At 38.6% G+C, this 144,179-nt stretch overlaps 12 protein-coding genes and 1 pseudogene across 14 annotated transcripts in view; 8 read left to right on the top strand and 5 right to left on the bottom strand.

Annotated features, from left to right (window-relative positions):
* Positions 1 to 11,197: 11,197 nt before the first annotated feature.
* On the top strand, positions 11,198 to 14,569 carry LOC125236181. Its single transcript, XM_048142897.1, has 4 exons — positions 11,198 to 11,289; positions 11,877 to 11,922; positions 13,416 to 13,574; positions 14,422 to 14,569. Exons 1-4 carry the CDS (start codon positions 11,254 to 11,256, stop codon positions 14,508 to 14,510), a joined length of 330 nt encoding a protein of 109 aa, XP_047998854.1. The 5' UTR covers positions 11,198 to 11,253; the 3' UTR covers positions 14,511 to 14,569.
* Positions 14,570 to 34,854: 20,285 nt separating this feature from the next.
* On the top strand, positions 34,855 to 38,675 carry LOC125236172. Its single transcript, XM_048142886.1, has 4 exons — positions 34,855 to 35,034; positions 35,422 to 35,532; positions 36,304 to 36,697; positions 38,498 to 38,675. Exons 1-4 carry the CDS (start codon positions 34,996 to 34,998, stop codon positions 38,656 to 38,658), a joined length of 705 nt encoding a protein of 234 aa, XP_047998843.1. The 5' UTR covers positions 34,855 to 34,995; the 3' UTR covers positions 38,659 to 38,675.
* Positions 38,676 to 47,446: 8,771 nt separating this feature from the next.
* On the top strand, positions 47,447 to 53,151 carry LOC125236171 (fibroin light chain-like). The gene is made up of 7 exons (XM_048142885.1): positions 47,447 to 47,574; positions 49,362 to 49,450; positions 50,613 to 50,808; positions 51,057 to 51,188; positions 51,622 to 51,719; positions 52,198 to 52,342; positions 52,883 to 53,151. The coding sequence occupies exons 1-7, from the start codon at positions 47,539 to 47,541 to the stop codon at positions 52,967 to 52,969; spliced, it is 783 nt and encodes a 260-aa protein (XP_047998842.1). The 5' UTR covers positions 47,447 to 47,538; the 3' UTR covers positions 52,970 to 53,151.
* A 3,107-nt stretch (positions 53,152 to 56,258) lies between these two features.
* LOC125236173 lies at positions 56,259 to 65,226 on the top strand. The gene is made up of 5 exons (XM_048142887.1): positions 56,259 to 56,489; positions 57,758 to 57,933; positions 63,687 to 63,858; positions 64,120 to 64,215; positions 65,016 to 65,226. The coding sequence occupies exons 1-5, from the start codon at positions 56,445 to 56,447 to the stop codon at positions 65,166 to 65,168; spliced, it is 642 nt and encodes a 213-aa protein (XP_047998844.1). The 5' UTR covers positions 56,259 to 56,444; the 3' UTR covers positions 65,169 to 65,226.
* Positions 65,227 to 65,569: 343 nt separating this feature from the next.
* Positions 65,570 to 69,104, bottom strand: LOC125236169. Of its 2 annotated transcripts, XM_048142881.1 has the most exons (5): positions 68,964 to 69,104; positions 68,281 to 68,810; positions 67,457 to 67,615; positions 66,622 to 66,788; positions 65,570 to 66,093 (listed from the first exon to the last, which is right to left on the bottom strand). In XM_048142881.1, exons 1-5 carry the CDS (start codon positions 69,031 to 69,033, stop codon positions 65,763 to 65,765), a joined length of 1,257 nt encoding a protein of 418 aa, XP_047998838.1. In that variant the 5' UTR covers positions 69,034 to 69,104; the 3' UTR covers positions 65,570 to 65,762. The 2 variants fall into 2 exon arrangements, with proteins under 2 accessions (XP_047998838.1, XP_047998839.1); XM_048142882.1 differs by lacking the exon at positions 68,964 to 69,104 and having other exon boundaries at positions 68,281 to 68,952.
* A 1,492-nt stretch (positions 69,105 to 70,596) lies between these two features.
* LOC125236119 lies at positions 70,597 to 117,865 on the bottom strand. Its single transcript, XM_048142816.1, has 5 exons — positions 117,686 to 117,865; positions 73,219 to 73,466; positions 72,477 to 72,714; positions 71,044 to 71,245; positions 70,597 to 70,637 (listed from the first exon to the last, which is right to left on the bottom strand). Exons 1-5 carry the CDS (start codon positions 117,722 to 117,724, stop codon positions 70,597 to 70,599), a joined length of 768 nt encoding a protein of 255 aa, XP_047998773.1. The 5' UTR covers positions 117,725 to 117,865.
* Positions 87,981 to 91,225, top strand: LOC125236163 (cytochrome P450 6a2-like). The gene is made up of 3 exons (XM_048142875.1): positions 87,981 to 89,180; positions 89,630 to 89,883; positions 90,645 to 91,225. Exons 1-3 carry the CDS (start codon positions 88,063 to 88,065, stop codon positions 90,821 to 90,823), a joined length of 1,551 nt encoding a protein of 516 aa, XP_047998832.1. The 5' UTR covers positions 87,981 to 88,062; the 3' UTR covers positions 90,824 to 91,225.
* LOC125236183 lies at positions 94,705 to 98,288 on the top strand (annotated as a pseudogene).
* LOC125236162 (cytochrome P450 6B7-like) lies at positions 101,974 to 105,285 on the top strand. Its single transcript, XM_048142874.1, has 3 exons — positions 101,974 to 103,227; positions 103,643 to 103,896; positions 105,002 to 105,285. The coding sequence occupies exons 1-3, from the start codon at positions 102,107 to 102,109 to the stop codon at positions 105,178 to 105,180; spliced, it is 1,554 nt and encodes a 517-aa protein (XP_047998831.1). The 5' UTR covers positions 101,974 to 102,106; the 3' UTR covers positions 105,181 to 105,285.
* Positions 106,862 to 110,841, top strand: LOC125236161 (cytochrome P450 6B2-like). Its single transcript, XM_048142873.1, has 3 exons — positions 106,862 to 108,757; positions 109,069 to 109,322; positions 110,025 to 110,841. Exons 1-3 carry the CDS (start codon positions 107,631 to 107,633, stop codon positions 110,204 to 110,206), a joined length of 1,563 nt encoding a protein of 520 aa, XP_047998830.1. The 5' UTR covers positions 106,862 to 107,630; the 3' UTR covers positions 110,207 to 110,841.
* Positions 112,898 to 116,515, bottom strand: LOC125236165 (cytochrome P450 6B7-like). The gene is made up of 3 exons (XM_048142876.1): positions 115,313 to 116,515; positions 114,927 to 115,180; positions 112,898 to 113,224 (listed from the first exon to the last, which is right to left on the bottom strand). Exons 1-3 carry the CDS (start codon positions 116,425 to 116,427, stop codon positions 113,046 to 113,048), a joined length of 1,548 nt encoding a protein of 515 aa, XP_047998833.1. The 5' UTR covers positions 116,428 to 116,515; the 3' UTR covers positions 112,898 to 113,045.
* Positions 117,866 to 123,009: 5,144 nt separating the features above from the next.
* On the bottom strand, positions 123,010 to 137,817 carry LOC125236160 (electron transfer flavoprotein-ubiquinone oxidoreductase, mitochondrial). Its single transcript, XM_048142872.1, has 15 exons — positions 137,742 to 137,817; positions 137,273 to 137,377; positions 135,975 to 136,087; positions 135,547 to 135,745; positions 134,639 to 134,730; positions 133,566 to 133,725; positions 132,810 to 132,922; positions 131,352 to 131,571; positions 130,000 to 130,155; positions 128,578 to 128,702; positions 127,416 to 127,533; positions 127,064 to 127,171; positions 125,773 to 125,886; positions 123,944 to 124,018; positions 123,010 to 123,412 (listed from the first exon to the last, which is right to left on the bottom strand). Exons 1-15 carry the CDS (start codon positions 137,773 to 137,775, stop codon positions 123,324 to 123,326), a joined length of 1,821 nt encoding a protein of 606 aa, XP_047998829.1. The 5' UTR covers positions 137,776 to 137,817; the 3' UTR covers positions 123,010 to 123,323.
* Positions 137,818 to 138,508: 691 nt separating this feature from the next.
* LOC125236175 (malignant T-cell-amplified sequence 1 homolog) overlaps positions 138,509 to 144,179 on the bottom strand; it is a 46,681-nt gene continuing 41,010 nt past the window's right edge. For both annotated transcript variants that reach the window (XM_048142890.1, XM_048142891.1), the window contains exons 2-5: positions 142,818 to 142,970; positions 141,426 to 141,526; positions 139,707 to 139,908; positions 138,509 to 138,662 (exon numbers count right to left, since the gene is read on the bottom strand). In XM_048142890.1, the coding sequence (XP_047998847.1) occupies positions 138,581 to 138,662; positions 139,707 to 139,908; positions 141,426 to 141,526; positions 142,818 to 142,970 (538 nt within the window). In that variant the 3' untranslated portion in view covers positions 138,509 to 138,580. The remainder of the gene's footprint in view (positions 138,663 to 139,706; positions 139,909 to 141,425; positions 141,527 to 142,817; positions 142,971 to 144,179) is intronic.

Below are 144,179 nucleotides of genomic sequence, written 5' to 3'. Positions count from 1 at the left end.
TGGTTTCACCTATTATATTTGGCTCAGCTACCAGTTTTTCAATTTCGGCATTTTTGCGGATCCTCCAACTGCCATCATGTCACGGCGAGATACTTTGACGACCGGTCCGGCTCAGTCGGTAGTGACCCTGCCTGCTTAACCGCGATCCTGGGTTCGAATCCCGGTAAGGGCATTTATTTGTGTCATGAGCACAGATGTTCCTGAGTCATGGATGTTTTCTATGTATATAAGTATGTATTTATCTATTTAAGTATGTATCGTGGCTTAGCACCCATAGTACAGGCTTTAGTTTGGGGCTAAGTTGATCTGATCAATATTTACTTATTTATTTAGGTAATCAAATAATCATGTGTTAGCCCTGCTTAAAATCCAATAGAATTTATTCTTTGCTGCAGTTGCAAAGACTCTTTAGGAATGTAATGCAGAATAATACATTACGATACAAGTGTGTAAAAAAGGCAGTTCGAAACGAGTAGCGATAAATTAAAACACGACCGAAGGGAGTGTTTTAAATCGACACGACTTACGAATTTTCTTTTCGCACGTGTATCGAGCGCCGTTTTTCAGTACAGATGGACCTCCGAAGTTTCGACCTACCATAATTATAATGAACCACTTCTCGAACTAGTGCGTAAAAAAAACACCATCTGTACTGAAAAATGTATTTTACCACACCAACCGGTAAAGGCTCTCTTTGTTATTGGAAAACAGATAGCAAAATTGCATTTTATCCACTCGCTACGCTCGCGGTTCAATATTGGAATCTTTGGCTTGCTCGGGTATCAATATTGGCACGTGCGGTTAAACATCAACTTTGCCCCCTTGTAAAACAAATAACAATTTTTTTTTCAGATATTTATTTCGTGGGTGTGATGAAAAGTCTGAGATCCGGCAGGGGAAGAAAACCTGTACTAAAAGTATTATTTCTGAAAGGGAAACGCAAAAAAAAAGTTGATTTCCATTCATCGAATTGGAGCAAAATGGAAATGGAACACGGCGAACCGCTTTCTTCAGGAAAATAGAATTAAACACAACGAATTTAGTTTTTTTTTAATTAAAGGATCGTTAAACTACCGAACTTTAATCTAAAAATGGCCTTGCCATGAGTATAATACAGACATAATTCGTTAACGTGGGCAAATCCGTACTAATATTATAAAAGGGAAAGTGTGTGTGTCTGTTTGTTTGTCCGTCTTTCACGGCAAAACGGAGCGACGAATTGTTGTGATTTTTTAAGTGGAGATACATGAAGGGACTGAGAGTGACATAGGCTACTTTTTGTCTCTTTCTAACGCGAGCGAAGCCGCGGGCAAAAGCTAGTTACTAATACATTCTGCATTTAATGGCATATAACGCCGTGGTTTGCGTGGACTACGGTCGCGCGACGGCAATACGACGTGACGCACCGCGACGAAATCAAACCTTCGATCTCTATGGAAGCGTCTTAGGTTATAGTATGAATTTTCTGAGATGAACTTTTCGTTTTAACCGTAATTTGTTAAACAAAGGTCTTTGTGTCTATTGTTGACGGCGGCTAGCTCCCGTTTAAACGGCACGTGCTATAGTCTCAGTGTAGTTAAAAAGCAACTATCATGATAGCAATAAGGTTCAAATTTATTAAACAGTTTGCAGTATGCAGGTAACTTTTTTTGAAGATGACAAAACGTGTTATCTCCGAAAGGGCTTTTTATGGATTTGAACCTTATTACTATCATGATAGTTGCTTTTTAACTACACTGAGACTATAGCACGTGCCGTTTAAACGGGAGCTAGCCGCCGTCAACAATAGACATAAAGGCCTTTGTTTCACAGATTACGGCTAAAGCGAAAAGTTCATCTCAGAAAATTCATACTATACCAGGCCCCGTAGCCGAATGGCATTTCTCCGACGCCAAACGAAAGCGATACGCCGCTGGCTCTGTTGCGCCAATACGCAAGCGCGATAGAGATAGATATCTACTAGCGCATCGTTTCGTGAGCGTTTCGTGAGCGATTGTGCCATTCGGCTAGCCACCCTGGGCCATTTTTTTCAAAGTTGTCCACCCCACTTTTTTTGTAACATGGGTATTTTTTACGCGATTAATACTCAGAATCGCGAGCTCTTTCGAACCTGATAGGGGAAAAAAATGTCCCAAGATTTCCATACATTTTTTCGAACCTTCCATTCCGTTACCACCATACAAAATGTATGAAAAAATGGTAACGGAATGGGAAAAAAACCTTGGGACACTTTTTTTTTCCTATTAGAATTGAAAGAGCTCGCGATTCTGAATGGAAACCACATAAAAATTTCCAAATCAAAAAAAAAAGTGGGGTGGACAACTTTGAAAAAAATGCGTACGTCGCTGAACTATCGATGATAAGCGATGCAACGCGACGCGACGTTGGCGCGAGCGAGACATGTAGATATTGAATATAGTAAGTTTTGCAGATGTTAGCAAATTTTAATGTCAGTGTCAAACTCGTTGTTCGCCTAGCCTAGATTTAGCTAGCCAAGCAGTTTCATGTGTTTCAATCTTAGTGAAGGGGTAGGCAGAGCACATGAAACACTTCAATTTTCAGTATCACTCTTAGCTTGGCGATTGAGGGCTTGAAGGTTGCTAACCTATCGGCTACTCCTCATTTGAAACCATATTCCACAGTGGAATTCTATGATACACAAAAGTAGGTGGTGAAATTCTTAGCTTGTCACACGGGGCACTCAATTTATGATCCAAAATATTTAATATTTTATAATATAAGTAGGTAATTAAATAGTTGTATTGTTCTACTATACTACTATAAATGTTCAAAACGAACTGACGTGCAAAAACTAGCTGTTGCTAGTGACTGTGACCGCGTCTTTGAAAACTTTCAATCCAAACTTTACCTCTTTCATGTAATAACAAGGATTCCTGTTGTACCTTTTTGGTGCGGAACCCTAAAAATATAGACACTTATTACTGAACTATTTGTTTTACTCGTACCCACTACCCACATCACACTCAGGCCTTTTATGTTCCATGCTATTTGTCAGTATGTCGCTTAACTTCAAACTCTGGTAAATCCATTCTGCTATAAGATTGATTATTTTTCAGATTATATACATAATCAACCTTAATTCAGAATGGATTTACCGTGGATTTACCCGAGTTTGAAGTTAGTTAAGCGACACAGTTGGGCTATTGTGCTAGTTTCCTTCCAGTTCTTGTTTTCTTCCACAGGTAAAGTTTCACTTGACGAAATCCGAGCAGGTACTTTGCCACACAAATTTGGACGACATCATGTTTCGCATTTAGCATAGGTATTCAATGTTAGAATATTTGATATTCCGTCTAGTTAACAAAAGCTAACACATGCTCATCTGCCATTTTTTATATTTTTTTTTTTAAATAGTCCAACGTTTCGGTTTTAGTTTTCATCTGCAGGAGACAAATTACCATTTTTTTAATTGAATATATCCTAAAAGTATACAGTCATTTACTCGTATGTATCTTTTAATTAATTAGTGCTGAAACTTCAAATAATGAAATAGACATGGTTACGATAGGCATAAAAGTAGTGTACTAAAAGTTATAGTAGCTGCCGCCAGGTAATTAATTAGCATTGATAAACATCGTTACATATTTTGATTTAAAATTGTTAATAAATTTATGGCATATGATTTGTGTTAACGCACAAGTGAAGAGGCAGGTTTTTGCAACATTTGGTAGCGGCATATCGAAAACTACCGCAAGATGTTCATCTTGATTAGAAAGATAATCACAAATTAAAACATTGAAGATGACCTCTATAATTCTATATCTACAACACCTCTGCAGACCAGGCAGGCAAGTATGGTCGCGCGATAAATGATAAAACATCAGGCCGTCCCTATCGCACTATTTGTAAGTGAAATGCCTGCCCGAGGGCCAAGTACACTAGTGTGTGTGTGCCTATGTCGTTGGTGCGTCCTTTTCGTACTTTCTGTAAGTGCGATACGACGAGGTCACCGTGCTTGCCCGACTGGAGAATTGCAACCAAGCTTATTATAAAGGTATGAATAGTAAACCTGGTCCCATAGCTGAATGGCATTTCTGTGAAACGAAACGCCGCAGAAATGTAGTCTGGCTCTGTCGCGCCAATACGCAAGAGCGATAGCTACGAAAGAAATATTATCGTGAGCGTGTGTGCATGCGGCTACGCACACTGTTAGTGCGTTTCACGTTAGTATCTAACATATTGCGGAACTGTTATGATAAATTATAATATGTGTAGGTCATTCTAAGCACCTGGCTCTCTTACTTATTTTTGCCACATTACACAGCAAGCCAAGTTCCATAGGCCGGTAACAGATGTCCCTGATGAATTTTATTCCCGGCGCAATAACGCAATGCGGCTTGCATTTTCGGGATTTTAATTCGCCCCAGTTGAGATTTACGAGTTGGAGCCATGCTGCTAGTTTTAGTATCGCAGTAAAGTCACAATGCTGCCGTGATTTCATTTAATAAACTATTATGAATCAAAGTGCCATAAGAATATTAAAACGACTTCCAGGAAGAGTTCATAAAAACCTTAAGTCTAAAATATTACGGCCTCAAGGCATTCGTACAGACGCAATCAAATTTCTGAACACGCCTCTATAGTCGAGGCGATATCGCATGTTTAGATATTTTTGCGCTCTCCGGCCGCTCAAATATAACTGATGGCGCCTGTACTAAAGATGCTCGTGGCATTTCCCCATTGTATCGCAATAGTGACATGTTGTGCAAGGAAGTGAAGGAAGTCGCCAGCTCTTCGGCCACCAGCGGGAATAGCCAAAACCCAAAAAAACTCTAGTCTTGTCTAGGTATCTCATTAATCAAAAACGACGATTTCAAAGTTTCTCAAAGTACAGATGAACTATCTCAATAACAATTAAGTTCTAATGAACTTACAGTATTGGTTCTTCAAAAAAGGAGTGTACACGTTTCTAATGGGTCGGCAACGCACATATGATACTGCACCCCTTGATTTGCAGGTGGCCGCAAGTTATGGGTATAAGTTATGGGGACCGCTTTCCATCAGGTGGACCGTCAATGGGTCATTTATTTTCAAAAAAAAATGTGGTTTCCACTCAGAATCGCGAGCTCTTTCAATCTTAATAGGAGAAAAAAAAAGTGTCCCAAGGTTTTTTCCCATTCCGTTACCATTTTTTATGGCGGTAACGGAATGGAAAGTTTGAAAAATGAATGGAAACTTGGGACATTTTTTTCTCTTATCAGGATCGAAAGACCTAGCGATTTTGCGTATGAATCGCGTAAAAATGCCCATGTTACGAAAAAAGAGGGTTGACAAATTGAAAAAAAATAGCCCGGGTATATATGATATAAAAAATATGGCGACCGTAGAGCTGGTAGTTACCCCGCTCAACGAATCAGTTTGGCAGTCCAGCGAGGTAACGCAGCCAGCATCAGCGGCACCTTACCGCGGGGACCTTTTTTAGATTTAGTTTTTTATTATTTCTGTATATAGGATTTTTTGTATTTAGAACAATTATTTAATTTATACATTTGCATTTTTAAAAATATGGTATTAAAAACTTGGTGAAAAAATTACCCATTCGTTTTATATTTCCCATAAAAGTATTACATATAAAATGTATAAATGCACATTCGAAACCACAAATAACACGGTGTAACAAAAAGACAAAGGCTCGTAAGACACATTGTACACAGGCCAGGAGTCAAGGATAAACAGGGTGGGAAGATTTATTTCCCGCCAACACTTTTACGGTCAATGATACAGGAAATTCTTCCACAAAATAAGTACTTGAAAATGTTTAATTATTTATATTTGTAACAACATAAAATATAATTAAGCCATACTAATATTATAAATGGGAAAGTGTGTGTGTCTGTTTGTTTGTCCGTCTTTCACGGCAAAACGCAGCGGTGGATTGACGTGATTTTTTAACGGGAGATAGTTGAAGGGATTGAGAGTGACATAGGCTACTTTTTGTCTCTTTCTAACTCCTTACTTTTCTAAAATGGCTGGTGATAATTTGTATGGAGTTTTCGAATTTAACGCGAGCGAAGCCGCGGGCAAAAGCTAATATAATCTAAATACAAAAATTCTTATACATAAAAAGAATAAAAAACTAAAACTAAACTAAATCTGAAAAAGGCTCCCGCGGTAAGGTTCCGTAGATGCTGGCTGCGTTACCTCACTGGACTGCCAAACTGATTCGTTGAGCGAGGTAACTGCCAGCTCTACCGTCGCCAGTTGTGTCCCTGTCTCTTTGAAAGTTCTCCAATGTTTAATTTCATTGACTTATATGTAAGGGTAATATTTTTCTAGACCTGGAATAATGCTTATACAAAAATATTTATTCCATAACTAATAAATAGCCTTAGCTTTGAGATTTTAAATTAGTAACTTTTTGATTGTCACGTGACTTTATTTTTTATGTCACCTTCATGATAAGTTTTTGTTTAAGGTGACACAATATATAGATGTAGGTACTATTTACACGATTGTCTTTTACTATGTTTCCTAGTTTCATGTAGGTAACTAGGTACACACATACTAGTTATTGGAAACCTATTTTTGTATTGTCGCATAAGGTGGGTATAGTCGCGTGTATCTTGTAATTATCCCATAAAAATACACTAGCTACATGGGTTATTCAAAACTGCGTTCAGACTTCACCTTCCCCAATCATAAATCCTACTTATTCACACATAAATTTCCTTCGGCATAGAAATAAAAACTAAAGCACCCTGTACACAAACAATCTTTCAGCGGTTGACTGCTATAAATCTACAAGGTGATGAAGCTTGGGAATTAACTGCCCGCATGGGCCGTATTTTTTCGGGCACCCTGTATCGCGTGTTAACGGACAGCGAAATATATAATTGGTTACTGCAGAAATTGTGTTGATGCATAGGATTCCAAAAATAGCAGACAGTAATAAAATGGCGGCAAAATTACATGCTCAGAAATGATTGCTATTATTTTTTGTGTAGTTTTCTCTACACTTTTTTTTAACTAGATACCTACTACTTACTACAACGATGTCACATGATACGACTAACTCACTTGATAAGCCTATCTATACCTATAAGGGCATAAGTACCTAACATTCAGAAATACCGAAATATCTATTTTATATTGAAGAAAACCAAAATTTAAAATATATAGGTATGTAGACAAGTACAGATGTTGTGCGAAAAGGGTTTCCCTCGTATTCTTCCCGAAAACTTTCGTGTTTGTCATGCTAGTTATTTTTTTTATTTTTTTTTTTTGATGAGTGTGGTTGGAATTTAGAGCAATGCTCTATCATATCCAAAAGAGGACGCCGGGATGTCCCGAAGGGACATCCCGGGGAAGCATGCTAGTTAGAACAATGTCAGTACATCTTGTACTGAGACTTACTGAAATAGCATGACACGTTCGTACGTTTCCGTAACAATACGAAGGCAAATCTTTTCGCACTACATCTTTAAGTACCTACGTAACTACTTAGTATCCTAATTGTGAATTGTTGAATCTAATTTTATTTCCATCCTACTAGCTACAGATAGCAACAAATGACATTGCTAGAATTCGTAAAGGAATTGGATCTATAGCCAACTGTAGAAAAATGACATGATAAATATTAAAGCCAGTAGCGGCCAGGAACTAATTTGACACAAGATTTAACACAAAGCCACAAAATACATAAGAGCAAGAGCACGATAATACAAAAGAGACGCGCACCTAGCGAATAGTTTTTTTTTTATTGTAGACTGATCGGCAATTAACCTAGTCACACATGATCGCAAGTGAAGACGAAGCTCACCGATTTAGTAATAGCCTAATCACTAAGCCTACCGATAAGAGCGTGTGACTTTTAATCCGTAGGTCGCTGGTCGAACCCCAGCTCGTACCAATGAGTTTTTCAGAACTTATGTACGAAATGTCAATAGATATTTACCCGTCGTTTTTCGAAGGAAAACACCGTGAGGAAAGCATAAAATAAGGCATAGTCACCCTTTGCGTTGAAAGGTCAGACAGGCAAGTGTGGTCGCGCGAGAAATGATAAAACATCTGGCTACTAATAGTGCGATAGGGACGGCCTGATATTTTATCATCTATCGCGCGACCATGCTACCCGTGATGCAGGTGGCAGTTGCTTACGTAAAACTAGACCCACGCCAAATCTTGGGATTAGTTGTCCCGGCAAATGCCGGGATAATGCAAGAAGGATGATGATGACTCTTGCTTTAAAGAGACCGAGGTCGTATTTTTCTGGTAACACAGTACCTACCACGTTCGAAATACCGCAGTGCAACAGAGCACCGTTGCACCACAAACACGTCGCGGTGATAAACATCCGCGGCACGCTGCATGCTTCCAGATGAAAAACTAGGCCGAAAGTATTTGGCGTTACTGAATTTTTTAAACTAAAGAGGAATTTACATGTACGCAGTCGGTAGCCCGGACATTTAAAAATAGGTACCTTGAGATCTAGAAATATCTTTCGAGAGTTTTATATTATTCATGCTTACTTACTTATGGTTAAAAACATAGCATTATGTCTTCCCTATATTCAAGTGTCCTCATCGAAATCTAATCAGAATTGAGGACATTGTATGAACTCAAAGTCCGTGTTTAAAGTTTTTTTAAGAAACAGTGATACTGGAGGTAGACCAGCCCAAGAAGGTTCCAACCAACCTAACATGACCCCAGTAATTGACATTCAGCTACGCCGGCTGAACGGAAACCAAATGTCTGATTCCATCGATTCCAGGGTGCTGAGTGACCAGGCCCCGTAGCCGAACGGCATTTCTGCGATGCGAATCGTCGCAGAATATTAGTCTGGCTCTGTCGCGCCCATACGCAAGAGCGATAGAGATAGATAGCTACTAAAGAGATATTATCGTGAGCGTTCCGTGAGCGTTTGTGCATTCGGCTACGCACACAGGCACTTACTGGATGATCTCGCTCCATCATATTAGGCCAAGTCTTCGCGGTCTGCGCCTCGGCTTGTTTGTGGCCTTAACAAAACCTATTATTTATAATAAGGATAAAGAAAAGAAGATTGTTTTCAAACCAAATATTTCAATTCTGAATTTTAATTATCTGGAAAAACAATCAAGAACTTACAATGGGTACATCAATCTCGAAATAGTTGGAAAGCTTCACATACTTAATAAATAATAAAACAGCATCTCCTTCCTACGAGAAGCCCGGCATTTCAAAATTACTCTCGACAAGCGTTCACAATTCTATTACTACGAGCAAATTGTAGCCGACTGTACGTTTAATAAAAGAGCAGGTGGCGTGACGGATGGCTGCGGCTGAGTGTACCGGCTGGCGGAATTCTCGTGTAAAAATAAGTAATGCAGGGCACTTGGACTTGTCGTCAGGTTTTATTTGGTAAGGTGTACAAGCCAGAGGGTTTTAGAATAAATTCAGGCTAACTTCTAAAGATGGGTAATTTGAAAATTGCTGTATTCAATAAAAACATGGAGTAACCTTACTCATACAATGCCTTAAACAGTTTTTAGAAAAAAAATCTCTATGGCATTGATGTATCAAGATGCGTGTCGAGCTTATGTGTCGCTACCCTGACACACTTACGAGCGAATAGGGAACTTGACCGTAGTTAAAATAAAATATTTTATACCATGCACGAAATAAAGCATCAGAAAAACATGGACAGAAGTTATCTTTAAATCCAATTTCTATTTAATAAGTCAGGTAGAAATATATAAAGTAACTAAGTTGACCGTGACGTCACTCAATTCGATTTCATATAAATTCCATATTAGCAAGTCATTCAAATACGTTTTGACAGTTCTTAAAAAGAAGCTGATTTGACTAGGAGGCAAGTAGCCTATTTGCAAGGTAGGCCCTCCTGTGTAACGGCCCAGCCACGACATTGGTCTAAACGCGACAGCGGTGAGCGGCAGCCATACGTGCGAATGAAAAGTCCCATCGCTGTGTCTCGCTCCAATGTATGGCCGCCGCTCACCGCTGCCGCGCTTAGACCAATGTCGTGGCTGAGTCGTAAGTGGCGCCCTCTGAGCAAAGTTTTGCGTGATATCCCTCTATTTGCTCGTCATCGGAAACGCACGGTCTCTTGTGGTGACCTATGAGTAATCTAGGTATAGACTGTCAATCAAATCTTAGCACAAAAAATGGCGCGAAACTCAAATTTTCTATGGTCATACCTTTGCCACTTTAACAATTTTGAAGTGCTATGGCTCGTCGATGATTCCGCCCCCGTCAAAGTTTAAAAGGCATTTTATGGAGACAATTTTTACGCCCTACATTTTTCGATTACGGTTCATTACAACCAAATTTTACAATATAATGTTCTTAGAATGTAGCAATGTTAAAACGGATTAGTAGTAAAATGTGTAAAATTACAAAAATATCAGTTTTCAGTACATCAAAATTCCAAAATGACAATGACCTATTACCAGATCCAATCCGAAATTAATACATTATTACATCTAGTTTCATAATAACCAAAATTCAAAATGTCACTTTCTCAGAATACCTACAATTTTATTTACAGTGTGCATTATATTCCTCGCACTGTGTTTTAATATTAACTTTGGTATTCATTTAGTTAATTAATGCTAACCATTTATGAAAAACTGTAATAATACAGTTTTCATTGATATTGCTTTTTAGGCATTTTGAGAAAGTGAAGTTTTGGTTTTAAGTTATTTTGACTTTTAGACATTTTGGGAATACGGTAATTTGAGAAGTAGGTTTATGTCATTTCAAGTTTTAGACATTATGAGACTAATCTGTTTTGATATTGCGACGTTTTAGGAATATGGTTTTATAAAATTTGGTTGTAACGAACCGTAATCCATTTTTCAAAGTTGCCGCCTTTTTAATTTAGACGTGTCTGTCTGTCTGTCTGTCTGTTTGTCTGTCTATCTGTGTGTGTGTCTGTCTGTGGCATCGTAGCTCCCGAACGGATGAACCGATTTAGATTTAGTTTTTTTTTGTTTGAAAGCTGAGTTAGTCGGGAGTGTTCTAAGCCATGTTTCATGAAAATAGGTTCACTATGACCGGGGTTTTTTCAAAATTTTAATTTTGTGGTTAGGTTATTAGTGCCAAGATTTGGTTGATCGTCTACATATAAGTGCGTGTATTTTAACAATCTTAACTTAATTAGGTAATTATGAAATACATGTCATGTAAATTACTTTCATGTATTTTCTAATTGCTAATGACAAATTTTCTGAAATGTATTTAAGTCTTAATTCGTGTGATATCCAAAGGTAGTGAATTTCGTTTCACAGAAATATGGGACTTTTAACTATTGGTGTCATAGTTTTCACGGTAAGTTTTAAACCTTATTTTAGTCCTTAAACTAATTATTATGGGGACATTTTTATACAAATTGATATAGTCCCACAGTAAGCTCCAGAAGGCTTGTTTTGTAAGTTTTGTAACAAAAACATAAAATTGTTCTAGAATCTAAAGAAAACATCCATCACTTAGGATTTAGGAAATGTCTGTTCACAATTGCAAATCACACAAAAACCTGTCGGCCAGCCTTTACCGGGATTCAAACCCAGGACGGCTTTACAGGCAGGGTCATGACTGATTAAATAACAATGAAAACAATATCAACGTGTTTTCCATATTCAACTATGTATGCCTTTAAATTAAATGTGTTTTTATTACCTTTACAAATCTTACATAATTATCAAAAACTAGCTTTTTCCCGCGGCTTCGCTCGCGTTAGAAAGAGACAAAAAGTAGCCTACGTCACTCTCCATCCCTTCAACTATCTCCACATAAAAAATTACGTCAATTCGTCGCTCCGTTTTGCCGTGAAAGACGGACAAACAAACAGACACACACACTTTCCCATTTATAATATTAGTATGGATATACTCACATATCCTTTATTATAATCCCAGATTGCACTACCATTGGAAGCTTCGCCTATCTTGGAAAGTAGTAGTGGTAAGAAAAATAGTTAACTAATAAATTAAAACTGTTGGGTGGTAATATTATTTTCTCAAACATGGTATGAAATATTGATGTTATGTGCCTTATAATTGGCAGCGAAGTATGACGTTGCAGGTGCGGCTAGGACGATTGATAGATAATGGAATTTCATACAAACCTTGCAGGCCAAGGCCCGCAAAGTCTTCTTTTTTAATTTCCAAACACAGATAATTGTGACATAACATCCAGGTATTTAGCCAATTAAAAAAAGGGGCTTTATAGACGTGCCGACTGCAACTGGTTGGGGCCCTAGACAATATTTGATTTTGGGTGCGTTTTCATACAAAAAAAAATTTTATTTTTTTTTTATTTAAGTATTTTTTGTTTTTTTATAGGCGTATACGGGGTATTAAAGGGGAACGAAAATTCGTTTATTTTTGCGCTACGACGCACCCTTTAGGAGATACAGCCATCCAAAGTTACTATTTTCAGTAGACTTTATTTATTTCATACCATGTTTGACAAAAGCACTATACATACCTCGGCGGGAAATGGGGTTGCCGGCCGAAGACATATAGACGGATAGGTCTGAGGTCATTTGTCCCGCCTCTGCCACGCCTAATTAACCTAACGCTTTAAACTCGCCTCATTCGGTGACACGCCTAATTAACCTAACGCTTTAAACTCGCCTCATTCGGTGACACGCCTAATTAACCTAACGCTTTAAACTCGCCACATTCGGTGACACGCCTAATTAACCTAACGCTTTAAACTCGCCTCATTCGGTGACACGCCTAATTAACCTAACGCTTTAAACTCGCCACATTCGGTGACACGCCTAATTAACCTAATGCTTTAAACTCGCCTCATTCGGTGACACGCCTAATTAACCTAACGCTTTAAACTCGCCACATTCGATGACACGCCTAATTAACCTAACGCTTTAAACTCGCCTCATTCGGTGACACGCCTAATTAACCTAACGCTTTAAACTCGCCACATTCGATGACACGCCTAATTAACCTAACGCTTTAAACTCGCCTCATTCGGTGCCACGCCTAATTAACCTAACGCTTTAAACTCGCCACATTCGGTGACACGCCTAATTAACCTAACGCTTTAAACTCGCCACATTCGGTGACACGCCTAATTAACCTAACGCTTTAAACTCGCCACATTCGGTGACACGCCTAATTAACCTAACGCTTTAAACTCGCCTCATTCGGTGACACGCCTAATTAACCTAACGCTTTAAACTCGCCTCATTCGGTGACACGCCTAATTAACCTAACGCTTTAAACTCTGGTGGACAAAGTGCAACTTTCTTATCCATTTTTGAAGAATCAAGACGGCCATTAGCAGTTGTTGTGGTAAAAAAAAATCGATTGAACTCTCGCGATTTTTACACATATTTAAAATTGCACACGGGACTTAAAAACTGTTATAAAATACGCGATTAAGTCCCGTTTGCAATTATAATATAAAAAAAATTCGTCTACAATTTTCAGTTGTCCATATCGGCATACCAGTTTCATTGAGAAGATACTTTGGGAAGCCTAGTTCACATTTCAAGTACAATTACGTGCCCCGGACTTTTTACGAAGAACCAAAGGTGTCAGAAGAATCGGACAGTTATATAGAACGACTTATTAGAGAAGCATTACAAGGTAAACTAATATTGTCTTCGGTTACCGCGATAGTTAGGAAATAAAACTATGGAAACGGATTAAATCGCGTACATTTACAATTCATCCCGACGTTTCGAACACTTTACAGCATTCGTGGTCATTCATTATACGCGATTTAATCCGTTTCCATAGTTTTATTTCAAGGTAAACTAAATAAAATAAATTTTAAATTTTTAAATTTTAAATTAATTTCATGGCATAAAAATGCCGTGAAATGAGTCTGTTATAGTTTTTAATAAGGATTGGAACAGAGCTGCAACTCAACCACACGTGTTCTTGTATGATATCGACGCCAAATCAAATATGTTCACTTGCTTAAGAGTGTGCCACAGACAGATAGCCAGACATAAATATTTCTTAAGAGATATGAGGCAAACGAGCAGACAGGTTGTCTGAAGGTAAGCGATCATCGCTGTCCATGGATACCTGAAACACCAGACAGTTCCTTCCACAGTTTAGCTGTGCGTCAGCTGTGTCAGTATGTCATACGGTCAAACTATAAATATAGTCTAATTCTAAATGTCAAAGAGCTGGATCAATGACTCGAATTAGAGATTGATAAACAATAAAAAATAGGAAATAGATAAATAAATTATAACATACTAGCTTTTGCCTCTGCTTCGCTCGCGTTGGAAAGAGACAAAAAGTAGCTTATGTCACTCTCCATCCCTTTAACTATCTCCCCTAAAAAATCACGACAATTCATCGCTCCGTTTTGCTGTGAAAGGCGGACAAACAAACAGACACACACACTTTCCCATTTATAATATTAGTGTGGATAAAAAATAGGAAATAAAAAAATAAATTAATTATAACATATTTACAGCCTCAAGCAACGCGGAAAGAGAAAGAAGATCCTCTTCTAGACTGGATATCGACACAGACTATTATTTGATAATTGAAAATGATAACTAAAGCAACACCTACGAAATAAGACAATAAGTATAACCGAAAAATAAATGTTTTTAAACCTAGACGTTTAATATTTTAACTCATATTGGGCGCGTCAAACAATTGAAACTCATACAAGTGTCCTGAATCGACGCTCTACGACAGTACAGAAGGCTTGTATAGTACAGAAGGCTCACTCCTTTGATGTTCACAAAATGCCGCCATTCTAAATTCTTACCTACATTAACAAACGGACCGCACGCGAGCAGCCAACATTGAATTTTATTGCGTCGAGCGAAGGTCGTCACCACTGAATGGGCCGCGAATTCGCGGCCGCCGACATGTACCTGTAGCGGGGCGATAAAATCGCGGAGTGAGACGCCCCTGGCTCTACAGGGTGGACGCACGCTCGCCCGCCCCGCTGCACTCAGGCCTTACGGCCCGACGGCCACGACATTGGTCTAAGCGCGACAGCGGTGAGCGGTGGCCTACATTTGAGCGAGACACAGCGATGGGACTTTTCATTCGCACGTATGGCTGCGCTCACCGCTGCCGCGCTTAGACCAATGTCATGGCCGAGCCGTTACACTTACGGATTTTACGAGCGGTTTGCGTTACCTACATTGCGATTTGCGGCATTTGATCGACCGCTTGGGCATTTTCGCGAGAACAATCACCAAAAATATTTTTTTAATAGGTACAGTTGCTCAAAAAGTGCCCGTTTTTTGGCTGTTTAGCGTGCGAGAAGTTGATTTTTACGCACTAGTGCGTAAAAAGTATGCGTTCCATTTTACGACTACTTACCGAGTTGTTTTAATATTAGTGTAGTTTACTAAGACGGAATAAAACTATAAATATACTATTAAGGCATTAATATTTAAAACATTGATATTTCCTATGTAATTGTTTACTTTTATTCATATTATAACATAATTTATAAAATGGTTCATATTTTGAAAAAATAGGTCACAATGTGTCGTGTAAACAGAATGGAACGAAACGCGTCTTCTGTCAAATTAAAGTTGTCTTTTAATGCAAGCACGTTCAAAAACCTTAATATGATACGCGATTTGTCATAATTATTTAATGTTATTTGCAATATATCGAGGCATAAATGGGTCGATTGAATTAAAATATAAGTATACATTAAACAATCGTCCCAAATCGTAAATGTTTAATGTTTTTACCCAATGAAATAAATTGTGTTGGATGAATAGCAAAATCTAAAATATGCACGCAAGTTTAAAAGCTTCAAAAATACGCCTTTGAATTGTCAAATAATGCGTCAATGTCACTGCGAAAATTGAGAGTTCGGATTGTTTTATTTCGTTGTAGTAGTGTTATTTCGCAACTGTATTAAAAAACGTCGTTCGTCACACGTGCGAGAATGTCATTCTTCTCGCACTTATAACGAAATGTACTATTTTCTGAGCTAGGTAAATTTTACGTTTGTCCTACTCAGAATCACGAGCCCTTTCGATCTAGGACAAAAAACAAGAAACAAAAAAATCGTCCCAAATTTTTCTATTATTTTGCATACTTTCCACTTTGTAACCGCTATACAGTGTTTGAAAAATGGTAACGAAGTGGAAACAATAAATGGGATGCTTTTTTCCGCCTAGTAGGATGAAAAGGGCTCGTAATTCTGAGTAGGAAAAACATTTACCTATTTTAGAAAAAAAAAAGTTTTTGATTCTTTTTTCGCGAAAATGCCCGCTTGCTCCACCACTCTGCGAATGCGGAGAAGAAGAACAGACTAAGTACTTTTCATATCTTCCAACGCTGCCCTCTCCACCCATACCCCGGACCTGCTAAAGATCTGGGTACGTATATAGCCGAATAGCACAAACGCTCACGAAACGCTCACGAAACGAAACGCTTGTAGATATCTATCTCTATTGCTCGTGCGTATTTGCGCGACAAAGCCAGACTACCTTTCGCGGCGTTTCGTTTTCGTTTCGCGTCGCAGAAATGCCATTCGGCTACTCCACTCCACTCATACCCCGGGCCTGCTGAAGATCTGAACAACGTGCCACCGGACCTGGTTGCCTGGCTTAGCAACCTCAAGGCTATATACACTCTGATTGCTTTTAGATATAATTTGCCATACGATTAAATAAATAAATCGACCGCTTACTTTCGTTGCATCTTGTTAGCCGACAAAAATTTTACATCTCGATATATGAGTGACAAGTCTTATTATGAACAGCTATTAGTTCGTTTTTATTAGCTAATAAAAAGGTATATGTTCCGCTGTGTCTACTTTTGAAAAACCATACCCGATTAATTATACTAGTTTACTTTCAGAAATAGATAATAATTACTAAAATAAATAGTACATTACATCAGAGGCCGGGAAAATGAGGATTTCCGGCCAAGTGGGTATATACGGCCGAGCGAGCGTGCGAGCGAGGCCGGATAGGGATACGAGGCCGGGAATCCGTTTTCACGCCGAGGCATGTATAGTGCTTTTCTCAAACATACAATGAAATAAAAAAAAATGCGCTAAAGGACAATATTTTATAAAAAAAAGTTACTTTGCAGGCCCAGGCCTAAAAAATAATATGAAATCCCTTTACAGTCCTCTCGAGTTGTTGCGCCCAAAAAGCGATACTTCCTAGCCCATTTTAAGGAACGTAAAGATAATATTTCATTGCATGTTTGAGAAAAGGGGTTTTTTTCACGATGATTCGATGATATAGCCTATGTAAAGTATACTATAATAATTATTACACGTGGATAGATGAGAGTAAAGTGTAATTTGCGATCAGCCAGGCTTGCAGCCATCAGATAAGTTAAACGTTTACTTTTATTATATTAACCCTATGTTATTCATATGTAAATCTGGAACCTTTTTCAATACAACACTGGTTACTGAATCACACTTAATATGCTGGGAATAGATATATTTTATATTGTTATTTTTTTACCAATGGTCTTTTGTGCAACAAACAAAGCCTATGTAAGTTTTTTTTTTCAAATATGTTAAATATTTTTCATCTGTCATTGACTTCGGTTAGATTACTCTTACTCTGTCGCTGGGTCCGATTCTCCCACGCGATTTTAGTTACATTGCAGAATTAATACATTTAAGTCACCAATCAAATACTGAAATTTAATTCTCACACCGTGTCAGAAAATATTGGGTGCATTAGGGTAATTTCGAAAGTCGTCTAATTTTAAAAGTCGTATAAAAACCACCATTATTTCCACCATATCAAGATTCCCCTTTCGAAATTACTGGGAGCATTTCTGTGATTCGAAATTACCCACACTCTCACACTCTCTCTCTCTCTCTCACACACACACACACACACACACACACACACTCAGGTGTTTTTAATTTAATTTAATTACTTTTTTTCTAAGGTACTGGCAGAATACCAGCGATGTGGCTTGCCACATCACAACGCTGAGCCAGCGCCTTTTGTACCACGACACATGTTTCTTTATAATGTTGTTTCTTTTTTTCTTTGGTTAGTTAAGTTAAGCGGTGTACTCACATTTTTTTTTTCCTGTTTATTTTAAGTCTTTCTTAGGTATATGTTGTGTTGTGAATACGAATAAAGTTATTTATCTATCTATCTACCCTAATGCACCTTACTTATTTTTTTAAGGGCCCTTTTTCGTTACGGATTACCTCGTTTTCGGCGTGCCATTCTCCGAAAGCCACGAACTGCGCTGATATGACCTCTCGTATATCGGGGCCTGCCAGCGTTTCTGTCAATACAACAGTTCTGAAGACCTGCTCGCCAGCTAAGGTAACGGGGCGTAGCCGAATGGTATTTCTGCGACGCGAAACGAAATTGAAACGCCGATCGCAAAACCGATAGTGATAGATAGCTACGAAAGAGATATTATCGTGAACGTTTCGTAAGCGTTTGTGTATTCGGCTACGCACACAGGGATGTTTCTTAAATTCACACGAAACAGGGCACCAGATAATTCTTATAAAAACATAAAATTGAGCCGATATTATTATTTATGTCCCACTACTGAGCACAGTAACAATAATTCAATCAAAGAGATTGTTTTGATGTGAAGATTTAGTTGACAGATGCTCGACGCTGCGTCCATGCAATGTTAATCATTGAAAAATTTACCATTTTATTTAAGTACCTAGGAATAGGTACCTAATTACATAACGTTTAGCTTTACAATTTTAAATAATAGATTCAAATTCCCACTCATGAACATTGAAGTATAATGTACTACTACGTACGTACGTAGTAGTAATAGCTCAATGTTCATGAATCCCTTTGTAAGCATACGAGGGGTTCAATAATATTTTTTTTAGCTTGAAAAGCACAAAACGTCATATATGCACTAGGTATGCAAATTGCATATGCCTCAGTAGGAATTTCAATTCGTCACGCGGCTTCTTTGTCGGTGAATTGAATCTCATCCACTAATTGTTCTTTCCCGATAATGTACTATTGTATATGTATTTCTATAAAAATCGATCTCTTTTCCAGGGAAAAATGTTACTCTTGGCAAATGGGAAGGAGGTTTCAAGACTACAGGTATCGAAGCCGTGCGACCATGTGTTTCTTAGAAACGTATTTGAATCAATGTTCAATATCACCAAAAAGTGTGTCATTTTGAAGGTGAATATGTCCTTCTACTTTTTTTCAAAAGGATTTATTTAACTTGTCCCTGGATAATAAGGGCGTTCGAAAATTTAACTACTATTTATTTGAAGGAATGTGAAAGAATATGACGCTGAATGTCACAAATACACGTTATCTTATGGACATGTCAAACAATAATATATTATTATTTTCGAAAAGGTCGGTTTCCTCCGCTGTTCGCCAACAGCTCGCCACAAGTTGCCCTGCGTTGACTGATTGCACTGGTAAAACCAGTGGGCGATGGGGTCGTCACATAGATAGATAGATAAATTCTTTATTCAACCACAAACTTACATGCTATGCAACACAAAACGAAATAATAAAAAGAAAAAAAAACTTAACATTATACAATAATTAGAACACTTATTATTTTAACTGAAGTATTGGTTGTGGAATGTGCGTTGTGGTATATAATAGGCGCTGACTCAGCATACATGCTACGGAAGCCGCAGCGCTGATCTTCCGTCAGTCAGAACCTTACAAACTTAATACTAAGGGAACGACCCGACGACACATCCCTACGCGGTTATTAATATTATTATATAATTCTTTAAAGGAGCAATTCTTGTATATTTATTTATTTATATAAGTATGTGTCGCTTAGTTAACTTCAAACTTGAGTAAATCCAATGCTCTTTTAAGGTTAAACATATAAAAAAAAATGTGAAAATTAATCAACCTTATAGCAGAATGGATTTACCCAAGTTTGAAGTTATGCGACGATCTCGGAAACCGCTCAAACGATTTTCCTGAAATTTGTTATGTGGGGATCTTCGGAGGTGAAAAATCGATCTAGCTTAGTCTTAGGTCTCGGAAAACGCGGATTTCCGAGTTTTCGAACTCCGAGCGAAGGTCGGTCGCCCAGGTACTAGATTGGCGTCGAGATCTCCGTATTTCCGACTTTTAAACGTTGCAGCACTCAGCAGCCTCTGCAGCCGCGCCCGCTTTCTTTGTATTACTTACCATGAAGGTGGAACGGGGCCAGTGTGTCCACACAGGTTGCATCCCACACCAGCACTCGTCCCATCCTCCACGGTATCAGCGACATTCCGTCGGGTCTCTTACCATCATCTCGCGCTATACCTGACGGCTTCACCTGTCCCGTTGTCTGTGTGTAATTAAATCTTGCAAGTATTTGACCCACTTCCCGGTTTGAGCTAAAATTTTGCACACATATGTTAATCACGTGACAATGCAATATTGTGGTATCATGGAGCTGATGATGGAGCAGAAAGGTCGCCATAGGAACTGTAATGAAATGTCGTATCCCCATCTAGTAAGGGGTTTTTAAAAACGTCTCGGAGAACAGTAGGTAAGGTAAAATACCCCATAATGGACGGTGATGCCATTATGGACAAAAAAACACAAATCCTTAAAAATAAGTATCTAAAATAAGTTTCTAAAAACTGACGGCTATGTACCATAAACTAGAGTTGTAGAGCTGTTTAATTTTGAAGTTTCAATTAATTCGGTTATTTCTGAAGGATTTGGAGACAAGATAAATTTCACCAGTTTACTGAAAAAAATATCAAGACGAATTCTTAGTAATGTTGCTAAGAGAGATGAGTTCATGTATAAAATAATAAAAAAATAACGCACGGTGTAATCTTGAATCCGTTTTACTTACTGCATTAAGCATGAGATAAGGTATAAAACATACTAGTTTGTTGCTCCAAAGATATAAAGAAATGACGTTATTTTGCGAGTGTCCATTACTGGTCCCGAAAAACTGCCTACCTCCTATGATGGACAAGGAACAATTTACAAAACCAAAATTTACAAGAAACAATCCTATGTTAAAATAACCCAAACTAATTGTATTTATGGAGTATAAAATTGACTCATTGCGTATCAGTTGGCTTTAAAAGTAAAATTTTAAACTTATTTCACTGTCCATAATGGGGGATCCATTACTGGAGAACTGCCGTCCATAATTGGAGAAAAAACACCCAGTTTTAATTTGTTAACTATGAAGAAACCAATAGGAGTATCTATTCTGCAATACGCTTGAAATGTAGAAGAAGGATAGGACATTCAAGATTTAACACGCTTGGCGGTAGAATTTTTATATTTATCAGTGAAATATCAAAAACAGGCGAATTTTTTTCTTAAACTGTCCATGATTGGGTCCGTCACCTTAGATGACTGTTGAAATAAAAGTACGGTCGGCGATAAAAGCTCGTGCCAAAAATGTTTTTTTTTTTCGAAAAAACTTATTTATTATTATGTACTTTTATCAAAATGACTATAAAATTTAATTTTATTTTTATTTCAGGGAGTGTACGTCAATGAACTGGACGTTGGACACTATGTAAACAACTATTTTGGTGGAAGTTTTTTCTATGGAAAAATTACTGTCAAGTCTTATTTCTATAGCGACGATTGCAACTTTACCTGTAGCACGCTAGAACTAGAATTAACGCCTAAAAATTAAATTTACCATTGAATTTGAAGTAACTTAAGTAGTGTAACACGTTTTCCCACCTTTAAAATTATACTAACACAAATAAACTTTCTTGTTAGACTGCTAGAAAATTGTATCTTACTTATTTAATTGAATAACTTTCTAGCAAGCAAATACTTATTTATTATTCTGTAATACAAAATTTACAACTTACAACTTATAAGTTATAAGTTGTAAGAAATATAAGGCTTTTTTATTTTTATTTTTATTTATTTTAATACAAAATTACAAATATTAATTCCGTATTATATAACAAAGTAATAATACAATTAAGCTTGTTTCTAAAAATGACATTTTCGTCAGAAATGTATTTACTTTAGGTTAACCCTTAAATCGACAACGTCCACTATACAAGACATCCCAAGTAAAAAATTCTACACCGAATATTAAAGCATATCAATACTTTTGATGCAGCGTAAGTGAATCCTTAGTTATTTTTAAGTAAATAAAAAAATATTAGAAATCAGTGGAGACCTAATATTTGTGTCAAAGTCCTACAGAACACAGACCTTACTAGGAAGCATCTGACTGACTGATATCGTTGCTAGCTGTTTTTATTTTTTTGTATGACAGTATTATGCAGCGTTAAAATATATAATATGTTAATAATTATTTAATAAGTCACAGTCTAAATAACACGAAAAGGTGTTGTTTTTATGGGTTTTAGACACTTGAAAAGTGCAGTGTGCAGTATTTTACCCGTTGTCAAGTTCACGATACTTTTGCTACGTCCAGTATGTTGGACGTTGCCAAGTAAACGAAGATTAAAAACAATTCTTTTTTTATGATTTTTTTATTGTAAATAACAATAATATATAATTTTTAGATATTTCAAAACCTCAACAAGTTCGTTATTTGGTATACTACAGGTTATTGAGCCAAATGGATAAAAAAAAATTTTTTTACTGAGTACTTTCCCTATTAGTCCGTTACAAGAAAGAGCCAATTTCAATATAGAAATTTCTTATGAAATTTCTGATAAATGCACATGCTTATAATACAAACAATAGCTTCTATGTTACTGTTTCTTATGACATTCAGCTCGTTTAATTTTATGTTAAATATATGTGTCAATAACTGGAAAAATATGATCACCTTAAAAGCTATGAAATTATCGCCCAAAAAAATTGGATGACACATGTTTATTATATCAATATATTTTTTATTACAGGATGTTCTTATGGAAAAAACACAAGTGTTTTTTAATTAGCAAAACAAAATAATTTGATAAAAAAACCGTATGCGGATAAAATTCTCCTAACTCCATCCTGACGCCATCATTACAGCAAACCTGGCAGTGTCCAACATACTTGACATAGGTTTTCGTGCTCTTTCAGAGAATAAATAAATGTCGAGTGTCCGGAGCTTGAACAAAGGCCTGCTTACCCGTGCCTCGAGAGGTATTAATACCGGCGGCTATCTGCCTTGAGAGCAAGCCAGAAAAACACTGTAGGTACTTTTATTTTCTAAAACATGGTTATAAAAGAAACGAGAGATTGGCCACATATTTTAAAAAATACCAATGTGTAAGTCATGTTTTAGTATTGTGTGCGTAGCTTCGCGATTCGTGAGTGTTTCGTGAAGTGTTTGGGTATTCGGCTACACACACTGGTATTTTTAAGACAACATGTTCTATCAATAATGTTTCAAGTGAGTGAGGACGATTAATAATTATTTGTTATACTACTGAAACTTAGTAGTTCATGTGCTCTGCCTAACCCCTTATGGGATGCAGGCGTGATTATATGTATATGTATGTTATACAAGGGGGCAAAGTTGTATTTTAACGCCGAGTGTGGAATTGAAAAACGAGCAAGTGAAAGGGTTCTATAGTTGAACCACGAGGGAAGCGAGTGGTTCGAGAATAGAATCCTGAACTTGCGAGTTTTTTAACACACGAGAAGTAAAATACATTTGCACCCGAGTGTAACACAAAACTTTTCCCCTCACTATAGCGAGGAAACAACAACGCAAAAAATGCGTTTATCACTGCTTCCAGTAGTTCCACAGGTGGTAAATCACCTTTATTACTAGATTCACCTACTTTTATTAATTTTAAAGCCGTTATTTTGACTTTATTCAAGGCCAAATTCAACACAACACGTGTTTCCGAGCTAGTGAGGGGAAAATAAATAAATCTCTCTGCTAGGCACGGGTTTCTTATTAGGCGGCAGAGGGCTTGGGCTAAATATAGTCTCAGCTAGCCCAATGCGGATTGAGGACTTCACATCTTTTGATTTCTTCACGGATGTCTGCAAGTTTCCTCGCGATGTATTCCTTCACTGAAAAGCTAGTAGTAAATATCAATGATTTAAAATCATTATTTATAGTTAAAATCTACCAGTTAGCTTAAAACATCAAGTTAAAATTTGTATGAAATTACTTTGCACTCTTGTGGATAAAATACAATTTTGTTATCTGTTTTCGAATAGCAAAGAGAGCCTTTACCAGTTGGTGTGGTAAAAAAATATATTGATAATAGAAAGTTACTGAACTCAATGTAACAAAAGTCCTAAAACTTTGAAAGTAAAATTAGTTATTATGTTATCTCGAGATGTTCTTATTTAATCTCGGAGATTAAATATTACATCAAATTTCCCGGAAGCAACATGGCTTCCGTAATCCGGATATCTCATCTAAGTAAAAGCTTGCTCTTGCTTATTAGAGGTACCCAGCCTACATCTACATTCTACAATTTACATTGCGAAATAAGTACCTTATAACAACCACACAGGTACAGTACAGCACGGAAGCATGGTCGCGCGATAAATGATAAAACATCTGGCCGTCCCTATCGCACTTACTAATAGTGCGATAGGGACGGCCTGATATTTTATCGTCTATCGCGCGACCATGCTTCCCGTGCTGGACGTTTGACGACCCATCTAACGGCGGGTAGTGACCCTGCCTGCTGCTATGCCGCGGTCCTGGGTTCGAATCCCGGTAAGTGCATTTATTTGTCTGATGAGCACAGAATCTGTGCTCATCAGACAAATAATTGCACTTACTATTCCGGAATATTATTATATATGGAAATAATGCTAAATATCTGATATTTAGCATTATTTCCATATATAATAATATTCCATATATAATAATATCAGATATTTAGCATTATTTCCATATATAATAATACTAGCTTTTACCCGCGGCTTCGCCCGCGTAATAAAAGTATTCATTAAGATTTTCATTTGGATCCGTAGGGACCGTAGGTTTCTCTGTAGGTATATTTATCTGCGATTATTTCGATTGCACATAATACTTTTGCTTGCAATGATTGTAGAAATATTACACATCGACCACAGAAATATTACTGCATTAAGCATGAGATAAGGTATAAAACATACTAGTTTGTTGCTCCAAAGATATAAAGAAATGACGTTATTTTGCGAGTGTCCATTACTGGTCCCGAAAAACTGCCTACCTCCTATGATGGACAAGGAACAATTTACAAAACCAAAATTTACAAGAAACAATCCTATGTTAAAATAACCCAAACTAATTGTATTTATGGAGTATAAAATTGACTCATTGCGTATCAGTTGGCTTTAAAAGTAAAATTTTAAACTTATTTCACTGTCCATAATGGGGGATCCATTACTGGAGAACTGCCGTCCATAATTGGAGAAAAAACACCCAGTTTTAATTTGTTAACTATGAAGAAACCAATAGGAGTATCTATTCTGCAATACGCTTGAAATGTAGAAGAAGGATAGGACATTCAAGATTTAACACGCTTGGCGGTAGAATTTTTATATTTATCAGTGAAATATCAAAAACAGGCGAATTTTTTTCTTAAACTGTCCATGATTGGGTCCGTCACCTTAGATGACTGTTGAAATAAAAGTACGGTCGGCGATAAAAGCTCGTGCCAAAAATGTTTTTTTTTTTCGAAAAAACTTATTTATTATTATGTACTTTTATCAAAATGACTATAAAATTTAATTTTATTTTTATTTCAGGGAGTGTACGTCAATGAACTGGACGTTGGACACTATGTAAACAACTATTTTGGTGGAAGTTTTTTCTATGGAAAAATTACTGTCAAGTCTTATTTCTATAGCGACGATTGCAACTTTACCTGTAGCACGCTAGAACTAGAATTAACGCCTAAAAATTAAATTTACCATTGAATTTGAAGTAACTTAAGTAGTGTAACACGTTTTCCCACCTTTAAAATTATACTAACACAAATAAACTTTCTTGTTAGACTGCTAGAAAATTGTATCTTACTTATTTAATTGAATAACTTTCTAGCAAGCAAATACTTATTTATTATTCTGTAATACAAAATTTACAACTTACAACTTATAAGTTATAAGTTGTAAGAAATATAAGGCTTTTTTATTTTTATTTTTATTTATTTTAATACAAAATTACAAATATTAATTCCGTATTATATAACAAAGTAATAATACAATTAAGCTTGTTTCTAAAAATGACATTTTCGTCAGAAATGTATTTACTTTAGGTTAACCCTTAAATCGACAACGTCCACTATACAAGACATCCCAAGTAAAAAATTCTACACCGAATATTAAAGCATATCAATACTTTTGATGCAGCGTAAGTGAATCCTTAGTTATTTTTAAGTAAATAAAAAAATATTAGAAATCAGTGGAGACCTAATATTTGTGTCAAAGTCCTACAGAACACAGACCTTACTAGGAAGCATCTGACTGACTGATATCGTTGCTAGCTGTTTTTATTTTTTTGTATGACAGTATTATGCAGCGTTAAAATATATAATATGTTAATAATTATTTAATAAGTCACAGTCTAAATAACACGAAAAGGTGTTGTTTTTATGGGTTTTAGACACTTGAAAAGTGCAGTGTGCAGTATTTTACCCGTTGTCAAGTTCACGATACTTTTGCTACGTCCAGTATGTTGGACGTTGCCAAGTAAACGAAGATTAAAAACAATTCTTTTTTTATGATTTTTTTATTGTAAATAACAATAATATATAATTTTTAGATATTTCAAAACCTCAACAAGTTCGTTATTTGGTATACTACAGGTTATTGAGCCAAATGGATAAAAAAAAATTTTTTTACTGAGTACTTTCCCTATTAGTCCGTTACAAGAAAGAGCCAATTTCAATATAGAAATTTCTTATGAAATTTCTGATAAATGCACATGCTTATAATACAAACAATAGCTTCTATGTTACTGTTTCTTATGACATTCAGCTCGTTTAATTTTATGTTAAATATATGTGTCAATAACTGGAAAAATATGATCACCTTAAAAGCTATGAAATTATCGCCCAAAAAAATTGGATGACACATGTTTATTATATCAATATATTTTTTATTACAGGATGTTCTTATGGAAAAAACACAAGTGTTTTTTAATTAGCAAAACAAAATAATTTGATAAAAAAACCGTATGCGGATAAAATTCTCCTAACTCCATCCTGACGCCATCATTACAGCAAACCTGGCAGTGTCCAACATACTTGACATAGGTTTTCGTGCTCTTTCAGAGAATAAATAAATGTCGAGTGTCCGGAGCTTGAACAAAGGCCTGCTTACCCGTGCCTCGAGAGGTATTAATACCGGCGGCTATCTGCCTTGAGAGCAAGCCAGAAAAACACTGTAGGTACTTTTATTTTCTAAAACATGGTTATAAAAGAAACGAGAGATTGGCCACATATTTTAAAAAATACCAATGTGTAAGTCATGTTTTAGTATTGTGTGCGTAGCTTCGCGATTCGTGAGTGTTTCGTGAAGTGTTTGGGTATTCGGCTACACACACTGGTATTTTTAAGACAACATGTTCTATCAATAATGTTTCAAGTGAGTGAGGACGATTAATAATTATTTGTTATACTACTGAAACTTAGTAGTTCATGTGCTCTGCCTAACCCCTTATGGGATGCAGGCGTGATTATATGTATATGTATGTTATACAAGGGGGCAAAGTTGTATTTTAACGCCGAGTGTGGAATTGAAAAACGAGCAAGTGAAAGGGTTCTATAGTTGAACCACGAGGGAAGCGAGTGGTTCGAGAATAGAATCCTGAACTTGCGAGTTTTTTAACACACGAGAAGTAAAATACATTTGCACCCGAGTGTAACACAAAACTTTTCCCCTCACTATAGCGAGGAAACAACAACGCAAAAAATGCGTTTATCACTGCTTCCAGTAGTTCCACAGGTGGTAAATCACCTTTATTACTAGATTCACCTACTTTTATTAATTTTAAAGCCGTTATTTTGACTTTATTCAAGGCCAAATTCAACACAACACGTGTTTCCGAGCTAGTGAGGGGAAAATAAATAAATCTCTCTGCTAGGCACGGGTTTCTTATTAGGCGGCAGAGGGCTTGGGCTAAATATAGTCTCAGCTAGCCCAATGCGGATTGAGGACTTCACATCTTTTGATTTCTTCACGGATGTCTGCAAGTTTCCTCGCGATGTATTCCTTCACTGAAAAGCTAGTAGTAAATATCAATGATTTAAAATCATTATTTATAGTTAAAATCTACCAGTTAGCTTAAAACATCAAGTTAAAATTTGTATGAAATTACTTTGCACTCTTGTGGATAAAATACAATTTTGTTATCTGTTTTCGAATAGCAAAGAGAGCCTTTACCAGTTGGTGTGGTAAAAAAATATATTGATAATAGAAAGTTACTGAACTCAATGTAACAAAAGTCCTAAAACTTTGAAAGTAAAATTAGTTATTATGTTATCTCGAGATGTTCTTATTTAATCTCGGAGATTAAATATTACATCAAATTTCCCGGAAGCAACATGGCTTCCGTAATCCGGATATCTCATCTAAGTAAAAGCTTGCTCTTGCTTATTAGAGGTACCCAGCCTACATCTACATTCTACAATTTACATTGCGAAATAAGTACCTTATAACAACCACACAGGTACAGTACAGCACGGGAAGCATGGTCGCGCGATAAATGATAAAACATCTGGCCGTCCCTATCGCACTTACTAATAGTGCGATAGGGACGGCCTGATATTTTATCGTCTATCGCGCGACCATGCTTCCCGTGCTGGACGTTTGACGACCCATCTAACGGCGGGTAGTGACCCTGCCTGCTGCTATGCCGCGGTCCTGGGTTCGAATCCCGGTAAGTGCATTTATTTGTCTGATGAGCACAGAATCTGTGCTCATCAGACAAATAAATGCACTTACTATTCCGGAATATTATTATATATGGAAATAATGCTAAATATCTGATATTTAGCATTATTTCCATATATAATAATATTCCATATATAATAATATCAGATATTTAGCATTATTTCCATATATAATAATACTAGCTTTTACCCGCGGCTTCGCCCGCGTAATAAAAGTATTCATTAAGATTTTCATTTGGATCCGTAGGGACCGTAGGTTTCTCTGTAGGTATATTTATCTGCGATTATTTCGATTGCACATAATACTTTTGCTTGCAATGATTGTAGAAATATTACACATCGACCACAGCGTAGGTAATTCTATATACGCTGGGGAAACCTTTATAAACATCCCACATAGCCCGTATTTCGACACTGATCGGTGGGTAAAAAGTACTTTTTTCTATTATCCCTTACAATTTTTTACATTTTGCTTATACTTATCGCAAACGTAATCTTCAAGCAAGCAAACAACGATCGTCTTAGAGCACATTGATTGTAAGAGACCGCCGACCGATTATCCGTATCCCGCTAACGATACCCATATTATCCGTATCCGTATCCGTATCGCTATCGCTATCGCTATCCCTATCGCTATCCCTATCGCTATCCCTATCGCTTTCCCTATCGCTATCCCTATCGCTATCCCTATCCCTATCCCTTATCAAGATGTTTAATGATATAACACTTTAAGTTCTCGCGCTTTGTACACATATTTAAAGTCACATACAGGTCTAACGCGATTAATTAACATTATTTTTACCTTTTTTCCCAACGTTTCGGCCAGGTTGCACTGGCCGTGGTCGCGGAAGACTGACGTCCCAGCAAAATGTCACCGGAGATGTAAACAACACAAAACTACCCGATATTAATTTATATAAATGTTCGGGGTAGACAAATAAATATAATCTACCCGCTTTTAGTTAATGTTTATTTCCCACCATGTTTATTTTAAAGGTAAAAATAATGTTAATTAATCGCGTTCGACCTGTATGTGACTTTAAATATATGTTTAATGATTTCTTATCAAGTGCTAAAATATAAAGTTTCATGGTTTTATCATTTAAAATTAAGAAATCCCATACAAACTTTCAACCTCTTTTTTTTTCGAAATAAAAAGTAGCCTATGTTCTGTCTCAGGGTCTAAAGATTGTCTGTTCCAAATTTCATCAAAATCGGTTGCGTGGTTTAAGCGGGAAAGCGTAACAGACAGACAGACAGAGTTACTTTCGCATTTATAATATTAGTATGGATGGATGGATAGTATGGAGTATGGATAGTATGGATTCCGGACAGTATTAAGCTAGTACCAACTGACAAATTATTTAAAAACAAATTAAAAGATATGTAATAAATGTTATTATTCAATTGAAGAGTTTCTAAATGATGACGAGGTATAATAGTAAAATAATGCAACAATAATAATAATTTAATGAATATTAATACAATAATAATTACAATTTAAGTATAAATATGATTGCACGAAGTTTATTGTTAATTCTATATTCAAAACGTTATGCACGGAATGTTATGTATCTAATATTTTATACCGAATTTTAACATTTTATTATTGTAATGATTTTTAATATACATTAGTTCTGTTAGATGGGCATTTTCAAAATTTGGGCCACACGATTAGCGTAAGTTGTTAACTGTCAGTTTTGTGACGATAATTAAGCATAAAATCTGTCTAAAAATTTACTTTTTTCACATTCTGAATATGGATTATCGCTTAAAGTTTATGTAATTAACACAAAAACAATATTTTTATACAAATTTCATGCTTAATAATCATCACAAAACTGACAGTGAGTTAATTTTTGTTAACAACTTACGCTAATTGGGGGGTCCCAAATTCTGAAAATTCTCAGATATCAAGTTAGATATAGTAAATATCTTGTGCCCTAACAGGATGTCATGAATTGCCTACTTGTACCTGTAACACCTTATTAGTCCTTAGTCCTTTCATAAGATGTAAATATGTTCATGGCTATGCAAAAAATGAAATATGAAATATTTGTTCCTGAGTACCCTACACTGAGCGTGGCCCGACACGCTCTTGGCCGGTTTTTATATTGATACTTCCAATATAGTGTTAGTAGTTGTATTAGTAGTAAAACGTTTTATTGTACAACAAATTACATAAAGTACAGAGAATACAATAAGTGTGTACAAAGGCCAACATATCCCTTTAAGGGACGACAGTTCGGTACGAAGCGTTTACGGTTTGCATTATGGCTACGCGGGCTGATTAGCGTTATTTTTTGCACGTGTACGTTCGATTTAATACTACACGAGCTATATTAGGGCGCCCTAAGAGCGCTTATTACAAACACTAGACTCAAGCTCAATCAAAACTAAGGACCAAACCCTGTGGTCCGGATTCCGGCTCCGTTCGACTCGCATAGCTACGTAGCAATTCTCAGGATTGGTACACTTGACGTCCATTGCTTCAACTAAGAGACAGACAAGAAAATTACCTAAAGTACAGCGGGGCAAATCTCAACTGGGTGGCAATTGTAACTAATCCATTTTTTTACATTATTACACTATGATATTGAGTTCTACATGTATCTACTGAACACACCATATATAACCGGTGGACACTCTATTTAATAAAAACTAATATAAAAAAATGGACCAGTTACATTTGTCCCCCAGTCCAGATTGGCCCCGCTGTACCTTATTTGACTTTTGACAATCATGTCATGCATTAAAAACCGGCCAAGAGCGTGTCGGGCCACGCTCAGTGTAGGGTTCCGTAGTTTTCCGTTTTTTCTCAAAAATTACTGAACCTATCAAGTTCAAAACAATTTTCCTAGAAAGTCTTTAGAAAGTTCTACTTTTGTGATTTTTTTCATATTTTTTAAACATATGGTTCAAAAGTTAGAGGGGGGGGGACGCACTTTTTTTTCCTTTAGGAGCGATTATTTCCGAAAATAAAAATATTATCAAAAAACGATCTTAGCAAACCCTTATTCATTTTTAAATACCTATCCAACAATATATCACACGTTAGGGTTGGAATGAAAAAAAAATTCAGCCCCCACTTTACATGTAGGGGGGGTACCCTAATAAAACATTTTTTTCCATTTTTTATTTTTGCACTTTGTCGGCGTGATTCATATACATATTGGTACCAAATTTCAGCTTTCTAGTGCTAACGGTTACTGAGATTATCCGCGGACGGACGGACGGACGGACGGACGGACAGACAGACATGGCGAAACTATAAGGGTTCCTAGTTGACTACGGAACCCTAAAAAAGGAAGTACACGATGAGACCATGTCAAAACTCTATTTTCTGTATGTTAGTAAATGTGAACATTTTTATTCAAGAAATAAGCAAATACGAGTAAAATAAAAATTAAGCACAAAATAAATCCACAGCACTGGCTTCGTCAAATATAGTATCTATGTCAAGTAGATTATTAACATATAAAAAAGAACACAACATACAACTAAATCTAAAATAAATTGATATTACTACCACAGGTTATTCTGTGCCATTGGATAATACTGGCGTAGTTCACAATATAAATGTGCCTTACATTATACATTAGTATAAGTAAGTATTGAGTTTAGTAAATTTATGTTTGATGTCACGATTATGTCTCTGTTAGCTATTATTTCTCTTGCGCCAACATACATGTCTCTGTTTAACCCAATGGTTGACTGGTAGAGAATGCCTTTTGGCATTAAGTCCGCCATTTGTACATGTTTCTTTAGTTGTGCAATAAAGTTTACATAAATAAATAAATAATGTTAATCCTTTTACAATTTAATACCATGAAATTGAAATCAGCTATTAATAACAAATTATTATTTGATAATGTTTATTGACATTTAACACAGCCGTTTTTCAAGAGTCCCTAAGTTGCATTCCGATTTTTAAATCTCAACTAATATCTACATACCATACAATTTTTTATTATACGGAACCTCATCCCGCTTAACGCATGTTTAAAAATGCAAACATACAAATAATGAGTAACAAATATAATTAAATTGTAAAACATTCAATCCCTTGAATGGTCAATATCAAATAAATTGGTTACGGCATTAGGAGTAGTCCTTGTCCTGTCTTCGCCTGTAAAGTTATTTTTATAAATATTTACTACAAATTCAACTGTGTACCCGTGGAGTGACGGGTTAAGAATTTCACCACCCCCTTTCCTTCCATGGATGTCGTACAAGTCGACTGTGGGATATGGGTTTAATTGTGGAGTTGTGGTGCAGACGATCAGCTAGCATAATAGGCTACTAGACTCATATCTAATTTGGCACAATAAATGATTGTATTCTGTAATATTTGACATAAGAAACCAGTAAGGTAACGGACCCAATCATGGACAGTTTAAGAAAAATTTTCGCCTCTTTTTGATATTTCACTCATAAATGTAAAAATTCTACCGCTAAGCGTGTTAAATCTTGAATGTCCAATCCTTCTTTTACATTTCAAGCGTATTGCAGAATGGATACTCCTATTGGTTTCTTCATGGTTAACAAATTAAAAATAGGTGTTTTTTCTCCAATTATGGACGGCAGTTCTCCAGTAATGGATCCCCCATTATGGACAGTGAAATAAGTTTAAAATTTTACTTTAAAAAGCCAACTGATACTCAATGAGTCAATATTATATACCATAAATGCAATTAGTTTGAGTTATTTTAACATAGGATTGCTTCTTGTAAATTTTGGTTTTGTAAATTGTTCCTTGTCCATCATAGGAGGTAGGCAGTTTTTCGGTTCCAGTAATGGACACTCGCAAAATAACGCCATTTCTTTATATCTTTGGAGCAACAAACTAGTATGTTTTATACCTTATCTCATGCCTAATGCAGTAAGTAAAACGCATTCAAGTTTACAACGAGTATTATTTTTTTATTATTTTTTACATGAACTCAACTCTCTTAGCAACATTACTAAGAATTCGTCTTGATATTTTTTTCAGTATACTGATGAATTTTATCTTGTCGCCAAATCCTTCAGAAATAACCGAATTAATTGAAACTTCAAAATGAAACAGCTCTACAACTCTAGTTTATGGTACATAGCCGTCAGTTTTTAGAAACTAATTTTAGATACTTATTTTTAAGGATTTGTGTTTTTTTGTCCATAATGGCATCACCGTCCATTATGGGGTATTTCACCTTATGTAATGATTTTGGGTATTAAATGTGTACGATGATTACGTATTTTTCATTTTAAAATGTGAGTTTTTATTTTTTATTTTGGCCACCGAAAACGCTGTCGGCCGTGTAGTGACGTCATAGAATTCATGTCAAATCAATCACTGACATAATGACCTTTATGCCTCATACTTAAAGTGTCAGAAAGTGACGTTTTCGCACTGAATTACTCCATTCACAGAAAATCTATACATGACATGGCTGATGTTGTTTTTGGCTGATTACGTAAAAGTATTCTTTAAAAAAAATTGTTTGGGGTTTATAAGTCATAATAAAATATAGTGGTATTTTTTTTTCAGTTTATTGGACAGTAAGTAATAATATACTTTAGACAAACTTTAAAAAAGGGTCAAGTACTTAGCCTATTATTTCTCTTTTATTCCGTGCGCGTTTTCTAAGAAGCGCGTGATAGGAGCGACAGAGATGACCGCGTTTGCGAACTTCTGTGCTTGCGGTAGGTGCTCAGTGTGCGTAGCCGAATGCACAAACGCTCACGAAACGCTCACGATAATATCTCTTCCGTAGCTATCTATCTCTATCGCTCTTGTGTATTGGCGCGTCAGAGCCAGACTACATTTCTGAGGCGTTTCGGCGACGGCTACGGGCCTGGTCATAGAACTTTGCGTATTTTTTGGCAATATTTTTTTAATCGATTTCGAGTGATACAGGTGGGAACAAAAAAATCACAGATGCTAATGTCCATCGCCTATCATCAGAAGCTGTAACATCAGAATATTACCGGCCTTTAAGAAAAGAGTTTGTTTTTTTCTCTAAAATAACACAGGCGATATTCTTCACAGTTTTGTTGAATGTTCGCGTTAAGCCATCGACGACTAATTACTTACATGATAAGCTGATTTTTCACGCTTAAACACCAACAATACCTACCAAATTAGTCAATTAGATGTCACGTGTGAGCCATTCATTCCTTGAGTTGCAGATTTCTATGCGTCACGCGTACAAACGAGGAAATCAGTGGTCATGAAGTCAAACTAATATGATCTGTTTAGATTTCATTTTGCTCTAAATATTGTCAAAATATGGCGATACAAGCAAACCACCGGCATCGAGAGGAATGTCATCTGATATAACAACCTGCCTGAATAAAAATTATGTGAGTACCTATCTGTTTTCCAAATAACATCAACCGGAACTACTGATATTGACAAATTTCGTTTGTGAACTACTGTAGTTTACAAACGAAATTATACTGTACTTATATTGTACAGATTGTACTGCAGTAATAGTTGAAGCGAGGAAAGATGATCCGTTCGCACTCACCCCGATCTTGTTTTTATATCCTTAACTTTATAACTCATTTACGAAATAGGTTTAAAATTACCCAAAAAGTAACAAAAATTTGTCAGTAAACCGGTCATATAGATGCATGATTCCCTGCATCAAGTATAACTTTTTATACACACGGCAAAACATCTCTTTCTTATCCATACATAATGATTTAATAGAATTAATTTGGTATTTATGTTTTAATTTGTTACAGCACGGACTCGCCTTTAAATTACATACGCTTTGTGTTCATTCAGTCTGTAATTCAGTTTTTATTGAGACCATGGCTGTCATTCGCTGCTTTTGCAGCGTTATTGCTGTTATGGTATGTGTTTTTTATTTACAACGATTTCTTATTTAATTGTTCCTCCTTGATGCCTTCTCCTCAAATGGCCGGGACCTCCTCCAAACCCTTGAGACTTCTAAGGCATCATGGCCCTTGACGAAAAGCTATTTGCTAACCTGGTAGTAACAATTTTGACTAACAACCTTTCCTCTATTTTCATCCACCGAACCAGTGACCATAATATTTTTCAGGATTCTTAATTAGCATTATGGAATAGGCAAATAATAATTTAATGTATACGATTCTAAAAAGAACCAACACTTCATCAAAACCCGTGCTGACTCTTCACATAATATTCGCCAATAATTTATGTAAGATTAATTTTATACGCAAGCGTGGCAAAGCAATTTCATACACATTTTGAGTTGTTGCGTATTGCATGTTGGCTGGTAAAATTTCCTTTTAAGCCACGATTTTGTATTAGATTTTACATGCGTTCAGTTGATTTAGAAGCAATTTAATGTTCTGAAGTTAGTATTTTCTTGTAGTTGATACCTATTGTAAAAATTTTTGGTTTGTAAAAAAGTTTGTTGACCATATTTTCTTTGAAAACCTCGCAACCTGAAAAATCTACTTTTCGATCCTACTTTGGAATCTTTCGCTTGCTCTGAACACCCTCAACAGTGGTACTGAGTTTGTCTAACCAAAACTTGGGGTACCACTGGGTTCTGCTTTGGGACCGTTACTCTTCCTTTAAACACAACATTACCTTGCAGAACCCATACCTATTGAATGCAACATTATTTTCAGATAATTACCGATTCGCACGCTGGTCTTATAGATCGACATGTTAGAGCCATTGTCGAAGACGACTTTAACAGTTACGATGACATCCTTGACGCCATTCATAAAAGCAAATATGGCTTTCAAAGAAACAGTGACGAACTTTACAGTGACGACAATGACCTTCACAGAAGCATCGATGATATGTATGGTGACGATTACGGCGTTTTTTATTACGATGGTGATGGCATCAACCGTTACGATCCTCGAAGTGAAAGCGATAATTTGATTGACAATGACTACTTTTACGCTGGTGATGACGACTTTAAAAATAAACGTGGCATTACTAATAACGATGTTGGCGTATACGATGGCATGTACCGTAGTAGAGGTCGTCGTACTAAAGGCAAAGTTGATAAAGGTAATTTTTATTAGTATTTAAACAAGACATATACTGACCGGAATTTTTGTTCTCCCGGCTTCCGATATTTCGACGCAATTGCATGCATAATGATCACGGAAGACTGAAGAAGGCGGGTGGATGTCAAAGTTGCGTAGACAGCGCGCGATCTACCCTCCTTCGTGCGCGTTGAAAAAAGTCAAAAAGGTAATCACGGTCTATATCCCGGTCAATATAAGTCTAATGAAAAAAAACATGAATCTTTTAAAACTATCATTGTTTAAACAAGTTTTTGAAAAATAATCAATGTAACACAATACGTAAGTAAAGTCACGCTACGCGCAACACAAAGGAGCTGAAATGGACGTAAAGTAAGGTGGGGCAAGATGAAATATTGTGTTGGTGAGAAAAATTGTGTTGTAGGTGTAATTGATAAAATTTAAAACAAAGGTCTTTTGTAGAATGTTTACATTAGGAGGTTAGTTTAACTAATACTTTGTTTTTTAAAGAGCCACATACCGTACAATGAACATTGGTAGTGAGCTTGTACAGGCCTAGCGTCCATGCTAGACCATTCACTTAAACTGCACAGTGCGTGACCATTTAGGTACCTTCGAGGATTTATAAACATTTAATCCTCCTACGATCATCATTTTTTTTATGGGATAGAAGGCAAACGAGCAGACAGGTCGCCTGATGGTAAGCGATCACTGCCGCCCATGGACACCCGAAACACCAGAAGTGTTGGAGGTGCGTTGCCGGCATTTAAGATGGGTGTACGCTCTTTTCTTGAAAGTTTGAAGGACGTATCAGTCCGGAAATACCGCAGGCGACAATTGATTCCACAGTTTAGCTGTGCGGGGTAGGAAGTTTCTGGAGAAACGCACAGTTGAGGACTGCCAGCCATCTAAATGATGTCGATGTCGAAAAGAAGCGGCAGGGATTAATCCGAACAATTCCGCGGAGCACTCACCGTTATAAGTACAATAGGGATGACGACTACATTAAAAAAATGGAATTCTGTTTAGTCCGTCAGTTAGATCGTCTAAAAATACTGAACACATATTTTTCGCTTTATCTAATTAATTAATGAAAAAATACAAAAATACGGGACATCAAAGTTTCGGAGTGGGGGCTTGTGACGTCAATTTTAGGTAAGAATTGTAACTAGGCGTGACGTCACGCGAAACTTCAAGGCACTGTACCGTCGTCATATTTTTCATTTACGAGAAAAAAAAATGTGTTCAAAATTGTTTGATGATCTAACTAACGGATTAAATAGGTTTTTTTAGTCGTCATCCCAATTCCCTGCCGACGGCATTCGTCTTCTTCTTCTCGTGTCGATGTAGCGACATTTATCGCCCTTTCTGTCGTATCACGGAGGTCCTGTTGAGAGCAGGCGTACGGGCACACTGGACAGGTCAGCATGTGCTCCATCGTTTGTGAAGCCGTCCCACATGAGCATTGCACTGAGAGAAAATACAACCAGTTTTCATGTTTGTTCAACAAGTTTTTTGGTTGAAATAGCGCCTACGTGCTCTTTGGTTCAAACAACAAGCTACTTGTCATTTGAATCGGCAATATATTTGAATCAACAAGTCGATTTTATAAAAACAACCTGACACATATTGTTTTAAACATACCTACGTTTGGCTGATTCAAACGGATAAACTGCAACAAGTCGAACTTGTTAAATTCACAATGCAAATTTCTTTCAGTGTGGGTATCTGAGCCGTGTACGGCAGCAAGTTCTCCTTAGGCGTTGAGTTAAGGTAAAACCATGTAGATAAATTTTTGGAAATATTTTGTTTCTATTTCCAGCAAAGATACATGACATCATTGATCTTCTGCACCAGTACAATCCTATAATGAATCCTATAATAAAGTTGTATTCTATGAAGGGGCGCAAGAGACGGATTTCCTGGAGAAAGTGGATTGGCTGGTCAGGCATGGACAACGATAGTATTAATGGTAACGGATAATAAATGAAAATACTGTATTAAACGATGTTTTTTTTACCTTTTTTACTTTGTGTGCAGAAAATAGGAAATGTTATTTCAACGACGACCTTTATTAAATTGTGAAATAATAATCGATGTGATAAATTTGAACTATTGACTAATGATTTAAGTGGCGTTATAAATAATTATATTTACACACTTATGTTAATTAATTTTGTAGCGGGGGTGCGTGCCCCCAGTGAAAGGAAAGCCGAAATGACGTGAGAGGTGTGTATTATGTACAATAACACGTACGGTACAAGCTTATAATTCAGAATGAAGACGAGTTCCCCAGCCAGTTAGAGAGAGAGAGAGAGAACTGGAGCGGAAGCACGTTTAGGATAGTCCTCAATAATAGCGCGTAGTTCCCAGAGAGAAGCAGGGGCTATTATGTCGGAATTTGTATCCTGATGATTCGTTACATATCTAGTTTCAACCGGCGAGCCTAACCAAATCGGGAAAAATCTTAACACCGCGATGTACGAATTCTATGGGATGCGGTCAGCGCCATCTAGCGGGTTTTTTGGTAACTAAACCGGTGTCTCCGCTCGGCGTCTTGAACGCTAGTAGGTCTGCGTTCGCTGCATGCTTTGTTGGTGTTACAATTTTTAATTTTAATTTTTATTAATTTGTTTTTATTGTTAAATTTTGGAAAATGACGATCCTTATTGGGGGACACAATATGATGATTTATTATTAATATTATTCCTGTTATCTCTAAGTTTTTACTTTTATGACGATCATGATGGGAATTCTTATATTTTTGTATAGAAACGCAAACTTATATTGTAATTTTTTTCGTGAAATAAATCATCTATCTATCTATGATTAAAAAGAAATCTCGTCATATAATCAGCAGGGCTCGAATAACTGCAAAATGGGTCTTTATCTCCTTCGCTAAAATACTTTTCCCCTCACTAGCTCGGAAACACGTGTTTTGTCGTTTAACACCAGCGGGTAAAAACGCATTTTATCCACTAGTGAGTAAAGTAATTTTACCTTAAATAAAGTCAAATTAACTGCTTTAAAATTGATAAAAGTAGGTGAATCTAGTAATAAAGATGATTTACCACCTGTGGAACTACTGGAAGCAGTGATAAACGCATTTTTTGCGTTGTAGTTTCCTCGCTATAGTGAGGGGAAAAGTTTTGTGTTACACACGAGTGCAAATGTATTTTACTTCTCGTGTATTGAAATTTTGAATTGAAAAACTCGCAAGCTCAGGATTCTATTCTCGAACCACTCGCTTCGCTCGTGGTTCAACTATGGAAGCCTTTCGCTTGCTCGTTTATCAATTCCACACTAGGCGTTAAAATACAACTTTGCACTCTTGTATAACAAATAACTATAGTTAGTTACTTTCAAATTTTTGCGCAAATAATAGTTATTTGTTTTACAAAGTAAGTAGTGCAAAGTAGTTGTAAAACCGCACGTGCCAATATTGATACCCGAGCAAACGAAAGATTCCAATATCGAACCGCGAGCGTAGCGAGTGGTTCATAAAGTGGAATCTTGAGCGTTGCGAGTGTTTCAAGGCACGAAGGTTAAACAAACTTTGACACCGAGTGAAACACAAAATTTTTCACCATACCAACACGAACAAAATAATGACTCTAATACATCTTTTATTAAATAAAATCCATCAATTTATTACATTTTTATGATAGGTAAATTCTACAAGCCAGCTTAAGACATCAAGTTAAAATTTGTATGAAATTACTTTGCACTCTTGTGAATAAAATGCAATTTTGCTATATATCTGTTTTCGAATAACAAAGTAAGCCTTTATTAGTTGGTGTGATGAAAATGTTATTCCAAGGTTGACGCTTGGATGAAATTTTAACGTTTATTAAAATTATTAACCACTAGCTTTTGCCCGCGGTTACGCTCGCTTTAAATACGAAAATTGCGGAATGCTTCGTACAAACTTCCACTCCCCATGTGGGGGAAGTGGGGGGTTAGAAAGAGACAAAAAGTAGCCTATGTCACTCTACATCCCTTCAACTATCTCCGCTTAAAAAATCACGTCAATTCGTCGCTTCATTTTGCCGTGAGAGACGGACAAAGAAACAGACACACACTTTCCCATTTATAATATTAGTATGGATTTGAACCGAAGGGACATTCAATTTTATAAATCGAAAATAGATCACTACAAAATATCAATCACGTAAGTGGTTATTACAATGGCTCTTTCTTAAGTAATGATCAATATTCAGGATCTTCAGTTGCCTACCAAGCACGATTTGCCATGGAAACTAAGTCACAAAGAGACATTGGCTTAACCGAACAAAGTGAACAATATTTGGCATCAAAGTAATCCCGACTCTACCTTTAGTTTCTTTATTTGCGAAGTCCCAGTTTGCAATCACAAAGAAGATCCACCGGAAAGACGGGATTATCCGTCTTTGTTGAGTGGTAGTCGCAGTGCTAGCGGGGTAAGTTCGATCTCTACTTTGTACAAACATGGTGCAAGGCTTGAGTGGACGCTCATACTGCGTGCAGCGGAGCGAGGCGTGCGGCATGCATGTCAAACAATCCAGCTCACACAAGTGTCCTGAGTCGACGCTGCGTTGCATAGATAGTATGCACGCTCGCCCGCCCCACTGTCCCGTGGGGACACCCGTGCTCCGCACCGAGCGTCCATTCAAGCCTTAGAGACCGGCCACATCTAAGAGACACATGTCCTGAGGTGCGGAACGGACGTCCGCGCCACGCCGCCTGAATGCAATTTAAAAAACGTATCCTCAGTACATTTTGTATAGGAAGGACGTAAAACGCGCCCCCAGGCGGCGCGGCGCGCGCCCCGCCACCGCCACGCCGCCTGGGGCGTGTCTTACGTCCTTCCTATACAAAATCTACTGAGGAGACGTCTTTTGAATTACATTCAGGCGGCGTGTCGGAGACGTCCGTTGCGCGCCCCGAGACACGCGAAGCTTAAGTGGGAACGCTGCCTTACACTTACCTTACACACACAGTCAGCATTAAGACGCTGACAACACCCAATGACCTTGGCGCTAGCGTACACTGTCTATTCGTAATCGTATGGGAGTAAGTGAGAGCGCGATGTCACTAAAACAGAGCGGCTAGGTACGAAAAGTACGAAAAAATATTAAAATAAAATAGAAAGATGCAGTATTTGTGCAATACGTTTCGTTAGTGTTTTAGATATGTATATTTTTGTTATTGTAATTTTAACTAAAGACAACTAAGTGAATAATTGAACGACATAGAACCGTTAAATGACGAACTCGAGACCAATCTTTGCAATTTTTTTCTATCGAGCCGACTTCGTTAAATGGTGTATCGAGTGCAGCTATGTTCGTTGAAATATAATGAATAATAACATATAATTTACTTGTCTTACTAAAACTAATAGTTTGTCTTAATAAACTGAGCAAGTAACATAAATTTTGCGCAGTTGGGTATAGCCGATCAAATAATGACAAAAGTAACTACATAGCATTTTGTAACCGCTAAACTTTGTTAATTTGATTTTAATCAATCACGGGCAAGGTTTTGATACTTTCTATTTTTTCTTACTGTATAAATTAGGAGCGAAAAACTGATTGCATAAAACTTTCTAAGTGCTGATAACTCCAATTACTTATTTATTTATTAACGCTAATAACCATTTGAAATTAAAAACAAATCTGACGCATGATATGCTTCAGAGAACTATGATTTAAAGTACCTACATCAAACTGTTTAAAACCGGATTCCATAATGTCAGTAGGTACCCAGGGAAGAAAATAGGAGACGTTTGAATGGGGAATCGACTGTCTCCTATCCTCTGAATACAGACATGATCACCTGTCATTTGTTATTCATAATTTATTTGGCATGTATTACACATTGATGATGCAACAATGAATATGGTTACAGCACACACTTGTGTAAATAGGGAGTCTGTTAAACAATTTTAAACATATCAATCGATTTGTGTTCATATCTGTACCTATAGTTTGAAATGGATATGTTATTTATATACTTTGCTTTATTGTTAATAGAAACATAATTTTATTTAGAATCAGAAAGCCTGAAATACAACCACGGAAAATTTATTCTTTGTATAAATAGTGCCTAAACTGCTCGGTCATTCCATCAATTCCTATATGAAAATTCCCGAAGGCTTGTGGCGCCCCCTGGCCGTAGAACAGTATGGTTCGACCTCCTAACTGAATCAACTCAGGTGATTTCAAGCCAGCGAAGAGAGATGGAATAAAACTCTAAAAACATTTTTTTTAGTAGTCACACTAGTATTTTATTATAATCTGAATAAATGTCACATACAAAAAAAAAACAAACGCTTCGAAGACGTTTTAGATCCAGCTTCTGTACTATACCTTGTTGCTGATAGTGAATCTCGTGTTTAAAAACTGACACTTACTCCCATACGTAATATAAATCTTATAATAATAATAACCGGGACCCCATGGTCCCGAGATATAATAAGAACACACAAATAATAATATAGGTAATATAATTTCTTTATTCCGACACAAGTCCACGAGTATTGTTAGTAAAGTTCTTAAAAACCTATGTTTATGTTTGTTAATTTTGCTAATAGTATTTGTGCTAGAGTACCTAGTTTGTTTCGAGAATAACCTGATTTCCCTATCCGCTGTAAACCGCTCCCCACCTTTACCCAGCAGGATTTGACTTTGTAAGACTATAGAAATATCTCCAGGAGTACCTTATTACACAAATCTCCGGCAAGTTTGATATCTCGATGGAATATTTTATATTTCCTCGGCTTACATACTACAGTTCTGAGATGATTTTGCATCTCCAATGCTCTTTGTTTTCAATTGACGGAATTATTTGCTGGAGAAAGATTTTGCACTTGAAGCTACGATCATTAAATGGAAAATTTATTTATACGACATTAGGCTACAAAACCTTTTGCCAGAATTTGTATTGATCCTGTCCTGTTTATTATTGTATTACTTTGACATTTGCAATAACTAAAATTATTAAAAAATGATATTTACCACAATACATCGTAACCTTAAAAGTAAAGGAAAAGGCAGCTCAAAATAAAAGTGTAAATATACTTTGTCAAACAAGTCTGTCAGTAAATAAGAACAAAGAAAACTATATGCATCCTTTTCTTTAGGGTGCTATAGAAAAGGATACCTATAGTTTTATAGTTTTAAGGAGATGACAACATTGATAACCACTACACCTCCAACTCCACGGTCGCACTGTTATAAAACGTGAAAGCTATTTTAAACCGATCTATCTGTAAAACAGATGTCACTTTGACACCGACGTCACCCTGTGATATCCCATACCATAACCTCGAGCATTATCTTATACCTTTAAATTTTATATGTACCTCTAAACGAGTAATTCTTGTATATATTTATTTATTTATATAATTGTATACCGGCGATCTCGGAAACCGCTCTATCGATTTCGCTGAAATTTGATTAGTGGGGTGTTCGGGGGTGAAAAATCGACCTAGCTTGGTGTTAGGTCCCGAGCGAAGCTCGGTCGCCTAGGTGCCTAGGTACTGATACTTTGATCCTTATGCTCCAAACGTGACGGGATCCTTTCTACAGAAACTCTGATAAAAACATTATTATTGCGCATGAATGAAGTACAAGTACCCTATGTTGGAAAACTACAAATGACTAGCATGATGGATGAAGCAAGTTTGCAATTTTAATGCATTGTGTGCGCCTCAAGGATGCGACGCGCGGTCACTTCATAAACGGCTGTCAAAATGAAATGGATAACTTTGTGACTGAGACTCGCATTGAAATTGAGACATTAATCAGTATTTTTAACCCCCGACGAAAAAACGACGGGGTGTTATAAGTTTGACGTGTCTGTCTGTCTGTCTGTCTGTCTGTCTGTCTGTTTGTCTGTCTGTGTGTGTGTCTGTCTGTGGCATCGTAGCTCCTGAATGGATGAACCGATTTCGATTTAGTTTTTTTTATTTGAAAGCTGTATTAGTCGGGAGTGTTCTTAGCCATGTTTCATGAAAATCGGTCCACAAGGTCGCGGTCGGGGGTTTTTTCAAAATTTTAATTTTGTGGTTAGGTTAGTTAACACTTTGTTGTGAATCAAGCCTCGGCCATCAAGAGTCCTAATACTCCATTATGGGCTATTTCACCTTACTACACAAATACCTTTAAAACCATTATATTGCATGCTCTTGATGGGTAGATTATGTTTTACACAAAAAATGTACCTAACACCTTCAATATTATTGTAAATAACATAATCTTGCAATAAAAATATTTCTGATTCCGATTCTGATATTTTCGTTACAGTAAAGATGACTAGCATGATGGATGAAGTGAGTCTGCACTTGTAATGCATTGTGCGGCTCACGGACGCGACGTGCGGTCACTTCAATTATAGGGAATCGGTGGCTGGGGACAGCTAGAAATGGATGGACACTGTTTGAGACGCATAGTAACAGCGTGAAATAACTTATGTACCATTTATAATCTGGATAAAGAGCATAATATGCTATATTTGTGTAGGCAATACAAAACTATCTGACGTAAAGCCAACCAACGGTCCCATTCAATGCTTATAGGAGATCACAGCAATACGATAGCGATTTGTATGTCTTTCCCATCGCGGAACAAAGGTGTTCCGGACCTTTGGGAGCCGTGCGCGGGACCGAAGCCAACGCGTAGAGGCCCTTTTGACACTTTAATGAAATTAAGGGTGTACCCCTTCGGGACGTTGTTGCCCTTGCACGTATCATGGGACACACACAGAGGCAACACCCGCCAGGGTGTAAGGACTATCCCCTCGCCGGTTGCTCACCTTGTCGTGGTGGAAGGGCTTAGTAACCGTGGCTTGGTCACCCACGGTGAAGCGAAGAGGCAACCAGGGCCGGCTTGTTGCTGGGCGAGCTGGCCCGAGGAGGTTGCTCCAAATGGGCTTGTAAAGCCCACTTGAGACACGTCTGGGAGGACTGCCCTGGGAGGACTGCCGTGGGAGGGAAGATCCGGCAGTATGGGATGCCGTGCCCTCCCTCGGTAGCCGAGGTGGGATTGCAGGGGGAGAGGCGTGATGGTATAGCGGTGCGCCACTCTCCCTACCCCCTGCGACCTTGGCGGAGCCATTACGCCATTGGGCGGGGGCATTGGTGGGGCCGCAAGGGAAGAGGAGTGCTGGTATTACGGTGCGCCGTTCTCCCTATCCTTTGCGGCCGACTTGGTTAGCGGTGGAACCAAAGACCATTTCCACCGCTGGGCGCCGGAACATTTTGGCGCCCATGGCCTCTTTGTGGCGGACTCGAGGGGGTCCGTCACTGTACGTATAAGCGGCCGAGGAGGAAGGTGCGCCCTGTCATCTGGCGCACTCATTGAGGAGGGCCTTTGGGCACCCGTGGAGAAGCCGCACGTGTGCGGCTGCCGCCGGCGGGGTTGCGGATGTAAGCGCAAGTGTACCGGTAACCCCGCCAACAAGGCGGCGAGGTGGCATGTGGGGGGGGGTTTAGTGGGTATACCATGGGTACCCTCATACCCTAGTGGTATGCGGAACGTATTTTCCCTCCCCTAAACAAAAAAAGGGTGTAAGGACTATTTGAGAGTTAATGGAATCAGACATTAACTGGGCTATTGGATGAAAGTGATGGACTATATACTGGGCGATAGCGATTTATTATTAGTTCTAAGATTCCTTAACACAAATTGATTACGGTTGTAAACTCTTAAATTCTAAAGTGCGAAAATTGGTCTTACTTCTACAAGGCTAGACTCTTCGTGTGTAAGTAAGTACTACTTAGTCGGGTTACAGAAAAGGATTTCTGCACTTCACTTTAAGCACAAACTAAAACGCTCTAAGACCATTTTTATTGCAGTCGCGTGAAACCCTAGCACTTACTAAACACTTGTCGTAATGGCCACATACAAAGTGTCAAATGTCTGTTAGTCCCCATTTTATTTCCATAGTTATAGTTTAACTGCAAATCGACCAATTACCTTATCAATCTCTTATCTCTTCCTAAAATTCTTTAGGAAATCAAACTCTATTAATAAGCAATAAAAGTCGCTTTCATACGGTGTTAATCTATTGAGAAAGGGAAAAGCAGAAATGCGCGCGACGAAAACGTTAGTGAGTCGTTACTGCACGGTGACTATCTTGCAGCATGTGGAATTAATGGTAAAACTATTATTGGACGTTGGGTAAACGTTTTCAGTTCATTGCTATATACGCTTAACCTACTCAGCTTAATGGTCTTCAGGGCTACACATAACTGTTGCGACAGTATAGCCACCATACAGATCACACTAAAACTGTGATGTCATATATCATTCCTAAACCTTCAATACAAAGAAAAAATAACTAGTCAAGTTTAAATAACCCTGAAGCACCTTTGAACGCGCACCCAATACACACAACGTATGACGTTAAACAAAAAATAACATCTTAATTTTGCATTGTCTTCAATAAAGACGATTTGCGTTAATGCTCAACCATCGACAAACACGTCCCAATTAAAATCATTGTTCCAAATGTCCAGTTAACAGGCTTACACATTCAGTTACATATTCAAAACACAAGAAATAATCTACTTTAAATATATTGTAATAAAGTGTCATTGAAAGTTATACGTCTGTAAGTATATCTTTGCCAGCAGTTCAATCAACAATTTTATATCTACAGCTCATAGTTCGAAAAAGAAAGGATTTCAATTCGTATTTGGAAAAGAATAAGGATTAGTACAAATTCAATCGACTGTATAGAAGTTTGCCAGCTGTTCGCAAACTTGCTTGTGTTAACACAGATGCATCGACCGTCTGTTTGTTCAACGCATGTATATATAGTAGTGGTGGCGTCCAGGGTTTGTGTATAGTATATACCGTTTGGTCATAAAAGACCAGCAAAATGCTGTCTTTCGCTTTGGTATTACTCGTCGCTTCGGTAAGTCTGTTTTGTTTCATTTTCTTGATCTTTCAAATTAGCTAATATATATTTTGTGTCACATGAAAGTGTTTTGAAAAGTTATTTGATAGGTTACTGACACTTAGGGAATGTGAACATGATAAAATAGTACATTTCGATACAAGTGCGAAAAAGAGGAAGTTCGAAACGAGTGGCGATAAATTAAAACACGACCGAAGGGAGTGTTTTAAATCGACACGAGTTACGAATTCCCTTTTCGCACGTGTATCGAACGACGTTTTTCAGTACAGATGGACCTCCGAAGTTTCGACCTGCCATATAATGAACCACTTCTCGCACTAGTGCGTAAAAAAAACACCATCTGTACTGAAAATATAATTTATGGACATGCACCAATCTTCTGAAAGAAACAATATGAAAGAACAATTATAGTGCATTACAATACAAGTGCTGAAATTACGAATTCCCTTCCCTCTTCACACGTCTAACGTATGACATTTTACAGTGCATATGGCACTTTAAAAATTTTACACATGACAAGTACCTAATATATATTGCTTTGCGAACTAGTGCGGGAAAAAACACTTAATCCTAATCTGCGCAAAGTCTGCTGTAAAATGGATGCAGCACCATAATTATAATTGTTCCATGGAAAAAATCTACTGGTCCTAACTTAACCTAACCTACGTAGGTTCTGTGTGCCAAAGTGCGCCATTTCTACGCTAAAATTCCTAAACCATACTATTAAAATGCTCGCCAAATATCGACAGGCGTGGAAATGTCAGGAGAACTATTTTCGGATTTTCCCGAACGCGTGTTAGTGTCCTGTAGCCGACATCTCGCTTAAGGCGATGTGGTGACGCGATTTTCGTCGGCATTTTTTACATGGCTATAACGTTATTTTTTTACCATTCGGCGTAGTAATATTTATAACGACGTACGTTAGAGTGAGTAGGGTCGAAAAGCTTGCAGTTTGCACTTATCAAATTTAACCATGACGTAATTTACAAAAAAAAATGGATGTAAATGAGATTTGGAATATACCCATTTATATTTGCTTTTTCTGGATTCCTAGAAAGTTTACAAAATATACGTTTATTATTTACTTTAATAATTGTCAGTAAGGTGTTTTTGTATATTTTGAAACGGTGGTAAATACTTCATATTTTAATCGAACATATATTATTATCGAGACTACCTGAATGCATCTTCACAAAGCCATCTAACCGAACATAAAAATGTTCAAAAAATCCTAAAAAAAAATGGGTTTAAAGCTTAGTTATTGAAAACTGCATTCGGGATATGCAGTCAATATTGCTACACATACCTATCCTATTCAAGTGCAATTCGTTGTGTTCGACAACCTCTCGTAATTGGCATCATGCAGAATGCAGATCCCCGTGAGTTATGAAAACGGTTGCTCGGCTGACAGGCAAAGCCGAGCCGATGTTTCCCGGTGATTGTTAGTAAAAAGGCTTTGTTTATGTAGTTGGGAATTTATTTTGCAAAACTAACAGTTTTGTAAAAAGCTAAAATAAAAAAAATTGTGGTCTACGTCGCTATTACTCCCGATACATATAAATCTTTTTCTCACATTTTAGAAATTTTTAAACCCGCGTATACTTAACAGTGTAAACGGATAAAAAATTACCCTTTATTAATTACATTGTATGTTAAATAATTCTACATTTAACACCAATTACATAAATGGCAAAGGCTTAGTCTGTGTAATAATGTCCTAGGTATAATATCTAATTATTTGTCACCTATTCATAAAACAATGTTTTTCATTGTATTACTTTCAGAGCGCGTTCGCCGCGCCATCAGTCTCTGTATCCCAATATGGAATCAACGAGATCGCTCCAGTCCGTGACAATGGCAGACTCGTCTCCAGGTAACATTTAACTCTTTTACAGCCATTGACTTATATTTCATTGTGACTGTTTTGTGGTACCTTTAACACAAGATTACAAAAAAAATATACCAGAGACAAAATATTCAGAAATTGACACGAACGAAGTTTTGATGGTTTTATAAGGGTACAAAAGGGGCATTTTTTTTCACCACACCAACACAAGGAATCAATAGTGTTACTTTTACATAATAGGTATGTTGCGTAAATTAACCTCTCGTATGCTTAGAAGCAGATCTGCCCCGTATATTTATGGTAATTTATTAATTAATATGATTGATATTTAAATGATAATTTTTGACAGACATATACGAAAAGTCTATACAACCTGACAATTACTTATACCAACAGACTACAACTGCAACTTGTATGATGCTGATTTTAGAAGAGTAAGTTATTGCAGCATGTTTTGAAACAGAAGTATATGCAAGAAAGAGATGCCGACATTTGCCACTCACTCTTACCTATAGTTGCGTCTCAAAACATGCATCAAGAACTTGCACGTCTAAACTCTGCTTGAGAACTGCACGACGACGGCGACTGCACATCAACTGCAATCGCATGCAGTTCTCATAAAAGTTGAAGTTCCTTCAGTCCGTCTATAGGTCCTAAGCGTCACACTAGCTGTCCAAGCTCATTTTTGCGATGGTCAGATTCCAACGACGCAAAATTGTAACTGACGCATGCCTCCATAGTTCACTGTATAGGTGAACTATGCTTATTGATCTCAGGATACTTCTTCCTGTGGCGCTACAACCCTTTGTGGGTCTTGGCCTCCTCCACAGTGCTTTTCTATTTACTCCGGTCCTTTGAACCCTTCCTCCAATTTTTCAGATCCTCTTCCACGCGTTGTTCTCGGGATATTGTTCATATTTCGAGTATAATAAATTATAATCGTCTTGGCGATAGATAAAATTGGGATTAAAGAAGAACTCTTTGGAGAGTTATATAAACTGTAAGGCTTACAGTGTAAGAAAATGAAGGAAGAATAATCCGTCTACAATCCATATTCGTCAATGAATACCGCATCATTCAATATCTAGCGAAACCCTAACTTGTGATATTGGAATTTTGATGAATTAGTATATGTATCTAATGTTGCACCTTTTCTTTAATCGCTATTCTAACAATCGATTTTCTTTAGCTACCTGGTCGACCGTTCCTTCGAGACCGTTGACGGTGGAGACACCAACATCTACATCCTGACCCTGCAACAAATCTTGAACGACCTCGCCAACCAAAATGACGCCAAAAGCCAAGCCCTGGCTGTTGCCCAAACCATCGCCGCCCTCGGAGAGCTGGCTACCGGTAACCCTGGTGACTCCTGCGAGGCTGCCGCTGTGAGTAACTTACCTTAATCATACCACTTACACAGCAAAATCTTCTTATTCATTGCCACCATAATGCTGAAATGATCTGGACTGACCTTTCCAACCAAAACAACGCTGCCAGCCAAGCCCTTGCCGTCTCCTAAACCACATGCAGCTATCAAAAGCTAGCCACCGGCAACCCTGCAGCCTGCTAGGCTGCTGCTGTAAGTAACTTACCTCTCAACCATATTATTTGAATTTCTTAATTTTCTGTCCAGGTTGCCAACGCCGTCGCCTCCGGCAACGCCGGTGCCATCAGACAAGCCGTCGGCAACTTCATCGGCCGTCTGCAATCCAGCATCGACCTGATCGTGCAACTCGCCAACAACCCTAACTCTGTCCGTTACGCCGTAAGTATATTTTTTTTATTTAGCCTATAATGGTGTCCCACTGCCGGGCAAAGGCCTCTCCCCTTATCTTATTTAATACTTATCTTGTCCCCTATGTGGTAACGAGTTAAGAATTTCATCATCCCCTTTTCTTGAAGTCGACTGTGGGATATATTCAATGTGGTGTAGACGATGGGCTAGTAACCTGTCACTGCAATTTCACAATTTAATTTTCTTTCAACCCCTCAATTGCACTCAATTGCCTCAGTGGCACTGAAACTTGAGCAGTTTCATCTGCTCTGTCTTGTGTTTTTCATTTTTCCAAAATAAGTGCTAATCTTCATTCATTTGAAATCGTAGGATGTCTTTTAAGGCCGTTTTCAAGTAGCAGCATAGGATCAGGTAGCTGACCCGATAACAGAACAGCCTGTTTATAATAATTATGTAATTGCAGACTGGACCACGCTCCAACTGCGTTGGAGGCGGCAGAGCCTACCAATTCGAAGCAGCTTGGGATGCTGTCCTTAACGCTGCTAGCCCATACACTCTCCCGTAAGTAACTTAAACTCATACTTACCCTATATATACCCCGTTACACATTACCCCGTTACCCCGTTATACATTTTTCTGGATAAATATCCAATTATACCAGCAAATATTTTCTATAACCCACCCAAATTATCTCATCTGTAGACATGATATCGAGCAGTACTGTGTCAAGCTTTTTTCACAGTACTTTCACTAACCGACCTACTTCAATAAAAGCAATTCTTTCCTTAAAAGCCTTGACTTCTAAACGGGTTTTTCTGGCACTGGCATATGAGCTCTTCTCGTATCATGTGCTGAAACGTTAGGTACCCACTGTAAACGCCACACTCAAGAAATTTATTGGTCCACCCTTTTCTGATGATCGGATTTCATCTCTAATCTCCACCATGCGAGCTCAATTTGCCGAACTGACCATCTTACCTTTTATCCACTCCGCTCATTGCTCTGTTCCCTGACACCTATTATGCCATTTGTCGTCCAGACTCGTGAACGAGGAGTACTGCGCCGCTAAGCGTCTGTACAGCGCCTTCAACAGCCGCAGCAACAACGTCGGAGCTGCCGTCACCGCCGCCTCCGTGCCACAAGTCGTGGCCGTCGTCCAACGCGCCCTGACCCCAGCTGCCAACGTGAGTTCTTTTTAATTCTTCATAGATGGAGTCTTGGCAGCTGCTGCCATCGCAACGTATACGTCCACGATAAAGTTCTTGCGGTAGTCCAGATGTCAAAAGCTTTTCATAGACAGAGCTTTTGGGAGGTGCCGTCACCGCCGCATCCTTGACACAAGTCGTGGCCGTCATCTAACCCGCTTTGGAACCAGCTGCCAGCACAAATTCTTGTTCTGTTTTGCTCTGATTTCTGCTCTCCTGGTACTCGAGAGAACCGTAGGGACTAGGCGTAAGTAATATTTTCTGTTGACTGAATATTCTATCATTTATGACATCCACCACCAGACCAATGGGACTTCCATAACACAAAACCCACGAAGTTTCCAAAACCACTTGCAGGTCAAATCTGACCTGAAAGTAGATTTAAAAGACTAGCATTAGAGAAAAATTATGACTAATCAAAAGAAATCCTGCCCCAATAACTGATTGTTGGGTACAAACATTTTGGAGACCCTTAAACTATAGTCTTGCACCGTTTCTAATAAACTTTTGTTATTCCAGTTCCTCCGCGCTGTCGCTTCAGGTGGAAATCCAGCTCAAGCCGCTGCCATCGCCAAGTCCGCCCTCGTCCAAGCCGCTAGCGCTTAAGCGACCACCCACTATATCCCATCCAACATATCGTATCTATATATAATCATGCCACCTACATAGGTGTATACACTCCCCCCTGAGCACACCTGATATAATATTCATATATTACGCTTAGTGTCTCAGTTGAAATAGAAAGGAATTTATTTATTGTAAATATACGTTACCTATTTTATAACACATTGAACTGGCTTTCATTTCGGTAAACGATTTCTGTTGTCTTTAATAAAGATGTATCCAACTTTCCGGCATTTATAAGTTTTGTTTTATTTCTATTTTATACACACAGACTTTTTGGTTGTCTTTGAAAACTACACTGTCTTCACTTAGAAACTACTGTCTACTCTCACAAAGAAACATCTCAAAAAGCCAGAGCCATCGGGTGTATGTTAGTAAATTTAATTTGTTTTAGGGTTCCGTATCAAAAAGGTACGAAAGGAACCCTTATGGTGCCGCTCTGTCCGTCTGTCTGTCTGTCTGTCCGTCTGTCCGTCCGTCCGTCCGTCCGTCTGTCTGTCTGTCTGACTGTCTGTCGGTATGTCTGTCTGTCTGTCCATCTGTCACATTTTGGAATAGTTATGAACATTGTTAACCTCTACAAATTGAAAGTATTTTATCTTTTAATTTATAAACATTTTTTTATAGAAAATGGTCAAAATGAAAGGGGTCCGGCTAACTGTAAACGTCAAGTGACTAGGTCAAGTGTGGTATTCGTTAGAAAGAGCTCAAACTGTACATATGAAATCTATTTTTTATATGTTTTTGTCGTGGAAAAGCGTATTTAAATATCCTAAGTAATATTTTTTCAAAATTTAATTATAAGTAGGTAAAGCTAGATTTTGTTTAAACTTAAGATATTTTCATAAATACTTAATTCACATACCGTCGCTGTACAGTGTGGTAAAGACGATAATGAGAAATGCTCCGAAACTAATTTCCACTCGGCAAAGTTTGCGCTAAGTAAATAAATAACTTAAAAACTAAAAGCTCCGAGCTTATTTATCTTAAGTTATAAGTACGGTATCAAGGAGCGAGCTGTTTATGGGTATCATTTTATTCTGAAATGGCGTATGTTTGCTTGGAAATATTGTCAATGTGCCTTTTTAAGAAAGCCGATAGTTTAGTACTTTAGAAAGATCGGAGTGGGTTATTTAACCCTGGCGTGAAATATGATTGCTTGTAGATAAGTTATATCGTCAATATTTTACATCGTTAAGCTACCACACCACACTTTAATTAGGTAGTTTTAGCTTGTTAAAGGTGTACTAGGGAACAAATCAAATTATTTTATTAAATATTTTTACATTTGTTGTTTTTTAAGTAGTCACACTACTAACTATATATAAATTATAAAGTGAAATAGATATCATAACACGAAAGAAAAAACGACAAGGCCCACTGGTGGCCGAGCCGGGAATCGAACTAGGGTTTTCAGCTTACGCGGCGTCCTTACCAATAGACCACCCGCCCGCCACGGCGGTTCGATCGAAGCTATAGACCTGGGTTCGATTCCCGGCTCGGCCACTAGTGGGCTTTGTCGTTTTTTCTTTCCTGTATGATATCTATTTCAGTTGTTAAAGGTATTTTATAAAATTCTGGTGCAACTTATAGGCATTATGTAGGTAAGAAGGTCATGAAATTAATTGTTAAGTGAAGACTAATTTAAATCAAAGTGGAAAAGGGGAGTTTATGATAAATTAATAAATAGATAAAGTAATGCACGTAAGTTTGGACCTCTGGCTAAACATATACTATAGGTAGGTACTATAGTATTTAAAATCATATGTCTATTTATTTATTGTAATGTTAGTCTTAGTTTCGTGACGCATTGGATATCTGTAAGGTCATGTAAACGTGTTTTTCTCAAACATGCAATGAAATATTGTCTTTACGTTCCTTAAAATGGGCTGGGAATTATCGCTTTTTGGGCGCAACAACTCGAGAGGACTGTAAAAGGATTTCATATTATTTTTTAGGCCTAGGCCTGCAAAGTAACTTTTTTTTATAAAATATTGTCCTTTAGAGCATTTTTTTTTATTTCATTGTATGTTTGAGAAAAGCACTATACATGCCTCGGCGTGAAAACGGATTCCCGGCCTCGTATCCCTATCCGGCCTCGCTCGCACGCTCGCTCGGCCGTATATACCCACTTGGCCGGAAATCCTTATTTTTCCCGGCCTCTGATGTAATGTACTATATCAATAAAATATAAAAATATAAAAAGTGCATACAAAACATGAACCAGTGTTATGGCTTAAACAAGTGTACTTTCTAATCATAAGTTTTTGTTTCTTAGACTTGTCTGGCGTTGCTTTTGTCTAGTCTTGGCTAATCCTGTATGCATTACAAGATGCATTATAAGAAACCTATGTTGTCTCCATCAGAGGCCGGGCATTATGTTGTAACTGTTGATTCCAATAGGTTTCAAACTGTAAGCAAGTTACAAAACCTACCTTGAAATACAACTGGCGCATCCTCAGAATGTGTAGAATTCATTACCACCGCACACCACTCTGCACTATCATTTCACCATCACACAATGTACCACGATTAGAAAACGCACAACATACGCACCGAACACATACCATCTATTTAAGTATATTACAATGTTGTATTAAACTTAATTTAAGTATGAAATAGTAGCCTAGAAACAAAAAAAACTGACAGTGATATTTACTAAAAAGTAATAACGATTGGTCACGATCAATGATCATGTCAGGTTTTTTTTTTAACGATGATCCTTATAATTTAGAGTCTTTCAATACATCATAATATTAACCCTTAGGGCCCATTTCGACGGTGCGAGAACTCGCATACTAGCACAGTATAATAAAGAGTACTATCGTACAGTATGGCCACTCCCGCTCCCCGCTGAAATCGCCGCCTACCCCCTCTCGGTTACCTGACAGTTACCGCCTGTCAAAAACGCAAACAGTCGACCTGTCATATGTCACTCATACAAGCATAGTACGCGTTCACCTACACGAGCTTAGACTGTGTGCAAGGAACGCGCCTCTTTCATATATTTGACCGCCAATGTCCGAGGTGTGATACTAGTTTTGTTACATTGCGGTATTTGGTAGTTGTGCAAAATTGTATGTAACCTCAACAGCCCGCAATGTAACTAAAAATCGCATGCGAGTTCAAACGCCGTCTAAATCAGGCCTTATACCGTAACAACATTAATATTTAGTAGGTTTTACAGGTTACAGGATATTATTTTAATTTTCAGCAACGAATATAATACTCACTATAAAAATAATTTAATGCATTTTATTTACAGACTCAGGAGGTGGAAACTACCTGCACCTTTTTTCTGTCACATTGACAGAAAATCATGAAAGTGAAGCACTGAATCTTAGGAACTCAATTATAATATAAATTTGCAACTCTGTACCTCAATATATTTAGAGTAGGTGAATAATAATCGCAATATAATTATGTGAATAGTTGAGACCAAAATGGGCACATAAATATGGGACCAAAATTATACCATGTCATATTTTGGTTGGCTCTTCTGGTAAGTTTGTTTTCACCACAACAGCTGGTAAAAGCTCACATTGTTCTTCAAAAACGTAGCATTTAATTTATACTTATTCAGCGTTTAGTTTAGAACATGAGATCCAAAAAATGAAAAAAGTGAAGTGAGGGAAGTGGCCAACTGGCCATCCACCAACCCGCTGGGTAGACAGCGTTAAGAGGTTACGGTAGCGAAAATGCTAAAATGGAAAGGAGCCCCCCTTTCAACTTGGGAATGTCAGTTATATATTCAAGTGTTATTAACTAGATTTATCAAAAAAAAATTGTCCATTAAGAACAACTCAGTCAAAAGATATTTCAAAAAATCCTTAAAATCGAGGTTACGCTCTCGACTCTTTCCTCCTTCAAAACTTAATCAATCGGAACGAAATTTGAGAATCTGAATAACAATGAAATAATCTATGTCGGACTGTCTAGTTTTTTTGGTTAATTGTTACCAATCTTGAGTATCACACCTTTTTTTGCGCCACAATAAAAAAGGCCGTTTTTGGAAATTTTTGATTGGCTCTAGAGTCTTTAAAAATCAGAATATCAAACAAATCAAAACTGTCCGACACAGATAAAAATAATATCAAACTGTGTTGAAAAAAATCATTGCTCTATCTTCAAAAACCAGGGAGGAAATAGTCGAGAGCGTTTGTGTGGAGAATTGAGCCCTACCGTATCGTCTTAAGAAGGCCTGCCAGGGATAACACAGGCGCCAATTATTAGGACTGCAGAAGACCGTGCGGAATGGAGAGCTTTGGTGCGATAACGACCATGAGATGTTTAACCGCAATATTGACCCTTATAAAACTAAAAATGAAATACCTAATGACTTTGAGGATTATTTACTGTTAGTATTGTGTCTCACGGCTGGACAAAGGCCTCTCCCAATTGTCAGTGCTGTCTGTCCAGCTGTCCACTCTTACAAGAAGGAGTCCAGTTCTTCCCGATTATTGATTTAGCATATAATGTAATTCTTAGATTTTTCATACATGTGCATGACTGGAGCTGCTGCCTTTTAGTATAGAAGGGACATTATGATACATATCATTGCCCAGGCTAGCACATTGGCACTGGCCATCAGAATAATGAGATCAGACGCTGTTCTTAGCGTCCTTACTTCTGCCGCTTGTTTTTGTACAACATTTTTTTATTCGTTTTTGTTTTATTCAGAAAGACGCGTGCTTTGCCTCATATTGTCTATTGCAGTTTAGACATTGACAAGTTAATGACTCAGTAAGTATATAAATTGCGTTATTCCAGTACACGCCAAACTCGAGCCAAGACCCGGACAAGGAACTGCTATTGCCAAGAGAACGGCCTCAAAGATGGCGGGTGAAAACCACCAGCAGCAGCACATCCGAGCCACTAGCCAAGTGCAAGGAGATGAAACCCACGCCCAGGGATATAGTCAGGCGGATTTATGCCATATTGCCGTAGTGAGTAGACACATAATCATCCGATTACTGAAGAATTAAAAAGCCTAACGGGCCAGATAAAGTGACAATCGTTGATGTTATGTGGCGATCGAAACACAGCCTACAAAATAGTGATAGGAAAGAAACGCTACGAAACGCTAACGAAGCGTAAGCGATTTTGAATATTGTGATGTTGGCTAAGTAACCTCGAATATACGCTATGGTACCTACTACGTGATATGAGGAGTAATAATCCGTATAACAGTTTCACCAATCAGCTTTTGGGTAGACGTGATTTATAAATGAACTAATGAACATAAGTTTTATGGTATTTTTGTTACTTGTTACATTCTTTAAAAAAAAATCTAATTACAATCATTTGACACAAAAGTCCTTCGCACAAAAACTGTCATACGAATCATTATTCCTTGCATCACGTAACTAAGACGATAGTTGTCTCACGGATCTCACGATACGTCTCGCCAGCGATTTTGGGTGAAGCTGCATGCTTTCAGCTTTCCAATGTGTACGCATCTTCATAGTCACAAGCGATTTGTTACCTAAGGACAATAAGGACAGTAACGGACCCGTGGCGTAGATTGGCCCATCCTTATTTTTATTTTTTTCATTTTTAATATAAACTTGCAGTTTAATTTATGGTACTGTCGAACATGGACACGTATTTAATATTAAGCTTGGAAATGAGCTCACTTACTAAATTATGGCATGCCTGTAGGTGTGTTATTTCTTGACATGACTAAAGCGTTTGACACTGTGTGTCATAGGCAACTACTAAATAAACTAGAAAAGCAAGGCGTCCGTGGTCTGCCTCTTTCATGGCTAACAACTTACTTATCAGACAGAATGCACACAAATCGATAGATTAGAAAAATGTGAACGTAAGTCTTTTAAGTCAGAATACAAACTAAACTCATTTGGTGTACCACAGGGTAGCATTTTGGGGCCACTTCTATTTCTTTGCTATATTAACGACTTACCTGAGGTTACAGAACATGAATGTATACTATTTGCCGATGATACAACAATTGTGGTCAAAGGTACTGACATAAATAATTTTGAATCGAATATTAATACAGTATTGCAAGATGTAATCACCTGGCTGACCTACAATAATTTAAAGATAAATTTAAATAAAACTAAATTTATGCAGTTTAGATCTTACAAAGCTAAATCACATAGTGTGAAAGTAAGCTATTGTGGTGTTAACGTAGATGAAGTAAATTATACCACATTTTTGGGCCTAACGCTATGCTGTTGGAAAAATCATATTGCGAATATATGCCAAAAAATTAATAAGTTTCGTTTTGCTCTGTGGAAACTGAAACAAGCAGTGTCCTTGGTCACAGCCTTAATGACCTACCATGGATATGTCGCGTCCGTCTTACGTTACGGTATCATCATGTGGGGTAATTCAGTAAATGCCGATCAAGTGTTCATTGCACAAAAAAAATGTATTAGGGCCATCTGTGGAGTAGGATACATAGAAACCTGTAAGCCTTTATTTCCTAAACTTGGACTCCTAACTCTGACCTCCCTTTACATATATGAAATGTCACTGTTTGTCAAGCAGAACCTAGACTTGTTTCCTGCTATAAAAAATGTTGTCAATAGACCTGTACGGCAATTCCAAATGACAGTGCCATCGCATAATCTACTAGTCAGAAGGAAAAGTGCCTACATTATGGGTATTAGAATGTATAATAAAATTCCAGCATATTTAAAGACCCTTACTTATACGGATTTCAAAAACAAACTGTATAAGTTATTGTGTGATTGTTGCTTTTATTCCCTAGACGATTTCTTTAGTTTTAATTTTTAATATTAGATTTGGTATCAACTGTTATTTGGCATAAATGACAGCAGTCAATGTCAAACCTGTGTTTGTGCACGAAAAGGTAGCTCAGTACTTCTGTTTCTTGCATGAATACAATCAAATTTCACATGCCGAATGGCAGAATATAGTATATAAGTGCATGCCCTGTATCTGTATCTTATATGTATGTTCTTGTGAATAAATCATTCATTCATTCATATGAAATATTGAAAGTGGGAATCATTAACAACCGAGCCATCTTAGGCGCCAGTATATATCTAAAATGCCGAGTAGAAGCTTGCAAACACAGGAATCCACTTGAAAACATTTGTTAGCTACTCCAAATGTTTTTAAATTACCCTCACTGCCGTCCTATCACTAAAACCCATCTAACCCACAAATGATAGTTTTGAGATATGGGCAAAAAACATAAAAACCCATATCTCTAGGAAATGTGTCGATTTAGTCCAGATTTCTTTTATTCTTAAATTAAAACTAAATTCACGCTAACATTATTTAAAATCAATTTAATTAAATATTGTTTAATTTATTAGAAATTCGCCATTTTGTGTTTAAGTTATGCAAATAATTCCTAAAATATGTATGATTTTACTGTTAAAACACGGTTAAGTATACTTTAGCCGTTTTTTAGGATTGAATAATACATAAAACATGGCTTAAGAACGGCAAAGTAAATTTACGTGTTTATAGTAATCGTAACTGAGCAATGCATAATAATCTAAAAACATAACTTAATAACCGCAAAGACACTAAACAATTTTATACTATCGTATATGCTCTAAAAAAATGCTGTAACCGTTTTTAAGCTATGCAATGACTACTAACATCGAAATAATTTGTATGCATTCCTAATCTAAAAGCCCGCTATATGACAAACCAGCGACGATTACTAGGTTTTAGCATTGTCATTCTTTTTAAAAGGAGTTTATCATTTTAGCAATGTCCCGTTTACCTGCAGTACCTGCACTAAGTTTCAAGAGCAATTCAATTTGTTAAATGAATAAAAGACAACTGTATGATATTGTAACCATTTATTTGCATGCATAAAAAACCTCGTTATAAGTTATGTTACAAATTAACATATTTAAACTTAATATAATATTCTAACAGTGAAAACTAACATAACATTAATATGAAACAATAAAATTCGCTTTTTACATTGCAACAAATCAATTTGCTATACCGACACGGCGAAAGGTGTCGCTCTTGGATATCCAAAGTTATTCGTATTATTACTATAATACACTATTAAAATAATGTTTTTATTACCGAGTTATATAAGGTTAAAAACGGTTGACATTGGCAGTTCTTACAAAAAGAAACACGGATTTCATTTATTATTCGCCAAGCAAGTGAAAATAGCAATCTTTATTTATTTAATACTTCAAAAATTCAAAATACATTCAGGATTGTTTGACATAATAATTTTCTCTCTTTCCGCTTGATTCCGTTCTTCTTAAAATTTATTTTTCTTTTTTTGTGCGTTTGGTTTTCGACAGTTGTATTATTAATATTAATATTACGAGTGTAGTGCTCTATATCGACGGTGGTTCTACATCGATAAATGGTTATATGTACTTATGTGTAGGTCAGTCCTCCTTTTCTGTATGTAAAACTTCTGGATTTGAAGGGTCTGAATGAATTGGTACAGCAGAATACTTATATATCATACATTTTTTTTTTTTAAACTAGAATCAATATAGAGATCTTTGTTAACAATTTCTGGTAAAATCAGGTGCATCATTGGTTAAAATTGTATTAACTAGGTTAAATTTAAGTCTGTTTCTCTGTTGTTTGTATGAATTGGAGCGGATAAATCAAGATAAAGCTTCATTTTGGATGATACATATGTTGTCATTTTACAATTTTTACATGCTAGGTATAGAGTTCTTCTTCTTTCGAGTCATCACTTGTAGTTTCAATGCGTCTGCGACGGAAAAGTCAAAAACCTTCTTTCCTTATATCAAGATGAGAAACATTTTACGAATGATTAAAGAAGTAAACGTTGTTCAATTTTGTTACAACGAAGGATAAACCCAAATTCGATGATCGTCAGCAACGGTTTTAGCTTGGACCAGTAAAAGGGAGTTTTAAAATTGATGTATTTTCGTCAGCATTGAAAATTAAAGCAGAAACGTTCGACATGGCTAAGTTAGGCAAAGAATTCTGAGGTATCAATCTCAAAAATTCTTGAAACAATACACAACGATAGAATGTTCCTTGGTAAAGATCGAGTTGAGCAATCCCCTTCTGTTCTACATTTACTAAACTTACTGCTGGTGTGATGACTTGTGGTCGGTTTTTCGGTATTCATTTTATTCGCAGATCTCTGTTATCATTTGTATCCTGAAGTTCGTAACAAGCCTAAAAGAAATAACATTAATTAATTTGATTTTTGACTGCATTATTAAATCAGCTTGACGGTAATATAATGTTGCGCAAGTAATCCATACCTACATAGGTACTAAAACATTTTAAGGTAAATAAATGCTTACAAAATGTATGTGGCTATGGCAATGCCTACATAGCAATAGGATGGTACAATGTAATTTCTTGACTTTTTTGTTTACGCTTTATTTGTACACAATAGTTTTAACTGGGCTCTTGATCGAATAACTTATGAGTTAGGTATTTACTTGTCGCGGCAAATGTGTGATAATACGTTAGCAAAACGCAAGTTGTGCTTGAAAAAAACCTTAAAAAAAAGATATTTAACACTTAACTGGTCTTCGGTTTCTTAACATTTTAAGGAGAAAATGTTCATTCACCGGTCACTACAGCCTTCGCACAACCTTCTGCGCGCGAGCCGCTCGGCCGACTGCCGGACTGGCGCAATAACTTTGGAAGGTATACTTTTACAACTAGCGGGGTTTTAGCGTAGCTTTGCTGGTTTGTCCTGTTTCAGTGTGGCATTATGAATATTTTTTAGTAATAAATTCATCGTAAAGCGCAGTAACTAGGTTTTAGTGATGTATTTGTAACCGAAATTACAATGAAAGTCTTTAAATACACGGTTAAAGGACTTTAGCCGTGTTTAAGCGTAGTATTTTATTTAAAAAAGTGAATGTTATAAAATGTAATAACGCAATTAAACGGCTTTAATGGGAATTTATGAAGCTTATGTCAAGTAACGTTGTTATAGTTATGTATCGTGTGATAAAACTATGAAGATAAACAACTGCTAAGCGCTTTAATATAAGTTATAGAAGACAAATGTCGGTTTGCGGTTTTTATACTATTGAAAAGGGTTATAAAATAGTGCACTTAGCGAGGTATGTCGACTCTGTATCTCGGTAACTAAAAATGATAAAAATATGATTCCAAGACCAGTCGATGGGGAATTCTTTCCTATTTAAGAATATTTATCCAAATGAAAACTGGTAATATGCAGCTTAGAGGGGTTTTAGTGATCGGACGGCAGCTCAGTTAATTAATGTAGAGTTTAAAAGGTGTAATCACGGTGCACAAACACTGCTTGAATTGAATCCACGCAGATATTTGCGTTTCATCAAGCCGAAATTTAATGCATTTTAATGACTTTGTTACACAATTTAGTCAGGCGTTATGTTTGATTTGCACTCGAATAATATTTTGACAGGCGGGCGAATGCGTGATTGATAAAATAGGCTTTTTATAATCTTATTTTATTTATTGAGATAACCTAATTAAAAATGTAAACTATGTAGCGCTTAAAACACTTTTTTTTATTAAACATCACAAATTACATATAGTTAAAAAGCAGCGAGGTTTGTCTTAATACTTTTATTTATCATTTATTACCTCTAGTTTTATTCAAAAACGTAACGCATAAGCTTTATTTTGTATGAGGTTTTTAACAGCGCATAATGCGTGACAGTTTATCTCGGACTTACAGCTTGGCAAAAAAGTGGTTCTGTAACTGTAAACTGTCAATTTGCAGTTTTGACCGCGGTCGCCAGAACGTGGAGTTCCTCCAGCGGTACCGAGTCTCCATCAACAGGTTGTCAGAAAGCGAAGACTTGGTGGACCGAGAAGTCTCATTCTACGCGGCAGTTCTTACGCCTCTTGTGTTCCTGCAACGATATAAAGACGCCAAATGCTTGCTAGAACGGGTATTTTTTTTATTGTACTATAAACACCAAAACGCTGCAGAATGAGAAAGCAAACGCTCTTATCACGGCAGCACAACTGTTATCAGTAACCGCTTTCTGTTCACATTCATTGTATGAAGATTTTTTTCTGGGTCAGCAACACTGTACCGACATTGGTTGCAGTGGGGACTGGGGACACCTGTTTAATCTCTCTGTGTGCCTCCTTATTAAGAAAGAAACAAATTCCATTGTATTTTAATACCAGTTTTTTGTTTTTTTTAGTTCCAGCAGGCACTGGAATCATTTGACACATACCCTGCATTCGATAAAAGAGTTGCACTGAAAAACCTCCAGAGCTTACGCGAACTTAGCCACAAGGTAAGTTCGTAAGTTATCCATATATTAAGAAGTTTTGAATCGTATTAGCCTATTGGTATACAAGAGGCCAATCCTTTACGTTCCGTGAGCGTATTTCTCTGTGTGGCAACGATTCGGAAAACCAATAGATAGTTAACTAAGATACGCTTTAAGCGTTGACTTGTCTACGCGCCCACTGGCACCAAGTACCTACCCACAGATCCAATAGCCATCTGCTGTTGATCAATTTTTTTTTTTAAGATTGAGCTGATTCAATAAGTCTATCAGAATAAGTCTATCAGATTATGGAAAGCTGCCGCTGCTGGAGTCCTGGGGGTCCCTTTGCAAGGGTTTAGCTCACAAGGTCAGCAGACCACGTACGCAATTATTCTGTGTGTGCAAGAAGTTTGTCAGGATGGTAGCAAATCACCCCCTACCCTAGCCTACCCCTCTGGGACAAGCGCGGTGACTGAATATACGTACCTATGTATGTTATCATATAGGTACAAGTAGCGGCACGTAAGTTTAGTTTACTTTAGTGTGCAGAGATTTCGTGGCACTTTATTCTTCTATGTCATTCATAAATATTGTATACTAGCTTTTTCCCGCGGCTTCGCTCGCGGTAGAGACAAAAAGTAGCCTATGTCACTCCTCGTTCCTTCAAGTATCTCCACTTAGAAAGTCAGGACAATTCGTCGCCCCGTTTTGCCGTGTAAACGGACAAACAAACAGACACACACACTTTCCCATTTATAATATTAGTATGGATTGTCTGTGTGTTTACGAATAAAACTGATTCTTTTCTATTCTATTCTATTCAGATCCTAGTGTTCGTGAGCACCTTGCCTGACAAAAGGCCTCCAACGCGCACGCCGGAACCAGATTCTCCGGACGAGGAGGAATACCACATGACCAAATTGACCAACAAGAACGATGTGCGGTTCCTCAAGGAGCTCATCAAGAACCTTGGATGAATACATGTTTTGTTTTATACAGAGTTTGATTTCTGAACCTTAATATTTTAGAAGGGATGTTAAAATATCGGGGAATTATTGCGACCAAGTACACCTCATTTTAGTTCACACGTTAAACACGTGTTTTGTCCTTTAATACCAGCGGGTAAAAACGCACTTTATCCACTAGTGGGTAAAGTAATTTGACCGTGAATAAAGTCAAATTAATTGCTTTAAAATTGATAAAAGTAGGTAAATCTAGTAATAAAGATAATTTACCACCTGTGGAATTACTGGAAGCTATAGTGAGGGGAAAAGTTTTGTGTTACACTTGGGTGCAAATGTATTTTACTTCTCGTGTGTTAAAAAACTCGCAAGTTTAGAAGTTCAACTACAGACTCCTTTCACTTGCTCGTTTTTCAATTCCACACTCGGCGTTAAAATACAGCTTTGCCCCCTTGTATAACAAATAACTATTATTGGCCTTTGGGCAGTTTTACATGTTATCGTCAGCTATCGTACTCGTAAGCACTGTCCGCACGTCTGGTAAAATATAAGTATTTTTTTTTACTATGGTTTTAATAATGAACAATAGGATAACAAGCGATACAGTGACTACGTCCATACAAGACATCTATTGAAGAAGAAGCTTAACAAAATCATCATAACAACAAACATGAGCCACACGACACAGATGATCACAATATTAGTGTCGTTACAAGGACTATTGAAGGCCCTAGATCTTTGGAGACAGGGTTCTGGTAAATCGAAGTCAGGAAAATCTTCTCTCGTTAGTTCTAGGTCCTTTGTGTAAGGAGAGTCAATGCGGCCCGAATCATGGATGGTTATATTTTTGATGCCAACAAATCGTCCGGATTTAAATTTACGTATATACGCCATGGAGAGGTGACTGTGGTCTGCACGTTTCATTTGCTTGTATATGTCTCTGAAACAAGATTTCAACAGTTAACAGTAAACAAAAAGGCAATTACAAATTAATAGTTATTTGTTTTACAAGGGGGCAAAGTAATTTTTTAACCGCACGTGCCAATATTGATACCTGAGCAAGCGAAAGATTCCAATATTGAACCGCGAGCGTAGCGAGTGGTTCAAAAAGTGGAATCTTGAGCGTTGCGAGGGTATCAAGGCACGGAGGTTAAACAAACTTTGCCACCGAGTGAAACACAAAATTTTTCACCACACCAACACGAACAAAATACTGACTATAAAACATCAAAATAAATCAAATCCATCAATTTATTCAATATTTATGATTCAAAATCATCATTTATAGGTAAAATTTAGCAGCCAGATTAAGACATCGAGTTAAAATTTGTATTAAATTACTTTGCCCCCTTGTGGATAAAATGCAATTTTGCTATCTGTTTTCGAATAGCAAAGAAAGCCTTTACCAGTTGGTGTGGTGAAAAATTTATTTGCAATGGAGGCCAACTCCCTCTACATACAAACTCACTTGTAATAATAATCAATGCCTTCATTTGCAGTCACTTTCTTCACAGCATCAGAAATTAGCGTTAGACCTCGCGAAACGCTGTTCAGGTAAGGTCCGTCATCGTGTATAGCTTTATAATTTGAGTCGAGGTAGGGCGAGAGCGTTATTGAAAACATCAATGAGAATTTCTGAAACATGAATATTATTTTAAGTTAAAAAAAGTACGACACTTCAAAAGGTTAATTGCATTCAGTCCGGTTCGAACCCCGACTCGGCTTGTACTAATGAGTTTCCGAACTTAATTAATATGTACCCCGTGTGGTGACGGGTTAAGAATTTCACCACCCCCTTTCTTCCCGTGGGTGTCGTAGAAATCGACTATGGGATATGGGTTAAATTGTGGCGTAGGCGAGAGGCTGGCAACCTGTCACTGCATTGCCACAATTTGGATTTCTTTCAACCCCTTTTTGCCAAGAGTGGCACTGAAACTTAGTAGTCCATGTGCTCTGCCTACCCCTTTATGGGATACAGGCGTGATTATATGTGTATGTATTAATATGTACGAAATGTCATATGACATTTACCAGCCACTTTTCGGTAAAGGAAAATACCGTGCTCTCTCGGTGATCAGACGGCAGTCGCTTTTGTAGAATTCTCAGAGTAGTCGCCAAAACGGACTCTCATGAGTAGAGATGATAATGATGAGACAGCTGATAATTGGGCATTATGTATGATGCTTTCAGAATAATTAATGGAATTAACCTTAGGTTGTTAGAAATTTTGTCATGATGAGCCAAGGCACGGCCACGGCAAACTATTGGTATGAGTATGAGGCTAAGAAGAAGAAATAACTTACCGGTCTGGCGTTTACAAACGGCCAGTCTCTGACCAGCCATAAGTAACGGTTCGACACAAGGCCGTGCGTCTGCGCAGCGTCAACCAGATTCTGCGCGTTCGCCGCATCAATGTTCACGATTATTATGTACGCTTTGCTGTCTATTATATATTGCATTGCCTGAGGAAAAAGTCATTTCAAAAATATACTTCAGAATCATTTGATATCTTAAACATTTCCTTTTACAAGTGTTTCATTTCTGAAAGTATAGTCACCTAAAATAACAAGTTACTCTTTGAAGACTATCGGTACTTGATAAGCAACATTACATTATGAATAAATAGTCGAAGTGAAACTTAAGTATCTTTGCCGCTTAGATACCTTGATATGGCGTAGTCGGTAGGATTACCATGACATAAGAGATTCTCTTATGCCACTCTTAAGGCTTTATAAATACCATAGATATTTCCTTTACGAGTATATTATAGTTATTGAACTGTACCTATCTAAACAGTAAAGGATTCTTGGAACAGTGGAACACGTTGCGCTATTATTTATTTATCTTCCGGTAGTCTATAAATGTAAAATTTAACTGTCACTTAGGTACTCCGTAATTTTCTTAAGATTATTCTAAAGAGGGGCCGTTTTAACCAGGAATAACTTTGAATAGACACAAAACATATCTGTTTCAATAATATTGTTAATGACTATTGCCATATTAAGTAGCAATAAATAGTATAAACTTATATTTTACCCTATCAAACATCATTCATGACTCATGACTCATATTGACTTACAAAATGTTTTCCCCCAGTAGATTTTTGTTTTATTGGCGCAGTACTCACCCGATCGAAATTTCCATTGTGAGGCTTACGCTGCACATCAAACACGAATTCCTTCTCTTTAAAATGCTCGATGAGCTCTGCTTCAAACGCTGCACTGTAATATGAGTCATCAGACACAACAACCAACCTCTTGTACCCATGAACTGTCAAATAATGGCCGAACGCATGTTTCAAAGACCGCCAGTGGCTACGAAGTGGGAACAGTCCGTTAGAGAACTCATCAGCATCATCCTCGTTCAGAAAAGGAGTGTCGAAAAAATACATAGGTATCTGAGATGAAGTTTCTAGTGGCTTTGGAGCAACTACAGCTAGAATTCTCTTAGGTTGTATCTCGGTTTCTATCTTGACTTTACAGTTTTTAAAGGAATGGTATTCAATATTGAGTTCAGGGTGTTTGTCGATTAGTTTCCAACGAAGTTCGACGCCGCTTGCGGAACTTTTAGTCAGTTTGGTCAGTTCGTCGTCCGAGTCTAGGCATACTAAAACTTTCTTCAAATGTTCGTATGGTTTCAGTATCTCCTTCTCGATTACTAAATAAAATCAAAATTACAAAGTAATTATTAGCTACGATGCGAAATTCAATCGCTTAACGTCTCATCCCTATTTGAGTAGGTATTAAAATATCTACCACATTTTACCGAGAGCCAAAAAAATGTATACATATGAATATGATTGCCACCTACCACGATGATTAAACGATTCAACTCTGCAAACAATCAGGACTATCACATTACACAAAACTAAAATCTTCATTTCTGTGCGTTCGTTTATCTTTTATTCGTAAAAATTAATCAATTTTAAAACAATTTAACCATTTTAACACACACGTCCTATTTGATTTTAGTTTATATTCTGTCCTGTTGTATCATAGTTGTGAATATAAATATCACATTTCCTGTACATGTCATTTCATAATAAGGATAAAAGTAATGCAATTTAATGTAGGTACTTATTAATATTAAGTTTTATCAAAATAACAATACATGTTTATTTCAATAAAATCGTAATTATTTTAGTATTTCCTTTTTTCTCCTAAGGCAAAAATCCAAAATATTCCTGTGAATCTGAATCTAAATGTGTAAGAAACAGAGTTTTTTTTTTTCATATTTTTAAACTCTGAGGCTATCTGGCTAAATGTGTTTAGTATTATTTACCCATTGCTAAAATTATTAAAAAAATATTCATTTAACAATTTTTAGCAATAGGAAAATTATAAAACATATTCCTAACTGTTTTAAATTCTTCTAAACTTCTGAATTTCAGATGGATTGGAACGTTTCTGCGTAACTACGTCCAATTTTAAGTGGTGTCAGACAGGACATTATCATACCAAGTCGGTTCCAACTTTCCTTTCCGCGACCACAAACCGTCGCGATAGGTCTATCATTTTCCTGGAGTGATGGTGGTTATGTTTGGAGATACAAACTCTGTAGTTTATAATGAAATAATTACCCTAGGTACAAGGGGAAATTTCGATGGGCGGGCAATGTCAACTAATCGAATTTTTTCCTGTTTTACAAATTACACATTATTAAATCCACTGTTCACATATGGCATGAGTGTTCAGTGGACACATAATACTTTAGTTAACAGTGTACAACATGGAACATATTCGATTAGTTTAAATGATTGCCCCTTGTATCTCATTTATCTGTGATATGTCTGTATCCAACTGTAAAAAAAACTTTTAAACCAGAATTGGAAATAGGTATCTTGTTATTCCAGGAAGGTAGATACTACTGAGAGCTGTGATTTTCACACGTATTTATATCCACTATTGAAGAAAACCCCTTTCCTTGGGGGTTTTCATGGAATGCGTCTTTTCTGTTTAAATGGTGATATGATACCTATACTCTGTCAAACAAGTCTGTCAGTAAATAAGAACAAAGAAAACTATATGCATCCTTTTCTTCAGGGTGCTAGAGAAAAGGATACCTATAGTTTTCTTTATTCTTATTTAGTGACAGACTTGTTTGACAGAGTATATATAGTAATATCATTACGACTTAATTAATATGCCCTTAATAATAACTGAAAATCTTCCTGCAATTTTGCCATTAAAACTAGCATCAACAGTATAATTATTTCTTTAATAATTTATCAGCACACACATTCCAATTTTAAAGCATTAACAAAACGCAACATACACAATACAAACACACTTTGTTTACATTTCCATTTGAAAATTTAGTATACGCGATCCGGTCATCGTCGAGCACCCGATCTTCAACGACGACCGGTGGGGGCCCTGTGGTCTTGGTCCGGCGCCGAGTGGACTTGGTGCCGATTTTGTATGCGTTTGAATACACGATTAATTTAGTGCTGACCTCCGGCTTTTTTGTATTCCCAAACGATTTCTGAAATAGAATAATGAAATTGTAATAATGTATATCAAAGAGTATCGTATAGGGTCGTCCTATTAGTTATTTGCGCGAGAGGCTATCTTCTCAAGCCTGGTGGCGTAGCCGAATGGCACTACTGCGACGCGAAACCAAAACGAAACGCCGAAAAAGGTAGTCTGGTTCTGTCGCGCAAATACGCAAGAGCGATAGTGATAGATATCTACAAGCGTTTCGTTTCGTGAGCGTTTCGTGAGCGTTTGTGCCATTCGGATACATACCCTGGTCTCTATGGTCTACTGGTAGGTACTATACCTATTCCATCTCGTTAACACTTACTCTCAGTGAGAGTAAGGGAAAATCATGAACATGCATAACAAAATGAGGAGTGTATTTTTTCAAAAAGGACATTTTTTATCCACACCATACAAATTAAGCCCTTTTGAAGAGACATTCCTCAAATGATTTACCATAACTATAGGCGGTCGATTCCACTTGATGCTCATAGGCGCGACGCTCTGCATAAAGTCTTCGAGTATAAAACGTGCGCGAGAGAGGATCGGGTCAACCGCACGCATGCGCACCGCGATCTCCACTGGCGTCGCAGAGTTCAAGAATTGAGTCAGCTGGAGAAAACAAACAAGTATATTAATCGTTTAACCAAACTCTATAGATTCGATTCGGGTATAACAGCTGTAGTAGTTTAATAAAAGTATACAGTGTCATTGTCGCAAGGGCTGCCTTATTACCTGCTATACATTGTGTTTTTATTGAATTCCGTTAACTTCGGCATATAGCTGTCCATTATAGGAAACAGAATAGCATTTTTTTAATTCGTAACTTTTTTATGAAAAATCCCATACACCTGCGATAGAATCAATCAATTTCTGTTAAGAAGCGGGCTTTGTGTGTTCGATATGCGATTGACATGTCATAGTTTTGACACTTACTTAGCGTGAGTTAATTGTAAAGCTCGTTTCTCAACTGCAATTGAAGTTAGCATCTATCGCAGGTGTACGGTTTTTTTTTTAGAAAAAAATAGAAATTTAAGAATATTAACTATGTCCTTCTGCTTCCTATAATGGACCTGACTATATGCCGAAGTTAACGGAATTCAATAAAAACATCGCTAACCTAGATCCTGCTAACTTAAGTCCTAATAGACAGCCACCCAGACTAGCCAGACCTAAAAAGAGTGTTATAAAGCTCTTAAGCGCTGCCCCAATGTGCCAAAGATTATTTTTACCAACAGCTGGAAATCAGGAACTACAATAACCTGCGATGTTATAATGCAAGTCATAAAAATACCTGTTCAATAGGGCACCAGCCATTCTCCTTAGTGATGCCAGGGTCTCGGCTAGCATCCACACAGTTTCCAGAACCCTCGGCAAGGTGTCTAGCGGCTCGTCTTACATTAGCTGTGGGTCCTGCATCAGACCTTTAAAACCCGTAACGAGTGTCATATCTGCTTTACCCAAGATTATTTTGACCTCAGCATACACCCGTAAAACATGAACTAGGTACAATCATCTGCGACATATAAAACGTTATTAAAGGCAGTTTTAGATACCTGTTCAATGGGACACCAGCCATTTTCCTTGGTGATGCAAGGGTCTTCAGCCAGCATCCACACTGTAGCCAAAACCCTAGGCAAGGTGTCTAGCGGCTCGCCTGGCATGAGCTGAAGGGCCGGCCTGTACCAAAACTTTCAAACCCGTTACGAGTATCTTATCTACTTTACCTCGAGCACTGCCCTATTACGCCCAAGATTATTTTGACCTCGGTTTATCAACAACCGGGGAACAAGACTACAACCATCTACGAGATTTTCATAATAAGAAAGACAGTTTTAAAGACCTGTTCAATGGGACACCAGCCATTCTCCTTAGTGATGCCAGGGTCTTCGGCTAGCATCCACACAGTTGCCAGAACCCTCGGCAAGGTGTCTAGCGGCTCGCCTTGCATTAGCTGTGGCGTCTGCACCAGCGACGTCAAATCTGGCTCCACGTCCAACTTCGACGTCGGCATGAGAAGCTTGGTACGTGCCAGCGTCTGAGATAACTCTTGGATGACGCCATCGTCGTTTTCAAGGTTTCTGGTAATAATTTCGATACTCGATTATTAACATGAGATGCATAATATAATCTACATACATTATCTACTCACTCTCTTTAATGAAACATATGCATACTTTATTGCCTATAACACTTACTTTAATGCATATATATATATAAGTAAGTGTTAAGTAAGGTATATGCATTCAGTAAGGTAATATACCCTAAGTTTAGTAAGTGTAGTAATAGTTCCATATAAATGTTTTTAGTGAGAGCTGTTTAGGAAATAAGCAAATGTTTTATTGTGTGTTTGAAACATTGTCTCCTGCTCGTTAATTTATGTTTGCTTTCCAAAAAAATAAAATGAAACATTACCTGCAGCGGACCTCAAATACACCACACATTCCTATTACTTATTCAGTTTTTTATAGACAATTCCGCAATTAAGAGCAAATTAATCTAATAAGTAAGAGCAGGATGGTGACTTAACGGATAACCCTACTACGCGGGCTACTCGAAATTACGTTATATAAGAAGCTACTTACTTCAAAAGCTCCAGCATAAGCCTGGCTATCTTCCCAGCAGCAGGCCTCGAATATTCCATACACTCCGACTCATCCAAGTCTTTAGAAAGAGTCGGCGAGTCACTCCCAAACGTGTGTGCGTATTCCCTCTGCTGGGAACCTTTGTCCACCGAGTCTAGAGTGAGAGCAGAGCGGTACGCCGCGATGCCGGGGACGGTGCTGTAGGTGACGTTTTCTTGTTCCAAGAGGTGTTCGTAACCCGCGTAACACTGAAAGATAAACATAAAATAATTGGGTGAAGCTGCTACACACTTATGTCGCTTATAATCTCTTAAACCTTAATTAGGCATGAGAATGTCACACCGGTCTGGCTCAGTCGGTAGTGACCCTGCCTAAGCCGCGGTTCTGGGTTCGAATCCCGGTAAGGGCATTTATTTGTGTGATGAGCACAGATATTTGTTCCTGAGTCATGGATGTTTTCTATGTATATAAATGTGTATTTATCTATTTAAGTATGTATATCGTCGCTTAGCACCCAAAGTACAAGCTTTGCTTAGTTTGGGGCTAAGTTGACCTGTGTAAGGTGTCCCCAATATTTATTTATTTTATTTATTTAAATTTTCACAATTTTGAAACCAAAAAAATAGTCAAAGATAGATAAAGTTCGAAGTAAGTTAGGAAATTTACTCCTTAAGCCTAATTAAGGGTTAAATGATAGTTCTAGTCATATTATAATGTCCTCAAAAAAAGATGCTTAATGTAAACCCAAAGATAAAATACATACCCCAATGGAAGTTCGGCCATTAGAATTTTAACATAGGATTTTTATGCTTTGCTATGTTTGTGTCGACATACACTAGTTTTTGTCCACACGGAATAGCAATAATCTCTTAATACGATATAGATCGGATTTCAGTGTCCTAAGTGCAGAAGAATAATATAAAAATTCGAATTAGGCCGATTCTCATTCAACCGCAACTTATCAAAACTCAATGTTAGTCAAACAATAAACAATTTTACTAAAAAGCTAAGTACTTTTAATATTATCTCAAAAGGCCAAGAGCAACACATGCCGAACGAAGCACCAAGAATCATATTACGAGAAACTTTTTCAATTCGTTGTTTGTAAACGAGTTTATGAAAAAATCACTCCCGAGTATAATAACGTTGGGTTCCATTAGACAAGTGAATTAAACTTCACTGCTTCTTCTGAAGTATCCTGACTTAATCAAAAGAGAGTTGCAGTATATCTTTTAGAAAGACTAATAAAGGAGCTTAGTAAGAGATAGAAACTGGCTTTTGAAATTACCTGTTTAAGTTCACACCAACTAAGTACGCTCAAAATTCTCCCATCAATCGTATTTTAAAACTTTATAATAAACAGTTTAATAGTATAGACCTGTTTGACTGCACTAAATCAACCTTAAAAACACGTATTCGGTCATTTTTACTGAATGCTAAAAACTGCGACAATTGACAAATAAAACACACATATGAACATAACAGATAGACACATACACTACATACACTTTACACACGCACACGCACACGCGCACACACTCACACACATTACATTATGCAAGCCATACCTACATTAAGACCCCTTATTCCTTAGAGCGCTCATCAATTTCACGAAACGGCCATCGATAGATGGCGTTGGCGCTCGGTACGCGAGCACCGGCAACTCAACGCGCGTTTCAACGCAGACACGAATAATCTTGATAGTTTTGAATTAAATTGCTAATAACATAATTTTCAATTTTATATGGGGACTCTTTATTTAATTTCATATTCATGGTATGGTAGTAGTAAATAAGGTATATGAATGTAGTAAAAGTATAGTATTAGTCTACATGTACATATATAAATTCAGGTTTCCTAATTGATTGATTGACAACCAACACCGCTGAGCCGAAACTACGAAAGCTAGAAAGTCGAAATTTGTATAGATTGCATTAACAAAATTTCGAAGAGATAAGAATCGATTATGAAAATTTACACCCCTAGTAGAGGGAAAAAGGGGGTGAAAGTTTGTAGCGGGATCAATTTGTTTTTTTTTATTAGGAAAGTTTTAGTTAGGAACTTGAAATTAGAGAATAGTTTAATAGTGATTTCTGTTTTTTAGGGTTCCGTAGTCAACTAGGAACTCTTATAGTTTCGCCATGTCTGTCTGTCCATCCGTCCGTCCGTCCGTCCGTCCGTCCGTCCGCGGATAATCTCAATAACCGTAAGCACTAGAAAGCTGAAATTTAGTAACAATATGTATATCAATCACGTCAACAAAGTGCAAAAATAAAAAATGGAAAAAAATGTTTTATTAGGGTACCCCCCCCCCTACATGTAAAGTGAGGGCTGATTTTTTTTTTCATTCCAACCCCAACGTGTGATATATTTTTGGATAGGTATTTAAAAATGAATAAGGGTTTACTAAGATCGTTTTTTGATAATATTAATATTTTCGGAAATTATCACAGTTATAGTGACTTTCATATTTTTATAAGAACAGCATGCACTTACGTCCAGAACAGTGACATTTGGTGCATTGGAACTGCTCATGATGTGTCACTTTTTAACCGTCGCCTCAAATCTGAGAGATTTGAGGCGAGGTTCTCAATTCGTCTGTATGTTTATTTATTTTTTTCATTTTTTTATGTTTGTTTGTCGATATCTCCGTTGTTACTGGACCGATTAAAAAAAAATTATTGAATGTATATGAATACAGATTGGTCCCATTTTTCTCAGAACCCAGTTCTGATGATGGGATCCTGGAGTAATCGAGGGAACTCCTCGAATCTGAAAGGCATACGTATGGTGATTTTTGTGTTTTTAAAGGAACAGCATGCATTTAGGTACGGAACAGTGACATTTGGTGCAGTGGAACTGCTGATGATGGCCAGAACGGAACTTCTCAAATCTGAACGGCACGCTTATAGTGACTTTGGTATTTTTATAAGAACAGCATGCACTTTCGTCCAGAACAGTGACATTTGGTGCAGTGGAACTGCTGATGATGGTCAGATCAGAACCGATCTTCTCAAATCTGAACGGAACACTTATAGTGACTTTGGTATTCTTATAAGAACATCATGCACTTACGTCCAGTCCAGAACAGTGATATTTGGTGCAGTGGAACTGCTGATGATGGTCAGAACACTCAGAACCAAACTCCTCAAATCTGAACGGCACGCTTATAGTGACTTTGGTATTTTTATAAGAACAGCATGCACTTACGTCCGGAACAGTGACATTTGGTGCAGTGGAACTGCTGATGATGGTCAGAACCGAACTCCTCAAATCTGAACGGCACACTCATAGTGACTTTGGTATTTTTGTAAGAAAAGCATGCATTTAAGTTCAGAACAGTGACATTTAGGTATTTAGTTATGTTTGTTAAGCATAATTATTGAGTTTTCAAGTCAAAGTCTGTCAAGCTTCGATTTCTTATAATCGGATTCATGAGGAATTGAGAAACTCCTCAAACCTTAGCGTTATACGTATATTGATTTGTGTTGCCATCAAAAAATTAAAGCATTAAAAGCAGTTTTAAAAAATACCTACACATTTCTACATAATCCAACATTCGCAAGTAGCTTTCACCACAACCCGAAAGGCGGCGGTTTTTTTTTTCTTAAAAAATATTAAACGTTTTTTTATGGGATAGGAGGCAAACGAGCAGATAGGCTGCCTGATGGTAAGCGATCACTGCCGCCCATGGACACCAGAAGCACCAGAAGTGTTGGAGGTGCGTTGCCGGCCTTTAAGATGGATGTACGCTCTTTTCTTGAAGGTTTGAAGGTCGCATTGGTCCGGAAATACCGCTGGCGACAATTCATTCCACAGTTTAACTGTGCATGACGTGACCAAATTTGCAAAACATTGCGTCTTAGAAACATTTTAAAGGGTGAAAATCAAAATATGTAAAAGCGGTAAGAAATATATGCAGAAAGAAAAAAAAGAAGCTGTCAATACTGAATCCCCTAGGGTGGCTGGCTATGTATGAATAGCACAGAAAAGTATTAAAATAAAATTAAAACCGGCCAAAAGCGTGTCGGGCCACGCTCAGTGTAGGGTTCCGTAGTTTTCCGTATTTTTCTCAAAAACTAACCTATAAAGTTCAAAACAAATTTTCAAATAAAGTCTTTGTAAAGTTCTACTTTTGTGATTTTTTTCATATTTTTAAACATATGGTTCAAAAGTTATAGCGATTATTTCCGAAAATATGAAAATTATCAAAAATCGATCTTAGTAAAACCTAATTCATTTTTAAATACCTATCTAAAAATATATCACACGTTGGGGTTGAAATGAAAAAAAAATATCTGCCCCCTCTTTACATGTAGGGGTACCCTAATAAAACATTTATTATTATTAACGACCTTCCACATATTTATAATGAGCCCAAACATGATGGGGTTATGATGAGGAGAATAGCAGTTCTGTTGACCACCTCCTGACTCCATCATGAGAACTTGGACCTCGTCTAGTTCGATGGTGCTCGTCAGCCCAAATCTAATGAGCCCGAACATGATGGGGTTATGATGAGGAGAATAGCAGTTCTGTTGGCCACCTCCTGACTCCATCATGAGACCCTGAACCTCATCTAGTTCGATGGTGCTCGTCAGCCTAAATCTAATGAGCCCGAACATGATGGGGTTATGATGAGGAGAATAGCAGTTCTGTTGGCCACCTCCTGACTCCATCATGAGACCCTGGACCTCATCTAGTTCGATGGTGCTCGTCAGCCCAAATCTAATGAGCCCAAACATGATGGGGTTATGATGAGGAGAATAGCAGTTCTGTTGACCACCTCCTGACTCCATCATAAGACCTTGGACCTCATCTAGTTCGATGGTGCTCGTCAGCCCAAATCTAATGAGCCCGAACATGATGGGGTTATGATGAGGAGAATAGCAGTTCTGTTGGCCACCTCCTGACCCCGTCATGAGACCTTGGACCTCATCTAGTTCGATGGTGCTCGTCAGCCCAAATCTAATGAGCCCAAACATGATGGGGTTATGATGAGGAGAATAGCAGTTCTGTTGACCACCTCCTGACTCCATCATGAGACCCTGGACCTCATCTAGTTCGATGGTGCTCGTCAGCCCAAATCTAATGAGCCCAAACATGATGGGGTTATGATGAGGAGAATAGCAGTTCTGTTGACCACCTCCTGACTCCATCATGAGACCTTGGACCTCATCTAGTTCGATGGTGCTCGTCAGCCCAAATCTAATGAGCCCGAACATGATGGGGTTATGATGAGGAGAATAGCAGTTCTGTTGGCCACCTCCTGACCCCGTCATGAGACCTTGGACCTCATCTAGTTCGATGGTGCTCGTCAGCCCAAATCTAATGAGCCCAAAGATGATGGGGTTATGATGAGGAGAATAGCAGTTCTGTTGACCACCTCCTGACTCCATCATGAGACCTTGGACCTCATCTAGATCGATGGTGCTCATCAGCCCAAATCTAATGAGCCCAAACATGGTGGAGTTATGATAAGTAGAATAGCAGTTCTGTTGAACATCTCCTGCCTGACTCCATCATCATGAGAACCAGAACCTCATCTTGGTCCCAAAATATAATAATAATTCAAACTCTCAACAAACATCACGTATAACTTAAAATCCAAAATCATATGAAAAGCATGTCGAATGCTAAAATTGCATAAGGTGTAAAAAGGATCAAGATTTGTTTAGTCGCAGTTTACGGCACTTCTCGGAACTATCGAGCTGCTTACGAAAGCTAGGTGCGCCGGACGATCAAACGCAGGTCCGTTGTCTTCGAGCGCTCGGCGCAGACTGAGCGGGCTCACGTTAGCACAGTGTCTTTTATTCGAATTTTAGGTGTTTTAAAAACATATCTATTGACAGAAAGGTATGTCTTATATGTATGATTTTTTTCTTATAGGTCAATAAGAAGTTCTAGTTTAGGATAATATTATTTAAGAGTTACAAAAAATGCAGGAATCGCAGGAAAACTACATAATGTAAACCACTTTTTATCGAAAAAATGGGGAGGATACGGAAGGTTATTTATCCACCATTTCAAGTAAATCTTAAAATGTCAATGTATTAGCTAACTCGTACAGGATATAACAAATAGGATTGTGATCATTTATTACTCCAAATAACATTCTTAACAGCACAATCACGATTCTAAACGAGCTATCCCACTACGAAATTTGAAAACGTCTTCCCAAAAAAACTGATTTTTCGGAAGTATAAAAAGACATATTTTAAAGTAGTACCAATTGACTTTCTAGCTTAAGATATGTACTTTTAGGAACATTATCATTTTTTTAATAATCATTTATAGTTTCTTTATAATTTTGAATGAAAAAGGTTCTATTTTGCAAAAAACGCTCGTCTTTAGGAATAAGGCCTCTCTTTAGTATTGCCTACTTCATAAGCAGCACCGCTTTTTGTTTTTGTTTTTTTTTTGTCTTCATTCCTTACCTACTAAATTTGTATTTTTCTTTTGTTACCACTTAGTTTTTGCATGTTTTTTGTATAGTACTTGTGGACATCTGTTATTGGCTATGTTAATGGTTCCTTGTGTCTTAAATTTATTTTTTGTATTGCTGTTGATGACCCAAATAAATAAAAAATAAAAATAAAATAAATAAAATTAGATATTAAAAATCATCATCAATACATCAGCTTATTTGTGTTAGTCCGTTTTTGGGGTTCTCTTTACCGGGAGTCCTGGGATTCGTTTAGCAAAGCAACTAACCCTAAGATTTGATTCATGTGTTAAATCTATTATCAACGGCCACTACTCTTTTGGATCCGTATAATCCACTTTTTGCTTTACGTTTTCCAAGCGTGGACCTTACTCCTACAAAATGCCAGTTTTTTTATCCCTGCATCTGTCGTAAGGTGTGTTATAAGCCCGTGTAACTGTCCGTGAAAGATTCTAATACCTACGCAAAATTAAGTTCAACGATTTATTATGGCATAAGGCACCATCAACACAGTGAACGAGACAATTATTTCCAAGCTTCACAATAACCTTAGAAATTCATGATTTGGCAAATATTGCGCAGACATCGATACTGAACACGACAGCAATACATACTCATAACACATATATAACTATGCCGTGCCAATGTTAAACCGCTATCGCGTGTAAATAATGAACAATCTATTGACTCGACCGCAGCGGTCACATTCAGCTACGGTTGTTTATTGTGGATTAAGCTTCCTAATTTAAACCAATTTTCAGTTAATTATTTGCAATTACGAGTAATGTACTTTTAGGTAATGGAAGCGCTGATGACCTAGCGGTAAGAGCGTTATTTTGGGAGGTTGTCCTCGTAGGTTCAAACCCCAACTTGTACCAATTATCTAGTTTTACGAAATTTACAAGTCGCCTTTCAATGAAGAAAAACATCGTGAGGAACGAAGACTAATCCTAAAGGGTTTGCCATTTGGAGTGGAAATCCAAATGGCAGTTACTTCGTAAAAACTAAAAACTACTATAGTAAGCCTACGCCAAGAGGGGTTCTGTAAGAGCCACTTGTTATTAGAATTTACCTTCAAAAGGTTTATGCCCTTGCATGCATAATCCAAAAAAAATATATGTATCGACATCGACTAGTCTCGAATCGTACCATCTTTACAAACTCTCCACCGAACAGGTAGGGTAGGTATTTAGTCGTATCGCAAACAAAATGTTCACACCCAAGCTGTTTGAAAATTAGTATATATAATTATATACCTAATTACCTACCATATAGTAGGTATTAACTAAGTAAGTAGTCCATTCAACAAACAAAATTCTAATTGACACAAGTTGGTCACTTTTTCTTTCATATGTGTAATTTATTTCGGTTTTAACAAACAAAATATTCGTCAAATCAGTACCTAGAGCCAGGCAGGGATAAAGCTCCAAACATACCGCAGCGTTACGGTGTACCCCATTTACATTTACATTGTCGACGTGGCTAATGTGAGCGCTCTGTCACGACTTTTGGGTCTGGCGGGACTTATCTTTATGAAGCTGTGCTGAATATTACCCAATACAACATTTCGCAGAATTAGATGGGATAGATGTAGTACCTAAAAAAGCTAGGCTAGAATAAAATACTGTTTGTAGGGAATACAATATATTATGACGATTCAGACGTTGTTTAAAGTACGAGTGTAAAGTTGTAACACGACAAAACTGCTGTCAGTACAAACCGTATGAAAAGGACACATACCATATGTAAGAAAACAGTCGTGGCTCCATTTCATTGGTCGATATAAGTGCGTTTTCACATTATCTGATCCGTGTCGGACCGATATCCCTAACATTACAGGCGCCATCTTGGGTTTTTTTCCATTGAAATCCTTCCTACATCGGATAATGTGAAAACGGTCTAAAGCGCAGGTGGTAAGGACCTGTGAAAGTCACAAATCATTCAGCATGCGATAAACTTGTAATAACATGCGTTTTGGAAGTCGCCCCTCCTACCATTTGGCACCTAGAGCGGCCGCTCTACTCGCTCTAGCCTAGATCCGGCCCCGTTCCCACACCTTGCATGCGGGCTCCAATGAAAGTAGTAGTAATGCGCGGCGCGCCCTATGGCATCCGTCCTGAAAATCTATCAGTAGGCTACTTGCCTCCTAGTCAAATCAGCTTCTTTTTAAGAACTGTCAAAACGAATTTGAACGACTTTTTAATATGGAATTAATATGAAATCGAATTGAGTGACGTAACGGTCAATTCATTTACTTTATATATTTCTACCTGACTTATTAAATAGAAATTGGATTTAAAAATAACCTCTGTCCATGTTTTCTTATAATTATCTGATGCTTTATTTTATGCATGGTATAAAATATTTTATTTTAAGAACAGTCAAGTTCCCTATTACCTCACGTGGGCAATGTCAGCCAATGAAACTCACAAATAGATACAACATACATTTTCTCAGACAACTTTATTGCTCTTTTCAGCTCTAGTCAGTATTCTACTCGTATTAGTTCACTGTTTTTCGCCGTAATATACACATATTTCGCAGGGTACGGGGGTTGTAAGCAGGGTTCATTAATAAACACGTTTTAACCCCGCGAAATATGTTCCAAGAGCGAAGTCTCATATATTGCCTACATGTAACATTATGTTGCCTACATTTAACATGCTACCTAATATTAACCTCCAACAATAATGTAATTTTGTTAATTGGCAACATTGAGAGAGCATCTCAGCTCAAGCAGATTTATAAACAGCAGCCTAACACTGCCACTTTGTCGTTAAATTACTAGCAGAAATAAACTCGAATTGTATTTGGGATTATGGTATTGCTCGACTGATTTAAAACAGGCGGTGTGGCTTCAGTTTTAAAATTACGCCTTTTAAAATACAACGATAAAGATATAACAAATAAGTATACTCGTATACAATGTGTCTCGTATACCTACAAGGTTTTATACAACATTATTTTTTTAGGATTCCGTACCTCAAAAGAGGACCATTTTATCTAGGGACTGCGTGGTCTCGTGGAGGTATCGTGTTGAAATTTAAGCAAAATATACAAACAAGTATAACAAACGTTATTTTCAATAATCGACAGCGAAAGAAACATACTGTCTAGTCATTTTGTATATGAGTATGTATATCGTCGCCCATCACCCATAGTTTGCCCAGTCTTTGATTAGTTTGGGGCTAAGTTGATCTGTGTAAGGTGTCCCCCGATATTTTATTATTTATTTAAATATTTTTAATTTTATAATTTATTATATCTTCAACCTGCTCAGCAATCGGCTCATCAAGAAAAATTCTGCGAGAAAATGATTACACCCCAAGTGCCGCAACCAAAGTGGCCGACTTCCACGTGAGATAACAGACCCCAAGGTTAAGGGGTTGAGGTCCAAACAAATTTACATCGTAAAAATGTTTAATGGCCCATCGCGTTGAAATAGGGTGTTAGAGGGTACAACTTTATTACTCGTATAAATTCCCCGCCCGTCTTATTTTTCAGTGCAAGCAGTCAATTTTTTTTTTATACTACGTCGGTGGCAAACAAGTATACGGTCCGCCTGATGTAAAGCGGTCACCGTAACCTATGGACGCCTGCAACTCAAACAGTGTCACATGCGCGTTGCCACCCCATTAGAAACTTGTACACTCCCTTTTGCTGTATTAAGTACACAGCAAAAAGGAGTGTACAAGTTCCAAGGAGGGTTCGGGTTGCCGACGACTCAAAGGACAATAGACGGAACAAGTTAGTTCCGTAAGTCCTCCCGTCATCAGCACACCGCACCCTCGTTGAGCTCTGGCAGCCTTACTCACCGGCAGGAACACAACACTATGAGTAGGGTCTAGTGCTATTTGGCTGCGGTCTTCTGTAAGGCGGAGGTACTTCCCCAGTTGGGCTCTGCTCTAGATTCGAGCGAGACGATATCCGCTGTGCTGTGCCCTACCACACAAAGCGGAATATCATTCGCTATGCCCTACCTCCTACTAATTTAATTTTCTTGAAATTTAATTAACGTTTATATTAAATTTGTGATGTAATTATTTTCCTTTGCCGTAGAGGAAGTGTAACGAGGCACAGTGAAGCAAACAGACTTAGTATAGCAACGTTAGTTTTCGCGGGGCTACTTTGATGAATTGTTGTAAAAAACAGATAATTATTTAAAACACAGAATCCAAAATAAATTTTTATAGGAATTGGTTATCCGAATTTTCAAGATTGGTAAGTTTTTGTATAAGTATTCAGTATAGTCAGATTATTTATGCAACAGTATTTACATAATATGCACATCGATATTGGTCTAAACCTCCCTTGCCAACTATGAATTCCAACTAATTGTTGCAGTGTAAATAAAGTCACTTAGTATCCACTGGTCGCACTTACATGGAACAGAATTATAAACATTGTCTGTCTCTTTCAACCACACGTTGTTAGAAAGCGAGACTTATATTATATCATATCAGAAACTCCGTCAACCATACGGCACACACCTCACGTCGACAGTTTAATTTTTCGCGTCATAAAATAGGGGTCCGAGATTTTAGGATGGAAGTTTGCTACGGTCGGCCGAAGTAACTTTTGGGGTTTTGATACTTTTGATATAGACCGCACCAATTGACTGACAAAACTTTCCAACTATTCCAACTATATATAGTACAGACAAACTCGCATGTATATTTTTTTCTGGCTTCGTGGCGCAACAATGAATCCATAGAGCGTTGAGTGGCGTAGCTGTGAATCAACGGAACAAGACTTAAAAAACCAATGTTATGGTCTAACTAATGGAAGGACCCCTAAACAAATTTTCCAGGCAGACCTCCGATTTGCCGGATGTCGTTTATTCGGCGAACCAAAGAATGCCAAGCACTTCTTACGAGCAGGTAAATTAGATGGTTGACTATCCAGAGCAAAGTGTACATTTTTAAATAAGCTGTGTTACCACAACGTACCGCTTGGTACGAGGCTTACAGAAACGTTCACGGCGTAGGTACACAAATATGGGAATATACTCAAACTACGTGACACGTTTAGTGGGAGGAGGGGGGGTCGTCAAAATACTACGCTTGGTCACAGAGGGGGAGGGGCGGGTCTTATTTCTTGTCACGAAACCAGTTGAATATTGGCCCAACCGTGGCCAGCAGTCCCGCATTGTAGGCAGGTGATGATGACGAAGGTGCATGATGGGATGAAGATCAATGTTTAAAGGCCGATAAAAATTGATTTAAAACGTCATTTATAATTACTACGTGAAAACTACAAGGGAGGCTGCTTGGCATATACTACGCTTGGTCACCCAGGGGAGGAGGGGGGGTTTTTGCCCCCACACAATTTTGGCACAAATTTGGTCATGTAGTTTGGGTATATTCCCTATGGGAAGAAATTGAGAATAAGACAAAAATGAATTGGACTACCAAATGAACCAATTAATCAGATGATTGGAACATGAGGTCAATGATCGAGATAAAACAGGTAAAAAAGAATACTTCCCGTTTCGCCGGATTCCTGTTTTGCCGGATTCTTGTTTTGTCGGATTCTTATTTCGCCACGTTTTTTTGATTAAGAAATACTATAGAAATATCGCGGCTTTACCTATCTATTAAATAAAATGCAGACACTTCGTTACATTAATAAAAAATATCTTTGCGACCGAGCTTCGCTCGGTTCTATTTTATTATATCATGTCTTTAGATAAAAAAAAAAACCGGCCAAGAGCGTGTCGGGCCACGCTCAGTGTAGGTTTCCTTTACCTAGGTGATTTTATTGTATATTAATATTTCAGACGAAACAAGAATCTGACTAAACAAGAATCCGACGAAACAAGAATCCGGCAAAACAGGAATCCCGCGAATCGGGAAGTATTCAAAATTAGTCTATGTCACTGTCCATCCGTTCAACTATCTCCCCTCAAAAAAATCACGTCAATTCGTCGCCTAGTTTTACCGTGAAAGACGGACAAACAGACATATACACTTTCCCATTTATAATATTAGTATGGATTTATAGTTCATGACATTCACAACGACGCAGACTCGTAATGTCAAACGATTAAATAAATTAAGATTTGAGCTATAATTACATTACATACCTATCTGGTTTGTTATTATTGCAATTGGACGTAGTTATGCCGAAACGTTCCATTCCACATGAAATTGTCATTAAGTTTTAGACCTTGTATGAAAAACAAAAGTCTTTCATTTCAATGACAATTTCAGATGGATTGGAACGTTTCTGCGTAACTACGTCCAATTGTAAACATCAACGAACATTCTGTCAAGTCATTTAATGATTTGACAATTTTTATTGAGAACATGATATTGTGAAAAAAAAATCGTATCATCGTCAATCGACAACCACTTAAGGGTACTCGGACAACGACCGGCCAGTCCGCACTTAGAGCGTTTTCACACTATCCGATCCAGTATCAATAGGCGCCATCTTTGACATGTGCTTTTGATATCCTTCTTACATCCGATATTGGATTGGATCATGTGAAAACGCACTTACTCAACGCTTTTACTTCTGACTAGTTCCACACCTCAGACACTGACGATCAAATTATATGAAAGGGGCGCGTTCCTAGCACACAGTCTAAGCTCGTGTAGGTGAACGCGTACTATGCTTGTATGGGTAAAATATGACAGGTCGACTGTTCGCGTTTTTGACAGGCGGTAACTGTGAGGTAACCGAGAGGGGGTGAGCGGCACTTTCAGCGGGGAGCGGGAGTGGTCATACTGTACGGTAGTACTCTTTAATACTGCGCTAGTTCCAGTCAAAGTCTTTTTAGTACTAAATGATCTATAATTATATTGAGACCTATTGAGAGGATGGATGGAAAGAAGATCAATGAAGGAAGTGTATGAAAATGAAAATGGACTGAAGGAGACCAAGGAGATCATTACTCGACCAAATCGGGGAAATATTGCAAAAAGACCTGGGGCCCGTTTCTAGAAAGGTACAGCAAAGGTAAGCCTTGTATTACAAGTGCGCGAACTGTCAAATCGTATGTCAAACGATTAAATAAATTAAGATTAGAGCTATAATTACATTACATACCTATCTGGTTTGTTATTATTGCAATTGGACGTAGTTATGCCGAAACGTTCCATTCCACATGAAATTGTCATTAAGTTTTAGACCTCGTATGAAAAACAAAAGTCTTTCATTTTAATGACAATTTCAGATGGATTGGAACGTTTCTGCGTAACTACGTCCAATTGTAAACATCAACGAACATTCTGTCAAGTCATTTAATGATTTGACAATTTTTATTGAGAACATGATATTGTGAAAAAAAATCGTATCATCGTCAATCGACAACCACTTAAGGGTACTCGGACAACGACCGGCCAGTCCGCACTTAGAGCGTTTTCACACTATCCGATCCAGTATCAATAGGCGCCATCTTTGACATGTGCTTTTGATATCCTTCTTACATCCGATATTGGATTGGATCATGTGAAAACGCACTTACTCAACGCTTTTACTTCTGACTAGTTCCACACCTCAGACACTGACGATCAAATTATGTGAAAGGGGCGCGTTCCTAGCACACAGTCTACGCTCGTGTAGGTGAACGCGTACTATGCTTGTATGGGTAAAATATGACAGGTCGACTGTTCGCGTTTTTGACAGGCGGTAACTGTGAGGTAACCGAGAGGGGGTGAGCGGCACTTTCAGCGGGGAGCGGGAGTGGTCATACTGTACGGTAGTACTCTTTAATACTGCGCTAGTTCCAGTCAAAGTCTTTTTAGTACTAAATGATCTATAATTATATTGAGACCTATTGAGAGGATGGATGGAAAGAAGATCAATGAAGGAAGTGTATGAAAATGAAAATGGACTGAAGGAGACCAAGGAGATCATTACTCGACCAAATCGGGGAAATATTGCAAAAAGACCTGGGGCCCGTTTCTCGAAAGGTACAGCAAAGGTAAGCCTTGTATTACAAGTGCGCGAACTGTCAAATCGTATGGGTTGTCATGGAAAAACACTTGTAATACAAGGCTTGTACCTTTCGAGAAACGGGCCACTGGGGCCCATTTCTCAAACCTGAAAGTTACAATCTACAAGCGGAAGTCTCTTTCGAACTTGTCATATTAGACAGTGACTACCACTTATAAATTGTAACTTGTAGATTCGAGAAATGGGCCGGTCAGAAACGGACCAGCACATGTAACGAACCTTATCAAAGTGAATGTACCGAAAGTGTTGACTTAAATAACGCTTATTTTCTTAAACAGAAGATAACGTTTGTATACAAAGAAGATAAATGAAATCATGCCAATTACTTAAATAAATTAATATGACACACAGATCGGTAAGGACACTCTCACTTGTTTGTTATTCAGCGACAAAGCTGATCCTCCTCTCGCACCCGATTTAATATTCCGTGTTTGACTATGTTGGGGCTATTAATAGGGTTATTGGCAGTAGTAATAATCTTGCTTTATTTATTCGGGACGCGAACTTTTAGCTACTGGGCAAAGCGCGGAGTCAAGCACGATGTTCCAGTTCCGTTCTTTGGCAACGCGAAACGGCAGTTCCTCCAGGAGATATCTTTCGCTGACATTTACGCTGAGACGTACCGGAAGTATCCCAATGAAAGATTTGTCGGATACTACCTTACGACTACTCCGTTGTTGGTTCTCAGGGATCCCGAATTGGCTAAACATGTTTTAGTATCTGATTTCAACTACTTCTCCTCCAGAAACGTGTTTCCGCTTGACAAACATCCTGAACCACTTCTGAAAAATCTGATTATGTGTGAAGGCGACCTTTGGAAATTTTTGAGGCAAAGGATGACTCCCGCGTTCACGACCGGCAAGGTGAAGGCGATGTTTCCCCTGATCGTGGCGCGCGCCGAGAAGCTGCAGCGAGTGGCGGGGGACGCGGCGGCGAGCGGCGCCGAGGTGGACGTGCGCGACCTCATGGCGCGCTACACCACCGACTTCATCGGCGCCTGCGGCTTCGGCATCGACACCGACACGCTCAGCGACAAGAACAACATGTTCAGAAAGTTAGGTCAACGCATATTTAGACAAGAACTGAGAGATATGATCGTAGCGATTATTAAATATAATGTGCCAAAATTGATGACCAGATTTCACTTTTTGGCTCCAGAAATCGAGAAAACTATGACGAAATTAGTAAAAACTATAATGAAAGAACGGGATTATAAAAACTCTGGCAGGAATGATTTCATCGACTCACTTTTAGATTTAAAAGAGCAAGGGAAAATGATAGGCGAATCCCTAATGCGAAAGAAAGCTGATGGAACTCCTTGTATGGTTGAAATGGAGATGGACGATGAACTCTTGGTGGCTCAAGTGTTCATGTTTTTCGCGGCCGGGTTCGAGACGTCGTCTGCAGTGACCAGCTACGCGCTGCACGAGCTGGCGCACCATCCCGACCACCAGAGGAGGTGTCAGGAAGAGATTGACTCGGTACTCGCGCGCCATGATAACAAAGTGTCTTACGAGGCCCTCAAGGAGATGAAGTTTTTGCATATGTGCTTCAGGTAGGTAGTAGATAATGAGTGTGTTCCAATTTCAAACAATAGTCTGAATTCTGATAATAGGACGATGATACATACATTAGCCGGACTACCAAATTACTAAGTAATGAAAAATAAAATATCTATAGTCATTAAAAAGGTACTCGTAATCAGATCGCAATTCATAACCAAGTCAATATTACGAGTACACCACACGAAATCATCTTTCGAATAATTGCCGCAACGACAGGCTTTTGGATGAACCTTTGTAGGTAGGCACAAGGGAATAACTTGGAGCGGAGATCAAAGTAAGCAAAAAACCCACGAGCTCTCTAAGGCCCTTGCCTCTAACTACCAACAGCCTGTGAAACTTTTCCGCAAGAGGAACAAATAATAGCTAGCGGCTATCTATGGAGCTGCTCCTTCAAATTTAAAATCAATCTAAATCAATGACAAGTCATTATTTTATACAGTGAGGCGATGAGGATTTTCCCCTCCATCGGGTTTCTGCAGCGCATGTGCGTGAAACCGTACACCATCCCGGGTACGGACATTACTGTCGACCCCGGGGTCAACGTCATCGTCCCGGTCAAGGCCCTACACCTGGACCCGCAATACTTCCCGGATCCGGAGGAGTTCCGGCCGGAACGGTTCCACCCGGACAATGTCTCCGCCATCAACAAGTATACATATCTACCGTTCGGAACCGGACCGAGAGCTTGTATTGGTCAGTTTTTTTTTCTATAAATTGAAAATGTAGCATATGGGATCCACTGTGGCGTGGGCGATGGGCTGGCAACCTGTCACTGCAATATCACAATTTCGTTTTCTTTGAACACCTTAATTACCATGAGTAGCAATGAAACTTAATCAGTTTCATGCTCTGTCTAACCCGTTTTGCGATACAGGCGTGACTTTATGTATCTATTTAAGTAAATAAGGCCCACTTGCACTAACCACTTATCTCAGGGTTAGTGGGCTGTCAACTGTCAAATTCCATATAAAATGGTGGGTTAAGCCTTTCTAATGCATAGGGAATATATTTCCCACCTAATTTTGAACTTTTCCATTTTCGTTGGTGCAAGTGGCCCTTAGAAATATAAAAGACTTTTTGAAATTTTAAAAACCGTCTGGGTTTGCCAACACGCTATCGCTGTTATCAGTCGCTAGTGATATGGCCTATGTTGCACTTTATAATATTATAAGTAACACTTTTATAATACCATGATTGGCATTTCATAAATTATATGATATCGTATCATTCATAATTATATCAGATAAGCGAATTATTTTTTCACGTGGTCTATTTGTATCAACCTATGCTCCAGGGGGGTCATGACCCCCCCCCTGGATCCGCGCATGGCCCGAGCCCAAAATTCTTATACGCTCGAGCCCAAAATTCTTATACGCTCCACATGGCCGCTGATAATGAGCTAATCTGAAAGCATCTAGATTTTATTTTTTTTTCATTTTTAATTACATTTTCAGGTGAGCGTCTTGGCTACATGCAGTCCCTGGCCGGTCTGGCTGCCCTGCTGAGCCAGTTCTCCGTGGCTCCCAGCATCAGCACGCTCCGAAAGCCGATCATAGACACCAAGGTCTTTGGAATCCAGAGCGCCAAGGGAGGTCTGCCCCTAACCCTTATCGCCAGGAAAAAGACTCAGTGAAGGCTTAACTGGAATCCGTCAAAACTAACGCTGTATTGAGTTTGTTAAGGCAAAGAATGAAAGTACCTACTTTTACGTTACAAGTAAAATCAAATTATCGTGGAATGTTAATGTTTGTAATGACAATTCCAATCTTTCATGCCAAAGATGTACCTAACAGTTACTTGGCTAGGTCTACCGATACTTTATTATTATTGTACTTTATTTGAGAGCTCTCAGATTATATTTGAGATAGGTACTTATTAGGTATTATACGATTTATTAATTGGATTGGACATTAGAGAGCTTCGAAGTATGTTAAAGAATTGCATAATTCCAAGTATAAAGTAGTTCTGGTAAGTAAGTTTAGTTATAACTACAGCTTCAAAGCTATGTATGTATAATATACCTTTATCTAAAGTTCTTATGATTTTAGTTTTATATAATTATTTTCTTAACATTTTGTATCAATGTCTCAGTAGGTATTTTTTATGATTATTATTTTCTTTATTTATCTCTTTTCTGCAAAATGCGTGTGCTCGCTTTTGCTTCCCAATACCACCTCGGACACACATAAGCCCATACCTGAGTAGTAACAAACTGTTAAACATGAGTAATCGACGCATGTTACATTTCGCCTCGCTCCTTTTTGGTATCTGTGTCAGTAAAAAGCCGGTGTATTTATTTGAGAAATTGACCGTCCATCACCACATAAGACATGCTCCCAGACTGCTCTGCCCAAGGCACAGAACTGCTGCATTTCGTGGCAGCTTTCGTTACGCTGCCACGAAGTGCTGGAATAATCTTCCACCTCCAATCCGACAGAGCATTACTATAGGTTCTTTCAAATTGCGACTAAAAGCGTACCTAATGGACCAACAATGTTCTGCTGCCTGAAACATTATTTAGTTTGAGCTAGATTTATTTATTACATTAAAAATATATATTTCCGATCTTCCTTTCCGTATGTCGTCTTTGTTACTTTTATATGCCTTTTTAGTAGTTCTGCTACTGTATATTTAGATATGTATGTGTGTATATATAATATAAATTTAACGTATTTAATTGACACTATCTATTCACGATGTCCGCAACCAGTATGCTGTCCCGCATACCTCGCTGGCTCCGCAGAAAACCAGCGCCGTTGACACGCCTGTCGTGTCAGCTGCATTGCTGAGTGGAGACCATTTCGGCCTCTCATTTCTACTTCTACTGTTTTGTTTTAAGTCTTTGTATTTCTATTTCTGATGTTTGTAGTGATGTATTGGCTGAATAAATGAATTCTATTCTATTCTATTCTATTCTTTTCTTAGATTAGGTTTTTTACAATATGAGTATAAAAGTAAAATAAAATAAAACACTTACAAAACAATATAAAACATATAAACACATTATAAAAAACCTAACCTAGGGTGCCGCCAGCAGCGGGGCAGGGCCCAAGCTGCCGGTGGTTAGGGCTGCAGAGAGAGGACTGGAACCGTCGGACTATCCGCGCCGTGTCCAAGATCACCGCCTTCTGCATCTAACCCTTGATCCAATTCAACCACCTAGCGAGAGTCTCTCGAGATGTTGGTCGAGACTCTTCGCTATGAGACCGTTCGCTGAAACGACTATCGGGACAATGATCGTCGAATCAACATCCCACATGGCGGTTATCTCGTAAGCCAAGTCTAGGTACTTACTGGACTTGTCCTTCTCGGCTTTCACGAGATTCTCATCATGGGGGATGGTGATGTCGACGAGCACGGCCCGGCGTTGCGATCGATCTTTTATGACAATGTCAGGCTTATTGGCTACAATAGTCCTGTCAGTGATAATAGATCGATCCCAATAGAGCGTGGCACGACCATTTTCGAGAACTGGCGCAGGTATGTACTTATAGTACGGTACTTCGCGGTCCACAAGACCGTACCTATTGAAGAGCAAGCTGCTGGTGAATGATCCTGGCTACGAGATTATGCCTGTGCAAGTACTCACCGTTAGCTAGATGAGAACAACCGGAGATGATATGCCTGAGTGACTCTCCGGGACGGCGGCATGCCCGACAAATGTCGACCGTACCGTCCTTCAGGATATATTTCCGGTAGTTGTTCGTCATCATAACTTCGTCGGCAATTGCACAGGCAAAACCCTCGGTTTCTCCGAAGAGGTCCCCGAATCGTAACCAGTTCACCGATGCGAGCAGATAGCTACATCGGGTCCCGTGAGGGCCTTGTAGAACCGCCCGTGTAGCTGCTTGCTCTCCCATACCGCCCTGCGGTCCGCAGTACTTAGTACCACAGGTTTGCGCCAGTTCTCTTTCGCCAAGGAGAGCGGCGTGAGGTTTCCATCCACTGCCACCACATCACGATGCATCCCACACTCGTTGTTAAGGAAGTAATTCCTGAGATTGTACACCTCACGGTTGTGGAGATCTTTGGCGTTTAGGAAGCCTCGACCTCCGCACCTCCGTGGGATGTACAATCTCATAACAGACGAGCGCGGGTGTAACATACGGTGTGTGGTAAGCAGTGAGCGGACCCTCCGATCCAGGGCGTCCAACTCAGTCTGGGTCCACCGTAGTATGCCAAAGGAGTATGTGAGTAGAGGTATTACCCAGGCGTTAAAGGCGCGCACTTTGTTGCCTCCTGACAAAAGACTGTTAAGGACTTTTGTCAGCCGACTGAAAAAGCGCTCCTTCACCGACCGTCTAATGCCAACATCCTCAATACCCAACGACTGTGACATACCAAGGTACTTATAGGTTTCTGATTCAGAGATAGGTCTGAACGACATCGTCTCAGAAAGTTGTAAATTTTCTGAATTTACAACCTCCCCCCGCTGTACATGCATGAACTTATCGATACCAAACTCCATTCTGATGGCGGTACTGAAAACTTCTGTGGTTTTCAATAGCATCATCAGGTCTTGGGTGTTCGGTGCAAATAGTTTGAGATCGTCCATGTACAGACTTCACCCTCTCTCCGAAGCCGGCAACCTAACCCAGAATCCTTCAGCAGGGTGCTGAGGGGATTCAGAGCTAGACAGAACCATAATGGACTCAAACTGTCACCCTGGAATATTCCTCGCTCAATCCTTATGAAGTCCTGCGGGCCAGGGGGGTCATCCCTGCCTCCTGGTTGACGAAGGACTGTGGTCCACTGCCTCATACATGCAGCCAGGAAGGATATTAAAGCTGCATCAAGTTTATACAGCTCCAATACCCTTCTCAGCCATGAATGAGGCACCGAATCATAGGCCTTCTTATAGTAAATCCAAGCGGCCGAGATGGCTCCCTTGTTCCGCCGAACTTGTTGGCAGATGGTCATGTCTATGAGGAGGAGCTCTTTAGTACCACGGGACCCAACCCTACATCCATTTTGAGCGGGAGCCAGAATGTTGTTAGCGACAATATGCGCGTTAATTTTTGCTCTCAAAATGGATGTAAGGAGCTTGTATAGTGTAGGCAAGCACGTAATGGGTCTGTAGTTTTTAGTTTATGATTATTATATTTATGATTATATTGATTATTAAATAATGTAGGTACTAAATATCATATCTTCTTTAACTCATGCTCCAAATACTCATTATGACCTGCAACAAAGTTAGTTGTATATGATTTATCTCAGGAAAACTCCAAAGATAAATGAGTATGCAACTTTGTTGCTCTCCAAGGGTATGTATGTATAGACCGTCAACCAAATCTTGTCACTAGAAAAAGGCGGCAAATTTGAAAAATCGCGGGCTAGCAACACTAGTTTTGAAAATCGGTGGAAATTCGCGTGTCATTTGTATCTTATCTGTGGAAATCTCCACCCTACCAAAAAGAGAAATAACTAGCACATATCCGTCCCTTTTTAATACATTATCTAATTCGTAAGGAAGGAGCGAGCCCCTTGAAAAAAAAATATCTGTGGCTGTTCGACGTACATTGCTGGTTTTTGTTCGTTTCATAGGGATACCATACTTTAGTTTGATATACATTGCTACTGCCAAAATTTGGTTGACAGGCTTTATTATATAATTAATGGCTCATATCATCATGAACGTAACTAACAAACGTGACAAAGTAATATGCGATAAAATAAGACAAATTTAATATTAATAGTTCATCATTTCGTCATAAACGCTGTACATCTTCGCGTCTATATTAAATATTTAAATAATAAGTGTTTTACCATGTTGTGGATAATATTTGGATTGTTGACTGTTGTAGTAGTTGTAGTAGTATTGATTTATTTGTACGGTACGCGGACGTTCAGCTACTGGGCCAAGCGTGGGGTCAGGCACGATGCTCCCATACCATTCTTTGGCACCGCGAAACGTCAGTTCCTCCACCAAATATCCGTTGCTGACATGTACCATGAAATGTACCAGAAGTATTCAAGCGAAAAATTCGTCGGATACTATCTCATGACTACTCCCGTGCTGGTTTTAAGGGATCCCGAATTAATTAAATGTCTTTTAGTGTCAGATTTCAATTACTTCTCCGCCAGAAATATGCTCCCAATGGACGAACATCCTGAACCTCTGTTGAAAAACCTGTTTTCCTGTGAAGGAGATCTCTGGAAATTGTTGAGGCAAAGGACGACTCCCGCGTTCACGACCGGCAAGAAGAAGGCGATGTTTCCCCTGATCATGGCGCGCGCCGAGAAGCTGCAGCGAGTGGCGGGGGAGGCGGCGGCGAGCGGCGCCGAGGTGGACGTGCGCGACCTCATGGCGCGCTACACCACCGACTTCATCGGCGCCTGCGGCTTCAGCATCGACACCGACACGCTCAGCGACAACAACAACATGTTCAGAAAGTTAGGTCAACGCATATTTAGACAAGAACTGAGAGATGTGATCGTAGCGATTATTAAATATAATGTGCCAAAATTGATGACCGGGTTTCACTTTTTGGCTCCAGAAATCGAGAAAACTATGACGAAATTAGTAAAAACTATAATGAAAGAACGGGATTATAAAAACTCTGGCAGGAATGATTTCATCGACTCACTTTTAGATTTAAAAGAGCAAGGGAAAATGATACGAGGGTCATGCCAAAAGAAATTAGATACTCAAAATTTACATACTTTATTTTTTATTACAGCTATCTATTTTTTCGAAGTATTCACCGTGAACACGTATACACTTTTCCATCCGTCTAAACCACTTAGAAAATACCGATGACCACTCTTCTTTAGACACCTCAGAAATTTCATAATTATACGCAGCCAGGGCGTCTTCTTTTTCTCTTTCCTTTTAATTTTTCTTTAATTTTAGGAAAAAGGTAAAAATCACAGGGGGCTAGGTCAGGGGAATATAGGGGGTGGGGCAGAATAGTCACGTTTTTTGAGCTGAAATAGTCAAGTGTTCTAGCGGAAGTGTGCGGGGCAGCGTTGTCGTGGTGCCAGAGCAGGTGCCGGGTTCCTGACTTCGGCCGCTTGTCACACCAAGCTGACAGTACTCTTGGGGCACAAACTGTCACATACCATTCTGAATTAACTGTCTTTTGATCTTCTAGCACTATTGTAGCAATATGTCCCGTCTTGCAGAAAAATGAGGCAACCATTTGTTTTTGTGTAGGTACTTCGGGTTCGGCGACATTTTGTTGGCGTCGGTTCATCTACAAAACACCATACTGTGGACTGTCGCTTTGTTTCGGGATCGTAGTTATATAGCCATGTTTCGTCACCTGTAAGTATATCATATACGTTTTTTTTCTCGCCTGCGTCGAATTTATCTATCATAAATTTGCACCAATCCATGCGACGGGGTTTCTATAAATCGGTGAGCTTGTGCGGCACCCATCTTGAAAAACGCTTATGAAGAGACAGTTTACTATGAATTATAATTTGCAATGCTGCTGATCCAAAGCCCAGTTCACGTTTGAGCTCTACATATGTAATTCGTCGGTTCGCACGAATATTTTTTTCCACAGCCTGTACATTTTCTTCAGTGACTGCGGTTGGCGGCCGTCCGGTCTTCGCCTCATCTTTAAAGCTCTCCCGTCCTCTTTTAAATTCAGCAAACCAATTAAAAACAGTTGCACGTGAACACGCAGACTCTCCAAAAGTCGAGACTAAAAGTTCAAAACACTCTTGAGGTTTTAAACCTTTTTTAAAGTCATAATATATCATAACACGAAAATCACGTCCAGTAAGCTCCATTGTTGCGGAAAATTATTTAGAAAAAAAATAATTAAAAAAAGAATCCTAAGAATTTCCAAGTTTTCCATTTTTAAATTTATAAGCAAATAACCTACCTTTACAATGGTGTATAACTGGCCAGTATCGATCAAATGACCATGGAGTATCTAACTTCTTTTGGCATGACCCTCGTAGGCGAATCCCTAATGCGAAAGAAAGCTGATGGAACTCCTTGTATGGTTGAAATGGAGATGGACGATGAACTCTTGGTGGCTCAAGTGTTCATGTTCTTCGCGGCCGGGTTCGAGACGTCGTCCGCAGTGACCAGCTACACGCTGCACGAGCTGGCGCACCATCCCGACCACCAGAGAAGGTGTCAGGAGGAGGTGGACTCGGTGCTCGCGCGCCATCATAACAAATTATCTTATGACGCACTCAAGGAGATGAAATTTTTAGACATGTGTTTGAGGTATCAGATAATATTTAAACATTTGTTTTATGTATCTGTCTGTCACCATTTTTGTTCACAAGCAGGTTAGGTAGATTTTCGATTTTTCTTATATGATAATAAGAATTGTTCCAATCTCATATTTTCTATGTAATCTGATCATGGTTTATCGATTTGTTATAAGCTAATTGTGTTTATATTACATAATTAACAGATAATAATTACTATTTTCAGTGAAGCGATGAGACTATTTCCCTCCGTTGGTGCTTTGCAACGCAAGTGCGTGAAAACTTACACCATCCCGGGCACGGACATTACCATCGACCCCGGAGTCGTCATCGTCCCGGTCAAGGCCCTACACCTGGACCCGCAATACTTCCCGGATCCGGAGGAGTTCCGGCCGGAACGGTTCCACCCGGACAATGTCTCCGCCATCAACAAATATAAATATCTGCCGTTCGGGGCTGGACCGAGAGCTTGTATTGGTAAGATTTTCTCTATATTCGTTAAGTAGCTCATGAGACGTGGCGAATGCCAGGATAACGCAAGGAGAATGATGATGTAACAGTTCACAATTTTGTAAATTCCAATTTAAATTTTTCAGGGGAGCGTCTTGGCTACATGCAGTCCCTGGGCGGTCTGGCTGCCCTGCTGAGCCAGTTCCCGTGGCTCCCAGCATCAGCACTCGCCGCAAGCTGATCTTAGATACTAAGATCGTGGGCCTCCAGAGCGTTAAGGGAGGCCTGCCTCTAGCCCTTACCGCCAGGAAAAAGATGCAGTGAAGGAAAAGGGACTAAACCAGTCTAAACTAACTCTGCAATAACTTTTCGTGACAAAGTGCTTCTTTAGCGAAATCTGAATAACAATGAAATAATCTATGCCGGACCGTTTAGCTTTTTTGGTTAATTGTTACCAATCTTGAGTATTACACCTTTTTTGCGCCACAATGAAAAAGTCCGTTTTGGGAAATTTTTGATTGGCTCTAGAATCTTTAAAAAGCAGAATATCAAAAAAATCAAAACGGTCCGACACAGATAAAAATAATAACAATCTGTGTTGAAAAAATCATTGCTCTATGTTCAAAAACCAGGGAGGAAATAGTCGAGAGCGTTTGTATGGAGAATTGACCCCTACCGATCGTCTTAACTAAACATTTTCTTAGAATTCAGCGGTCTTAGAATTCATCGAATTCTTAGTTGCATCTCATCTAGTTTTAAGGAATAAATACTTGCAGTGCCCTAACAGTATAGGTAAACCTACCATATTGTTATAGCTGTTTTGTAGCACATTATTATTATGCAATAAATTATAAATCTGTGTGGTGACGGGTTAAGAATTTCACCACCCCCTTTCTTCCCGTGGGTGTCGTAGAAGGTGACTATGGGATATGGGTTAAATTGTGGCGTAGGCGAGAGGCTGGCAACCTGTCACTGCAATGTCACAGTTTCGTTTTCTTTCAACCCCTTATTTGCCAAGAGTGGCACTGAAGCTTTAGTAGTTTCGTGTGTTCCGCCTACCCCTTTATGGGATACAGGCGTGATTGTATGTATGTATGTATGTATGTAAATTATAAATACCTAGGTTTGTAACGAAATATATACTGTTTTTATGTGATCAGAAACTCATATTGCTACCCTCCAAATTGTGAGATTTGGATGATTTTTGTTATGAAGATTTAAGTTCTTGTTAGTCCTCAGTCCTCATACCACACATATTATCATCTAGTTAGTTCTCACATCACAAATCACATGTTCTCATTTCTACTGTCCTATTTACTTGGATCTGATGCCTCTTCTTTACTACCAACCTTTCGCTATCCTACATAATGCACAGTCAACCGTGCTTTTTAAATAAAATAAATAAATATTATAAGGACGTTCTTATACAGATTCACCGAGTCCCACGGTAAGTAAGTTCAAGAAGGCTTGTGTTGTGGGTACTCAGACCGCGATATATATATTAGGGCTTGCATTCCGGAATTCCGGAATCTCGAAATTCCGGAATTTCGGACAATTTTTCCGATATTACAGTTCCGGAATTGAAACACATAATCTCGAAAATTCCGGAATTGAAAAAATATATATTTTTGGACGAAAACGTGTAATATCAGCCTGGTTATTTTACAAAACTACCACCGCGTCTATAAAAGATATATAAAATCATTAAGTTAGACACTCCTCGGATTCAGTAGTGCCTATTTTATGACCAAAGGGTTGCATCCAGGCAGGCAATTATGGTCGCGCGATAAGTGATAAAATAGCAGGCCATCCCTATCGCACTATTTGTTAGTGCGATAGGGACGGCCTGATATTTTATCGTCTATCGCGCGACCATGCTTCCCGTGCAGGGCTAGTTAGAGCGAGATAGTGTAGTTAAAACCCGCTAATATTATACCATTGTCACTTTCTGGTTTTGCTCTCAATTGTTTTAGCTAATAAGTGAAATATATAATAATTTTAAAGTAAATATTTGTTGTAGTAAGTTTTGGTTTGTGATAATTTAAAATTACTAAACTCAAAATTGCGGTGTAGGCGAGAGGCTGGCAACCTGTCACTGCAATGTAATAGTTTTGTTTTCTGTCAACCCCTTATTTGCCAAGAATGGCATTGAAACTTGAGTAGTTTCATATGCTCTGCCTACCCCTTCATGGGATACAGGCGTGATTGTATGTTATGTTATGTTATAAATTCAAAATTTTACTTCTTTTCTCATAGCACTAAATATTTTAGGCATAAAGTCTTAAGTTCAGAAGCAAATCGTAGTATTTGGTATTACATTCATTCACAAGCATAACGTCGTAGTTATACACTTTTCACAAAGACGTGTGCATATTTTACTAAACTCTATCTAAGTCTATTACCACTTACCACAAAATCAAAAGATTTGAGAAGCAAATGTATGGAAAATGATGTATATAAAAGAATGATTTATTTTTTTACAAAAAATTAAGGTGTAGGTACATGTAGATACCTAGGAATAAATCATAAAATCTGTCTTTTTGGGCTAGCTTGGATATCTTTTGTCCCTACTCGAGTCTGATAAAGGTAATTTCTTTTATTACAGTTATGTGAACAAGACGTTATGCAATTCTTGTAAATTATTACTTTTATATTATTTCGATGCTCAATGGATAAAAAAATAACTTTAACGTTGACCACTATCAGAAAACTGACACTAAAACCTCGTTTGTATCGTTAACTGTAGTTCGAAATACCTTGCAAGACCGATTTTGATGCAAAATGGGCTTTCCTGTAAAATAACTAAAATGAAAATTTCAGTGTTATATGCCTTTCAGGTACGGAGTTATTGTCTTAAACGTCGATTTATAACAAATTTCAGTTTAAAATTGTATTATTTCATCAAAAAGCCACCAGAAAACCAAACCAAAAAAAATAGTTCAATTCCGGAACTAGTTCAATTCCGGAATTGAAGTCCAATCTCGAAAACCAGTTCCGGAATTGAAAACCGTCCGATATTGCAAGCCCTAATATATATATATATATATATATATAACTAGCTTTTGCCCGCGGCTTCGCTCACATTCGAAAGAGACAAAAAGTAGCCTATGTCACTCTTCATCCCTTCAACTATCTCCACCTAAAAAATCACGTCGATTCGTCGCTCCGTTTTGCCGTGAAGGACGGACAAACAAACAGACACACACACTTTCCCATTTATAATATTAGTATGGATATACAAATACTCATATACATAGAAAACATCCATGACTCAGGAACAAATATCTGTGCTCATCACACAAATAAATGTCCTCACCGGGATTCGAACCCGGGACCGCGGCGTAGCAGGCAGGGTCACTACACGCTATGCCAGACCTGTCGGTTTTTGCGACATTTTCTGGCTGGTCATAAAAGCGTTAAATGCCCATAACATGTTTACCATCTCTATTAGTAAGCAGGGTAAATACACGAACTCTTTCAATTGTTCAACTCTTACTCAGCCAATCAAAATTTCACAGTTCGTCATTTTTTTTCTTTTGCATTCTAGTTACTATCTCCTGCAATTCTTCACCTACCACGCTAGCAATACCGGGTAGGTATTTGATTTGCACATTCGGGAATTTTCGCGAGAAGAATTACAAAAAAAAATGTTCTAAGATAGGTACATTTTATGTTTTTCCTACTCAGAATTAAGAGCCATTTCGATCTAGGACAAAAAACAAGAGATTAAAAAATGGTCCCAAAGTTTTCTATTATTTTGCATACAAAGTGTTTGAAAAATTGTAACGAAGTGGAAATTAAAGGGACGCTACTATTTTTCACCTAGTAGGATAGAAAGGGCTCGTTATATATTCTGAGTCGAAAAATCGAAGACACCGAAGACGATATCATGCAAACAACTGTCCATGAAAAGGTTAAACAGCCACGGTGATGCCACACATCCCTGCCTAACACCCTTTTTTGTACTTAACCAGTGTTCGGTCCGTTTATTCTCACACAAGCACTGAAATCTTCATGGCCATTGCAGTACCTGAATGAGGCGGCCGCTCAACCAACACTCCGACAGTACTGATCTAATCCATTTTGCACAAAATATTGTGGTTACCAGCACGCAGACGAGTGAAATTATCATTTACTTCCAAGATAATGCCAGTTAAGCACCTAATCAAAATTTGTCAGACTGATAAGTAAATATGCAGTTGCATACAGTAGTCACTCTTTCCTCATTCGTTCTGAAAGCTAATCGTCTTCAAACACTCGATTTTTATATTTTATTTTCAGTTTCATTATGTTTTGGTTTGGATTAATAGGGTTATTGTCAGTTGTGTTCATATTATTTTATTTGTACGGTACGCGGACCTTCAGCTACTGGGCCAAGCGTGGGGTCAGGCACGATGCTCCCGTACCAATTTTTGGCACCGCGAAGAGGCAGTTCCTCAAAGAGATATCCTTCGCCGATATTTACGCAGAGATGTACCAAAAGTATCCCAACGAAAGATTCGTCGGTTACTACCTCATGACTACTCCAGTGCTGATTCTACGGGACCCCGACTTGGTTAAGCATGTTTTAGTATCTGATTTTAACTACTTTTCCTCCAGAAACGTGTTTCCGCTTGACAAACATCCCGAACCACTTCTGAAAAATCTGATTATGTGTGAAGGCGACCTTTGGAAATTTTTGAGGCAAAGGATGACTCCCGCGTTCACGACTGGTAAATTAAAGGCGATGTTTCCCCTGATCGTGGCGCGCGCCGAGAAGCTGCAGCGAGTGGCGGGGGAGGCGGCGGCGAGCGGCGCCGAGGTGGACGTGCGCGACCTCATGGCGCGCTACACCACCGACTTCATCGGCGCCTGCGGCTTCGGCATCGACACCGACACACTCAGCGACAAGAACAACATGTTCAGAAAGCTGGGTCATCGAATATTTGTGCGGGGAAGGAGAGATATGGTAGTCACTATTCTTAAATTTTCCATGCCAAGTTTGATGACTAGTTTCCACTTCTTTCCTCCAGAGGTTGAGCACCTTATGATGACATTGGTAAAGACCATAATGAAGGAAAGAAATTATAAACATTCAGGAAGGAATGATTATATAGACACAATTTTGGAATTGAAAGAACAAGGAAAAATGGTAGGTGAATCTCTAGTGCATAAGAAAGCTGATGGTACTCCTTGCATAGCTGAGATTGAAATGGATGACGAAATTTTGGTGGCTCAAGTGTTCATGTTTTTCGCGGCCGGGTTCGAGACGTCGTCTGCAGTGACCAGCTACACGCTGCACGAGCTGGCGCACCATCCCGACCACCAGAGGAGGTGTCAGGAAGAGATTGACTCGGTACTCGCGCGCCATGATAACAAAGTGTCCTACGAGGCCCTCAAGGAGATGAAGTTTTTGGATATGTGCTTCAGGTAGGTAGGAGATAATGAGTGTGTTCCAATTTTAAACAATAGTCAAGGCAAAATAGGAAAGAAGCGTCTTTCAGATTTATGAATATTTGTATGTAATGTATGTTAATATTCTGTCACTGCAATAGTCTGATAAAGTTGATAAAATGTTAGCAATGGGGACGATGACACATACATTCGCCAGACTATCAAATTACTAAGTAAGTCATGAAAAATACAATATCTGATAGTTATTAAAAAGGTACTCGTAATCAGATCGCAATTCATAACGAAACAGCCTTCCTTCCAATGACTGAGATTAAAGTAAGCAAAAAACGCACGATCACGAACGAATAATAGGTAGCGGTTATCTAAGCAGCTGCTCCTTCAAATTTAAAATCCATCTAAATCAATAACAGATCATTATTTCATATTACAGTGAGGCGATGAGGATTTTCCCCTCCATCGGGTTTCTGCAGCGCATGTGCGTGAAACCGTACACCATCCCGGGCACGGACATTACCGTCGACCCCGGGGTCAACGTCATCGTTCCGGTCAAGGCCCTACACCTGGACCCGCAATACTTCCCGGATCCGGAGGAGTTCCGGCCGGAACGGTTCCACCCGGACAATGTCTCTGCCATCAACAAATATACATATCTACCGTTCGGAACCGGACCGAGAGCTTGTATTGGTCAGTTTTTTTTTATAAATTGAAAATGTAGCATATGGGATCCACTGTGGCGTGGGCGATGGGCTGGCAACCTGTCACTGCAGTATCACAATTTCGTTTTCTTTGAACACCTTAATTACCAAGAGTAGCAATGAAACTTAATCAGTTTCATGCTCTGTCTAACCCGTTTTGCGATACAGGCGTGACTTTATGTATCTATTTAAGTAAATAAGGCCCACTTGCACCAACCACTTAACTCAGGGTTAGTGGGCTGTCAACTGTTATATTCCATATAAAATGGTGGGTTACTAAGGCATAGGGAATATATTTCCCACCTAATTTTGAACTATACCACAGTGGTGGGGTTCAATTCCTGACCTGCTTATGCCTTATAAAGGCCCTCCATTTTCGTTGGTGCAAGTGGCCCTTATAAATATAAAAGACATTTTGAAATCTTAAAAACCCTCTGGGTTTGCCAACACGCTATCGCTGTTATCAGTCGCTAACGATACGACCTATGTTGCACTTTATAATATTATATAAGTAACACTTTTACAATATCATGATTGGCATTTCATAAATTATATGATATCATATCATTCATATATCAGATAAACCAATTATTTTTTCGCTATCTTTATACTGCATAACAACAGTTATGCAGATTAAGGGTCGGTTGCACCAAACCGTCTGTCACCGTTCGTTAAATTTTATTGTATGGGAAGGTCCATAGACGTCTGCTGCGTGACGATGATGTGTCTGTCAAATGTGGTTGATGCAACTGGCCCTAAGTGCATTAAATAATCAGGGATCAGCCGCCAAAGCTACAATCGTTACCACCCCGGGGCGAAAGACACAGACTCTGTCGCACCGCAACAAGCCCGAGCCAAGCGAGCTTCGTGCCCAGGGAGGGGTCATGTGGTAAAGGCCCAGAGGGTGGGGGGGGGGGGGGGGGGGGTCACGCGGTCTATTTGTATCAACCTATGCTGCAGGGGGGTCATGACACCCCCCCTGGATCCGCGAATGGCCCGAGCCCAAAATTCTTATACGCTCCACATGGCCGCAGATAATCAGCTAATCTGAAAGCATCTAGATTTTTTTTTTTCATTTTTAATTACATTTTCAGGTGAGCGTCTTGGCTACATGCAGTCCCTGGCCGGGCTGGCTGCCCTGCTGAGCCAGTTCTCCGTGGCTCCCAGCATCAGCACGCTCCGAAAGCCAATCATAGACACCAAGGTCTTAGGAGTCCAGAGCGTCAAGGGAGGTCTGCCCCTAACCCTTATCGCCAGGAAAAAGACTCAGTGAAGGCTTAACTGGAATCCGTCAAAACTAACGCTGTATTGAGTTTGTTAAGGCAAAGAATGAAAGTACCTACTTTTACGTTACAAGTAAAATCAAATTATCGTGGAATGTTAATGTTTGTAATGACAATTCCAATCTTTCATGCCAAAGATGTACCTAACAGTTACTTGGCTAGGTCTACCGATACTTTATTATTATTGTACTTTATTTGAGAGCTCTCAGATTATATTTGAGATAGGTATTAGGTATTATACGATTTATTAATTGGATTGGACATTAGAGAGCTTCGAAGTATGTTAAAGAATTGCATAATTCCAAGTATAAAGTAGTTCTGGTAAGTAAGTTTAGTTATAACTACAGCTTCAAAGTTATGTATGTATAATATACCTTTATCTAAAGTTCTTATGATTTTAGTTTTATATATTTTCTTAACATTTTGTATCAATGTCTCAGTAGGTATTTTTTATGATTATTATATTTATGATTATATTGATTATTAAATAATGTAGGTACTAAATATCATATCTTCTTTAACTCATGCTCCAAATACTCATGACCTGCAACAAAGTTAGTTGTATATGATTTATCTCAGGAAAACTCCAAAGATAAATGAGTAAGGTAAACGCATCTATTAACGCCCCCCTTAAGGCAATCTTTTAATCAACCCTTGTTTTTAAGTATTCAGATTGCCCTAAAATATTGTTTTTTTAATTTTTTATGCTAATTGAATGTTTATGAAAGATAAATATTAAGTGACCTGTGCTTAAATCGTAGATTTAGATGTAAAAAACATACTTTAAAGTTAGAGTCGATTGTTACTATTACCGCCCCATAATAATGGACGTGAGGCTATTAACGATTTTTAAGCAACTATTTCCGACCTTATGTGAGAAAAGGTATTTGTGCTCAGTGTAAGTCGTATAATACGTACCTGTGTAGCTGGCATAGTAAGCCAATTATATACCTGTTATACCTACCTATGGATAAATAGCTTATTTTTCACGTTTAAAAAATACTGTAAGGGTGGGTAGGTGAAACAGCAACTAAAACACTTTAATCTCCCATGTAATAATTTCAGTAAGCTGCACAAAAAATATATATATATATATCATAAAATAATATTATATATATATATATATAAAGCTTACTGAATAGATGTGAAATCATCAAAACAAATTAATATAAATTAAAATATTTGCTTACGTAAAAATTATTATATTCAATACTTAATAACACATTGTAGTTGTATGTTACCTACAGTGCTATTTTTTTGTTTGTAACATTGTACTTCGCATCAACTATTTAATTCCGTATTTTCAGGAAAAAGCGATTGATCGTATATTTTTAATGGTATGAATATAAATGATCCGCAATACATTCATGTGGCTGTTGTTAGCGATTCCTATGAGTCGGTAATAAAATGTATAAGTGCGGACGGAAAATCTATTACCGACTTATAAAAAAATAAGTTTTATTTATTTTATTGGCCTTCCATTTATAAAACCGTTTGTTATTTTCTTACATTTACGTGGTTTTAAATAGTAAAAACTTATCATAAACTTTGGTGTTTTCAACATAGTTGCTTCGAAAATATTCGAATTTTCTTCAACTTTACTACGTTAGAAAAAGAAAATTAGATGACAAAGTGTAGGTCGTTAATCATTTTTTCATAAGATTAGCCTGTTTGGATATGTACAAGTCCATAAAAACACTTCTCTTGATATGATATAATAATATAAACGAAAGAAAAACTAAACATAACGTTGATGTTATTGCCGACTCACGGGTCGTTGATAGCTGCTACAACTAGAAACGGTGAAGCTATCACCGTCTTGTTTTAATTTCATGATTTACGGTAGTAAATAACTTTTTTCTTATACATTCTCATACAAAATTAAAAGTTTATAAATAAGTAAATACATTTTGTATTAAAAAGTAAATCACAGTACTCAATTTTTCAAATGAATGTCTTAACAAGATATGTCACATGCTTACTTGAAAGCATAAGCGTTACTATGAGATGATCTACATCCTCGCCACTTGGGCCTTTATTAGAGTAAATTATCCTTTTATCGAAGTACCCGTTAAAGTAATGTTACTGTACTCGATACTCAAGAAACTTTGCTTGCAGAATATCATCTACCCACTACTGCAATATTTCTGGCAACCGCAATATATCGAATTCATAAAATAGATCGGTAATACCTTCCGATTTCCGATGGGGCGTTAATAGCTGCGTTTACCTTATGCAACTTTGTTGCTCTCCAAGGGTAATGTATGTATTATATAATTAATGGCATCATGAACGTAACTAACAAACGTGACAAACATGAACGTGACAAAGTAATATGCGATAAAATAAGACAAATTTAATATTAATAGTTCATCATTTCGTCATAAACGCTGTACGTCTTCGCGTCTATATTAAATATTTAAATAATAAGTGTTTTACCATGTTGTGGATAATATTTGGATTGTTGACTGTTGTGGTAGTTGTAGTAGTATTGATTTATTTGTACGGTACGCGGACGTTCAGCTACTGGGCCAAGCGTGGGGTCAGGCACGATGCTCCCATACCATTCTTTGGCACCGCGAAACGTCAGTTCCTCCACCAAATATCCGTTGCTGACATGTACCATGAAATGTACCAGAAGTATTCAAGCGAAAAATTCGTCGGATACTATCTCATGACTACTCCCGTGCTGGTTTTAAGGGATCCCGAATTAATTAAATGTCTTTTAGTGTCAGATTTCAATTACTTCTCCGCCAGAAATATGCTCCCAATGGACGAACATCCTGAACCTCTGTTGAAAAACCTGTTTTCCTGTGAAGGAGATCTCTGGAAATTGTTGAGGCAAAGGATGACTTCCGCGTTCACGACTGGTAAATTAAAGGCGATGTTTCCCCTGATCGTGGCGCGCGCCGAGAAGCTGCAGCGAGTGGCGGGGGAGGCGGCGGCGAGCGGCGCCGAGGTGGACGTGCGCGACCTCATGGCGCGCTACACCACCGACTTCATCGGCGCCTGCGGCTTCGGCATCGACACCGACACGCTCAGCGACAACAACAACATGTTCAGAAAGCTGGGTAAACGCATATTTGTCCAAACAAAAAGAGATGCTATTGTAACAATCCTTAAATATGCCATTCCGAGTTTGATGACCAGATTCCACTTCTTTTCACCGGAGGTCGAGAACGTTACAGTGAAGTTGGTAAAAACCATAATGGCAGAGCGGAATTATAAAAACTCGGGCAAGAATGACTATATCGATATGCTTTTGGATTTAAAAGGAAAAGGGAAAATGATAGGTGAATCTCTGATGCATACTAAAGCTGATGGTACTCCTTGTATGGCCGAGATTGAGATGGACGATGAAGTCTTGGTAGCACAAGTGTTCCTATTCTTTGCAGCCGGGTCCGAGACGTCTTCGGCGGTATCTAGTTACACGCTGCACGAGCTGGCGCACCATCCCGAGCACCGAAGGAGGTGTCAGGAGGAGATCGATGCAGTACTAGCACGTCACGATAATAAACTATCTTATGACTCCGTTAGGGAAATGAAGTTTTTGGATATGTGTTTCAGGTAGGCATATGTATATCCTGCCTTTGACTGCAATGAACGCAAAAAACCTCAGTTTTTTGCTTAAGAACGCACACACAAGTATTTAGGTATCAGGGTACATATATGTTCCCTGTTGGTTTCAAAATCTATTGCACCAGTAGCCTGATTGATAAGTCGAACTTACTTTCTATGCATTATTATGGTCGATATGGACAATGGAGATCTAGGCGGCACTTGTACGTTGTCTATCTCCTCGGAGAAAAAATCAAAATATAAAATCTATTTATGAGAATGTAAATCATTTAACAAGTATTATTTGTACATTTTTTCAGTGAAGGCATGAGGCTATTCCCCTCCGTCGGTTTTCTGCAGCGCATGTGCGTAAAACCCTACATTATCCCGGGCACAGACATGACCATAGATCCCGGGGTCAACATCATAGTCTCGGTCAAGGGCCTGCACCTGGATCCGCAGTACTTCCCGGATCCGGAGGAGTTCCGGCCGGAACGGTTCCACCCGGACAATGTCTCCGCAATCAACAAATATACATATTTGCCGTTCGGAACCGGACCGAGAGCTTGTATTGGTGAGATTTTTCAAAAAAATATTATACAATAATACATAATATCGTATTCTTTGTCGTCTCATGAGAAGTGGAAGAACGCCAAGTAATGACATTTCCACCAAAGACTCCCCACTTCCCTTTCAAGATAAGTACATCCAATCGGGGGTAGCATTCCCTCGTTCCTGTGTTCCTCGGGCCATAGCTCTTTTGGCACTTCAATCGCAAAGTGAAATTGTATCATTAAATCTAGAGCCCTTACAATTCTGTAGCACTCCACAAGTCCACACACACAGAAAATGTGCTAGTTTTATAAAGCACTTTCTACCCCGTGTGGTGGCGGGCTAAGAACTTCACCACTCTCTTTCCTCTAGTGGATGTCGTAAATAAAAGTCGAGAGTCAGATATGGGTTCAATCGTGGTGTGGGCAATGAGCAGTTTCTTTCAATCCATTAATTGCTAAGAGATTCACTGAAACCTGCGCCGTATCATGCTGCCAATTTTATTACTTATCCACGTGGATAAAGTATCCGTCACGCTTTAGCAAGTATGTCAGTGTGAGAGTGACAGATATCTTATCCACGTGGATAAGTGATAAAATTGGCAGCATGATACGCCGGCTGTTTCATATGCGCTGGCTACTCCTATTTGGAAACACACGCGTGAATTTATATATATATATATATATATATATTTGTATTAAAGATTCTGAAATACTTTTTTCAGGTGAGCGTCTTGGCTACATGCAGTCCCTGGCCGGGCTGGCTGCCCTGCTGAGCCAGTTCTCCGTGGCTCCCAGCATCAGCACGCTCCGAAAGCCAATCATTGATCCCAAGGTTTTAGGAGTCCAGAGCGTCAAAGGAGGTCTGCCCCTAACCCTCACCGCCAGAAAGAAGATAAAGGCTTAAACGAACTCTGCGTTTATTTTAATTTGATAAAGCGTGCATTGCCACAATATTTAATTAGTAACTAATAACTTTTCCTTTTTGAGGTACACGGAACAGTAAAAACGATTGAGACGAGCCAAGAGTATACCTAATTCAAGATGGCGGCTAACCCACCTACCTCTCAAGGTCGTTCAGATCATGAGTGAGTGAGTGTCATAAATGCGAAACATTGCTTTCGCTCAACTTCGGAACTAAATGACCTACAGACTTGAAATTTTGGATTTTAAGTATGTGATTATAGTTTACTGGATGACGAAAATTTCTGCGTTCTGGTCTTATCCAGAGGTTCTCAAGTAGGGGCCTAAGAATGAGGCGAAATGGTTCCAATAAAGGATGGTACGGCAGTGTTTGCTTCGCGCTCGACTTTGCGGGGGCACTGCGGTGGCCTCCGATGCACACATATTTTTTCACGATTTTATAAGTCATAAACACGCCCCATACAACTGAACTTGTGCTGATCTTCACACTTATAAAACTGTTTAAAAACGAACATAGGTTAGGTTAGGGTTAGGTACAGTCAACACCACAGCTGTGAACACAGACAAAGTGCCAAAAATATGTATACACACCTTCATGTACAGCGTGCGTAGCCGAATGGCATATCTCCGACGCCAAACGAAAACCAAACGCCGCGCCAGTTAGTCTGGCTCTGTCGCTCCAATACGCACGAGCGATAGAGATAGATATCTACGAGCGTTTCGTTTCGTGAGCGTTTCGTGCGGCGCCGCAAGCGTGCTCGACGCAGACGGGTCGCACACGACCGCCGCCTGCCTCCGTAGGTTGATCGCAGGATGACAGGCACGGGAACGCCTGCCATCCATTGCACACGCGGTCCCTGAGAGATCGACCGTACTGGATACGGTCCACTAGTGCATGAGGATATCAAGGGCCTCCGGAGGTGGTGCGCGAGCGTACCTGCAGCCCCCCGTTACAGCACAGTGGCGGCAGGTGGGGGGGTTGTTTAATGGGTAGACTTGGGGTCCCATTAGCCCTTAACATGGAGTCCCACACAACCACTCGGGTCCTTCCCCGCACCCGAGTGGTATGCGTAATGCATTTTTCCCCTCCTATACAAAAAAAAGGGTTAGGTATCTACAACAATGTGAGACGCTAAGAATGAGTGAACCACTTAAACAAATACGACTATATGTGGCTTAAACTTTATTTGCATTGCTTCATGTGACATGCTGATCTTTACCAACTTAGAGGCTAGTGAATTGAAAGTCCTTCATCTCAGAGCATATAATATAATACTAGACTAGCGGGACAAGCCGCCGGCGGTCGTGTCGCAGATGTTAGCTCATTGAGTATACAGTTGACAACATTTCATATTTTTGAGTACTACTTTTTATTGTTTGGTTTGAAAGAACTCAATACTAAAAGATACACGTATTTTTTTATTTTTCCAAAAACTGCTACTTTAATGAGAAATTCCCTTTTTATTATTACTGCTTCGAGCAGAAAGAGCGTAAGTTACAAACGTCAAGACACAGCTTCGTGACGTCACATGTGTTGTTTCATACACCTAAGAAAACTACAAAATCATTCCTAAAAAAAAAGTTTTAACAGTCAGCTTAAACAGTCCGGTATGTCTGACTGTCAAGTGTCACTGTCAACCACTAGTGAATGACTACGAATCATAGACTAAGCCATGATTTTTTTAATATCTTTGCTACGAACTGTGATAAGTTTCACTGTCAAACTCAAGTGACATCCCAACTGGAAGATTTTTTTGATATAGTGGCAGCTCTAAATCAGCTATTTGACGTCACTTCCCCTTTAAACTATTTTTAAGATTTTTTATACTAAAAATGCGGAAAAAAAAATAAAAAAAATTATTTATGTGATCTACAAGCGTATATCTCGAAATGGTTTTCGATTTAGGGACATGGAAAATTTTGAAACTGTCCTTGTGTGCGATGACACGACTCGCTGATTATTCGCATGTACAGTCAACTACAAAGAGATGTATCCACTTTTTCTTCTTATTACAATGCAATAACGTGAAAAAGTGGATACATCTCTTTGTAGTCGACTGTACACAGACATGTAAATGATACGCGTGTATTACGCAATAGCCCAATAGGAGCGTCCATCTACACTTCTACAGTCACCGGCATAAATAAGTGATGAATTTTGTACCTTGTCACTTTTAAAATAACGTCGTGTATGAAATGTCATACGAAATTGTCAAACGATTAAAAGCGACAAGGTACAGAAATCATCACTTATTTTATTTATGCTGTTGACTGTACAAGTGTGTGTGTGTGTTGAAGAACTTGCGACAGGCGTATTCAATATAACACTAAGTTCTCGCGCTTTGTACACGTATTTAAAGTCACATACAGGTCGAACGCATTAATTAACATTATTTTACCTTTTTTCCCCAACGTTTCGGCCAGGTTGCACTGGCCGTGGTCGCGGAAGACTGACGTCCCAGCAAAGTGTCACCGGAGATGTAAACACCACAAAACTACCCGATATTAATTTATATAAATGTTCGGGGTAGACAAATAAAAATTAACTAAAAGCGGGTAGATTATATTTATTTGTCTACCCCGAATTTATATAAATTAATATCGGGTAGTTTTGTGGTGTTTACATCTCCGGTGACACTTTGCTGGGACGTCAGTCTTCCGCGACCACGGCCAGTGCAACCTGGCCGAAACGTTGGGAAAAAAGGTAAAATAATGTTAATTAATCGCGTTCGACCTGTATGTGACTTTAAATAGGCGTATTCAATACTAATCGCCCGGTTGTCCGACCTCCTTCCCACTTAATCTTCCTATATCTGTGACCCTTATAGTGTCTTCTTCCTGGGGGTGAGGGAAAGCGGCAGGCCCCCCTTAACACTCTGTACAGACATGATTGTAGGGTCGACTGCCGGTTTGCGGATTGTACTCTTGCTGGGCGCTACGGAGAAGCGACTCAGGACCGCGGCCAACCCGGCCAGAGATTGCATGTAGCCTAGACGCTCACCTGAAAAAAAACAAACCTTGTAATTTATTTTTAACAAGCAGAAACGTCTGCTAACGATTCTAAACATTTTTATATTAAAGGAAAAAAATGGAAAAATTTACGCTTCCGGCGGGACTTGAACCCGCATCATTTGCAATCCGTGCAAGGCTCTTAACCAATTGAGCTACGGAAGCCACGCCGGACATCGCAAATCTTTCCATGCCTTTCCTTATGTACACACGTCTTGGGGTGACGTCTAGCGCCATCTACCGACAGACTATTACATCTTGTACGGCACTGGAGTCTCAAGTTATATTGAGAATTCACCAGTAACAATGTGCTAACCCATACTAAATTTATTTTTAACAAGCAGAAACGTCTGCTAACGATTCTAAACATTTTTATATTAAAGGAAAAAATGGAAAAAAAAATTCCGTCTGCTAACGATTCTAAACATTTTTATATTAAAGGAAAAAATGGAAATTTTCAAGGGTTCAAGTCCCGCTGGAAGCGTAAATTTTTCCATTTTTTCCTTTAATATAAAAAAACCTTGTAATACCAAAATCTTAAAGGCTGTATTTATTTTTTAAAAACAGATCCTCTAGCCTATACTGATGCTCCGTAGCATGTCGTGATTATCTCTCTCGCTCTTAATAAGTTGCGTGATTAGCTTTTACCTAGAGGGCTTGATGAAAAATTTGCATTCTATCCTTAATAATAAAAGAGTCATCATCCTAATTCTCCTTGCGTTATCCTGGCATTTGCTCATGGGAGCCTGGGGTCCGTTTTGACAACTAATCTCAAGATTTGGCGTTGGCACTAGTTTTTACGAAAGCGACTGCCATCCGACCTTCTAACCCGAAGGGTAAACTAATCGCCCTAATAATAAAATTGTAGCATAATATGTAAAAAAAATAGAATAGCCTATATACCGCTATAAGTAGGTAGGTAACGGCAAGGTCTATATTTTGAGTTGATGATGTCAAATATTATTATGCCAAAGCTGGACTTTAGACACGTACTTACTAAATGTCACTACTTCGTCACATGCAATTAATATCGCGTTATCATAGCTATCGCATTACACCCGGTAATAGCATTCACTATCTTAAAAGAAATATTTGTCTTTGGATTAATACTTGTGATGGTATAGATGGTAAATATTTCAAAGTTACTCGTAACCCTAAAGAAACTATTTGAGTAATATAATATTGTATTTTTAAAACTCACGAAACGAAACGCGTGTAGATATCTATCTACATCGCTCTTGCGTATTGGCGCGACAGAGCCAGACTACCTTTCGCAGCGTTTCGTTTTCGTTTCGCGTCGTAGAAATGCCATTGGCTACGGGGCCTGAAGATCTTCGTGCTATGTTAGTAAACGCATAATGTGAACTTTTTCACTTTAGTCTTAAGCGCCATATGTCCTATTGGCAATCAACAAATAAAAATAATTTTATCGAAAAATCTGGTCACAAAATTTTACGAGAACCGGTTGAGAATTGCGACCTCTACAGGAGAACATCCGATATACAAAAAACAAATCGAGCTACGCTGTTGTACCGGTCAAAAATACCTATTTAAGTAAGTCGAGTGCCCTAACCTCGGTTGCAACAAACATACAAAAAAATGTGTCTAAAAAAAAGAATAGGTATTACCTGCATATCCACACTATACAGTCATGTTTAAGAACACAAAAAGTTTTACATGTGAGCACTACTCACCTATACACGCTCTCGGTCCAGTCCCAAAGGGTAGATATATGTACTTGTCGATGCTAGCCACATTGTCCGGGTGGAACCGTTCCGGGCGGAACTCCTCCGGGTCCGGGAAAAACTGCGGGTCCAGGTGCAGTGACTTGACCGGGACGATCACGTTGACCCCGGGGTCGATGGTAATGTCCGTGCCCGGGATGGTGTAGGGTTTCACGCACTTGCGTTGCAGATAGCCGAGAGAAGGGAATATTCTCATGGACTCACTGAAATTAATGAAGAATGCGTTTAACTTTTATACCTACTGAGTAAGGTCAAGTATGACAAAGACAGGCGTTAGACCTTCATTAGCATGTTGAGTATGGAACATTAATTAAAAATGTAATTTAGGTACCTACCTGAAACACATGTCCAAATATTTCATCTCCTTAATCGCGTCATAACATATTGTATTATCATATCGCGCGAGCACAGCATCAATTTCCTCCTGACACCTCCTCTGGTGGTCGGGATGGTGCGCCAGCTCGTGCAGCGTGTAGCTGGTCGCCGACGACGACGTCTCGAACCCGGCCGCGAAGAAGATTAACACTTGAGCCACTATCAGGTCGTCATCCATCTCCCGCTCCGCCACACACGGCGTCCCGTCAGCATTCTTACGCTCCAGAGACTCGCCCACCATCTTTCCCTTCTCTTTCAAATCCAACAGAAGATCAATGAAATCGTTCCTGCCCGAGTGCTTATAATTCCGTTCCTTCATTATACTTATCACTAACTGCAACGAAAGTTTCTCAACAATAGGTGGCAGGAAGGAGAAGCTTTTCATCAAGCTCGGCACAGCATATTTAAAGATGGCTACGACAACATCTCTCGTTTCTTGGACAAATATGCGTTTACCCAGCTTTCTGAACATGTTGTTCTTGTCGCTGAGCGTGTCGGTGTCGATGCCGAAGCCGCAGGCGCCGATGAAGTCGGTGGTGTAGCGCGCCATGAGGTCACGCACGTCCACCTCGGCGCCGCTCGCCGCCGCCTCCCCCGCCACTCGCTGCAGCTTCTCGGCGCGCGCCACGATCAGGGGAAACATCGCCTTCACCTTGCCGGTCGTGAACGCGGGAGTCATCCTCTGCCTCAACAACTTCCAGAGATCACCTTCACACGAGAACAGATTGTTCAACAACAGTTCGGGATTCTCGTCGATCGGATGCAAGTTTCTTGAATAGAAGTAATTAAAATCGGACACCAAAACATGCTTAACCAATACGGGGTCCCTTAGAACCAGCAACGGGCATGTCATGAGGTAGTATCCGACGAATCTTTCATTAGGATACTTCTGGTACATCTCGTCATAAATGTCGGCAAAGGATATCTGCTGGAGAAACTGCCGTTTCGCGGTGCCAAAGAACGGTATGGGAACATCGTGTTTGACGCCACGCTTCGACCAGTAGCTGAAAGTCCGCGTTCCATATTGGTACAGTAGCAGTAATAACGTTAATAAACCCACTAATAACCACAACATAGTAAACACCGAAAGTATTATTTACAAACTGGATTTTATGTTACGGCAGCACGCTGACCTACCGCGCAAATATCACTGTTTTTTTAAGTCGCATGACTTGCCTTTTATATAAACTTTCTGGTTCCAGTGTTGAAGCAATAAGATAATTATTATGTGTAGCCCGCGACTTAGTATGCCTGCAATGCAGTTTTAAGTTTATTGTTAAACCTACGTAACTACATAATTATGTTTATAATCTCTCCGGGACAGCCTTTTGTCTAGTGTGGAGGGAGTGTACCTATCCTGCAGGGGAATGTTTTTTGGATATAAATATATTATTTACTATATGTAATGTACGTACCAATCTCGTTTGCAACAAAAAGTTTATTTTTAACAAACTTTTTTTACGCCAATCGATCCCATTACTATCCAGGATCAAAAGCTTGTATTTGACCAAAACAAATGCCGTCTAGAAAACCCACAAATAAATTGCGAAATACTACTTCCCATACGATTTTTATGAAAACTAAAACTTTTAACATGGTGTTTTTTTTTATGCCAATCGATTTTAGTATCGCTAAGTTCATAGGGCTTAACAACTAGTACCTACCTAAGCAAGGAAAATAAGAATTATCAATTAAAAATAAAACTTATGTAAGCGTCGGTAGGCGAGTACGACTCGCACGTGATCGATTTTTATTTTAGGCTTATCATAAGTGGGCGTAGCCGAATGCACAAACGCTCACGATAATATGTACCTATCTTTTTCCTAGCTATCTATCTCTATCGCTCTTGCGTATTGGCGTGATAGAGCCAGCATCATAAGCGATGTCTCTCGGACATTGCACCATAAATCGTCTGAAATAGACGCTAAGGCCAGTATGTAAGAGTCAGGGGTAAATCGTAGCTATATTATTATTATTATACAATTACGATAAAAACTAAATAATACGAGTAATTCGTAACAAACAAAAAATATAAACTTTTAGCACAGTATAATAAAGAGTACTATCGTACAGTATGGCCACTCCCGCTCCCCGCTAAAAGTGCCGCCCACCCCCTCTCGGTTACCTCACAGTTACCGCCTGTCAAAAACACGAACAGTCGACCTGTCATATTTTACTCATACAAGCATTATGCGTTCACCTACACGAGCTAAGACTGTGTGCTAGGAATGCGCCTCTTTCAATATATTTGATCGCCAGTGTCCGAGGTGTGCTTTTAGGTACCTAAGTAATTATACTATAATTATTGTGTAGGTATATAAAGTTTAACTCACAGCAATCCATGTCAGGGCGAAGACGGCTATCTGCAACATTTTCTCCCCACTGGCTTGTTCATCATTGGGCTATTGATGAGAAATATCTCGAAAAACTTGGTATTTTGAACATTGTACCGTACCGATATTTTGAAGGAAAATATGACACTGGAATGGCATATGACATTGATGACACTAAGAATAAAAGATTTATGGAGATTAAATTTCTACATTCCATAAAAAGATCCAATATCTATAAATCCGCTTTCCAACCATTGACTTATATATTACTAAGTAAGGACGTGACAGGTGGATTAGGCACACACATTTACCACGTGACCTTGAGGGCGATACAGAAAGTATTGTAGACCTAACAAAAATGGTCCTTGTCTAAAAACACCAAAAAGAAATTAATAACCTGTACATTGAAGGTACTTGTACGTATATTCTGTAGATTATTAAAAATATTCATAAAGACTTAATTAAAGACGATATTAGTATGATTAACCACAAAATTAAAATTTAGAAAAAAAACCCCGACATAGTGGACCTATTTTCATGAAACATGGCTAAGAACACTCCCGACTAATTCAACTTTCAAACAAAAAAAACTAAATCGAAATCAGTTCATCCGTTCGACAGCAACGATGCCACAGACAGACAGACACACACACACAGACAGACAGACACGTCAAACTTATAACACCCCGTCGTTTTTGCGTCAGGGGTTAAGAGGATACGGTAGCAAAAATGGAAAGGAGCCCCCCTTTCAACTTGGGGATTTTAGTTAAATAGGTATACAAGTGTTATTAACTAGATTTATCGAAAAAAAATTGAGCACTGGAGGCTTTGGTCACTTTTTCTTTGTATATGACATTTATTTAATGTTTAGAACATAATAGTAGTGTTACTACTTAAAATAACAAGTTAAAATATTTTCTATGAAAGTAATTTAATTTGTTCTTAGAGAGAAAAAAAATTGTCCATTAAGAACAACTCAGTCAAAAGATATTACAAAAAAATCTTTAAAATCGAGGTTCTGCTCTCGACTCTTTCCTCCTTCAAAACATAATCAATCGGAACGAAATTTGAGAATCTGAATAACAATGAAATAATCTATGTCGGACCGTTTAGCTTTTTTGGTTAATTGTTACCAATCTTGAGTATCACACCTTTTTTTTGCGCCACAATGAAAAAGGCCGTTTTTGGAAATTTTTGATTGGCTCAAGTCTTTAAAAAGCAGAATATCAAAAAAATCAAAACGGTCCGACACAGATAAAAATAATAACAATCTGTGTTGAAAAAATCATCGCTCTATATTCAAAAAACTAAATCTAAATCGGTTCATCCGTTCGGGAGCTACGATGCCACAGACAGACACACACACAGACAGACAAACAGACAGACAGACAGACAGACAGACAGACAGACGGACAGACAGACACGTCAAACTTATAACACCCCTTCGTTTTTGCGTCGAGGGTTAAAAACCAGGGAGGAACTAGTCGAGAGCGTTTGTATGGAGAATTGACCCCTACCGTATCGTCTTAAAAAACAGTGCATAACAATGTGATAATTTTTACTGAGGTCAAAGGTATAGTGATAAGAAGTCGTATTAACGTCCAGCAATCCATCAGTGGTATGCTAAATAGTCGAGTATCGAGCTTGTGTAAGATAACCTAACCAAAAAATTAAAATTTTGAAAAACCCCCGACCGCGACATAGTGGTCCGCTTTTCATGAAACGTGGCTAAGAACACTCCCGACTAACTCAGCTTTCAAGCAAAAAAAACTAAATCTAAATCGGTTCATCCGTTCGGGAGCTACGATGCCACAGACAGACACACACACAGACAGACAGACAGACAGACAGACAGACACGTCAAACTTATAACACGCCGTCGTTTTTGCGTTAGGGGTTAAAAACCGATTTCAATAAAAAAAAACTTAACGGTGTTCAACTTTCGTATGAATATCGGTTTTTTAAAGAAACAACACTATTTTGTCTTTAGCTTCCGGTGTTTAGCCCGGCACTAATCATTTCCGGTAGCCATTACCTAACATTCTTTCCGCTCTCGATCTAGCTTGCGAACGCGTCGCTGCATTAAAAATTGCCATTATTGCTAATTAAATAGTTAAAGTCACATTTTCCCAACAATTATCGTTAAATTAAGTTTAAACTCAGTGCTAGTCACATTATCAAAGTGGACAGGAAGAAAGCTCTGCTCCAAGAACAGTTCTGGGGTCGAGGAGACGGTAAGCCGGGCCCGCACGTGCGCCTTGCATACCAAGGCTGATGGTAAGCGAGCTGAAACCAACCCACTGGAACCTCATGCTAAAAGGTATGTGACATATGCACTGTTTTTCCCCAGTAAGTTTTTGTTTAAAGCATTAAATTTCGAATTATCTTTGTTAATGTCGTCTTAAAGATATTTTATTAAATTACAGTCCGCTCAATTAGTTCATCATTAAACATTCGGTTTATTGGCAATGGCAGCCGAATTTTGATCCACACTGAACCACAGTGGGGCGCTCAAAAAAAGGAATTATTCATTGCATTTTTCGCTGATTTTGCTATACGAACGGGTGGCGAAATTAGGTACAGGTACTAGGCGAAGAGAAGGAGTGTCACAGTATGTAATTCCACAGTACACTAAAAACCAGTTATACTAAAATAATCATTTATTAATGAAAACTTTGTATAAAATAACGCTTACACTAAAATTGGATACCTAACACTCGCACATTTGCACGGTACATTTAATAATTTATCGATCATTTTAAAATACAACAGTTATTAAATATAAACAGTTCCACGGTGCGTCAGTATTTAAAAAGTCCGATCGAAAAATATAAACAGCCTGTATAAGACGATAAAATTACACTATTTATATATAAAAGGTCAATATGAACAATCTGTTTTTAGTTATTTAAAACCGTGATAAAAAATGAACGAAGTAAAATCATAACGTGAACAAGATTTATTTTTATTTTGACAGGTGTAGGTACAAGTTTTTGCTATAAATATCTGGTAAGGATTCTGATTTCGAACTGGCAGTATAATAACGATCAAAAGGAATCGTTTTATAAATAAAAAAAATACGGTCAAGGTGCTTACAAACACGTAAACATACCTGTATTAGATGAACGTTATTGTGTGACAGATATTTTGATTGCCGACCGCTAAAGGTATATGTCTGATGTCGGACAGTTGCCAAACTTGAAACACATTACAATCACAAACGTAAATAGATATAAGCGCCGAAGAAATATTAATGTGAGTGTGTTTAATAACATGTCCCACTTTGTCGGTTACCTTTAAGGTGAGAAAGTCTTGTATCTTTATATGAATAATCTGACAAAGCGTCTTTATAGCAATCAACAAAGTGGGACGTTTTCCCGTGCACACTCACTTATATGCATGAGGGATAATCTGAGTTAAAAAAACTATTTGAAACTTAACTTCGGTATGCAATGAGAAAAAATTACTTGATTAAGTTTCAAAATTGTGCAGTAACAGCCATAAAAACATAGTTTGTATATGTTGTTGCAAGTTGCAACTAAAAATATGTACATTTGTGAGTGTGCACGGTAGGGTGGAGCGAAAAAACACTTTTCTGGAATTAGCAAACCTAATAGTTATCAATCAATGCCCCTTAGTCTATAAAGCCTTTGTGCAAATTTTCAGATTTTTATATCAACATCTTCTGCCTCCGCAATAAGTTTGAAATTTTGAAAATCTCATACAAACCTGAAAATTCAACTTTTAGATAAAAAAATTTTTTCGGCAGTATTATGTTCAGTATACATTATTGATACATATTATTACAAGAAACTACCAAAAATTGCGAAAATTGCGTTAAAAATCGCCAATTTTCAGTATTTTAGCGGCTATTTTGGCGAATGTACTGAAACTAGACAAACTTTGGCGATTCTTGACGCTACTTTCGCAACTTTTTGTAGTTTCTCATAATGATATGTATCAATAACATATACTAAACATAATACTGCCGAATTTTTTTTTTATCTGAAAGTTGAATTTTTAGGTTTGTATGAGATTTTCAAAATTTCAACCCTAATGCGGAGGCAGAAGATGTTGATTTAAAAAGCCGAAAATTTGCACAAAGGCTTCATAGACTAAGGGGCATTGATTGATAACTATTAGGTTTGCTAATTCCAGAAAAGTGTTTTTTCGCTCCACCCTAGTGCACGGCAAAACGTTCCACTTTGTCGATTGCTATAAATCCGCTTAGTCAGTTTATTCATATAAATATACAAGTAAATCTCGCCTGAATGGTAATCGACAAAGTGGGACGTTTTACTAAACACACTGACATTTATGTTATTTATAAATAACATGATAAGTTTATTACATTATATACTACACAACCGTTGACTACGCATCGGCACGACTGATGTTATGTGTACAATTAAATATAGATACGAGTTTATACAATATACATGTGGTATTTTTTCTAGTGTAAACTGTTTGGACTATTGTACTCTTACCTTAAGACTATGACAGACTTTCTGAGACAAACACTATCACTGGTGAGGTATTCACAAAATATCGTATTTGATTTTATAGGTAGTTCATTTTGATTAGTACCTACGTTGTTTGTTGTAGCAACATTTTCAACCAGCTGATAAACAATCACTCACTGTATAGGTACTTATATATTATGATATACACAATGAACAACTGAAAAGGGGTCACTTGCTACAAATAACATACAAAACGACCCATTTTCAATACTTTGAGTTACCACAGAGAATCATCAAACTGGCAATTTTATTGTTACGTTCCTAAGATTGCTTCAAGTAATTCAATATTGGTGATTGATTTAGTCATCAATGAGGGCTGATGCGTTCAGTTTTTTCCAGGAGGCTATTGTAGACGGTGGCCTTTTAAAATTCCAACTGAATAGTTTTTTTGGGGTAACAAGTAATTATTATCACTTGTACAGTCACCGGCAAAAATAAGTGATGATGTCTGTACCTTACCTTGTCGCTTTTAATCATTTGACAACTTCGTATGACAAGATGTTAATGTGACAAGGTACAGAAATCATCACTTCTATGCCAGCGACTGTATTCAGAATTGTGCTAAATTCCATTTATTATTCATGATAAACATTCGACATAGTTTAATAAATGTTAAATAGTTTTAAAAAAATGCCACCTAATTTCATTTACATTTTCGATGTTCAAACCAAGAACCATTTAATCAGATGATTGTCATAATTCAAAATAAGAACTATGGCTTGCGTTGTAAACAGGGACTGAAACATGACACGGGCCCCTAGCGTCATCTATATACTTTATACTGTATCACTTGTAATGCCGTTGAACTACCGCGTGCGAATTTTTTTTTTTAAATAACGACATTTTTATTCATATGACACACTTAGTGACATCTAGCGACATAGATTGACGGCTGCCAACGGGGTACGGTATTTAGTATGGACTCTACTGGTCCTTTGTAATCATCCTTGGTTCAAACTTACAATTATAAGAAAACATATTTTTCACCAGCACAGCTGATTTTTAAGTTGCTTTTCTATACCTTCGTCTACAGTGGCGCCAACTGGCGAGCACTAAACCGATAGCCCACAGACTGTTGGACGTGGAAGGGGCGTGTGTAGAACTAGTGTTAGAGTTCACATGCCGTTGTAGGCGGGCCCGCCGCCGCCCTCGGGCACCACCCAGTTGATGTTCTGCGAGGGGTCCTTGATGTCGCACGTCTTACCTGAAATTATTCATCTTGTATCAAACATACATTCATATTGTAATGTTTTTTAGGATTTCTCCTGCCCAGACCGTCACTCGACAAATAGTATAGCGAGGGAAGTAGGCAGTACGTAATATGGCGACATAAGTTTTCATCGGTAAACTTCTTCCCAAACTTCCCATTCCACTTGAGAGTGTGGCTAGGCGGGCAAGGTAGCATAACATAGCGTATCACTTTAGTCCGTCTTTTTCGCACTATATGTAAGTGCGATACGGACGCACAGACGTGACAGAATTTATCACACTAGTGTGCTACGCCCGTAGGTCAAAGAAACAAACCGAAAAAGTATGAATAAAATAATAATAAACAAATGATGTCGACTTCCAAATGACTTCCTTGATTTTTTATTCGACTTTATCTTTTTTTAATGCTTTACTTTTAGCAATACATACCTAAGTATATTTCCAGATGATTGGCAAACGCAAAAAAAATTAATAAATAAGAACTACATGTTGTTTTGCATTGTTATTTATATGTAAATGTACTTACAATGTATGCAGTTCTGTGCATTGATCTGTAGTCTCTGTCCGTCTCCAGTCTCCATGGGTACGTATTCGTATACACCTGGACAAATACATGCACAAATCAGCGAAAATACTTTAGATACTTTATATACCAATATACTTTACATATCAATATGATAATATCCCTGACTTTCATGATTCCAAAACTTCCTACTTTTAGTGCGTCGCTGCTTCATTCCATCGTCATATTTCTATTACAAACTCACCATCTCGGACAAAATGTACAGAGTACACTTACTTCAGACTAGTTGTTGGCGACTGGCTGGTGCGCGACCTCCTTATAGTAAGTATTAGTTTAAAATTATGTCACTTTCGAAAACTGTTCTCATGTTTTGAAATATTATTGATCAGTCGTCAGTCTGCCTTCTGTCACGAAAGTATAAATAAGCTTATGTTTGTTTACCAATATCAATAATTTAAATTAGTGCTTTTATTACGTGTTTTCATCATTGTACGTTAGTAATTACAGTCCACAACCCGCTAGCTATCACTAGTCATAATACTCTTTATCATACTGTGCTGCGATTATAGTACCTATTGGTCGGTACTTTCCATGTATTTACCGGCAGTAAGATTTCTCACATTTATTTAGATAGATGTAATAACCAACTGCGTCTAGCTTTTAAAACTGGTAATTTCTACTTGCACAATTTCTGTAAGTAGTTATCTAAGGAAGGCCTTATTGTTATTTTAATATTTTAGTGTCGTTTGATATTTGCTAGTCGCTTTTCGGTGAAGGAAAACATCGTGAGGAAACCGGGCTAATTCCAATAAGGCCTAGTTATGATGGCAGTCGCTTTCGTAAGAACTAGTGCCTTTTTAGGGTTCCGTAGTCAACTAGGAACCCTTATAGTTTCGCCATGTCTGTCTGTCCGTCCGTCCGTCCGTCCGTCCGTCCGCGGATAATCTCAGTAACCGGAAGCGCTAGAAAGCTGAAATTTTGTACCAATATGTATATCAATCACGCCAACAAAGTGCAAAAATAAAAAATGGAAAAAAATGTTTTATTAGGGTACCCCCTCTACATGTAAAGTGGGGGCTGATATTTTTTTTCATTCCAACCCCAACGTGTGATATATTGTTGGATAGGTATTTAAAAATGAATAAGGGTTTACTAAGATCGTTTTTTGATAATATTAATATTTTCGGAAATAATCGCTCCTAAAGGAAAAAAAAGTGCGTCCCCCCCCCTCTAACTTTTGAACCATATGATTAAAAAATATGACAAAAATCACAAAAGTAGAACTTTATAAAGACTTTCTAGGAAAATTGTTTTGAACTTGATAGGTTCAGTAGTTTTTGAGAAAAATACGAAAAACTACGGAACCCTACACTGAGCGTGGCCCGACACGCTCTTGGCCGGTTTTTTATTATTATAAATGGGCTTACTCTTGACCACAGACTAGCCAAAGGCAAAGACGTGGCCTACGATGGAGTGAGTTCGCCCAGAAGATGCCTGTTCACTCTTGATTTGAAGGTTGCCGGGTTATATGAGCTCGGAAATATAGGCGCCGGCAAGGAATTCCACTCCTTGGCAGTGCGCATAAGAAAATAAGAAGCAAAGCGCTTCGTGCGTATTCGTGGAATATCCACCAAGTAAGGATGGAGACCGGCCGTGCGTCTAAGAGTCCGATGGTAGAATGGGGACGGTGGAATAAGCCTACGCCAAATCTTAGGATTAGTTGTCAAGGCGGACCCCAGGCTCCTATGAGCCGTGGCAAATGCCGGGATAACGCAAGGAGGATGATGATGACTGTTATTTTAATATTTTCCACAAAGTCGTAGGGCTTTTACCTGCAGGACAGAACCTAGCCTCGGGCCCGTCGTAAATGCCCAGGTTGTTCTTGACGGGAACTGTGTCGTCCTTCAGCGTCAAGTGTGGCGGCTGGTCGCCTTCGTGGTTGGTGCCTGAGAACACAAAACATTACATAAATACACTATACTAATATGTAGTAGATGCGACAGTTGAACTCTATCAGTTTAGTATCTGTGATATTAAAATGGACCTGTAACTACTTAAAAACATAAAACGTGGAGTTTTGAATGATTCACGGTTATTTTCATTAGACTTATATTGACCGGGATATAGACCGTGATTACCTTTTTTGATTTTTGTTGTTTTCCGTGATCATGATGCATGCAACTGCGTCGAAATATCGGGAGCTCGATATTTCCCGGTCAATATAAGTCTAATAAATCGTGGACTTATGGAGGCATGGGTTGAATTTAGTCGTGTTTTCTTTACAACCATCAATAGAGGATTAAACTACTGCGATGTTTTGCCACAACTCGTAAACCATAAAGTTGCTTACACATATTATGCCTTTAGTGAGATGTTTTCAGTTTTAAGGATACAGTTTTCTGTAACCATTTCAATATACATAAATCTGTACAGCTTGCGGTCAGAAATATCAAAGTTATTATTTTTTTATGAACAGACCAGTGGTGGGCAAAGTAGTAGGATTTTATCTGCGCCTCCACCGGGCCTTCAAAATACTGTGGGTGATGGCCAAATTGGCCAGTACAGTACTGTAGTAAAAATGCATTTTTGGTGTAAATCTGGCTCGACTCAATAAAGTTTGCCGACCACTGGTATAGACATACATATGCTTCTGTTTAGCTATTCTTTGTTTAACTTCTGAAGCGTTCATATTATTAAATTAAAACGGGACTTAATCGCGTAAAACTTACGTTTTATATTTAACCCGACGTTTCGGACATGACATTACGTCCGTGGTCACGGGTAGACTGGCTGGGAGTTGTATCAACATCTTCTAGCTGTACGAGTTTTTCGAACTACCCGCACTTGATTGTCATCAGTCACTTTTACGCTAGGGTTGCCACTCTGCCTACATACAACACTCACGACATCCGATGGTATGAGACGGGAAGTTTTCTCACGTTTACACTTGCTAATCACTGGATTCCACGAAGATGAAATCCCTTGCCCTTCATTTTGATTGAAATTACGATGTTTCCTGATTTCAATCGCGTTTCTGAAGCGTTATTTGATGCTGACTATACTAGTTGAGCTTTCTATGCAGTTTGGCGTTAAATGTGTCAAAACCCTTGATGGAGGCTTTACCTGTTAACGCGACGGACGATAGTAAGTCGAACGTGATGACTCCATCGGGCTTCGGGTATTCGATGGGCTGGCATTCCTTCGCCGGCTTTAGTTTCGCGTGGTCAGCTCCTACAATATTACGATAAATAATAGAAAAGTAAAAAAAATGTTTATAAGGATTTGCCATTTAGGCAACACTACTAATATTTTGAACATAAAAGCGTGTTTAGATATTTTCACTTAAGTGTAAAGATACAACGATACAAGATACAACTGTACAGTGTACTTACAATTTAACAAAAAACTGTCAACATCATATCATACGTCTAATTTTAACGTAAGATCTCGTGAAGGTGTTCCTTATATAGATTACCTCCATGGCTGAAGGTCCAGGGTTCTGCTCCTCGCGAGATCAGTGAGAAGCCTCCGTAGGCCAGTCCGCCCCACAGGCCCAGCTTTGTGTGGAACGACGGACGCACGTTGCGGACTTGCTGCACGTAATGTTGAATATAATAGTATATTACCATACAAGTGCGAAAAGTAGGAAATTTGTAATGAGTGAAAATAAAAATCCGACCGAAGGGAGAGTTTTAAGTCGACACAAAATTTGACAGCGTTTTACAGTAGGTACATAATAGTTAAGGAAAGCGCTACTGCTCAAAGTAGTATTTTACTATTCGTGAACAGTCACAAACACGTTCGTATAGGTAACAATAACCACAAAATTAAAATTTTGAAAAAGCCCCCGACATTGTGGACCGATTTTCATGAAACATGGCTAAGAACACTCCCGACTAACTCAGCTTTCAAACAAAAAAAAAACAAAATCTAAATCGGTTCATCCGTTCGACAGCAACGATGCCACAGACAGACAGACACACACACACACACACACACAGACAGACAGACACGTCAAACTTATAACATCCCGTCGTTTTTGCGTCGAGGGTTAAAAACAGTATTTTCCTAAGTTTGAACAAAGGCGTCAAAAATATCTAACATGATCTTAATTTGTGCAAGAAGATGTCATGTCACATATCGTCACTACTTTTAAAAAAACTTGTATCTTCGTCTGTCAATGAAAAGAAAATTGTAGTAAGTATGTATGGAATGCATATAGACTTACTGCGTTTTAACTTTGAGAAGCAGCGTGAGATACGAGATTTTTTCAAAGTAGTGACGATATACTATTTGCGGCGTTTGGAGAGTATTTCGAGGGTTTACTGGTGAATCCCGATAAGTTGAGCAAACTGGTTTTTGAAATTCGAACTATGCGCAATTTCCACAATAGATAGATAGAATACTCTTTATTTGGCACACCTCAGCAAAAGATACAGAAAAAATATACAGTGGAGACAAAACAAATGATTATAAACAGAGGCAGACAACAGGTGGTCTTATCGCTAAAATAAATGTTGTTATTTCAAGGACAAATTATCTCGATTTATCAGGTTTCACCAATAAACCCTCGATTTAGGTAACATGTTATGGCAGGTGACTGCACAAAATACATAATTATGAAAGTTAGTGGTTACCTTTAACTCCTTGTAGACGAAGGACTGCTTAAGCTTGTCTTCATACGCAGAGGGCACGGCGCCTTTCTCGTGGGTGGCCTCGCCCGATATGATGAGGTCCATCGCCGCCTCGGCCGCCAACATGCCTGGAAATAATTATCATAATAATATGAGACTCCAGTACTGGATACCTACAACTAAACGCCACCAAATACACAGGTGGCACAATGTTACATTGTTTTCAAGTTAAAGTCCCTATCATGTCATCTATAATTACTAGAACTATATTAAAACCATTGAGACGGCTATAATAGTATATAAGCCTCGTGACCTAACCGCGGTACTCAACTTTTATAGCCTATACGATTGTATACTATACTTTTTCTATGACAGCCAAATAAAAACCTATTCGAGAATAATAAAATGGGTTGCTTACCTACTTCATATAGTGAATGGGAATATTTGTGTGGATCTTAACTATTATATTCTATCCACAATGTTGATGGCGAGAACTTGTTGCACAATTCTTCAAAATATGCCAACAACGCGGTTTCAGAGAAAGTTGAAACATTTTTTTGCAATTTCCATTTCAAACAATCATAACATTTATGATGCGCTTTATCCGATTTTTCAGGTAACGAATAATTGTCGGTCACTTTGACAATAATCTAATTGGCAGATTTGAGTGCTGGAGTAGAAAAAGATTTATATTACAAAATATCGTTTAAATTACGAATTTCTCAATTCCAATAAGAAGGAAAATTACATCATGTCATGAAGTAGATAAGTACCGTCGTGAGAGTAAATGTGTCCTAATCTAAATATATAAAAGAAGAAACTGACTGACTGACATATCAACACACAGCCGAAACCGCTGGTCCTATAGATCCCAAATTTGGCACGTAGGTTCCTTATAAGGTTTAGAGGAGCGCTAAGAAAGGATTTTTCAAAATTCACCTCCTAAGGGGTGAAATGGGGGTCCAAAGTTTGTATGGGAAAACAAGATTACGTACGCAGGCGAAGCCGCGGTAAAAAGCTAGTACTCATAACAGGAACCAAAGACAAGTTTGCCTCGGAACAAAGAGGATCGAGTATTATAGAGAGTTACTGTCAAAGTAAAATGTGTAATCAAATCACAGTGCATAGACTGCCATCTTCCCAAACTTAAAACTTTTGAACCTCAGTTTTGACAATTTGCCCCATATTCTTAGCTTGATTGTGTAAAAATGTCAAATATTAATATTAGCGCCATCTAGGCGAGCGTCCCCCAAAGGTGTATCGCCGTCTAGGTCACCGTACCTATTTCTGTATGGTTTTGAGGTATGTTTTTTTCTTAGACTTTATCTGTCTATACGGAGTTACATAATATGTCTTTGCCACGGAAGAAGGGTACATTTGTGATTGTCAATCTGAATGGGCAACTAAAACAGAGGTGACACTGACCGCTCTTCATGGCGTTGTGCGTGCCCTTGATGCGCGGCATGTTGAGGTAGCCGGCCGTGTCCCCCGCGAGGCAGCCCCCCGGGAACGCCGGCAGCGGCACGCACTGCCAGCCGCCTTCCACGAGGGCTCGGGCGCCGTATGCTATCCGGGATCCGCCTGAAAAATTACAATGGATTTTTTTAAACGATATAGCCAATAATAATGAACCTGACTAACAATAGGCTACTTGCCTCATAGTCAAATCAGCTTCTTTTTAAGAACGGTTAAAACGAATTTCAATGTCTTGCTAATATGGAATTAATATGAAATTGAATTGAGTGACGTCACGGTCAACTCAGTTATCTTATATATATTTCTATAAAAATTGGATTAAAAATAACTTCTATCAATGTTTTTCTAATATTTATCTGATGTTTTATTTCGTGCATGGTATAAAATATTTTATTTTAAGTACAGTCAAGTTCCCTATTATAAGTAAACACACTGAATACACTACAACAGTATTAGATCGTGTTGGTTCATTGAACGGTTTGAGGTGGTTAGCGACAGTCTTAACAGTCGGTCGCCACAAAAATATTGCGACCTCAGGAATGTTGGTGTTACTTATAAGATAACGGCTCCAGTAATGGACACAGGCTCAATCATTAACACCAATTACTAAGAAAACAGGGGCATTTTGCAATAACTTTACCTATATCCATTTCATGACAACTACATGTTGTCCATCATTGGTACCATAGATTATATATAAGAAGATTATACCATCCCGTACATTAAAATGCGACCGCCTAAAGACGTGCAAAACGTAGACGGCGCCACTAAAAATGCCTTGTTTTCTCTCTATCCGCGCCATCTACTTTTTGCACGTGTTTAGGCGGTCGTATTTTAATAAATGGGATGATATTTCTTCTTTGCATCCTGTCACCCTCTGCTGGGGTGTAGGGCTCGAATCATATTTCTATAATCTTCTTATATTTAATTTAAGTTGGTACTTAATAAGTTTAAAGTATCAAACAGCGGTACCATTACCGGTTAGCGTAGTTCGATCATATGAAATCCTGTGGAAACTAGAGGCTTCTGGAAACTGGTTTATACATACATACATACATACAATCACGCCTGTATCCCATAAAGGGGTAGGTAGAACACATGAAACTACTAAAGCTTCAGTGCCACTCTTGGCAAATAAGGGGTTGAAAGAAAACGAAACTGTGACATTGCAGTGACAGGTTGCCAGCCTCTCGCCTACGCCACAATTTAACCCATATCCCACAGTCGCCTTCTACGACACCCACGGGAAGAAAGGGGGTGGTGAAATTCTTAACCCGTCACCACACAGGCTGGTTTATTACCTTCGAAAAGCGGCTTCACATAAGGATGCAGCTTGAATCGCTGGAACTCCTTGAAGGGACTGAGGTAAGGGTTAGCGTAGTCCAAGCCTATGACGAATCCTGTGGCGACTAGCGGGGCTTCACCCTCGGGCACTTGCAGGTGGTAGATGAAGGAACCGCCGTATGTGTTCTTGTCTAAAGGCCAACCGATTGTGTGCTCGACTAGGCCGGGTTTGTGATTCTGGAGAAAAAATGTTTTAATTTTAAGTCTTACATAAAAGCTACAAGTCTATAACATAAGCAACAACATAAGCCTGGCAATAAATTAAAAAAAAATACAACGCGAAACTAGCAGCATATTACGTTATTTTTTAAATCCATACGTTTGTCCGTCTTTCACGGTAAAATGGAGCGACGAATTGACGTGATTTTTAAGTGTGACGTGATATTTCAAGGGGTGGAGAGAGTGCCATAGGCTACTTCTTGTCTCTTTCTAACGCGAGTGAAGCCGCGGGCAACAGCTAGTATAAATATAAAGAGGTTGTACCCACGTCTTCGATGTATGAAAATATTTAGTAAATTACTTTTTTAAAATCTGTTTTTAGGGTTCCGTACCAAAAAGGTACAACAGGAACCCTTATGGTGTGACTCTGTCCGTCTGTCTGTCCGTCTGTCACATTGTTAAATATCTCGAGAACTACTTATGCTATCGATATGAAATTTGGAATAGTTATAAACATTGTTTAATTTATTTTGGAACCTTGGTCCATGGGACTACGCCGGCTCCGTTAAGCCACGTCATATTATTAACAATAAATATACAAACTCCGACTGAGAGGGCACCACTTAAAACTACAGAAACTCTGCATGTCAAACAACAACCCACATAGACACTTCTTTGCTAACAGAGTAGTCACGCCTTGGAACAAGCTACCAGAGGAAGTAGTCTCAGCACCCAACATCAACAGTTTTAAGAACAAATTAGACAAACATAATAATATGAGATAAACCTAGAAAAAGATACCAGGATACAGGCCATATCAGTTGTTTTTTCAACTGCCTGCCTGAATTATATAAATAATAATAATAATAAACTCATTATAAAAAAATAAGCCAAAACAAAAGTAGAAAATAAAACAACCGAATTTCTATATTTATCTATAAAAGAAACTATATACAAATTCAGCAGTCTTTGACAGGGGTTTCGCGAGAATTGATTGGAACACCCCTATGTCGGTCATTGTGTATCCGCTCAAAAAGCTGCATTCTCTTCGCTCGAGTCCGGACACACTACATAAGGAAGTGATACACATCCTCAACAGTTCCACAAACTTCGCAGTTGGGTGAATCGGTTTTCCTCATCAGATAGTAAATTTCTTAAAACACCAAAAATACATCACACTTTTGACAATCTTTCAATTAGATGTATGCTTCCAATCTTAGATTCTAATGTAAAAATCGTATTATATACATTGTTACCTCGGGTTTGACTTCCCACAACTCCTTCAGACCAATACCATACGACTGTGGTTCTGCCTTCTCTCTTAAATTGTACTTTTTAGATACCATCTTCGTTAAATGTCCATGACAACCTAGAAAAAATATTAAACATTAGTTCAGATTCAGTTCTAATTTCAAAGAACGTAACTAAGGCTCTCGTTTTCGTATCGTTTTTTTGTTTCCTCTAGCTAGTCTGCTTTTAAGACATTTGGACTAGCTAGAAGACCGTAGGAAAATAATGTAACAATATTGACAGGGGAAACCAAAGCTAGTTCAACTAACATCATTAAAAAAAACCTTGCCTGTTTCAACCATGGTCCAGACAGGTAACTGAGAATTCTTCAAACTTACTCCAAAAGCTTAAAATCCAGTTGGCCAGTTAAACGTACCTTCATCAAAGACGTTCGTATGTATGTAATGTACATATCATTGGGGCTGCCGTCTTTAGCAATGCCACGTCGCCTTAGGCCGTTTTCACATTATCCGATCCGATATCGGATGTCGGAAGGATTTCAATGGAAAAAATCGAAGATGGCGCATGTCATGTATGGGATATCGGTCCGACATCCGATATCGGATCGGATAATGTGAAATTCGCACAGGGAGCCATCGTCAAAGCACCATCCTCCACTATTAACCGAACTTAAACCTACTGCAATGGCACAGAATCAACCATTGCCCAATTTTATTAACAGTTGCTGTTCCTAAGGCTGGTGAAGTTCATATAAAACGTACCTTCAGCAAAGATGGTGATCTTGGAATGGAACTCCATGCCTCGTTCGAACATGTCCTTGGGGCTGCCGTCTTTGGCGATGCCCACGTCGCCTGTCGCCACGCCCTTGAGGGAGCCGTCGTCGCGGTATAGAAGCTCTGCGCCTGCGCAGCCCGGCCATACCTACAAAAAAGTATATATTGAGGTCTTCGGTTACCGCGATAGTTACTCATGAAATAAAACTATGGAAACGGATTATATCGCGTATAATGAATTTACAATTCATCCCGACGTTTCGAACACTACAGCATTCGTGGTCAACGGGTCACCCGTAAATTCATTTTACGCGATATAATCCGTTTCCATAGTTTTACCCATACTAATATTATAAATGGGAAAGTGTGCGTGTCTTTTTGATTGTCCGTCTTTCAAGGAAAAACGGAGCGACGAATTGACGTGATTTTTTGGATGGAGAGTGACATAGGCTACTTTTTGTCTCTTTCTAACCCCCCACTTCTCTTAAATGGCGGGGGGGTGGAAATTTGTATGGAACATTCCGCAATTTTCGAATTTATCGCGAGCGAAACCGCGGGCAAATGCTAGTTTCATATAAATTGAAGATCATCATCATACATTTAAGAGTTGGACTCTTGCCGGTGGAGCAACTTCCACGTGTGCCGCGGTCTTCTGCCTTCCTTTTGACTTCCTGATACGACACGACGTTGATTCTGTCCTTTATTTGGGCCATAAACGCTCTCCTTGGTCTCTCGTGTGTTGTGTTTTTAATGCGTTCGTCGTGTTGTGCAGATGTCCAAGCATTTTCCCTCTTCTGTTATTTAACTTATTTATCAACAAAAGATACTGATGCAGAATTTTTTTTCAGATATTACTAAATATGATTTTCATTAGTAAAAGATTGTAGAAAAAAATCTAGTTAATTTAATTAAATCTAGTTCTAGTTTGCACAATAAGAAGGAAAAATTTGTTCTTGTTTCGAGGACGTAAGTTCTTCTCACGTGTTGAATCAATAGACGTTTCTAGATAATTTGTTCATTAAATAAATTTAATTATATGATACTGGTATTGGTATAGTTACCTCGGCACCGGCCGCCTCAGCTTGCTCTGACATCCATCTGACCAGGTGTCCCAATCGGACTACGTAGTTGCCGTGGTTGTAAATAGGCATGCCTGAGAAAAATAATCAAATTTGTTGATATTTGCTGTACTTGGGTGGACTTATTAGCTCAGACGGCAAAGCACTGAGCTAGTGATCCAATGGTCGTGAATTCAAGTCTACGCCAAGACAGTAATTTTTTCTACTTTTCGTTTTCTACTGTTCCTATTAATTCTTGGTCAGGTATCCAAACATTTCAGCACTAAGCACTGCATCCGTGGGGCTTCATTTTGCTTCCAGTCAGGGCTGAGTTCATTCATCATAATGGGGTCTATCTATGCAGGCCCCAGAAGCAATACAACCTCTAAGAGTTTTTGTACTATTTTTATTCTAACCTGGTACAGTCAGCAGCAGAAGTTCCGTAGCGGGCAAGGTGTTCAAAATGAACTTGACACGATCTTATTTTTAAGACAATAAGAGCGTGTTAGGATCGTTGTGAACACCTTGCTCGTTACGGAACTTCTGCTGCTGACTGTAACACCGGGCTAGGAATCCTCTAGCTCCTGCGTGCGTAGCCGAATGCACAAACGCTCACGAAACGAAACGCTCGTAGATATCTATCTCTATTGCTCTTGCGTATTGGCGCGACAGAGCCAGACTAGCTTTCGCGGCGTTTCGTTTTCATTTCGCGTTGTAGAAATGCCATTCGGCTACGGGGCTTGGTCACAGGTATCTGAACTGGTCAGCATTAACCACTGTGTCCATTGGCGACCCCTTTTCCTTCCAATCTGGGATTAGTTCGTTCAAAGTGATGGGGTCTACACAGCACAGGGACCAGAAGTCATACGGCCTCTGGCTGACAGAGATTTTAGCACTATTATTATTCTAACCTGGTAACACTGGGATAGGAATCCTCCCACTCTTGGTCAGGTATCCAAATTTGTCCGCATTGACCACTGTGTCCATTGGCGCCCCCTTTTCCTTCCAGTCTGGGATGAGTTCGTTCAACGCAATGGGATCCACACAGGCTCCTGAGAGTATGTGCCCTCCGGCTTCTGCAGCTTTCTCTAGTAGAGTTACTCGTACTTCCTGTAATTAATGATAAATATGTTTATTATATGGAGATGTCTGTCTCCGGGACCATACGCTCCATATTTATATCTAAACTCTGTCAAACAAGTTTGTCAGTAAATAAGAACAAAAACTATATGCATCCTTTTCTTTAGGGTGCTAGAGAAAAGGATACCTATAGTTTTCTTAGTTCTTATTTACTGACAGACTTGTTTGACAGAGTATACATTATTCAATATGAACTTACAGCTCCCTTCTCCTCTGCGATCTGCCGAGCTCTGATGGCCGCAGCCATGCCCGCAGGGCCACCACCAATGATCAGAATGTCTGTCTCCTCTGCCATACGCTCCATATTTATGTCTGCAAATTATTATTATTATTATTATTTGCTAATGCACAGGCAGCTTAAAGCTGATACGTGCACGTCAATGTCCTGATGCACTTGTGTTTTGTCCATTCAATAAATATTTGTCGAGTCTGTTTTTAAAAGAGTTCACTGTAGGTCTACTCTTAATGAATATTTATTTATTTTATCACTCAATTTTAGACACACTTTGAAATAGACACCAACATAAGACTATTCACATATTGAGCCAGCTTTCTAAGAGAGGGTTAACTTATTGTATTCTCCAAGGCTCATGTCTGTATGCCTCCCTTTTTTTCCAACGTGAGAAAGGACGGCATGTTGCCTATGATCATATTTCTATAATAAACATATGATAGTGGGCTATCGGCCTAAGCTATTGCTGGAGATTAAACTTGAGGTCACCACTATTGGAACAGGATCCAGCACTGGGACATTTTTGTTTTTACCCCATTTATGGGTTGGAAATTTCCAACATTTCCAACCCATAAATGGGGTCAAAATCAATGTTCTTGTTCAATATCCAAGTTAAAGACTTAAATATAATTAAAATGAACATAAATAAAAATTAAAAGCTGTTGTCCAAAAATGTTCTCATTAATTTGTTTTGCAATTGTTATAAAAATCTGATATCAAGGTTATTACTTATTTCATAATTTTTATAGTATTGTTACCATAACAATAATTATTCACAGGGTTTGACAAATAGGTTATTTGACTACTAGACAAATAAATAACTTTCTACAAACTGGCAAAAAAAATACTCTTTATAGATATAATATAATGAGGTATTTCTATCAACTAGGCCACTCGACTAGCATTTGGGCTGAGCTGAAGATGAGAAGTATGAGGAAGAGAAATAGGCAAGAAGGTTTGTCAATGTACGTCATAGTTACCTACATGCTTTGTGAAAAAAATGTAAATAAAATTCTGTGGCACTCAGCCAATAACATATGCCACATAGAAACACATGTTTTTATTATTATATCATGGTTATGTCCATGACCTTGCACAATATTAGACAAAATTTGTTGTCATTGAACCATTTACTGATATTGGTGAAATACCTAATCATATAATTAGTTGTTTTATAGTATAGTTCTAGTAAATTCGATTATTCTTTAGTTAAATTAAAATTAATTATCTAATGACATCCCTGATTGTTATCACAACATATTTACCTTTCCATCTCGGGTCCTTATCTCTCGGGTGTATCGTATAATGAGTTGTTATTTTCGGGAATTGATCTGAATAAAGTCGTCTGGCAGCATTTGTTAGCCTCCCCACTGAAAAATAGGAAAATTATCAATCAAAACAATTGAATACCGATCAAAACAAATAAAGTGAACTTTGTACTTTTGTTTCTGACACTACATTGCGTAACAGAATTTGAGAATGATGTAGAATAAATATTGATAGACGCATTTTCCACTAGACTACAACTTTAATAATTCAAAAACGATGAAATAATTCACGAAATACGATAACTTTACAAACAGCTGATACGCGACGTCACTGTACAATAACTTTTCAAGTGTATCCTACGTGAACAGTTATACTTTTAATACATAAAACACCTTTTTACGAACAGTTTCACGCTGATTTTCGCTTAAAATTATATATCATTTAATTTAAAAAGCATTTATTTACCCTGACGAGCCGAACTAACAATTGCCGCCGCCATGTTTTTACAGCATGCGTTCCGATACTGTACTATAACTACTGCGTTTGTGTTTATCACTTGCTGTTCTCGACGTTGACGTTCCGTTTCATCAACGGTTTTTTTCTTTTTTGATATTTATACTCTGGTAAACCTAATAACTCAGACAAAAGTTGCGCGAAATTAATATTATTTTTGAAGTTCATTCATTCTTTAGTTTTGAAAGGCCAGTGTACTACTTAAACGTTTTGTTTTACATACGGGCAAGCAAACCTTGTCACAATAAAAGGAGCGAAATTAAAAGTTTCTATAGACGACACACCTTAGCCCCTACATTTTCAATATTTTGAAGCTCGAGGCAAAAAATGTGAGAGCGCAGTCTCTATCTCTAAGGTCCCTCAGGTACATACATCATTGCACCGAAAAACGAAATCCTGGAGAGTAGGAATCCAGCTCCTAACCATGTGCATGCTATACAGCAGACGCGGCCCATTGCCTAAATACATCTATGGTGCTTTATCTCGTACATGGTGTGAAATAACTTAGGTTAAATAAAATACAGTCTGTCATTTATGCCGCCAAACAACTTGTTTTGTGTAGATAACACACAAAATTCAAATTTTCTATGACTTGCACGATTAATACTTAGCGCCGCTTTGGCGCTTATTGTCCTGACAGAAATGACTCGACAAACTATATTTTACACAATATACCTACTTGCTAAAGCTAAGTAAATTGGAACTGAAACTACCAAATGTAAGCTAAGAAGTATTTATTAAAAAACTTAAAACGATATTAGATACAGTACTGATGATTTTGTGCGCACGATCTACTTCACAGGTTTCATTTGCCAGAGGCCGTCGTTGAGGTAGTGGCAGTTTTCTATGCCCACGCCCTTGTTCACCTTGGCTCTGAAAAAAAAATAGGTCGTTAGTGTCGGTATTAGTACTAGTAGGTACGATTTTTATAATTAATGAGATTTATCACTTTTATTATTTATTTATTTTTTTAATAAGTTCACACGGCATGCATTACAGCATAAAACACCAATACACCGAATAAACTAAAATGGACAAAAATATACAATTTCAAGAAAATATTACAACGACAAACAACATACAATGATTTACAGTATCATACACCGACCGTGGAAGGCCTATCATCCATCGTTTATCAGTTCGTACCCTAATATACATACATAAAAGAATTTAGATGTCATTCTAGCTCCGGATAACGCACTGTTAACGCCAAGAGTGGAAACACAACACAACCCAGGACAGTCAACATAACAGACCTACAGTGAACCAATGAGCGGCGGGCGGCAGCCCTTGCGACCAATCAGGAAAGGATACAGCAGTACCAGAGTTTCCCCTACGCGTCACTTCAAAAGAGCAGCAGCGCTCGCATCGTGGATCAGTGGAAAGAGAGGTCATCCCAATAGCAAAAGCGTGTTGTTTCCCCTCAGCCATTACAGCTACCACCTGCCCTTTTGGGATCATCCACATATTACGTCACACCAAATTTCAGGTTTTTGGACCCTTCCCCCCCCCTATGTCACGCTTTTTTGTATCCCTTTAACAGGGATTGTCACATTAGTATGACACCCCCCCCCCCCTCCCCCTTACACTGTGACGTAATATATGGATGACGCCTTTTCAACAGGCGACAATAATAGCAAGTGTGTGTTAATAGCAAATATGTCCGCCTCGGATTTGTCCGCCGGGCAAATCGAGGATCAGATCCGAGCGTTGCCCGGCGGACCAATCCGTACGTGTATGGCTAATCGCGGATCAGATCCGAGGCTTGCCCGGCGGACAAATCCGTACGTGTATGGCTAGTTATTCGGGCGCCGGGCAACATACATACATTAGGCTACACATGATGTTGGCTCCACTAAGTACGAAGCGAATGGCGCATTTGTTATAACAAGAATAGAGTGAAATAGGAAGTCTTACATATCATCAGTAGAAAGAGAAGTCATCCCAATAGCCAATGCGTGTTGCTTCCCCTCAGCCATTACAGCGACAACCTGCCCTTTTTCGACAGGCGACATTCGGGCGCCGGGCGAAGTTAGGCCGGGGCACATGATGTTTGCGCCGGATAGGACGAAGCGGATGGCGCCTTTGTCGACTTGCTGCATTGGTAGGAAGACTGGGTCTGAAATAAACAATGTTTTTTTTTAATAAAAGTAATTCAAAACACGACATTTGTTCCTGACTTGCCGGATGATATTGTTACTCGACGCTAGATGTCGGCTATGAAGATTAGAATGGCTGTGTTACGAAAATAATGTATGGAGAAAGCAGCAGGAAAATCTTAGTTACATTTGTTGTATTTGTTTTCATTATTATTAGCTAGTTGCTACATAAACTACTAACAGCCAACAGAAATCCAGATCAATCTACATAGCTAATCGTATTAGGATGAGAGCATACCTAAGTACTTTTGTGTAATGAATTTCGAGTACCCACGCCACTTAGCGGATTCATAGCAAATATTTAGGCACTAGCTTTTCCCCGCGGCTTCGCTCGCGTTAAATTCTAAAATTGCGGAATGCTCCCTACAAACTTCCACCCCCCATTTTAGGAAAGTGAGGGGTTAGAAAGAAGCAAAAAGTAGCCTATGTCACTCTCCATCTCTTCAACTATCTCCACTTAAACTCGCTCCGTTTTGCCGTGAAAGACGGACAAACAAACAGACAAACTTTCCCATTTATAATATTAAGTATTGACAAAGAGGATCGAGTATTATAGAGAGTTACTGTCGAAGTAAAATGTGTAATCACAGTGCATAGACTGCCATCTCTTGACCAAGGCTTAAAACTTTTGAACCTCAGTTTTGACAATTTGGCCCATATTCTTAGCTTGATATGTGTTAATTAATATTAGCGCCATCTAGCTGAGCGTACCCCAAAGGTGTAATGCCATCTAGGCCACCGTACCTTTTTCTGTATGGTACTGAGGTACGTTTTTAGGGTTCCGTAGTCAACTAGGAACCCTTATAGTTTCGCCATGTCTGTCTGTACATCCGTCCGTCCGTCCGTCCGTCCGTCCGTCCATCCGTCCGTCCGCGGATAATCTCAGTAACCGTTAGTACTAGAAAGCTGAAATTTGGTACAAATATGTATAACAATCACGCCAACAAAGTGCAAAAATAAAAAATGGAAAAAAATGTTTTATTAGGGTACCCCCCCTACATGTAAAGTGGGGGCTGATATTTTTTTTCATTCCAATCCCAACGTGTGATATATTGTCGGATAGGTATTTAAAAATGAATAAGGGTTTACTAAGATCGTTTTTTTTTATAATATTAATATTTTCGGAAATAATCGCTCCTAAAGGAAAAAAAAGTGCGTCCCCCCCTCTAACTTTTGAACCATAAGTTTAAAAAATATGAAAAAAATCACAAAAGTAGAACTTTATAAAGACTTTCTAGGAAAATTGTTTTGAACTTGATAGGTTTAGTAGTTTTTGAGAAAAATACGGAAAACTACGGAACGCTACACTGAGCGTGGCCCGACACGCTCTTGGCCGGTTTTTTTTTTCTTAGACTTTATCTGTCTATACGGAGTTATATATGTCTTTGGTATGGATTTAAGGAATGGTATCCATTCTGTGTTAATTTTTACATGTCTCAAAAACCCATGGCCGACGTTGGAAAGATGTAAATCTTACATTTATGCAGCAGTCTCAAGGTCGGCATCCAGGGTCCCTCGCGGTGCCTGAAGAAGAGCAGCTCGCCGGCGCTGTTCACCATTATCTCGATGTGGTCGTGGCTGGAAGGAGAGAGAACATCACACTCAATTATTAGATCCGGGAGAACATATTTTTATTTTTTTCTTACGAAAATTTAAAACGTAGGTAATGATGAATATTTAAAGCTCGGCCACACATGGGCGTTTTGAGAGCGTAGGCGGAGCGTTAGCGGAGTGTCAGCGAAACGCAATGATAGCGGTGCGCTGTGCGCCGGACGAACGCTGGCGTTGCGCCCAGCGGACGCCGGCGGGAACTAACGAGCGCGGATTGCGTGCGGAATGAGCGCGCGTTCAGGGCGCATTCCGCTACGCTATCAAAACGCTTTATGTGTGGCGGAGGCTTTATAGCTCAAGACTATAGGGCTCTAAAGAAAATTTGTACCCTTTAAGACCTCAGGTAATTAGTGCAAGCTTACACCTGAAGACTTGAGCTGCTGAGTAACGCTTAGGTATGCCAACAACAGCCATATTGTTTAGAATCTCCTACCTAGGATTTGACAGTCCTGAACGTGTCCTTCTTGGGCAGCACCTGGTCAATGTACTGCTCCAGATGCGGATACAACTCCAGCAGGCGAGCCCTGATGCCTTTCTGGACAGAATACTTGAGCTGCTGCGTGCCGCTTATGCTGTCTTTACAGCCACAGAGTTTACTACCACAACCGGTCCCATGGAACCGGTCCCAAAAAAGTTCACATGGAACAAGCTAGAGAATCTCCTACCATTTGAAAATCCTAAAGGTGTCTTGGGTGCCTTTCTGGATCGACCACTTATGCTCTCTTAACAGTCAAAATAGAGTAAACTGCCACAACCATGGGACAGTAAACGCAAAAAGTCAACAAGGAACAGTTAAAATTGAGAATCTCTTACCATTTGACGATCCTGAAGGTGTCTTTCTTGGGCAGCACCTGGTCGATGTATTGCTCGAGGTGCGGATACAACTCTAGCAGGCGAGCCCTGATGCGTTTCTGGACCGAAGACTTGAGCTGCTGCGTGCCGCTTATGCTGTCTTTACAGCCGCAGAGTTTACTGCCACAACCAGTCCCATGGAACCGGTCCACATGGAACAATTAAGCTGGAGAATCTCTTACCATTTGACGATCCTGAAGGTGTCCTTCTTGGACAGCTCCTGGTCAATGTACTCAGATGAAGATACAGCTCCAGCAGGCGAGCCCTGATGCCTTTCTGGACCGAAGACTCAAGTTGCTACGTGCCACTTATGCTGTCCTAACAGCCACAGACTTCACTGCCACAACCATGTGACCGTAAACGCAAAAAAGTCCACATGGAACAGTTAAGCTTGAGAATTTCCTACCATTTGACAATCCTGAAGGTGTCCTTCTTGGGCAGCACCTGGTCGATGTATTGCTCGAGGTGCGGATACAACTCCAGCAGGCGAGCCCTGATGCCTTTCTGGACAGAAGACTTGAGCTGCTGCGTGCCGCTTATGCTCTCCTTTTCGTCGAACCTGGAATCGAGATGGTAAAAGTTATTAATGTTTACTGGAGCCTGGAGCCTATTCTGTACTGAAATAGTACATTACGAGTGCCACGGGTACACCCCTATTTTTACACTAGTTTGACTGTACAGCCCGTGGCTTTAACATGTTTGTAGTGCCAGAACAAAAGCGCTTTTCGCAAACTAACGTTTACAATTTGTACAGTATATTTGAATATGTAATTTTGTTCCTTAGGTAGGTACAGTCGACTACAAAGAGATCTATCCACTTTTCACCTTATTGCACTGTAATAAGGTGAGAAAGTGGATACATCTCTTTGTACTCTCTTTTGACTTACAATTCGTAAATGTCGATCGAAGTAACATTTTTCTTCTCTACTAGGAACAAAGTGACACTTTTATTAGAAGACACGATTTCTTGACAATCTGGTAGGTACTCTAATAATATGCTCATAAGGTGACGTGAAAAACAGGATGTATGTGCTCTGATGATTTTATTTAAGTCCCTTGATATGCTCGAAACTAGAAATATATAAAATCACGCTTGTGTTAGCAAAAAAGGGTAGGCAGAGCATCTGGAACTGCTCAAGTTTTAGTACCGCTCTTAGCAATAAACAGGTTGCAAGAAGCAAAAATTGGAATATCGAAGTGACAGATTTCTAGCCCATCGCCTACCCTACGTCACAATTGAGCCCAAATACCATAATTGACTAGTACTCTTTATTATACTGTGCTTCTACGATACCCAAGGGAGAAAAGCACGTTGCTTCGCCTTCGCCACACGGGTCTACTATGCATTTTTTTATAATCATACGCACGTATTTTGGTACGTCAAGTAACAACGTAACTAACTACGTTATGTTATCAAGACGCACAGTTCAATGTCGTATCAATTTCCACTAATCATCTAAAGGGACATAACTCCATCCTCCCTGTTTACTAAAAGTAGACCTTAGAATGTAACACAAAAGGTTCATTATGAAACAAGTTTAGGAAAGAAGTAAGCCCTTTTGAAAAGTTGTGCTCATTTACCTACGCGCCAGTTGGTCACGTGTTTTTGTTATCTTTACGCAGAGTTCCAATCGGTTACCGGGGACGAGTGAAGTTAGAACATTACGATACAAGTGCTGAAAACAGAAAATTCGAAACGAGTCGCGATAAATGAAAACCGAAGGACACGGGTCACGAGTTACTAATTTTATTCTCTCTTCGCATGTGT

This window comes from Leguminivora glycinivorella, chromosome 18 (genome assembly GCF_023078275.1).
Source record: "Leguminivora glycinivorella isolate SPB_JAAS2020 chromosome 18, LegGlyc_1.1, whole genome shotgun sequence".
Lineage (NCBI taxonomy): Eukaryota > Metazoa > Arthropoda > Insecta > Lepidoptera > Tortricidae > Leguminivora > Leguminivora glycinivorella.
Note: the sequence above shows the minus strand (reverse complement) of the source record. Positions and strands in the feature narration are given on the sequence as shown.

Excerpts from the sequence above, each read along its gene's own strand:
- LOC125236172 (XM_048142886.1), top strand. The coding sequence starts at position 34,996 with ATGTCATCTGATATAACAACCTGCCTGAATAAAAATTAT. Across the intron at positions 35,035-35,421 it reads CCTGCCTGAATAAAAATTAT|CACGGACTCGCCTTTAAATT; the intron begins GTGAGTACCTAT and ends AATTTGTTACAG. Across the intron at positions 35,533-36,303 it reads GCAGCGTTATTGCTGTTATG|ATAATTACCGATTCGCACGC; the intron begins GTATGTGTTTTT and ends CATTATTTTCAG.
- LOC125236161 (XM_048142873.1), top strand. The coding sequence starts at position 107,631 with ATGTTGTGGATAATATTTGGATTGTTGACTGTTGTGGTAGTTGTAGTA. Across the intron at positions 108,758-109,068 it reads TTTTTGGATATGTGTTTCAG|TGAAGGCATGAGGCTATTCC; the intron begins GTAGGCATATGT and ends ACATTTTTTCAG. Across the intron at positions 109,323-110,024 it reads CGGACCGAGAGCTTGTATTG|GTGAGCGTCTTGGCTACATG; the intron begins GTGAGATTTTTC and ends TACTTTTTTCAG.
- LOC125236173 (XM_048142887.1), top strand. The coding sequence starts at position 56,445 with ATGGGACCAAAATTATACCATGTCATATTTTGGTTGGCTCTTCTG. Across the intron at positions 56,490-57,757 it reads TATTTTGGTTGGCTCTTCTG|TACACGCCAAACTCGAGCCA; the intron begins GTAAGTTTGTTT and ends GCGTTATTCCAG. Across the intron at positions 57,934-63,686 it reads ATTTATGCCATATTGCCGTA|TTTTGACCGCGGTCGCCAGA; the intron begins GTGAGTAGACAC and ends GTCAATTTGCAG.
- LOC125236160 (XM_048142872.1), bottom strand. The coding sequence starts at position 137,775 with ATGGCGGCGGCAATTGTTAGTTCGGCTCGTCAGG. Across the intron at positions 136,088-137,272 it reads TAAGGACCCGAGATGGAAAG|ACATAAATATGGAGCGTATG; the intron begins GTAAATATGTTG and ends AATAATTTGCAG. Across the intron at positions 125,887-127,063 it reads ATCGTCCGTCGCGTTAACAG|GCACCAACCACGAAGGCGAC; the intron begins GTAAAGCCTCCA and ends TTGTGTTCTCAG.
- LOC125236163 (XM_048142875.1), top strand. The coding sequence starts at position 88,063 with ATGTTGGGGCTATTAATAGGGTTATTGGCAGTAGTAATAATCTTGCTT. Across the intron at positions 89,181-89,629 it reads TTTTTGCATATGTGCTTCAG|TGAGGCGATGAGGATTTTCC; the intron begins GTAGGTAGTAGA and ends TATTTTATACAG. Across the intron at positions 89,884-90,644 it reads CGGACCGAGAGCTTGTATTG|GTGAGCGTCTTGGCTACATG; the intron begins GTCAGTTTTTTT and ends TTACATTTTCAG.
- LOC125236169 (XM_048142881.1), bottom strand. The coding sequence starts at position 69,033 with ATGAAGATTTTAGTTTTGTGTAATGTGATAGTCCTGATTGTTTGCAGA. Across the intron at positions 68,811-68,963 it reads TGAATCGTTTAATCATCGTG|TAATCGAGAAGGAGATACTG; the intron begins GTAGGTGGCAAT and ends GATTTTATTTAG. Across the intron at positions 67,616-68,280 it reads ACAATGGAAATTTCGATCGG|GCAATGCAATATATAATAGA; the intron begins GTGAGTACTGCG and ends CTTTTTCCTCAG.
- LOC125236171 (XM_048142885.1), top strand. The coding sequence starts at position 47,539 with ATGCTGTCTTTCGCTTTGGTATTACTCGTCGCTTCG. Across the intron at positions 47,575-49,361 it reads TGGTATTACTCGTCGCTTCG|AGCGCGTTCGCCGCGCCATC; the intron begins GTAAGTCTGTTT and ends TATTACTTTCAG. Across the intron at positions 51,720-52,197 it reads GCTAGCCCATACACTCTCCC|ACTCGTGAACGAGGAGTACT; the intron begins GTAAGTAACTTA and ends TTTGTCGTCCAG.
- LOC125236162 (XM_048142874.1), top strand. The coding sequence starts at position 102,107 with ATGTTTTGGTTTGGATTAATAGGGTTATTGTCAGTTGTGTTCATATTA. Across the intron at positions 103,228-103,642 it reads TTTTTGGATATGTGCTTCAG|TGAGGCGATGAGGATTTTCC; the intron begins GTAGGTAGGAGA and ends TTCATATTACAG. Across the intron at positions 103,897-105,001 it reads CGGACCGAGAGCTTGTATTG|GTGAGCGTCTTGGCTACATG; the intron begins GTCAGTTTTTTT and ends TTACATTTTCAG.
- LOC125236181 (XM_048142897.1), top strand. The coding sequence starts at position 11,254 with ATGGGACTTTTAACTATTGGTGTCATAGTTTTCACG. Across the intron at positions 11,923-13,415 it reads TATCTTGGAAAGTAGTAGTG|TTGTCCATATCGGCATACCA; the intron begins GTAAGAAAAATA and ends TACAATTTTCAG. Across the intron at positions 13,575-14,421 it reads TATTAGAGAAGCATTACAAG|CCTCAAGCAACGCGGAAAGA; the intron begins GTAAACTAATAT and ends ACATATTTACAG.
- LOC125236165 (XM_048142876.1), bottom strand. The coding sequence starts at position 116,427 with ATGTTGTGGTTATTAGTGGGTTTATTAACGTTATTACTGCTACTGTAC. Across the intron at positions 115,181-115,312 it reads TATTTGGACATGTGTTTCAG|TGAGTCCATGAGAATATTCC; the intron begins GTAGGTACCTAA and ends CATTAATTTCAG. Across the intron at positions 113,225-114,926 it reads TGGACCGAGAGCGTGTATAG|GTGAGCGTCTAGGCTACATG; the intron begins GTGAGTAGTGCT and ends GTTTTTTTTCAG.
- LOC125236119 (XM_048142816.1), bottom strand. The coding sequence starts at position 117,724 with ATGTTGCAGATAGCCGTCTTCGCCCTGACATGGATTGCT. Across the intron at positions 71,246-72,476 it reads GCTGGTGTCCCATTGAACAG|CTGACTCAATTCTTGAACTC; the intron begins GTCTTTAAAACT and ends TGTTTTCTCCAG. Across the intron at positions 70,638-71,043 it reads AAAAGGGCTTAATTTGTATG|AAATCGTTTGGGAATACAAA; the intron begins GTGTGGATAAAA and ends ATTCTATTTCAG.